Source organism: Capra hircus, chromosome 8, assembly GCF_001704415.2.
Source record: "Capra hircus breed San Clemente chromosome 8, ASM170441v1, whole genome shotgun sequence".
Lineage (NCBI taxonomy): Eukaryota > Metazoa > Chordata > Mammalia > Artiodactyla > Bovidae > Capra > Capra hircus.
This window is the reverse complement of record NC_030815.1, coordinates 75,972,022-76,116,200: the sequence shown is the minus strand read 5'-3', so window position 1 is coordinate 76,116,200 and position 144,179 is coordinate 75,972,022. Positions and strand designations below refer to the sequence as shown.

The 144,179-nt window shown below is 41.1% G+C and overlaps 1 protein-coding gene across 2 annotated transcripts; it reads left to right on the top strand.

Moving 5' to 3' along the window:
* On the top strand, window positions 24,975-113,553 carry RASEF (RAS and EF-hand domain containing). 2 transcript variants are annotated; one of them, XM_013966147.2, is made up of 17 exons: window positions 24,975-25,644; window positions 57,184-57,330; window positions 60,087-60,177; window positions 66,282-66,377; window positions 71,629-71,706; window positions 73,798-73,913; window positions 76,716-76,784; window positions 79,716-79,800; window positions 80,876-80,964; window positions 90,606-90,840; window positions 91,164-91,301; window positions 91,418-91,565; window positions 93,287-93,368; window positions 94,758-94,872; window positions 99,417-99,536; window positions 102,695-102,771; window positions 110,250-113,553. In XM_013966147.2, the coding sequence occupies exons 1-17, from the start codon at window positions 25,214-25,216 to the stop codon at window positions 110,353-110,355; spliced, it is 2,223 nt and encodes a 740-aa protein (XP_013821601.2). In that variant the 5' UTR covers window positions 24,975-25,213; the 3' UTR covers window positions 110,356-113,553. The 2 variants fall into 2 exon arrangements, with proteins under 2 accessions (XP_013821601.2, XP_017907893.1); XM_018052404.1 differs by lacking the exon at window positions 76,716-76,784.

Sequence of the window (144,179 nt, the reverse complement as noted above, 5' to 3'; positions counted from 1 at the left end):
TTAATTTCTAGGTGCTGTTTCCTCTTGTGTGCCAGCTGTCTTATTTTCCCTGGAGGTACTGTGCACTTTCACACCTATTGTGTTTCTTCAGGCTGTTGGACACTCCCTGTCCTGTTTCTGCTTGGAAAAACTTAACCCATCCTTGAAGGCACAGTGGAAAAGTCTCCTTGACTGACATCTTCCACCTCCTCCTCTTCAAGAAGGATTTTCTACATCCTCTGTGTGTTCTGGTTTCCCTGCCTTGAAATAAGTATGTTTGACTGTCAGTGGTGTGCTCATGCATCCATAAAGGCACAATGTCCGGTCTATAATAATCACTTAATACATATTAAATTGAGCTAACCTAGTGAGTTAGATTGGCATAAGTTAAATATGATGACCAGCTAGATAACAGACCATTCATTACTCAGCCAACTTTTATTTAGGATCTCATAGAATCACGGGGGGCTTTCCTGGTGGCTCAGTGGTAAAGAATCGTCTGCAGGAGATATGAGTTTAATCCCTGGGTCGGGAAGATACCTAGAGAAGGAAATGGCAACCTGCTCCAGTATTCTTGCCTGAGAAAGCCCATGGATAGTGGAGCCCAGTGGGCTACAGTCCATGGGGTTCACGGAGCTGGACACAACTTAGTGAGCACAGGCAAAATCATAGGTATTTGAAAGATAATCTAGTTGTAGCTCATATTTTGTGTTCTATGGAGAATTTAATTTGAAGGAAGGTTTCTGTAAACATGGAACAACATGAAAGCCACTTATTCTGGACAAACTATTTTCTGATGAATAAATAAGAGTTTTTAACATAAAATCTAGGTAGTCTGATTTCTTTTGAAAAATTAAAAGTCCCAGCAACATGGTTTCAGTTTCTCATTCTTGAAAAGTGTCAATCTTCTTGGAACCCCTGCCACAGTCCTCACCACTCCCTGATGCAGAACTATCAAGAGCAGTACCAAACCCCCTAAATGCTGACTCTGGCACCATAGAAATACACCTGGCTTCTTCCTTCATGTTATTTGACTATCACTGAAGGCTATTGAACTTGAGGCTCCAGAGATTTGCAGTAGATGGGTTTCTATGAAGTATTGGGGAGGGGGGGATATTGTTCACAAATTAAACTCTTTCTGAAATGCATATACTCTGCTATTTAGAGGAATCAACTGTAACTGTAAACTAACTCTTCATCAGATGAGCACTGCTGCTGCTGCTGCTGCTAAATCACTTCATTGGTGTCTAATTCTTTATGACCTCATGGACTGTAGCCTGCCAGGCTCCTCTGTACATGGGATTCTCCAGGCAAGAATCCTGGAGTGGGTTGCCATTTCCTTCTCCAGGGGATCATCCTGACCCAGGGATTGAACCCTCAAATGAGCTCACTTGATTGCATTTCTGTTACCTTGACAAGAGCTACAGCTCAGTTTGGCAGACAATTCTGAGAGCTCAATTAGTCCTATTAAAATTCTATAATTTTTTTCCCTTTTATTACTTATTTTTGCACAGGGGAAGCTTGAGTTTAGTGTGATTGTTCTTCCTGTGTAGTAATCTGTTTGTGTGGCTTTCTTTTCCTGCATAGATAAGGTCATAGTTCTTATACAGTTTTTGGCATGAGAATAAAATGGTTGGCAAGACAAGCTGGAGTCTGAGCAACAATAATTTCTGCCAGGGGCATGGTGAGCTCATTAGAGTTATAAATTCAAGCTTTTTTTTTCACCATAGGAAGTTTTCCTTTTTATATATGATTTTTAAAAACTTTATTAGTGTATCAATTTCATATAAAATTTACACATGCTTAGTGGTAAAGAGTTCAGTGATTTTTGGCTTCAGAACATTTTCATCATCCCCAAAATCCCCTTTGTCTTCACTTGCAGTTAATCCCTTCTCCCTCCCACCCACCAAGTCCTAGCAAAGCCTGAGCTAGGAACATACTCGCACCAGTCCTGACCTCATCACTTCCACCACCAAAGCTACTGGACAAGGGTGTTGCCATCACTCCAAAGGGAGAGAACTCCCTTCCCCCGGAACAGAGCCTGCCCCTTGCCTACTAAACTGGATGGGCTCCAGGCAAGAATGCTTCAGACTCCCACTGTTCCTACTTAAAGGTCAGCTCTTTTTCTAAGCACAAATGTTTCACAGATTATTGTTTAATGCTGTTGGGGGAAAAGGGTTTTTTGACTTGCTCACTCAGCCTTTAGCCAGAAGGCTCCCTTCTATATTGTTTTTCTGGATGATATCAATGGCCAGCTGATTGGAACTTGGTAATCTATTGCTGTCTCTTTTTATGTTACCGTCTTCATCTGTTTCCTTTGCTCTGCACCACCTTCAAGATGGGGTGTAGTTAGCCATTGCAACACTAGATTTATTTACATTTATGTCATTTCCTTGCTGTCTACTTTTTTATATCAGCCTGGTATCTCAGTTCTGTTTTTATTGGGTTTTTTCATAATTTTGTGAAGTTACTTTCTTCTGTGTTTTTGAAAATAGATATGCTTTTAAAATTTCTACTTGATTTTATAATATTAATAATTTTTCTTTGTATTTTTACAGCAAGAATATTCTTTGGTTTGCAAATGCCCCATGCTATATAATTTTGCAAAGTACTCAATTTAAACAAAGAAGAATAGGTTCCAGTCTGCTATTTGCCTGCTGAGAGGACCCATATTCTATTTGGATTCTCTTGTCATCTACCAATGCACCATCAGAATTCCCTTTTGGGAAATATGCTAGAGGCCAACCAGATGCACACATCTCTAGCATTTAAGTTTTTAATTAAGAAGACATTTATCCTGTTCAATATTACTTTATTGAGGTGTGACTATTTTTGTTCCCATTACCTGGTTTTCTAACTATAGTGTATGTATTACTGAAAACTTTGAATCAGCACATAGCTCATGCTTTGTTGGAAGTAGAACATCCAGTCTCCCAAGTGGATTCCTTCCTCTTTCTGCCCCCACCTACTCAGGTCTTAACCCAACAGAGTATAATTTTGATGGGCCCTTGAGCTCATGGCCAAGTTCAAATACTAGTTCTTGTAAGTTTCCCTAGGAATGAAACACTGAAGAATCCTCCAGGAAGAATTCTTTTAGGGAGGAAGATTCTCCTCAGGAACCAGGTCTCTAATACAATGGTTATTTTTTATGTCTGTGTTGCTATCTTTCAGAAACCTTTATATATGAGCTCACCAGCCATCATTTCTCAGTATGACTCATCTACATTACAGTTGGAACTAATTCCTCTTGGTGATTTAAAAACATCCTTGATATCATTGATTTAGTTTCTACTGCTATTTTATTTTCTTACCACATTACTATCTTAAAGTTGAAGTGGAAACTTAGCAACCTGTTACCATGTAATAAAAGTTTCCAAATACTGGCTAAACTAATGAAATGTTTTCTTATTCAGGGGAGATTTTTTTCTATGATCCTTAATATTTTTAGTTTAAGTTCCTTAAAAATTTGCATTTTCTGCTCTACTTTGTATACAAAGAAGTATCTTGGAGGAGTGTGTACTAGAGCAGCAAATCTCCAATTTTAATATACAAGGCATCTAAAACTTTGTGTGCACAGATCCCCTGGGGATGCTGTTAAGATGAATGGATAAGAAAGCTGTGGTACATATACACAATGGAGTATTACTCAGCCATCAAAAAGAATACATTTGAATCAGTTCTAATGAGGTGGATGAAACTGGAGCCGATTATACAGAGTGAAGTAAGCCAGAAAGAAAAACACCAATACAGTATACTAACACATATATATGGAATTTAGAAAGATGGTAACGATAACCCTATATGCGAGACAGCAAAAGAGACACAGATGTACAGAACAGACTTTTGGACTCTATGGGAGAGGGAGAGGGCGGGATGATTTGGGAGAATGACACTGAAACATGTATAATATCATATAAGAAACGAATCGCCAGTCCAGGTTTGATGCAGGTCACAGGATGCTTGGGGCTGGTGCACTGGGATAACCCAGAGGGATGGTATGGGAAGGGAGGTGGGAGGGGGGTTCAGGAGTGGGAGCTTATGTACACCCGTGGTGGATTCATGTTGATGTATGGCAAAACAAATACAGTATTGTAAAGTAAAAAATAAATAAAAAATACAAATAAAAAATGCAGACTCTGCAATTCTCACAAGCTCCCTGGTGATGCAGATACTGCTGTTAAGAGCAGTAAGGTGCTGGGAGGGCTGGCCTGATTTGGAGCCAGCCTGGTTTGGGTTACCATTCAGGAAGATACAAACAGGGAAAATCCTGAAATATCTCAATTTCCAGACTCACTGAGGGCCCAGTGTTCTATAACCTCATGTTCTGTGACCTCTCCCCCCAAAGCAGAGACTGTCACCAAGTGATTACTCTGTCAATAATGTGTGCCATTTCACATTCAAATACTCATGGACTTTTTTTTTTTAACCTGGGAGGAGATTGTTAGAGGAAGGAGGTGACAGCCACAGATTAGACTTATCATTTCCATGACACAAATCATATGTTATTTATTTAAAATGTCTAAGAGTTTGAGTTTGTTGTGTAGCAAGTGATGTTATAAAAATTCAGACTGGCCTTTGAGGAGCAAGAGATTAGGTAGCTTCACAAAAGGATTTCTGAAAAGAATGTAATCTTCCTAGGAAAATAGCCAAGGTTGTGTCTGGAGCTATGGTTTAGAAAGTTGGCTTAGCTCTAGAAGAGCTGAGTTGTGGCTGTTTTAACGTTCCATAAAAGTAAATACCCTTTTGATCTGGAAGATTTAACAGTCAATAAAAATAAATGCCCTTGTCAATTTGGATGATATGTTATAGAAGTCCCCTCAAAATAGATTCCATTGTAGTGTTCTGTTTGCCAAAGGTCTATCTAGTCAAGGCTATGGTTTTTCCAGTGGTCATGTATGGATGTGAGAGTTGGACTGTGGAGAAGGCTGAGAGTTGAAGAATTGATGCTTTTGAACTGTGGTGCTGGAGAAGACTCTTGAGAGTCCCTTGGACTGCAAGGAGATCCAACCAGTCCATTCTAAAGGAGATCAGTCCTGTGTGTTCTTTGGAAGGAATGATGCTAAAGCTGAAACTCCAGTACTTAGGCCACCTCATGTGAAGAGTTGATTCATTGGAAAAGACTCTGATGGTGGGAGGGATTGGGGGCAGGAGGAGAAGGGGACGACAGAGGATGAGATGGCTGGATAGCACCACCGACTCGATGGACGTGAGTCTGTGTGAACTCCGGGAGTTGGTGATGGACAGGGAGGCCTGGCGTGCTGCAATTCATGGGGTTGCAAAGAGTCAGACTCGACTGAGCAGCTGAACTGAACTGATGGTGTCAGACTTAAGTCGGAGTTAATCTTCAGAGTAAGACTGCTTTGATCCCCCTGCCTACTTGTCATCCCTATTTCCTAGACCTCTCCTCCAGCACAATTACTTCCTTATTCTAGTATTTTCTTTAGAGAATCTTCTTCATGACTGACAGTTTCAGTGTGTGGGTTATATATATATTTTTTTACCAGTAGGTCTTTTTGGTTATCTGTTTTAAATATAGCAGAGTGTGCATTTCAATCCCAAAGCCCAGTTTATGGGTTATGTTGTGGCTGAGAATTACAAGGCTGAGAATTCCATACAAGTTGTATGGAAATGCCTAAAAAGTGGATTTGGCTTCTTTCACTTAGCATCATGTTTTTTTTCTTTGTTCATTTCTTTTTTTTTTTTTTTTTACTTTATTTTACTTTACAATACTGTATTGGTTTTGCCATACATCAACATGAATCCGCCATGGGTGTACACGTGTTCGTTCCCAGTCCTGAACCCCCCTCCCACCACCCTCCCCATACCATCTCTCTGGGTCATCTCAGTGCACCAGCCCCAAGTATCCTGTATCCTGCATCGAACCTAGACTGGCGATTCATTTCTTGTATGATATTATACACACTGTAGCATGGATCAGTATTTCATTCTTTTTTATGGATAAGTAACTCCTTTGTGAATTGATGATACCACATTTTGTTTATCCATTCATCTGTTGATGGACATTTGTATTGTTCCCACTTTTTGTCCACTATGAACAATGTTGCTATGAGCATTTACTTATGAATTTGTGTGTGGATGTATGTTTGATTTTAGTTCTCTTGGCTAGGTACCTGGTTGTCTAATTGCTGAATCATATGAGAACTCTATATTTGATATTTCTGAGAAACTGCTAGACTCTTTTCCAAAGGAGCTACATCATTTTTCTGTCTCATTGCAGTTGGCCTTTCCTTTCTTCTTTCATTTGGTTATTCTTCTATAGTGGGCATATATTACTTTAATAATTAGGAAACAAGAGGGATTTTTAAAAATTTGTAAATCCTAATCTATAGGTCCCAGGCCTGTTGCAATGGGCTTTTAATCCATTTGGGTACCAGTTTTGTCTTTAAACTGAGCAAAGACCCACTTATGCTGTATGTAGAAGCTATTGTGATCAAAAGGAAACAGATTCTTTGTTGGAGGAAAGAATCTGCACCCAATCAATTTATCCAAAATTACAGACCTGTTGCAAAGAGGTGTGAGCTAAATGTTCTTCACAGGATTTCTCTGTGTGAGTTGTTAAGGTCCTATCCTAAGTGTTCTCTGTTACACCTACCTGTGAAAGTACACTAAAACCACCTCTGCTGATCAGAAAACTAAGGATAGGGAAGGGGAGAAGAGAGATGGGAATAACTGTGAGTGGGAAAAATCCATTTCAGTACATTTGGGATAGATTGCTTTGTCTATACAACCATCTATCTATATACGTCTGTCTGTATACCCGTGTTTATGTCTGTAAGTATATCTGTTGAAGTTGGCTATCAGAATTTGACTCATTCAAAGTCCGGAAGTGATTTGCTTAAATAAATACTATATATAACCTATATGTAAAAGTATGTTTCTGAATAGCATGGGTGAACCTAAACCAATGTAAGCATCAATTTCTTGTCTGTCACAATCATCATGTGTGATAAACTGGTGGAGCTCAATTTATGTAACTTTTAGAGCTCAGTAACAGTTGTGTGCTGTACTGGAGCCTGAGGGTAAAAAGAAAATCGGTAATATTGATCCTGACTTTGTTGAAGGTTTTGATGTTTTGTTCATCATGGATTTTGTTTGCATTAACTTTGATTTTTAAAAATATTGCACTAAATATTATGTATCTTGATAACTGAGATTTTGGGTATTCTCTTAAATTGTGTGCCCAAGGGGAGTGCCTCATTGGCTTCAGCTTCGTCTCAGCTCTGACACTGACTCTATTTAGAGTTCCTTAGGTAAAGGAACTAGAAAACTGAGTGGCAATTTATTCATGGATAAACCAAGACATAGATTAGATTATTTGCTATAGTCATACAGTGACCTAACTGGGGATCAGAAGAATTTCTCCTCACTCCTAGTCTTGTAGCAAATCATAGGTGATACTCCCTTGTTATATATTTACTGAAGTCTGATCCCTTCACCTCAATTCCAATTTCACATGTTCAATTAGAAAAATGAAATATTTCTAACTTTTTCAATATCGCCTCTCCAATTTTTTAATACTCACAAAATCAGTACAAATTTCCCAATCAATGATAATTTAATCCTCATTCCTGACCTTTTAGAATTTCCTGTACAGGAGAAGCACTCTGTTTTAAAACCAAGAAGGAAATTAATACTACCCTAGAGTGGAATTTGGATCTTTTTCTGCATAATTCCTTCATTCCTCTCAGAGAGATTAGGGACCAAAATCTCTGAATCTTTCTTTTTAGTCTACTTTTAAGAGCTTTTCAGTTTAAAAGTAAGATAGAAGGACCAGAGGGTTATGGAAATTTAGTGCATCGAAATGTTTGTCAAACCTATTGGAAGAACAAACAACACATCCTGGAGCTATTATTGGCACAGTAAATAATGAGTGACATTCAGAGTTTATGCTGTTTGCTCTCTGATACTGCTGGAACGAGTTTACGTCACACACGGGAGTTACCAAGTGGTGACTCTTTCTGGGCTGACCATTAACTATTTGTTCTTCAGTTTATTATCACAATGAAATACAATCTTTATTTTTTGTAGTTCAGATCACTGGGGAAGAAAGAAACAGACCCATGAGAAGAGAGCATCATTTTAGCCCAGCATTTTCCAAAGTTAACCCTTGAGGGTGGTTATAAAAATGGTTTCTTGGGAAAAAGAATTGGAAAATACTGCATACTAAGTGCCAGTCTTGGAAATGTACATCCTCATTAGCATAGGAAGGCTCTGAGAAATCCTTCAAGGGGAAACAAAAATCTATAGCATTTTGTTTAACCCAATTTTGCCCAATTTTTGTTATAGAAACTTTTTTGTGAAACAAATGCCCCCAAACTTAGTCTCAAAACCATAATCATTTCCTTATTTTTCATAGTTTCTATGAGTCAGGAATTTTAAAAGGACTCACTGGGGTGGTTGTGGCTTGGAATCTTTCATGTAGTCCAGACAGGTGGTGACTGGTGCTAGAACAGCTGGTAGGAGCAGATGGGAATCTCTCTTCATCTCTCATCAGGGTTTCTCCTTGTGGTCTCTCAATTCAGTCTCCACTGGGCTTCCCAACAGCATGGCTCCCTCAGGGCAGTAGGACTGTTCCATGGAAGCTCAGAGTTCCAAAAAAGTATTTCAACTCACAAGGTGAAAGCCACAGTGATATAACCTTGAATATAACCTTAGAAATTATGCAGCATTACTTTCACTGTTTTCTGCTAATTACAGATGAGTTACAAGACCACAAGAACAGGGGAATTCAATTCCACATCTTTCTGAGAAAGTGGCAAAGTTCCATAAGAACCTGTAGACAGGAGATACTATTGCTACTATATTTGGAAAATACAGAACCCTGTTTTTCCTATGGTATCTATTCAGTGTTGGCTCCATGAAACATACTTTGTGAATTTGCTGTAAGTAGTTATCACCAGAGCTGCTTCTGTGGAAGTAGAAGTAGAAAGACAGATTGACTGGTCAGAAACATCTGTCTTCACAAATTCTGGAGATACCCAAATATGCAAGTCACAGAAGAATTACTTGGCATGACTGTACTAAACAGTACCATTATTTAAAATCCTATATGGATGTACCCACTTAGGTATTTAGATTTCATGACTCAGAAAAGGTTAATACTCTAACCTTCTTCATTGAGGCCAGTGACTGAATCAGGTTATATGGAATCTCTTGGCACTTAGATTCTAGACTGCAGTAGGTTCACAAGTGATCTACTATAATCCATAGATGGCCCTGGAAAATATTCTGCAAGTAAAGCGGGTCTTTAACAAACTGAATGTCTTTGAGAAAAATACCAATAAGCTACTGGTGTTTCCTGAACCTCCTAACTCTTAAATTCTTGTCCCAGGATCTACTTATGGGGCAACCCAAACTATGACATACCATTGTTAGGAGTGGAAAAGTATTGATACTTAAATATTTGAAATATTGTGTATGGAATTGCATCAATACCAATAGTACAGAGAAAATCAGTTGAATTTTGCAAACAGAGTGGGGAAAAAGATTATGAAATGCATTGTTAGAGAAATGGGAGGACATTGTTGGATTGAAAAGCAGTAATTTACTCAAGAGAGCTAGCTTGAGAACAGTATCCCCTAGCTGGAAGTGACTCCCAAAACATCAGGTGCTAGATTTTCAAAATTTGAAAGTTGGGGGCTTAGATAAAATCTTAGTCATTCCACTAAAACCATCTCCTCAGAAATGGAGGGCTTGGTGATATGTCTCTCAAAACTTGGCTACCCTGCCTCATAAATATTTTTTCCCATCTCAGATGTTCTTCATCAGTCAGTTCAGTCACTCAGCCGTATCCGACTCTTTGTGACCCCATGAATCACAGTATGCCAGGCCTCCCTGTCCATCACCAACTCCCGGAGTTCACTCAAACTCATGTCCATTGAGTCAGTGATGCCATCCAGCCATCTCATCCTCTGTTGTCCCCTTCTCCTCCTGCCCCCAATCCCTCCCAGCATCAGGGTCTTTTCCAATGAGTCAACTCTTCACATCAGGTGGCCAAAGTATTGGAGTTTCAGCTTCAACATCAGTCCTTCCAATGAACACCCAGGGTTGATCTCCTTTAGAATGGACTGGTTGGATCTCCTTGAAGTCCAAGGAACTCTCAACATTCTCCAACACCAGAGTTCAAAAGCATCAACTCTTCAGTGCTCAGCTTTCTTTATAGTCCAACTCTCACATCCATACATGACTACTGGAAAAACCATAGCTTTGATTAGACGGACCTTTGCTGGCAAAGGTCTTTTTAATATGCTGTTTAAGTTGGTCATAACTTTTCTTCCAAGGAGCAAGCATCTTTTAATTTCATGGCTGCAGTCACCATCTACAGTGATTTTGGAGCCCATGAAAAGTCTGTCACTGTTTCCATTGTTTCCTCATCTATTTGCCATGAAGTGATGGGACCAGATGCCAAGATCTTAGTTTTTTGAATGCTGAGGTTTTTTAAAATTTTTTTAATTTTTTTACTTTACAACACTGTATTGGTTTTGCCATACATTGACATGAATCCACCACAGGTGTACATGAGTTCCCAACCCTGAACCCCCCTCCCACCTCCCTCCCCATATCATCCCTCCAGGTCATCCCAGTGCACCAGCCCTAAGAATCCTGTATCCTGTATCGAACCTAGACTAGCAATTCGTTTCTTACATGATAGTATACATGTTTCAATGCCATTCTCCCAAATCATCCCACCCTCTCCCTCTCCCATAGAGTCCAAAAGTCTGTTCTAAACATTTGTGTCTCTTTTGCTGTCTTGCATACAGGGTTATCATTACCATCTTTCTACATTCCATATATATGTGTTAATATACTGTATTGGTGTTTTTCTTTCTGGCTTACTTCACTCTGTATAATCGGCTCCAGTGTCATCCACCTCATTAGAACTGATTCAAATGTGTTATTTTTAATGGCTGAGTAATACTCCATTGTGTATATGTACCACAGCTTTCTTATCCATTCATCTGCTGATGGACATCTAGGTTGCTTCCATGTCCTGGCTATTATTAACAGTGCTGCAATGAACATTGGGGTTTACGTGTCTTTCAATTCTGGTTTCCTTGGTATGTATGCCCAGCAGTGGGATTGCTGGGTCATAAGGCAGTTCTATTTGCAGTTTTTAAAGGAATCTCCACACTGTTCTCCATAGTGGCTGTACTAGTATGCATTCCCACCAACAGTGTAAGAGGGTTCCCTTTTCTCTACACCCTCTCCAGCATTTATTGCTTGTAGACTTTTGGATCGCAGCCATTCTGACTGGTGTGAAATGGTACCTCATTGTGGTTTTGATTTGCATTTCTCTGATAATGAGTGATGTTGAGCATCTTTTCATGTGTTTGTTAGCCATCTGTATGTCTTCTTTGGAGAAATGTCTAGTTCTTTGGCCCATTATTTGATTGGGTCATTTATTTTTCTGGAATTGAGCTGCCTGAGCTGCTTGTATATTTTTGAGATTAGTTGTTTGTCAGTTGCTTCATTTGCTATTATTTTCTCCCATTCCTAAGGCTGTCTTTTCACCTTGCTTATAGTTTCCTTTGTTGGGCAGAAGCTTTTAATTTTAATTAGATCCTCACCATTGCAACAAAAAGAATAAAATACTTGGGAATATATCTACCTAAAGAAACAAAAGACTTATATATAGAAAACTATAAAACACTGATGAAAGAAATCAAAGAGGACACTAATAGATGGAGAAATATACCATGTTCATGGATTGGAAGAATCAATATAATGAAAATGAGTATACTACCCAAAGCAATCTATAGATTCAATGCAACCCCTATCAAGCTACCAGCAGTATTTTTCACGGAGCTAGAACAAATAATTTCACAATTTGTATGGAAATACAAAAAACCTCGAATAGCCAAAGCAATCTTGAGAAAGAAGAATGGAATTGAAGGAATCAACCTGCCTGACTTCAGGCTCTACTACAGAGCCACAGTCATCAAGACAGTATGGTACTGGCACAAAGACAGAAATATAGATCAGTAGAACAAAATAGAAAGCCCAGAGATAAATCCACACACATATGGACACCTTATCTTCGACAAAGGAGGCAAGAATATACAATGGATTAAAGACAATCTCTTTAACAAGTGGTGCTGGGAAAACTGGTCAACCACTTGTAAAAGAATGAAACTAGAACACTTTCTAACACCATTCACAAAAATAAACTCAAAATGGATTAAAGATCTAAATGTAAGACCAGAAACTATAAAACTCCTAGAGGAGAACATAGGCAAAACACCCTCTGACATAAATCACAGCAGGATCCTCTATGATCCACCTCTCAGAATATTGGAAATAAAAGCAAGAATGCTGAGTTTTAAGCCAGCTGTTCCACTCTCCTCTTTCACTTTCATCAAGAGGCTCTTTAGTTCCTCTTCACTTTCTGCCATAAGTGTGGTGTCATCTGCATATCTGAGGTTATTAATATTTCTCCTGGCAATCTTGATTCCAACTTATGTTTCATCCAGCCCGGCATTTCACATGATGTACTCTGCATATAAATTAAGTAAGCAGGGTGACAATATACAGGCTTAACATACTCCTTTCCCAAGTTTGTACCAGTCCATTGTTCCATGTCTGGTTCTAACTGTTGCTTCTTGTCCACATACAAGTTTCACAGGAGGCAGGTAAGGTGGTCTGGTATTCCCATCTCTTTAAGAATTTTCCGCAGTTTGTTGTGATCCACACAATCAAAGGCTTTAGCACAGTCAGTGAAGCAGAAGTCTGTCTAATAATGTCTAGTAATGAAATAAGAAACATAGAAGAGGTGTCCATTTGGAAGGTGTGCAGTGTGAAGCGTCTCATGCACATTATTAATTACTGTTTGAAGTTTTGCAGCTTCTTTTTAACAGTGCTTCAGTGATTTCATCTTGTGAAAATGGAGATTTTATATCTGTAAATGATACTAGTTTAGAATAGCTAAATATAGACAATCAACTCCCTATAATTAAAAGAAGTCCATGGACTCCCTGGATTCCAGGTATTATCACCATTACTACTTTTTAGTTTAGAATAGCTAAATATAGACAGTCAACTCCCTATAATTAAAAGAAGTCCATGGACTCCCTGGATTCCAGGTATTATCACCATTACTACTTTTTAGTTTTCAGTGAAGTAGGAGGGCATGGTGGTAGCTGTCAGTTACTGGAGGCAATTTTGCTCTCCTGGAAAGTTAAATGATGTTCTTATACCTATTTGTTGTTAAATTTTTAAAATTCAAATAAAAGACGGCATTGTTGTTGTCTTCTTTGTGGAATCACAAAGCTGAGTATGCTGAAACAGATGCAATAGTACAATTCCTGTCATTTCATTTAACTGATATGTTTTAAATATATAATAAATTCAAAATAATTACGATGAGCTATTTGTAGTGAGGGATAGAAAACAATATCCAAGACAAGTCCTTCCCTCAAGGTACTTGTCATCTAATTTGAGAAAAAAAAAATCACACACACATACAGAAATCTAAATGGCATGCACAACCTTTGAAGAAAAACAGAGATTGTTAGAGCTTTAGGAGTGGAGGTGGCTTTTTGGGAAAGGGTTTAACCTTGAAGGACTGGTAGGATTTAGGTAGGCAGAAAAAAGGAAAAGAAACTCCAGAAGACAGAAGATTCTTCTACACTGTGAAATATATATACACACACATAAAAGTGTGTGTGAGTGTATTAGAGTTTACATTTGCCAAAAGCTTTTCTACACAACAGATTCTTGGTACAGTCCTATGAAGTGCATCGGGCAGGTATTAATATTCCCACCTACTGAATAGGACATTTTAAACCAGAAAGCAACTTGAGAGCTTACCAAGTTAGTTACTAATGTGGGGATAGGAATGGAAAATTGTAGTCAGCTGCCTGTTATTTTACATGGCCTACAAGCTAAAAATGGTTTTTACAACTTTAAATGGTTATAATTTAAATGGTTGTATAAAAGTATAAAAACCTCTATTATACCTTTTCTATTTTTCCTCTTAGCCTGTGATCAAGTACAAATTAATTCTCACAAAGCCTAAACTATTTACAATGTGGCCTTTTAAGAAAGTGTGTCAACCACTGATTTAGGATTTTCATAATCAAATAAAACATTTTTAGGTTATTGTAATGAAATTAAGATATGGAATTATCACAATATACCTAAGTATGTGTCATGCTGTAAATACAGTTTTGCATCTCTCTCTTTCCATCTGAACTTGTACCATGTTCTTATTCATTATTTTTTCAAAAAACATTGTTTTCATGCTTGCTATTGGACAGAGGAGCCTGGTGGGCTGCAGTCTGTGGGGTCGCTAAGAGTCGGACACGACTGAGCGACTTCACTTTCACTTTTCATTTTCATGCATTGGAGAAGGAAATGGCAACCCACTCCAGCGTTCTTGCCTGGAGAATCCCAGGGACGGCAGAGCCTGGTAGGCTGCCATCTATGGGGTCGCACAGAGTTGGACACGACTGAAGCGACTTAGCAGCAGTATTCCATTAAAGAAATTTGATATTATTTATTTCAATATTATCCTATTGTTGAACATAGAGAACATACAGATTGCTTCTGATTCACTCATGAAAAATACAGCAGTAAAAAATACCCTTGCATGTTTAAATTTTATTATTTAATTGGTATAAAGCCCTAGAAACAAATTTTCCAGTTCAAAAGTTACAAAATGAACAGCTTAAAGGATTTCAAGTGAATATTACTATGTTGCCCTCAGAAAGGCTACACATTTTATTCTTCTAATAGTGATGTATGAAAGTACTGAGTTTGCCACACCTTTGAACTTCAGTGCTCTCAAATATTTAGCCAACATTATGTCAAGAGTGTCTTATTTTAATTTGTTTTGCTGATGATTCTTGACATTAATTTTTTAATACTGTTACTGGCCCTTTGTATTTCTTGATTTGTTTTATTTTGTGTGTGTATATGTATGGATTTTTTGGCCCCAACTATTCAAACTTACATCTATTTCATAGATTTGTATTTTTGAAAAAATGTTAGGTAAACTAGTATATATAATAGAGTGGACAAACAATAAGGTACTACTGAATAGCACAGGGAACTAGATTCAATATCCTGTGATAAACTATTTATGGAAAAGAATATGAAAAAGAATGAGTTACTTTGCTATACACTAGAGATCAACACATTGTAAATCAACTGTACTTCAATAAAATTTTTTTTAAAGTTAGGGTATTAATGCTTGGTCTTTAAAATATTTTGTAGGTATTTGTCCAAGTATATCATTTATGAAAAGTTTTTCAGTTAATTCTCTTGGGTTTTCTTTATATACTGAGTATATTTTAAGGTAGAATATATGAGGATATATAAAGTATACATGCTTTTAGATATGTCAAACTGATAAAAACATAAAGCTCTTAAACTTGAAAATCTCTAATTAAAGATAATATGTGAGATAATCATTTATCAATTCAAGAGTCACAGACAAAGCTCTTACAGAACTCATCTGCTCTAAGGTGGCATTTAAGTTGTGACCCACTGATATTCCAGAAGAAAGAAAATGATAGTACTTAGTTTCTTCCTGGGGAACTGTGTGTTTAATTAGATATAGGGTCCAGGAATGGATCTGAATGGGGAAAAAAATTGAGCCATAATGGAGAGCATGAAATCAAACTACTCAGGTATTTCTCACTCATTTACCATAGATGTGTTTACTGCACATGTGTAGCACTGTGCTTGCACATTAGTATGCTCACAATACCCTGTTGGGTTTACAAAATTGGTACGCTGCCCCTGCTGTTTACAGTGCTCATGCTAGTGTTAGTCACTCAGTCGTGTCCAACCCTTTGAGACTTCATGGACTGTAGCCCGCCAGGCTCCTCTGTCCATGGAATTCTCCAGGCAAGAATACTGGAGTGGGTAGCCATTCCCTTCTCCAGGGGATCTTTCTGAACCAGGGATTGAACCCCAGTCTCCTGCACTGCAGACAGATTCTTTACTCTCTGAGCCACCAGGGAAGCCCTTCTTTCTAGTTATACTTCGATCCATGGTCTCCATCATTTATGCAGCAGGTGGTAGATGGAGTAAACTTCTGTGTCCTGCAAACTCTTATATGAGAAAAATCAAAGTAAATAGAAAGAAAGATACAATAAATTTACTGTGGTTCTGTGGGTAAAGAATACATCTGCAATGCAGAAGATGCAGAAGATGTGGGTTCAATTCCTGGGTTGGGAAGATCCCCTGGAGGACAGCATGGCAACTTGCTCCAGTATTCTTGCTTGGAGAACCCCAAGGACAGAGGAGCCTGGTGGGCTTTAGTCCATAGGGTCGCAAAGAGTTGGACACGACTGAAGTGACTGAGCATGCATGCACACAATTATAGCTCTGAAGCCTCATTTTAATTTAGGCCCAACTTGTTATTTATGTTTAAGCCCTATTACAGATGGAAATTCTCTCTCTGCATTTCTTTTTGTCTTTCATCTGTGAATATCTGGATAAAGTGCAGTTATGATCCCTTTGATGAACTTGTTATACATTCTTGAATTTCACTTATAACTATCTTAGTAACATATAATGAAGAAAAAAGTGAATATGGGGTATGCTGGGGCTAACAATAAACCACTGTTAGATTTTTACTACTGATCTTGTCTCTGGGATAAAGTAGCTTCCTTGGGTGATGGAGAACTAACAAAAGGGTGATTCGGCTAGAACCACGGTTTCCTGGGTTACAGACAGTGCTGAGCTTTGAAGGTCAGGTCAATTCCCTAATTAGGAGATCATCTTCATTTTAGATGGAGGTTGTGTCTCTCATTACACAGCAGAAGCTCCAAAGAGAGCTTCAAAAGGATAGAACATTGCCAACAGGCAGAATTGAAGACACTTTTTTTTTCATTGTGGCTTGTCTCCAAAGGCCAAGATCACACTAATTAAAGCACAGAGGAGAGAATAACCCCTGACTTAAGAGCTTATTATGCTGCATTTTCAGTTTCCTTCTGACACTGAGATTTTAGGCAGTGTGTGTTTCCTGGAAACTATGGCAACATCCCCATTTTTGTTGGCTTTCCAGGAACTCTCTCAAAGTGTTTCAGGCCTCCTTGTTATCTTGCATTTATATTGGCTTGGACAGAAAGTTCATTCAGGTTTTTCTGTAAGATGCAATGGAAAAATCCAAATGAACTTTCTGGCCAACCCAATATTTTATTCCTATGTCTTAAAACATCCTGTTAATTCAAATGTTCATTCAAAACAAGTACACTGTATTGCTTATTGCACCCAAGCCAGTACTTCAGTAGTTTAATTTACAGAGCAGTGACTGAGTAGATAAATGTATGTCAGGCACTCAAAAACATCAGTGCCTCATTGTTTTACTACAACTCTTGGAGCCATGATAAGTCTTGAGCAGAGCCTGGCTAATTTTATCAGGATTTACTCAATGATGAGAAAAAAGAATGTTTTGTTCTAAAAGTGATAGTGATGGGAACTTCCAGTGGCCATTAAATAATGTGAGAGAAAAGTGTTACAGCAGTATAAAACCTGTCCTTTCATTGCATTTCTCACATTAGCAAATTTGTTTTCCTAGAAGCACCAGTCTTGTGCTCATGAAAACACTCAGCAGAAATCTGTCTGCACTCTCTGGGGGCAGTAACGAGGTTTTTATGTTAACATCTAGGTTAGGCCCAGAAATGAATAAGAACAGTTATACAAAAACAGAATCATGTCTATTCATTCACTAATAGACTATTGGGAATGAGAGGCAGATTCAGTTCAGTTCAGTTGCTCAGTTGTGTCCAACTCTTTGCAACCCCATGAACCACAGCACACCAGGCTTCCCTGTCCATCACCAACTCCCACAGTTTACCCAAATTCATGTTCATTGAGCCGGTGATGCCAACCAACCATCTTATCCTCTGTCATCCCCTTCTCCTCCTGCCTTCAATCTTTCCCAGCATCAGGGTCTTTTCAAATGAGTCAGCTCTTCACATCAGCTGGCCAAAGTATTGGAGTTTCAGCTTCTGCATCAGTCCTTCCAATGAACACCCAGGACTGATCTCCTTTAGGATGGACTGGTTGGATCTCCTTGCAGTCCAAGGGACTCTCAAGAGTCCTCTCCAACACCACAGTTCAAAATCATCAATTCTTTAGCGCTCAGCTTTCTTTATAAGTCCAACTCTCACATCCATACATGACTACTGGAAAAACCATAGCCTTGACTAGACAGAACTTTATTGGCAAAGTAATGTCTCTGCTTTTTAATATGCTGTCTAGGTTGGTCATAACTTTCCTTCCAAGGAGTAAGCGTCTTTTAATTTCATGGCTGCAGTCACCAAATGCAGTGATTTTGGAGCCCAGAAAAATAAAGTCTGACACTGTTTCCACTGTTTCCCCATCTATTTGCCATGAAGTGATAGGACCGGATGCCATGATCTTAGTTTTCTGAATGTTGAGCTTTAAGTCAACTATTTCAGTCTCCTCTTTCACTTTCATCAACAGGCTCTTTAGTTCTTCTTCACTTTCTGCCATAAGCGTGGTGTCATAGCAAATGACAAATCTTTATTTCTAGAAAAAAAAAACAGAAGGAATATCTTTGCAACTCTGGGTAGACAGAGACTTCCTAGGTGGGTCACAAAAATATAAACCATAAAATAAAACATTAAGTTGGATTTCATCAAAACTAAAACCATGGGCTCTTCAAAAGACACCATTAAGAAAAGGAAAAGGCAAAGCATAGAATGGGAGAAAAATTTCAAAGTATATAGATGACAGAAGACCTGTTTCTAGAATATATGAGGAATGCTTACAACTTATTAGGATGGCAGCTAAATAAAAAATAGGCACATAATTAGAACAGACAATCCCTTCAAGAAGATACAAGAATAGGCTAAGCATATGAAAAGTGTACATCAGTAGCCATCAGGGAAATGCAAATTAAGACCCAAGTGGGATATGAGTACACACTCTTTACACTTTGAGTAAATCTGAGTAAATCACTGTGATGTAAACTTGCTGACACAGTCTTCTTTGTAAACATTTCAAATTTTCCTTATGACTTCCTTAGGAATAGGAAGCCTTGAGTAGATACTCATGTGAAAACTCAGAAGTTCTTGCAGGGCTGTGTTTGTTTAGGAGAGTTCCTAAACCTACTAATTGGTCCCTCAGTGGTATGCAATTACTTGGATATCTAGTTCCATCTTAATAGGCTTATCAGATCTTTCTGGGGCAGAGTAACTTCAGAGTTAAGTCAAGCTCTGAGGAAGGGTCTTGTATCTGCAAGGAGTCCTTGCGGGTGGATTACAACAGGCTTCCAACAAAAGCCTCTCCCATTTACTGGATGAAAAAGAGGTTAAGGGGTAGTGCTCATTCCCTGTTATAGGAAGTTGGGTCTATTTAGGATGTAGTGGCAAAGGATAATTTCTCATGACTCATTATGCTTGTCATTATCTATCACAAGATTTCCCAAAGTATGTTCCCAAGAGCACTAATTCTGTGGATAGCCCACAGAGATTGAAAAAAAAAAAAAACCCAAACCTAAAAGCTTCCATAGTCAAATACACTTAGGAAATATCCGTTTATACAAGTAGAAACTGCATTCTTTATCTTAGAAGGGATATGGCAGGATTCTTTTCCAAAAGTATTTGTATTTGGGGATACAATAGTATCTTTCACTCTTTTGAGAAACATGCTCTAACAAGATTATCTCTGATTTTTAAAATCCTTGAGCAGCCACAAAGCAAGCTGATCTTTCTAAAAAGTCGTGCTGATAGCTACAAGCAAGCTCTCCTTACCTACCAATTCACTGGCTCTCAAAGGCTGCTCTGTTATCTCCAATTCCTCACTAGCTGTTTCTGGACACTAAAACTGAAAAGAAATGCCTCCTATTTCTTTCTTCTCCTCTCTTTCCCCTAATTCTTCAAAAGAAAAAAAAAGATAGAGACAGATTATATAACCTTTGCCTTCCCCTGAGTATATTGCTAGAAATATTCAAAAGCATTCCTAAGTACCTTGTGAGGTACTTTAAATACTTGAAAATACAAAAGGCAACTCAGTAGGGCTCCTTTAGTAATCTTTTTATAAGCTCAAGATGTGAATGATTTCTCAACAAACAGACTAGAAAGCCTAGAAATAAACTCCAATATGTACAGGAATGTAGTATATGCTAAAGGTGGTATTTAAATCCATGAGTAAGAGACTGTTAAATAAACAGTGTAGAAATAAACTAGGTAGAAAGTCAGAAAACAATAAAGTTGAACCTACAATTTGCACCTGACACAAATTCCAGATGAATCAGTTTTAATATGAAAAATAAAACCGTGAAAAAGACTAAAAAAGAAAAGGAAAAAGCATTTCTGTGGCCTGAGCTGATGTAATACATGCTCAGCAGTGTCCTTATAAGTGACAGGTCACAATGAAATTGTAGAAACTCTGGTAGGAAAAGCAGGATCCAACCCTTTCCCTGAGGCTGAGATATGGTTTGATCTGGCAGAACAGAAAAAAGACTAAAAGATGTTTGATATTTTCATTTTGTCATGACAATGAGAAGCTATTAAGTTAATCATATGATCAAGTGCGGCATATCTAGGGGACAGTAGGAGCCCTGATGGAGATTAAAGGGAAAGATGTTTGGATATGTAAGGGGCCGGACTGTAGAGGATTTGGGATGCCCAGATGAAGAGATTACCTTGGATTCTCTTTTTATTGGGAGAACCCCCTCTAGGGGTTGATGAGTTAGGGTGCAGGCTTTCTCAACCTCAGGACTACTGATATTTTTGACCAGATGATTTTTTTGTTATAGGTGGCTGAGCCTGTACATCCTAGGATGTTTAGCAGCATCCCTGGCCCCTACCTACTAGATACTAGCAGGATCTCCCACTTTTTAAATTGTGACAACCAAAAATATCTCCAAATATTGCCAAATGTTTCCTGGAGAACAAAATTATCACTAATTCAGAACCACTGAGCTCCAGAATGACAGAATAACTGGCATTTTAGAAGGACTGTCCAGCTGTGTTTGTATTGGGTTGGCCCAAAAGGTCATTTAGATTTTTCCATAATATCTTACAAAAAACTGAACAAACTTTTCGGTCAGCCCAACAGAATGAAGAGAGAGACCAGCAGGACAGGAGCCTGAGAGAATGTACCAGAGGCTGGGCATGGTATACTGTTATAGCAAGGGCCCCCAATAAAGTATATCTCCCTGTACCCATGACCTTGTATAATTTCCTCCTCTACTGACTTAGGGCTTGGCCATGTGACTAGTTTTGATCAATGGAATATCAACAAACATGATACAAGCTGAGGCTTGAAAAATATTTGTGCATTGGGACTTCCTCTTGAGATACTGCCACCATGTGACAAAGCTGGTGCCAGCCTCCTGAAGACATATGTCCAGCTAACAGCCAGCACCAACTTCAGACATATGAATGAGGCACTCTAAGACCATGCAGCCATGATAAACCTGCCATGACTACACGATTCTAGGCAGGCCAGCAGAAAAACCACCTGCACTGGACCCTGCTCAAGTTGAGGGCAATGAAATCATGAACAAATAAACTGGCTGATATTTTAGATCACTGGATGTTTGTTGTGCTGTCATGTAGTGAGAGATAACTGGAATAGGTAGGTCTGGAATAGATTTGAATCAGTGGAAATGAGATGCTGTACACAGACATTTGTAATAATCCATGTTTCTTGGTGACTTTTCAACGAAGGGGTTCACTGGAAGGACAGAGCAGGACAAAGAATACAAGAATTCAGAACTGAGTGCAAAGATCAGAGTGAGTTAAGGAAGGAAATTGCATGAGCAGTCTTTAAAAAAAAAACTTCTGCCTAAGCAGTGAAAAAGATCATTAACTTACCTATTTTTAAAAATACAGATATTTATTAATTGTTAACAGAATAATGATAATATTCAAACATTCAACTTAGGTATATTTATAAAGCTTTATTAAAGGCATTACCAAGCTAGCCATTTCTTAATAGGGAAAAAAAATATCAACCTTTAGAATAAGCAAGAAAGCACATAAACTCAAAATCACTAACAATCTATATTGAACTAATAATAAAACTCATTTCAGTGTACTACCATCTACTTATATAGAACTACATTCACTTAGTGATTAGATTGCTAAGGCCAGGGCTTCTAATGGAATGCCTCTCAGGTGGTACTAGCGGTTAAGAATCTGCCTACCAATGCAGGAGACTTAAGAGATGCAGGTTCGATCCCTGGGTTAGAAAGATCCCCTGGAGGAGGGCATGGCCACCCACTCCAGTATTCTTGCCTGGAGAATCCCATGGACAGAGGAGCCTGGCAGGCTACAGTCCATGGGGTCGCAAAGAGTTGGACATGACTGAAGCAACACATGCACACGTAATCTACCAGTTAAATTTACAGATGGCAATTATCAATGGTAATACAGCTTGACAGATGTTGTGAGTTGACTTTATCTATTGTACTATTCAAGAAGAAACGACTTTATCTATTGTTCCTCAGATGTTTAGCACTTAGCTTTCTGTTTAAGAACATCTGCTCGAGGAAGTGTGTCAGTCCAATCCTCTATTTTTATTATATTGAAAACAATCAAAGTGAAAAGAGTAAAGAGAATCCAGAATGAAAAGAAAAGAAAATGAAAAGAGGAACCAGAGATCAAATTGCCAACATCCACTAGATCATCGAAAAAGCAAGAGAATCCAGAAAAACATCTACTTCTGCTTCATTGGCTAAGCCAAAGCTTTGACTGTGTGGATCACAACAAACTGTGGAAAATTCTTCAAAAGATGGGAATACCAGACCACCTGACCTGCCTCCTGAGAAATCTGTATGCAGGTCAAGAAGCAACAGTTAAAACTGGACATGGAACAACACTGGTTCCAAATCAGGAAAGGAGTACATCAAGGCTGTATATTGTCATATATTTAACTTATATGCAGAGTACATCATGAGAAATGCTGGGCTGGATGAAGCACAAACTGGAATCAAGATTGCCTGGAGAAATATCAATAACCTCAGATATGCAGATAACACCACCCTTATGGCAGAAAGTGAAGAACTAAAGAGCCTCTTGATGAAAGTGAAAGAGGAGAGGAAAAAGTTGTCCTAAAGCTCAACATTCAGAAAATGAAGATCATGGCATCCGGTCCCATTACTTCATGGCAAATAGATGGGGAAACAGTGGAAACAGTGTCAGACTTTATTTTTCTGGGCTCCAAAATCACTGCATTTGGTGACTGCAGCCATGAAATTAAAAGACGCTTACTCCTTGGAAGAAAAGTTATGACCAACCTAGACAGCATATTAAAAAGCAGAGACATTACTTTGCCAACAAAGTTCTGTCTAGTCAAAGCTATGGTTTTTCCAGTAGCTCTCACATCCACGTATGGATGTAAGAGTTGGACTATAAAGAAAGCTGAGCGCCAAAGAATTGATGATTTTGAACTGTGGTGTTGGAGAAGACTCTTGAGAGTCCCTTGAACTGCAAGGAGATCCAACCAGTCCATCCTAAAGGAAATCAGTCCTGAATATTCATTGGAAGGACTGATGCTGCAGCTGAAACTCCAATATTTTGGCCACCTGGTTTGAAGAGCTGACGCATTGGAAAAGACCCTGATGCTGGGAAAGATTGAAGGCAGGAGGAGAAGGGGACGACAGAGGATGAGATGGCTATGGCATCACTGACTCAATGGACATGAGTTTGAGTAAACTCCGGGAATTGGTGATGGACAGGGAAGCCTGGCATGCTGCAGTCCATGGGGTCACAGAGTTGGACATGACTGAGTGACTGAACTGAACTGAGAATGAAAAGAAATGAAATACAGAATCATAACTAAAAGAAGTGAAAGTAAATAAAAGAAAGTCTTAAGAGTGGAGGGACTTTATATGAATAAAGTAAAAATAATCCACATGCATTTTCACAGGCTGTGAGAATCACCAAAAGACACATACACATAAGTCATATGTCAAAGTGAGGGTCTCTCAGAAATAAGACAAGATTTTTTTTTAAAGGATAAAAATAGATGAATTTTAAAGATCTGATACCCAGGAAGCAGCCAATATGCCACAATGGCACTGTTGCAATAAATGTTTAAGATCAAAGGATAACATACAACTGCCTAATTTCCATAAGATTTGTTTAAAGAAAGAAAAAATCTATTAATACCTCAGTCCTTGTTTAAATATTGCTGCCTGAAAGATTTTGGTAATTAATTTTCTCTCAGGTTGAGGAGACAACGACTGAGAAAAATTACTTGGATTTGAGGATCTGGAAGATCTATTTGATTCCTAATGTGCATTAATTAGTTGTACCTCCACGTCGGACCGACATGCATTAAAGAAAGGCCATGAGACTTCCCTGGTGGCCCCGTGGTTGAGAATCCGCCTGCCAAGGCAGGGGACACGGGTTCCATGCCTGGTCCAGGAATATCCCACATGCCCAGGGCAACTAAGCCCCCATCCTAGAGCCCGTTCTCCGCAAGAAGAGAAGCCAGGGCAATGAGAAACCCCCATCTCCTGGCAAGTATAGAAAGCCAGCGCATAGCAACGAAGACCCAGTGCAGTCAAAAATAAATGTTTGTTTTTTTTTTTTTAAGAAAGAAAGAAAAGAAAGCCCGTAACATCAGAGAACGGGGTCTTCTGGTAAATTTCACACTTTGGTTTGGGATATACAGATGTTTACCGATTTTCCAGAATCAGAAAATAATAAGACACACATAACGTTAACTAATTTGCAATCCTACCCCTAACCTTCCTTTCCTCTTTCTATCCAGTAGTTAGCTCCTCATACCAGCGCTCGATTTACCCGAGCCAACACTGTTTACGCCAAGAGCCTGGCAAAGCTACTGCCTCCCCCCAGTTCCAACCGGGTCCCCCAACTCCAGAAGCCCCAAACCCAAGCTCCAGTGCCCTGCACGCGAAAGCGTGGGAACTGGAGCCAGTCGCTCCTCCTCCCTGGCTGGGCGGAGCCGGGCGCCTCCGGACAGGCGCTGCTGAGCGGCAGTCGCGGCAGGCGCTGCTGAGCGGGTAGAGGGTGGCCAGAGGCGCGCTCGCACGGCTCTGGGACTGGCAGAGCCGGCACAGGTCGGCGCGCGGAGCCGCGTCGGAGCGCACAGTACCGACCCACTCAGGCGCTTCGCCCCGCCCCGACGTCCGCGCCAGTGGCCTAACCTGCCCGACTCGCCCAACTCGCCTCAGCTCCCAGCTGCAGCAGGTGGCCCGGACTCCCCACCGTCGCCGCAGCCGAGGTGGGCCACGAGCCCCGGAGCCCTCGCGAGCGGGATGGAGGTGGATGGGGACCTGGAGGAGCTGGCCCGGCTACGCTCCGTCTTCGCCGCCTGCGACGCGAACCGCTCCGGGCGCCTGGAGCGTGAGGAGTTCCGCGCGTTGTGCGCAGAGTTGCGCGTGCGGCCGGCCGACGCCGAGGCCGTGTTCCAGCGGCTTGACGCCGACCGCGACGGCGCCATCACCTTCCAGGAGTTCGCGCGCGGCTTTCGCGGGGCCCGCCGCGGGGGTCCACGCCGGGGCTGGGGGCCGCGAGAGCCCGCGCCCGCCGCGGCCCAGGTGGGGTCCGACCCCGGGTCCGGCGAGGAGGACGAGGGCGACGAGGACGCGGCAGCGGCTCTGGCGGCTCCCTGGGACCCGGCGAGCTCTGGCCAGGCTTGGCAGGACTTCCAGGCGCGACTCGGGGACGAGGTCAAGTTCATCCCCAGGTACGAGTGTGGTTTGGAGGGCGGGAGGTGGTGGTGTTGTTTCCTGTCTTTCCCGGGACCCTGCCGTCTCTCCCCCTTACCTTCGGAGTGTGCAGACCCCGTGGATCCTGTCTCTCCCTTGTCTCCATTTATTGATTCACTTTAACTGTTCCCAGATGAGACCCTTTAAGGAACGAGAATCCGCTCAGCTGCAAAGGGCACTTTGTTAGTTACACAGGCCAGAGTGAAACCCGCAGCGTCCGGAGATTCTTCCAAGACACTGGTTTAGGAGTGTTCCCCAAACCTCGGCGACTTGATTATATCAGCTCCTACTCCTGGCCTCCAGGCTGCACCCGCAGCGGCAGCCCCGAGCGGTGACCCGGTCCGCTAGCCAATTTGGCATTCTCTATAGTAGTTTTTGGTATTTTCTCCTACGTAGAAAACAAAACCTTGGTGTGCATTTATTTTGCTGCACACAAATATTCATCGCTGCTGCGTGCTGAACACTTTACAAGTTCTTTCGTTTAATATTCAGAATAACATTGAGGGTGGACTTTCTTATCTTTGATTGATGGAGCAGTTTCGATCTAAAGACTTTAAGGGACTTGTCCAGTTGCTGAAAGAGCAGTATTTGATCCCAGATGTTGTGAACTGAAAAACTCTCACTTTTTATACCACAGAATAAAATTATTAAATCACACAATAAACTACTCTTGTAGCTCTGACAGAAATAGCATAGGATCAAGTTACTTTTCAGGCAAAAGGGGGATCCCTGCAGGTTCAGGACTTGGTGGGAAAGATACTCAGGTTTTACTGAGATTAATTTGCATCTGTCTCTGCTTCGAGTCATTCTCACATCTTCCTTGGGCGCTACAAACATCTTAATACTATAAAATGTTTTTCTGCTCTCTGGATTTTCATTGAAATTATATGGGTCTCTGGCTGTCATTGTTGGGAAGATCTGAAAGGCATCATTTTGGTTGGCATTCACATATCTGAGACAGAAGACTGAGGAAAGGAAATAGCTGTGGAAGGCAGCAGTAACCTGGCTCACCCATTCCCAGCTTACACCTACAGGGCTAGGAGTTCTCACTTCCTCCACCGCCCAGCTTCTTCTCCCTCCAGTTTGAAAAGTTCAGGCAATACTGGGCATGGAAAGTGACTCACTGCAGTATAAGAGGAATTGTGTAGAGAAAGTGGGTGTGATACCCATCTTTCCTATTATGTATAAATGAGTGAAAATGCAGTGTCTCCATCAGGGAAGTTAAAAAAAAAAAAACACTTTGAATAGAAAAAAAAATATGTATATACTTTGAATCAGCTTCCATCTGTAACTTGGTTTGGGTCCAGCTAGGTAAAAAGGTAATAATATTAAGAATAAGAAAAGGTACACCCATACCATATCTTATACATAGACACACACAAAAACCAAGTTTAAGAGTTGTCAAGTCTCAGCAGCAGATATTTGACTCAGCCTCTAAATAATCAAAATTATTTTGTTAAGGTCAGGATACAAGCAGGACTTAATATTATTGGTGGCATTATTCTTATCACAGTGCCTTTCCAATTCTTGAGAACCTGTTAAATTTAATGGCACCAGTGTCACCTGGTAGACTTGTGTCCTAAGCCCCACCCCTGCCCTCTGTGAGATTAACAAATACAATATTTGTCTTCCTGTACTTGTTGAAAAACTAAACTGAGTTGCTTCATCTGATTGTTTCTATGGCAGCCATTAACTGTTTGGGTAAATTGGGTTCCTTCTATTCCACTTCCTCATATAGCTGTTCACCTTCTCTTTCTCCCATTCAAACCTGATAAAAATCTGTTGTTATTGACAATGCCATTGTCATTATTTTAGCCAAATTAATTCTGCAAACATTGTTGAGGGCCTCCTTGGTGCCAACCACTGTCTTAGGTACTGTCCTAGGTCCCTGGAGACAAAGAGCAGGAGACCGTGGTTCATGCCCTCAAGTTCATAGTGTGAGTGAAATATTTCTCAAAAATTTCCTTAGAGGGCATGTAAAAGTGGAAAAATTATTTGCAGGAAACTCCACGTACCGTGGGCTTCCCTGGTGGCTCAGTGGTTAAGAATCCGTCTGCAGTGTAGGAGTTGCACAAGACTGGGGTTGGATCCCTGGGTCGGGAATATCCCCTGGAGGAGGGCATGGCAACCACTCCAGTATTACTGCCTAGAGAATCCCATGGACAGAGGAGCCTGGCGGGCTACAGTCCAAAGCATCGCAAAGAGTCAGACATGACTGAAGCGACTTAGCACACCGCGAATTGTGGGCATAGCCCAACAGACTGCCAGCAAGCAGGAACTTTCTCTGAAGTTTTGAATTTTTATCTCAAAAAAGAAGTCGTGTATTTGTTCATTTTACTGTATAATATCTTGTGACTTGGTTTAAGATAAAATATTAGATTTTCTTCCAGAGGAAAAACTGTCTCTCTGGGAAAGTGTGCCATTTCACCTGGTGCCTTAATTTCCCACCTGGCACTCCATCTTCCTCTGGATAGCACCCTGTCCCATGCCTGTCTTTGGGGAGTATTCATCTACAATTTGAGGAGAACAGATATCAGATATAGGAATGTTTGGTTCCTATAGAGGCAAAACTGGGAGTGATTGGTTTGGTTCCTATAGAGGCAAAACTGGTGGTGGTGATTTCCATTTCAAAGATCATTCAAGCTCTTAGATGAAAATGTTAAGCAAATTTGGGTTAAACTCCTCAGTCATTGATAATTGTGATATTAGAGAAAAATAATTTGTATTGTGAAAGAATAAAAATGGTCTCTGGGGTATGTGTTAATACCCTCATAAGTTTGTTTTCCCTTCGAAAACTGAGGGAGTCTTTGCCTTCAAGCCTGGGGAGGGAAGCGTCCCGAGTAGCCGCATGACCTGCTCACCTGAGGTGGACAGGTGTAAACGGTCCAGAGGGTCAGGATGGGCCATTGCCATTTCCTAGTAAGCTGGAACAAGGTCAGCCAGCAGGTGAAACCAGAACAGGCAAGGCAGTGTAGTTATGTAAGAGAATTCCAGAAGGAGGGTTGCATCAGGCCAAGAAAAATTCATGAAGTGGGGAGAGGATGTCTGGGGAGAAACAGAGAGCAGACTTGTAACCACCTAGTGGAGCCAATTTCTGGGGCCACAGGCATTATGTTGGTGAAAAGAAGGTTTTTACACAGTGGGTACTCAATAAATATTTGTTCAGTGTTCTTTGATTCCTTGCTTCATATCCTGAGAATGCAGTTAGTTCATGCTGTATGCATTCTCTTCATTTCTTTTGTTGGTTCCCTCCCTTTATTTGCAAGTTCCTGATGAGAGCTCGTGTGTCCTGAGATTGGCAAGGAGAGAAGGATACAAGGTGCGTGCGTGCGTGCGTGTGTGTGTGTGTGTGTGTGTGTGTGTGTGCATGCATTGACCATTTGACCGAGGAGAGGGCATGGCAGGAATTCATCTCTCTTGTTTAGTCAGAGCCAGAACTTTTCAGAGTGTTCTCAGTTCCATCTGTAGAAATTTTGAGTGTCATTTGTGGACTGATTAATAATTTAGAACCCCACATTCTCATAAACAGAAGCACAAGGGTCCAGCTGGCACCAAAACCACGATGGACTTGTGAATGGGCACGAGTTTTGCCACAGTATTTAGAGCAGACCCAGAGTGGGTGCCTCTGGTGTAATAAGGGTTCACACAGCTGATGACCTGCCAGTCAGGGTTAGGGTGGGATTTGTTCAGGCACCAAAATTAGACCCACGTGGTCAGTTGTTCCACATGGTCTGTGCCCTTTCTACATGCAGTGTTGAAGAAGTCTTTTGTTGAATGACTTAGAAACAAGAAATTTAATTGAGAAGAACCAAAACTACCCACATGTGAACTGTCACGTGGATCATCAAAACAGTTTGCTTCAGCAAACTATGAGGATGACGACTAAAATGAAGTGGAAATACAACGGCTGACAACCAATCCCACTTAACTTGTAGGACGGAGCTACAGTAGGCAGAGGCATAGTTCCCTTTACATTTCCCTTTCTTGGGGTCCACTTTAGGGCTCTGATCGTCTTCTTTTGTAACAGTGCAGGTCCTTCCTAAGCCCACTTCACCACTTTACAATGTGGTGCTTGGCAAGATGGAAAAGGGAGAGGAGAGAGGGGTGCACGGAGAGAGGAAAACAGAGGGAGATGGCTGGAGATCCAGGGTGAGGAGGGCAGGGTGAGAGGAGGCAGGAGACCAACAGGCAGATGGAGAGACACTGATGACTGATTAGGTAGTGCCTCAGTTTCCCCTCTCTTCCCACTCAGTGTGGTTCTGGCGCTGAGCCAGCTTGAGGTGCGAGAGTTAAATTAGCTCTTCTCTGCTTGAGCGCAGCTCTTAAATGTATCTTCCATATGTGAGCATCTGGTGCTTTGGATGGTGTTTGTAGTGTTTAAAGATAAACATATTTGTCACTCATGTGACCAATCATGTCCGGTGTTCATCCAGAAATAAAGATTTGCTCTAACCTTGAGGTACCAGAGTGGGTTGGACCTCAGTCCTGGAAGACGTTCAGAGATGTTTTTGACTGTGTGTGATGCTTACCTTTGGCACTAACTTTGGGGCCTATCAGTGCTAGCCACAAGCTTTCCAGAGATTTTCTGACTTTTCTTCATTCAGAACTGGGGGAGGGAGAGAGAGAGAGAGAGAGAGAGAGAGAGAGTGTGTGTGTGGGGGGGGGAGAGAGAGAGAGAGAGAGTGTGTGTGTGTGTGTGTGTGTGTGTGTGTGTGTGTGTAGTGTTGTTGCAGTTTAGATGCTAAGTCATATCTGATTCTTTTGAGACCCCATGGTCTGTAGCCCTGCCAGGCTTCTCTGTCCCTCGGGTTTCCCAGGCAAGAATACTGGGTGAGTTTTCACTTCCTTCTCCAGGGATCTTCCCAACTCAGGGATCAAACTAGCATCTCCTGCCTTGGCAGGCAGATTCTTTGCCTCTGAGCCACCTGGGAAGCCCACCTGTGCGTGTGTATAATACATATATTTTATATATTTTTATGTGTCTGTATGTCTCTATATAGATTATATATGTCTTCATTTCTAACTGTTGCTTGTCTGTTGCTTTTTTTTTTTCTTTTCACAATTATCTGTGTCATTACCCTAGTGCTGAGTGGGAGAAACCTGTCTGTCAATACCACAGCCCTTCCTTGAACTTTCCAAACCTTACTCCTGAGCCCGGCAGGCATCTCTGTGTGGCGTAAGTTTTATGAGCTCTGCTTGCTGGTGGTGGCCCCTTCTGGTTCTGATATTGGAATTTCATCTCAGGGTAGTTTCTTTTTGGCCTCTTGGACCCAGAAAGGTATTCTGGCCTTCCCAGCCTTAGAGGACTGCCAGCTTTGGCCATATGGACAGGGGGCTGCTCTGAACTCAGATCTCACTGACTGTTCAAAGTACTGCTGTCACGTTTTGAGGAGAGATTGTTTGCTCTGCCCTTATGGTGTGGGTACCAAGTAAAATGCCTAAGACGGGATGTCATTGGAAGACTACTCTCCAATAACTACAGACTCCTCTAGCTTGTCTTTTAGCCTGAATTTTTCATTTACTCCTCTCCTAAATCACTGTTGAAATTCAGTCACTTTGAGCATGTAAAACCTGTTTCTGGTTTCTTCCCAGGTTATATGATTTGATTTTATTTGTAAAACAGAAGTAGCCAAATTTGGCTAATCTTCCTGGAATGGCAACGTAGAGGCTGATTGCAGAGCCTTTAGATGATGGTGAGGTTAGGGTGCCAAGGTGATTCAGATGTCTGCATTTTTCTCCTAAGAGAATACACACAAGATACTTTCTTGCTTCCCATATAGCTTGTTAAAGCTTAGTTGTACCTGACTGCAGTCTATTGTTGAAGGGAAGAAATGGGAAGAGACGACTTATCATGGGTATTCGGGCTGCTCCTTTCTAACTCTGTTAGTCTCATATCAGGTTATAAAATGGAAAGTAAACACTGTTTCCCAGAGGAAAGTTGTAATGATGGAATGACATGTATAATTTCTTTGATATTAGTTCCTCAAAAAAAACAGTTTCATTGCTTCAACTGGTAAATAGGTGGGGTCTTCCAAATTATAATTGCTTCTGTCAGAGTAATTATAAAAAGAGAGAGGTGAATTTTAACTCTTGAGGCCTTCGTCTATATGCCTTATTAAAGCAAGACATATAGATGCAGTAGGTCAGGCGTGTTTCTTTCATTTTTCTCTAATTCCCCCAGTATTCATGTGCCTGCCAGTGTCCCAGGCACTAGAGAGACTCCCTTGCAGACCTGACCCTGACCTTCAAGGAGCTTATTATCACCTTTTTGAATACCTAGGAGTTTTTGACACCCAAAGGAGCTGAGATGCAGTATAATAAATGCAGAAAAATGCCTCCGGGCACATCTCCAAAATGTAGACATTTCATGGCAAGATAGTTTCTCAAATTGGGGGACCTTTGGGTCTTTACATGTGTGCTTGGAAATCTTAGAAGACTAAGCAGTTTTGTTTTCATTTTATGTTATCATTATCTGATAATATAAAACAAATTAATTTGAGCAGATTTGGGATCACCTAGGAAATGGCAACCCACTCCAGTGTTCTTGCCTGGAAAATCCCAGGGACAGGGGAGCCTGGTGGGCTGCCATCTATGGGGTGACACAGAGTCGGACACGACTGAAGTGACTTAGCAGCAGCAGCAGGTGACTGTGACATGACAGATTTGACTGACTGTTTCAGAACCTGCCTCTGTCGTGTTTAAGGTGGTGTGGCGTCCACAGAACTCTGTTCCTTGTCATGGGCAGTGAGGAAGGCACAGCTGTGGGCCTGGTGTAGATGACGTGTCCATGTAAATTGAAGGTGACCAGCAACACAGTGTTGGGTTGTCTGCGTTCTCAGTCGAAAAGTGATTGGGGAACAGGGTTTTGATCCTGTGAGTGTGGCTGGAGAGTGCAGCACTCAGGGTTCCAGGACCATGATGCTATTGGCTTGGGGGCTGTAGTTTCAGCACCGCAGTGTCCCTTGTCAGATTAAATAAACGTTGCTCATTCTCACTCCCTTGATTCTCCAAACATGTGTTGGTCACATAAGTGCTTGGGAGCTGTAAGATAAGGAGTTTATATCTGGTTTATGTTTGTTCATAGATAAGTAACATATAAACAATGTTTATGTCACCTCTGGAATCCATAGGAGATATTTTCTTTAGTAAGGACTACATGTTTATCAAGTGGGAGAAATACTGTTTCTTGAGAACTTGAAATCCTCAAGAACTATATAAAATGGAAAACATTAGCTTCCCTGGTTTTCATTGCATATCAGTCTTGTCCGTCATTTAAATTGAAGGCATAAAACAAACCAGCAACCCCACTGCTGAGCATACACACTGAGGAAACCAGAATTGAAAGAGACACATGTACCCTAGTGTTCATCACAGCACTGTTTACAATAGCCAGGACATGGAAGCAACCTAGATGTCCATCGGCAGACGAATGGATAGGAAAGCTGTGGTACCTATACATAACAGAATATTACTCAGCCATTAGAAAGAATGCATTTGAATCAATTCTAATGAGGTGGATGAAACTGGAACCTATTATATAGAGTGAAATAAGTCAGAAAGAAAAACACCAGTACAGTATACTAACGCATATATATGGAATTTAGAAAGATGGTAACTATGACACTATATGCGAGACAGAAAAAGAGACACAGATGTATAGAACAGACTTTTGGACTCTGTGGGAGAAGGTGAGGGTGGGATGATTTGAGAGAATAGCACTGAAATATGTGTATTATCATATGTGAAACAGATCGCCAGGTCAGGTTCGATGCATGAGACAGGGTGCTCAGAGCTGGTGCACTGGGATGACCCTGAGGGATGGGATGGGGAGGGAGGTGGGAGAGGGGTTCAAAGTGGGGAACACATGTACACCCATGGCTGATTCATGTCAATGTATGGCAAAAACCACTACAGTGTTGTAAAGTAATTAGCCTCCAATTAAAATTAATTAATTAAAAAATAATAAATTGAAGGCCTAATATCAATATTGTGGAAGAAGTTCAACTTAAATTGCTCTCAGTCTTAAGGATCATTTTTGTTATTTGCCCAAAGAAGAAACTCTTCTTGCCTTTTTCCTATGTCATTCATTCACTGTTTCATTTAAAACACTGTCGTAATCCATGTGTGCCTGGGACTGCATTAGAAACTGGGTGCTTTAAAATTGTATCCAGTCGAACAATCAGAGTTTCTTGGCCATTTGCTCTCTCTCCAGAGGTGATGGCACCAGGGAATGTAATGAAGAGGGAAAATCACAAATTCTGGGTCCAGCTCTCAGTGGGAGTCAGGAAACAAGCAGATGAACTAAATTCAGGGAGTTTATTCTTCTCTTTAGTAGAGCAGTTATCTTGCATGTTAGTGTTACAGTTCCAACAAGAGAGACTCTCGGCTCTGATCAGATTGTCTCCTCAGTCCCTCTGGGGGACTGTGACTAATGTAATGGACTGGGAGCTATAGACACCAAGGCCTCAGGGGTTAGGTAGGTAGCGTCGACCCGGTGGAGTGGAGTTGGGGCCCAGTACCCACCTCTGCATCATCTGCTAGTGTAGACACACATGCTGCCATGCAGGAGATAGGCCTGGTGTTGTCACTGAAGCCAACTTACAAAGGATGGTAAGATATCCAGATTTTATGCAGGAATTTCCAATTTTGTGTTCTCTGTGAAGGACAGCACAAAAGTGGGAAAGATACTTTTCCCAGTTTGCAGCCCGCTTCCTGCCTGACAACGTGCACTGGTAAGTTCAAGTGTCAGATGTGATCTTTGCTCTGAAGGTCGTGTTGATATGAACATGTGGTTCCATGGCACTCTAGCTTAGAACCTTAACCATGCTGCTTCTTCCCCGTCCAAGTTTGTGGGATAGTATTTTGACTCAAAGGTAGTCTATATTTACTGTCTTTTTTGCTCTTGCCTGTTCTTGTACTTTCCCCGGTTACCAAGTTCAAGCTCATCAGATGCTACTGTTCAGTATTTTCTGTCTCCCGGTTATGCTGCTCTGATAAGTGTGTCCCTAGGGGAAGAGGGCTGAGCTCTGAAAGCACTGAGATGTCCAAAACACATGTTACCCTGATGTCTTTCCTTCTCGTCATTTGAAGCTGAAAGTATTTGTCATAGATTTAAGACATGGATAAAAATCAATCGGCATGGAATAAAAATAAGGGAATTTAGTGATAAGAGGTTATATTTTCTGGTAACATAGTGGTATATCCTTTCATTATTGGAATATTTTTTCCTTCAGTCAAAAAAGATTTTTGTGAGGATGGAAAGATGCTCATCACTAATCATCAGAGAAACACAGATCAAAACTGCAACAGATCATGTTGATGTTTGGTAGAAACCAACACAGTACTGTAAAGCAATTACCCATCAATTAAAAATAAATAAGTTTTTTAATTGCAGTGGAAATTGCCACTTATTGGCTGTTATCAAGAAAACAATTATAAGTGCTAGTGAGAATATACAAAAATCGCAACCCTTGTATATTGTTGATGGGAATGTAAATTGGTGCAGCCACTATGGAAAATGGTATGAAGGTTCCTCAGAAAAGTACAAATGGAACTGCCATATGATCCAGCAATCTCAGTTCTGCATGTATATCCCCAAAAAAATGAAATCAGGATCTTGAAGAGATATCTGCACTCCTGTGATCATTGCAGCACTAGTAACAATAGCCAGCAGGTGCAAACAGCTCACATGCCCATTGACAGATGAATGAATAAAGAAAATATGGTATATACTTCAGTGGAATATTACTCAGCTATACAAAAAGAAGGAATTTCTGCAGTATGTGACAACCCAGATGGACCTGAGGACATTACGCTGAGTGAAGTAAGCCAGTCACAGAAGGACAAATACTGTACAGTTCCACTTATATGAGGTATCTAAAGTAGACAACTTTTAGAAAGTAGAATGGTAATTGCCAGGGGCTGGGGGATTAGGAAATGAAGAGCTGCTGTTCAGTGTTATATGGAGCTTCAGTCGTTCAACATGGAAAAGGCTCTACAGATCTGCATGAAAATAGGCAGGTAGGCAACAACGCTGTACGCTTCAAAGTTTGTGGAGAACGTAGATTTATGTTATATGCTTCTTAACCACAAGAAAAGCAAACGTGTAGAATGTAAAACTTCTTTTTTTACAGAGGTAAACGATCTGGATAGCTACAAAGGCTCTATGTCTCATATCTACTTGCATCAGTCCCGAATATAGGCTCCCTCAAGGGTTGCCCCTTAAATGTACTCACACCTGTCACGTTTAGGTAACCAAGCAGAAACATCTGTGATAATGACACATTCTGGGTGCTCCTTCCAACCACACATACTGAAAACAACCGCTCTCTTCAGTTTTAGTTTTGGGGACATTTTATGGGAATGTTCAGCCATGATATCCCCTCGTGAGCATTACAATTATGGAGCATGCTCAAGTGGCCATTTTGTGGACAGTTTGTGCCAAGAAGACCCCAGGGAGTGGGCGTCATGTCTAGCACCGTGTCCACTTGCAGCCAGCTACCTTCAGCTGTGGTAATGGGCTTGCATTGGGTGGCTGCTACCTGGGTGCAGAGCATTGACATGCTGGGAAATGCAACTTCCAGTTCTGCATCATTCACCTACTAATGAAGGGGAAAGCTAATTGATGCTGTAGGAACATGCACCGTGTCTGAGCAGTCCTAGTCGTGAGTACAAATTCATGGGAGACCAAAGCAAGGCACCAAGCCGGAAATGAGGGTTAGATTGATTCTGTGTGTATGAGTCCAGAGGATTTACATTGGTCTAAGAGGATAATGCATTGCCTGTCTGCCGAAAGACTACAGTGAACAAGCTGTCTTCAGGCGAATAGATATCAGTCCACAGAAGTCCACAGATCTATTAGATAGGCTGTTAACAATCCTAATGAACCCTGATGAGAATTATTATAAAATTATGTTGTATGTGAGCATTTGGACCATTAAAAAGTGACCTATTCCGTTGAGTAATATTTAAAATTAAGGTTCTTATTCAACAACTGAATAATAATTCAGTTCTTATTGAATTTAATTTTGATTCAACTGTTTTAGGCAGTGCTAGCATATATTCACTGTGAAGCTGGTGCATTTGTTTATGTGATTAACCCCAGTGAAAATACAGTGATATAAGCCACTGTGTTAGTAGGCTTCACCAAAGCCATAGAGCCAATAAGATGTAGTGGCTAGGGAACAGTATGGGGAGTGTTGGGGGAGCAAGGGGGGCAGGGTTGGATTTATTTTGAGGTATTGGCTCACACCATTGTGGAGGCTAGCAGGGCTATAATCTTCAGGGTAGACCAGCAGACTGGAGACCTAAAGAAGAGGTGATACAACAGTTTGAGCCCCAAGGCACTGGGCTGGCAGAATTACCTCGTCCTTTGGGGTACTCAGTCTTCATTTAAAGGTCTTCAACTCATTAGATGAAGCCTGCCCACATTCTGGAGGGTAATCTGCTGTACCCAAAGTGTTAACTGATTGAAATGTTAATCTCATGTCCAAAACACCTTCATGAAGCAATTATCCTTCAATTTAAAATAAATTTAATTTAAAAAGGACCTTCATAGCAACATCCAGACATGTATAACCAAGTATTTAAGCACTGCAGCCTAGCCAAGTTGCCACATGAAATTAACCATCGTAGCTACTAAAAAAAAGTTCTCCAAATACTCTGTTTCTGAGACTCCCTGTTTTATGGGAATCACCTCTGGAGACATCAGAGAGCATTTTTTATGGCTTCCAACTTACAAAATGTGCACTAGAAAATTTTCAAATATTTGTTTAAATCTGAAAAAAATCCCACATACATTATATTACCCTTGTACTATTTCCAAATGCCTAAACACTTGCAATTTTCTGGGGCAGCTTTAAAATTTATTAACATTTTTCTATCTGCCAAGGAAAGGCTTTGCCTCCTTGTGTTCATGGCTCCGAGATGACCCCCTGGGAGAAGAGGGCTAATTCACCCTGGTGTCTACTCCTCCATGTTCACCCTCCAATCTCACTCATTAAAATGTCTGTAACCACACTGAGCCCCTCATGGAAGACACATCTTGAATTTAAGCAGCCTCAGTCGTCTGGCAAGTCACACCAGCACTTACCATTGCTACACTTCCCCAGGCAAATGAACTGCCTGCTCCTCTCCTTTATTGCCTCCCCTCCTCCCTCCCTTCTGTATAAGCTGTGGGAAAAGCACTGTGCTCAGAAGTCCAAAGATGATATTTGAATAAGAAACAGTACAAAACTCCATAGGGTAGGAACAGTTCTTATTTGCTGTCCCCATCTACTAGTTCTTGTCCCTGAGTTGGTAGCTTAATAACAGGGGTGCAATCCGAGAGGCATAGGGAAGCCCAGAATGTTCCACCAGACCTAGGTCCTAAAATTCAGCCATTAGAAAGCGATGAGCTCCATGCTCAGATTCCCAGGACCAGACATTATTCCGCTCCCAGGAGCTCAGCAGACACATCTTTTCTCTGACGCTTGAGGCCTCAGACCAGGGGCACTGGCCACCCCTGGGAACTTCTCTAGCAATGCAGACACTAGGCCCCACCACAGACTTACTGAAGCATCTGTGCTTTAACAAGGTCCCTGGGTGATTTGTATGTCTTAAACTCTGATAAAGAAATGAGAAGTGAGAGTGTGGGATGTGGTCGAGAATTCCTGGTAAAAAGGTAAAGGGGCTTCCCTGGTGGTCCAGTGGCTAAGAATCCACTTTCAATACAGGGGACATCAGTTTGATCCCTTGTCTGGGAGGATCCCAGATGGCATGGAGCAACTAAGCCCATGTGCCACAACTGCTGAGCCTGTGCTTCCGTGTCCATTAGATGCAGCTACTGAAACCTGCACGCCCTAGAGCCTGTGCTCCACAACAGCAGAAGCCACTATGATGAGAAACCCATGCATCACAATTAGAGAGAAGCACCCACTCTCTGCAACTTGAGAAAGCCTGCATGCAGCTGTGAAGACCCAGCACAAACCCAGAAAAGTAAAAATAATTTTAAAAAAAAAACATAGAAAAGCCCCAGAAAGAGAATGTGGAACTGAGGTAGAAAAGATAAACATCACCTGCTTCAAAATTTTTCTCTTGGGTTGCCTCTGAACTTGAAATCTGAATTGTGACATGTTAGTGACTGAATTCCCCATGAGCTTGGTGTACAGCTTGCTGACTCCACACTGACAGAATCCAGATCAAGAAACAGCATGTTGTAACAACAGCATGAATCAGTTTTATGTATACATACATCCTCTCCCTCCAAAAAATAACACACCGTTGTAGTACAATTATACCCCAATTAAAAATAAATAATAATGTTTAAAAAGAACTTTAAAAAGAAACAGCATGTTACCTAGAAGCCTCTGTGCTCCCTTCCAATCACTACAGCCCCTCCCTGACCACCAGGCCTGATCTCCTATGTGTTCTTTCCTTATTACGTGGTTTGGCTTCTCGCACTCAACGTTATGCTTGTCATTCCCACTGCTGTAGAGTATTCATTGTGTGAAGATACAACTTATTTATCCACTTCACAGTTCATGGCCATTTGAGTCGTTTCTACTTTGTGGCTATTACATATCGTGCTGCAGTGGGCCATCGGTCACACAGATTTTGGTCAGCATATGGGCTCACACAATGCCTTGCTTTCTTTTTTCCTTTTTTAAAGAGATGTATTTATTTTTTATTTTTGGCTGTGGGGAGTCTTCGCTGCGGCATGCGGGCCTTCTCTAGCTGCAGAGAGAAAGGTCTGCTCCCCAGTTGTGGTGAGGTGGCTTCTCTCATGGAGCACAGGCTCCAGGGCACATGGGCTCTGTAGTTGCAGCTCATGGGCTCTAGAGCAACAGGCTGAGTAGCTGTGGTGCATAAGTTGAGTTGCTCCATGGCATGTCGGATCTTCCCAGACCAGGGATCAAGCCGGTGTCCCTTGCGGATTCTTCACCACTGGATCACCAGGGAAACCCCACCCAATGCCTTGCTTTTAATAACTGCTCACAAAATAACTTCAGCTTTCCTTGCGAACTCAGGGTCATCATTATGGAGTCGAGTTTCATTCTGGACTATGGTGTGGTGTGTCCCCAGCATTTGTGGGGATCGCAGTCCAGCTTGGCTTTTTGAGTTCCTCTGTGCATTTTCTGTTCTTACTGTCAGGCTGCCAGGTTAGTTTACCACTGTCAGTTCCTCCTTCCTTCCGTCCTTCCTGGGCACCTTAGTATGCTGAAGATGCAGAAAAGCAAAATGATCGGATATACTAGAATTGTGTTTTAAAACCTCCTTTTGAATGCAGGTTATTCCTGGGCCAAGACGAGGTGGCTCACAGGTTGCTGTTCACAGTTTCTTGATTTTCAGTCCTCTTTTGAATTCTTTATGGTGCCAGGTAACTGAGTTTCAGATAGCTGGAATGCTGCCCTTGTTTTAAAATTATTATTATTTGTAGTGTTATTTTTCCATTTAACTCCTTGCCCCCTTTTGTTCATTCTGAAAGTACCCCAGTGTAGACACTGCAATTCTAAATTGTCTTTGTAGAAGTTATACCATCTAGAAAAGTAAGCACGAAATGTGCATTTATATTATTATGAATACACGTGAGAGCTGAGATGAATCCACAGGAGTCTGACAAGATGTGAGCTTGCACCTGGATCTTGGGCCCCTAGCCCGAAGGTTGGTTATTTAAATTATTTTTAATGTTCTTTTTTGTTTTTTTTTTTGAGTGTTGGGGAAATGCTACAAAAACTGTACATGGGGGTAAACAGATACTACTGCTGTGTGGGTTCCTCTTGGCCACTCATGGATTATCATAATAACCTTTTTACAGCTCCTTCTTTAGTATCACTTGTATTTAAAGCAATCATTCAGCATTTATTTCCATTTTGTTTTGTAGCTATTAGGCCATTTGTACTGCTCAGAAGGGATGTTGCCCACGTAGGTGAGAGACGGTAGCTCATACCTCAGGAACAAGACCTGGAAAACAGGGAAGGATAAAAGTTTGGGGTGAAAAATGTAAACTGAAATAAATGTAAATGCCCAGCTGACTGAAATTGCTTTTTCATGATCTAATGAACCAGTGAATTAAGATGATGACTCAGTTAAGACTGGTTTTTCTTTGCATGGCTCTCCTGAGTGGTTGAGGTCAGATTCCATCAGGAGATAGGATTTGTAGATCTGCAGGTCATTTGCTTTTTTCATGGGCTGTGGCTCTAGGAGCACAAAAGTGGACTCTCTTCAGCGCAACCGATCCTGATATAATGTGAGAAAGTCACGCTTCAACAGGATTTTTGGCTACCATTTTTTTAAATCACATTTCAGAAAATCACCCTATAGTTCTTCAGAAAACCAAATGAAAAGTAATTAAACTTTCCTGCAGTTTGCTAGGGAAGGAGTGAATGGCAAAGTTGATGAGCAGCGGGCTCTAATCTCAGGAAACTTGCACCTTGTGGAGAATACACCCCAGGCATTGTTGAATGAGACCGAGAACCTCTCAAAGGGTTTTAACTGTTGGAATGTTGAAATTGAAGATGTCAGCATTTTATGTTAAGGTTTTTTGATGTGGACAATTTTTAGAGTCTATTGAATTTGTTGCATTACTTCTGTTTTATGTTTTGGTTTTTTTGGCTGCGAGGCATGTGAGATCTTAGCTCCCCAACCACAGATTGAACCTATACCCCCTGCGTTGAAAGAGGGAGTCTTAACCACTGGACCACCAGGGAAGTCTCAACAACATTTTATTTTAAAGGGGAAGTGTGTTCAAGAAGATTTGTAAGAAAAGCTCTACAACTAATTTTGTTTTAGTTTAATATTTCTTGGTCCATCTCTGCACAGAGAGACTGAAAGACCATTATTGGTTTATCTTTGTTTGATGGTTAGGTAGCAAGGTAGGTAGGTAAAGGCAATGATTCTAAAAGTTGATTAAAAATTCTTCTGTCATATTTTTATACAATAACTAAAAAAATACTAAATGTTTACAAATAGTTTTAAGATAGTTCAAAGATGCCATGTTAATAGAAAAGAAATTCTCATTTAATTACATGATTTTCAGAGCAAATTCTTATAACCTGTGAGAAAAACTTTAAAGAAGGCCAGTGTAGGTCGTGTGTAATCTCCAACAGATCTTCTTGCCAGTATGATGTATACTCAAGCTTAAGGTCGAGATTTAACTGTTGAAGAAAATGTGACTATAGCTTATGTACCTAACAGTTCTATAATATCAATAATAATTTAGAGTGAAATGCCAGTCATTCAGTAGTTAGCAGTAGGTATTCAATGTATGTTAAAGTATGAATTCAAGAAATAAATTTACTGCTGAGGTAACAGATAGAATACACTTATATCCCAGAATATGCTAATTTTAGGAGAGAAAATGAGTTCTTTCTTGGAACTCATGATTCTGGAGTATGTTAAGAAGTTTGAGAGATTTTAGAAAGACAAGCAAATCTTTATCTTCTGTAGAAACTGGTGATGAGTTATCTATGTAATACAATATTTTAAGTCCGTGTTGATCTTCATTAAATCATGTGATTTAGTTCATGTTTTTGAAATTCACATATATATGTAATAGTATTTATAAACTTAAGTACAAATATTACTTTGTTTCAGTTCAGTTCAGTCGCTCAGTCGTGTCTGACTCCTTGCGACCCCATGAATCGCAGCACACCAGGCCTCCCTGTCCATCACCAACTCCCGGAGTTCATTCAGACTCATGTCCATTGAGTCAGTGATGCTATCCAGCCATCTCATCCTCTGTCGTCCCCTTCTTCTCCTGCCCCCAATCCCTCCCAGCATCAGAGTCTTTTCCAGTGAGTCAACTCTTCACATGAGGTGGCCAAAGTACTGGAGTTTCAGCTTTAGCAGCATTCCTTCCAAAGTAATCCCAGGGCTGATCTCCTTCAGAATGGATTAGTTGGATCTCCTTGCAGTCCAAGGGACTCTCAAGAGTCTTCTCCAACACCACAGTTCATAAGCATCAATTCTTCAGCACTCAGCCTTCTTCACAGTCCAATTCTCACATCCATACATGACCACAGGATAAACCATAGCCTTGACTAGATGGACCTTAGTCAGCAAAGTAATGTCTCTGCTTTTGAATATGCCATCTAAGTTTAAGATGTATACTTAGTTTAATTTCTTGAAATATATTTGGAATTCACAACATTGTTGTAGCCCACTCAGCTTGGAGTTCTGATTTCAGCATCCTCAGCCCACAAAAACACAAGTCCGAGGTGGAGGAAATTAAAGGGGCCTCTGTATATCAGAAATATTAGAAATCCTCCCAGGACAGTTTCTCCAGTTGACCATTTCTGACTCTTTTTCAGCTTTCTTAGTAAATGTTACATAGCGAATATTGGACACTTCCCCTGCTGGAAACAACGTGAAAACAAAAAGGTGAAAATCAAGTCAAGGCAAAAGGCAGCCAGCAGGTTGCAGAGGAGTGGAGATTTTGAAACCTCTTGCCTGTAGAATTCAGATGCAGTCTGGTGTGTTTTCTAGAATCTCTCTTTTCTCACTGTGTTCAGAAGGGGATTGACCTGTTTCAGCTTGGCAATCAGATTCACCATAGTGTGTCTCCTTCCTGATCCTGTGCCCTGAAGTCCCCTCTGATCCCTCCTCACCACTGTCTTCTTTGCCCTCCGTAAGACAGAGTCCTTCGCCTGCCTCAGATCCAAACAAAGCTCCACCTTCTTCACTTCACTTCCCACTGTGTCCTCCTTCCTCAGACTCCAGCCTCACTCACTCATTCATGCAGGATCTGTTGCTGGTCAGATCTCTGAATGCTTCAAGAGATATGGAAAGATATAAGACATCCACAAAAAACTCAGTACATAGAGTTTCAGATAAAATGTGGCAGGGGAAGAATCTTTTTGTGGTTGAATCAGTCAGGGCATGCTTCATGGAAGAGGTGACTTTTGGAAGAGCCTTGACTGATAAGCAGGGTTTGGTTTCTAGGTAGGAAATGCAAAAAGTTTGGGTTTTGGTCAGAGAGTAATATTAAAAGATAAAGCTGTTTCCCAACTCTTTTCAGTCTCAAAAATTGAAAGAAAAAAAAATGTTAAGGGATGGAATGATGTGAAATCAACTAAGATAATACATTTGTCTCCTTTGTTGAAAATTTATGTATTGTTTGTTGGGCATGGTGCAAAATACTTGGGACTGTGAGCACCTAACAGTGTTTAGAAAATGGGAAAGTTGAAGGAGATGAGATAGGCAAGTAGAGTGGCCATAGAATGAGTTTCAAACCAGAATTTTCCTATGAATAAAATGAGAAGGGCTAATATACTTAAAATTATCTAATATTATCTAAGTATTATATTATTGTCTGACAAATTATTTTTATTATATATGTTGTCCTTTAAAAGAGTTCTATATAAAAACTTTTTTAATAAATAAAAAATAGTTATTTCTAAAACATAAAAATTTTAGGTATATTAGCACAAAGAAAATCTTTTGTTAATTCCATGAATATTTTAAAATTACATAAGCAGAATAGTTAGTTTTAGAAAATAGGTAAGTGTTTTAATCAGTTACTTTTTCATGTGTACCTCTAATACTTTTCTGAAGAATATATATATTCTTCAGTGTGACCTTATTATGCTTTTTTCCCCCATCAAATTGCTTGTAATCTTTTTTAGTTATATTTTATGATTATTAAACTTGAAATTGTTGGAATTAGCAATTGACTCTTCTCTGAAGGTCATAATATTTTAATTAAGAAAATTATTCTCTGTACAAGGACTGCAGAGCACTTTAAGAGCAAATTATGTGATAAGCTTAGAGCAAATTCTACAAAATGGAAGATATTCTCAATTCTATTTTTCTTTTGATATTGGCATGTATAAATATGGACTTCTGTAAATATTTCAGCCCTTGATTGTCACAAATTCTATGTTTTTTGCCTCCCTTCAAAGTACTTTCTTTGACAAATATCTTGACAAGTTTCTTAGCTTTTATGAGACAAGACTTATCAAGTAAGTTGTCTCCATTGAAGACCCATGAATGTTTTCCCATACATAGATGCTTCAAGATTATAGGCCTTTTCAAATTCATTTTATTTTGATACAAGATGTAAATTTAAAAGATGTTGATGCTTCTTCATATTTGTGTCTTCTGGTTCATATGGAGAATAAATGTTGACAGACTTTTTTATAAGCTTATTTTTTTCATATTTTATTTATTTAGTTTTAGTTGTGCTGGGTCTTTGTTATTGCACAGGGTTTTCTCTAGTTGAGGCAAGCGAGGGCTACTCTCTAGCTGCGTTGTGTAGACTTCTCGTTATGGTGGTAGAGCACAGACTCTAGGGTGCTCAGGCTTCAGTAGTTGCACTGTGCAGGCTCAGTAGTTATGGCCCACAGGCTTAGTTGCCCTGTGGCATGTGGGATCTTCCTGAATCAGGGATCAAACCTGCGTCTCCTGCATTGACAAGTGGATTCTTTACCACTGCGCCATCAGAGAAGCCCCTATAAGCTTATTTTTAAGCTTGCTGCTGCTGCTGCTGCTGCTACTGCTAAGTTGCTTCAGTCGTGTCCAACTGTGCGACCCCATAGACGGCAGCCCACCAGGCTCCCCGTCCCTGGGATTTTCCAGGCAAGAATACTGGAGTGGGTTGCCATTTCCTTCTCCATTTTTTTAGGCTTATAGAATCTTAAAGACGCTAATAAGAATCTTTTCAGATTTACAGAAAAATTGTGTAGACAGTACAGAGAGTTCGTATATAACCTGTATCCACGTTCCCCCATTATTAACATCTTGCATTGGTGTAGTACATTTGTTAAAGTCATTGAAATGATATTGACCCATCATTAGCAAATAAAGTCCCTGCTTTATTCAGATTTCCTCAGTTTTTCCCTGGTGTCCTTTTTTAGTTCCATCATTCCATCCAGGGCACCACATTGTATTTAGTTGTCATATCTCCTTAGGCCCCTCTTGGCCGTCTTGGACAGTTAAATATTTCAAGCAGATTACACATTTATCAGCATCTTTATTAAGGACAGGAAATTTGGTGCATTAGGCATGCAGTTTTGTTATGTGAAGACATTGCTTCTAAAAGGATTTATTTCCCAAATATAAAAAGCATTACCAATACAATTAAGCCATACTAAAAATGGCTAAATCACAGTAGCAAGGACACTCTAGTTCCTGTCTATTGCTCTGTAGCAGGGCTCTCCCCCTTCTGTTTTCTATACCCATTCCACATACACTGTGCCTGTAACTTCCTAGTTTCCTGTCAGTTTGGCTGAAAGGCTGCCCTGCAGCGCTGCGCATGTGCAAACTGGTGGGTTCTCCTGGTGGCCTGCAGGGCAGCCCTCTCCATTGTTCTGCATCAGCGTTGAGACCAGTCGCAGTGATCTGTCTCCAGCTTCTCTTGCCTATGCTTAATTTGTTTTATCAGTGAGTATTCCTGTTTCCCCACTCCTGAAAGGAAAATCTTAGTTATATTGTGTCTAGAGAGACTCAGGAAAGGAGAGATGAGTTATCACTGATTTAGCTACACGTTAATGAGAATGTTTCCAACTGCACAGATGTCTCACTACCAGCTGAACAAAGGTGAAAAGAGCACATCTACCAACTCATCTTGGCTTATGTTAACGCAGCTGTTTATAACTTTAATGCACGGTATAATAACAGTTACTGTTAATGTAACTTTTTGATTACCGAAAAGGCGAAATGATAGATACTAAAGTGGACTGAATACAGGACAACAGGCTTAAACTGGAATTGTTCCTGGCAAACTTGAGAAGGTGATATGTGTCATCTGAAGGGAAAATTTAGCATAGAAACTGACATGACACTCTTCAGTTTTTCCCAATCCCTCTCTTTCTTGCCAAAATAGACATTTTCAGTGAAAAATAACTATAATACACTAACATTTCACTAACATTACTAAAAGGATTCTAAAAGGATTTATTTCCCAAATATAAAAAGCGTTATGATACGATTAAGCCATACTAAAAATGGTTAAATCACAGTAGCAAGGACACTAACATTGCTAGATTGCACTAACATTACTAGATTATGCCTACATTTGACTTGACTTGAGGTAAATTCATAGAAGAGAAATATTGGGAGAGTGGATGTGCATTATAAGTTAAGAATTCTGAAATAAAGAGGTGCATATTCCCACATATACCTGTTTACGGTCTGCATATATAAGCACATTGATAATGTGATGTCCATAAATGAAAAAATTTGTTATGGACCTAGGGGCAAGATGTGAGCAAAGGCTTATTTTCCTGGGCATTGCCCCATCCCCATTCCTGTGCTCAGGGCCTCATGCTAATAGACTATAACAGGAATCAAAGTAAGGCCCATTTGGCCCTTTGCCTGTTAGTATAAATAAAGTTTTATTGGCACACCACCAAGCTCATTCATTGATTGTTGTTTATGGCTGCTTTCATGCTACAATAGCAGAGTTAAGTAGTAACAGAAAAGATGGTAATATTTTATATCTGGTGCTATAAGAAAAGATTTACTGACCCCTGGACTATATACGCTTTGCAGACTGACCTCAAGTGTGACCCAACTGTCATTTGTCAGTTTCCCTTGCACTGGTCCCAGAAGATGACATTCTGTCCAAGGGGCTTCCACAACACAACTTTCTTCCTTTCAGCCTTTTTCCAAAACACAATGTATTGATAGAAGCAGACAGGAAATTACCACCTACTTCTGTCTAACTCGTTTGAGTAGAAGAGTCAAAAAGAATACCAGATTGTAACAGTGGCTAACGTTTATCAATTACCCACAGCGTGCCTTGTGCTGTTGAGTGTACTTCAGTACAGTTAATCCTCATTTTCGTGGTAGGTTCCAGTACTATACCCACACTGTACCTGAGGACACTGGAGCTCAAGAGATTAAGTGTTTTGCTGTGGGTCAAGAAGCCAGGATGTGCTAAGGAAGCATTTGAATTTGGCCAGGCTGTCAGGCATACCCCATGCGCTATTCCTTCCTGACTTCAGAAGCCCTCAGCTGTTGGATGTGAGCCATCTCTAAACCTTCAGCACAGTGCCTCTTGCTGGCTCTGTCTTCCTCCCTCCATTGGCGAACTCCCATTGAAACTAAATTTCAATGATTTTAAATAGAAAGAAATTTTCAATTTGAAATGTTTCTAGACTTTTAATACATCTCCTTAACATGCTCATCTTCCAGGAAGTTTCCATTTTAAGCCTTTATGAGGAATTGTTACCCAAATAAGTACTTCTGTGTGCATGCTCAATCGCTTCAGTCATGTCCAACTCAGTGTGACCCCATGGACTGTAGCCCGCAAGGCTCCTCTGTCCATGGGATTCTCCAGGTAAGAATACTGGAGTGAGTTGCCATGCCTTCCTCCAGGGACCTTCCACTGCCTGTAAGTACTTAGGCAAGTAAGATATTTTGAAGGTGGCATGAACCCAGGAGGAATTTTACCTACAGGAGGTGTATTCAGGCTGGGGGAACTGAGGGATTCAACAGTGGTTGAATACCTGGACCAGGTCATCCTCTGACTCTGCAGCATCAAAACAACTGGAAAAAGTCCAGGCCACTGGACTGGATGTCTTTCCCAGTCTCAGGGGAGCAGCACCAGGTTGAATAGACCATTGTTTGTTTCCTCTAGAAGGGAGAACCAGTCACAGTTCCGTAACTGAGTTAATGAAGATCCAAACCTATTGTGAGAACATAGACTCAAATCACTTCCAGTTATAGGCGGCCAGCGCTAGGCTGTTAGCAGGCAGAGGCATATCCTGTCTGGAAAGCAAGCCTTGAATTAATGCTGGGAACTAATGCTGCCCTGTTCTAACAGCGCTGCTGGAGTTTGGCTGCTGGAATTTATTCTCCATTTAGTTGGGGCTTATTCTGAAAGTACGTGTACTATGTAATAAATTTTAAAATCATTCATTTTCATTAACTTGTATGTCCCCTCAATTGACATATGACAGTCTGGTTTGTTCAAGGCAATACTCTGCTGGTATTACCTGAATAGGAATATATTTGTTATTCTTACTCCCAAAGAGAAATAACTATCAGATTTTTTTCAGGTCTTTATTTTAGAGCAGTTTTAAGTTCACAGCAAAATTAAGAGGAAGGTACAGAGATCTCCCATATACTGTACTGCTCCCACACGTACACAGCCTCGCCCATTAGCAACAACTCCCACCAAAGTGGTACAGTTGTTATAGTTGATGAACCTACATTTATACGTCATCACCCAGTTCCTTGTTTTAGATTAGGATTCAATCTCGCTGTTGTACATTCTATGTCTTTGGACAAATGTACAATGATGTGTAGCCTTCTTTATGGTATTATACAAAGTATCTTCAATGCCTTAAAAATCTCTGTGCTTCACCTGTTCATCTACCTCCCTGCTCTGCAACCACTGACAACCACTGATACATTTACTATCGCAAAATGTTCCCTTTTTGATAACGTCATGTAGTTGAACTTTGGCCACCTGATGCAAAGAGCTGACTCACTGGAAAAGACCCTGATGCTGGGAAAGATTAAGGGTAGGAAGAGAAGGGAGCGACCAAGGGTGAGATGGTTGGATGGCATCACTGACTCGATGGACATGAGTTTGAGCAAGCTCTGGAAGATGGTGAAGGACAGGGAAGCTTGGCATGCTGCAGTCCATGGGGTCACAAAGAATTGGACACAACTTAGCAACTGAACAACAACAATAATTTAGTAATATATATTTAAAGTTCCTCCATGTCTTTTCATGGCTTGATAGCTTATTTATTTTTAATGCTAAAAAATGTTCCGTTGTCTGGTTGCTGAATAATATTCCATTGTCTGGATATACCACAGTTTATTAATTCATTTACCTACTAAGGGACATCTTGGTCACTTCCAAATTTTGACAGTTATGAATAAATCTGCTGTAAGAATAAATCTGTGTAGACTTATGTTTTCATCTCCTTTGGATAAAAAACAAGGAAATCAATTGCTGGATCATATGGTAAAAGAGTATTTAGTTTTATTTCAATTTGCCTAATTGTCTTCCAAATGGCTATACCATTTTGCATGCCCAGTAGCAGCAAACGAGAGTTCCTGTTGCTCCACATCCTCAGTAACGTTTAGTACTGTCAGGGATCTGGATTTTGGCCATTGTAATATGTATATAGTTATAGTTCATTGTTATCATTTGTATTTCCCTGATAACATATGATGTAGAGTATCTTTTTCATATTCATTAGCCATCTGTATATCTTCTTTGATGAGATATCAATTAAGGTCTTTGATCAATTTTATAATCAGGTCGTTTTTCTTGTTATTGAGTTTTAAGAGTTCTTTTTATATATTGGATAACAGTCCTTTATCAGATGTTTATTTTACAGATTTATTCTCCCAGCTTTTGACTTATCCTCTCATTCTCTTGACATTGTCTTTTGCAGAGCTGTTTATTTTAATGAAGCTTAGGTTATTGATTATGTCTTTCTTGGATCATGCCTTTAGTATTAATCTAAAATGGCATTGCTATATCCAAGCCTATTCTGATTTTCTCCTAGGCTTCTCTTCTAAGAGTATGACAACTTTGCATTTTACATTCAGATCTGTGATCCACTTTAAGGTAGTTTTTGTGAAGATCATAAAATCTGTATCTAGGTTCATGATTTTTCATGTGGATATCCAGTTATACCAGCATAATTTGTTGAAAGACTGTCTTTGCTTCATTGTGTTCTCCTTGCTCCTTTGTCAAAGTTCAGTTGATTGTACTTACGTGGGTCTACTTCTGGGCTGTCTCTTCTGTTCCACTGATGTGTTTGTCTATACAATCAGATTTTCAGTTCAGTTCAGTTGCTCAGTCATGTCCGACCCTTTGCGACCCCATGAACCGCAGCATGCCAGGCCTCCCTGTCCACCACCAACTCCCAGAGTCCACCCAAACCCATGTCCATTGAGTCGATGAGGCCATCCAACCGTCTCATCCTCTGTTGTCCCCTTCTCCTCCCTCAATCTTTTCCAGCGTCGGTATCTTTTTCCAGTGAGTCTGCTCTTCACATCAGGTGGACAAAGTATTGGAGTTTCAGCTTCAACATGGGTCCTTCCAATGAACACCCAGGACTGATCTCCCTTAGGATGGACTGGTTGGATCTCCTTGCAGTCCAACGGATTCTCAAGAGTCTTCTCCAATACCACAGTTCAGAAGCATCAATTCTTCAGTGCTCAGTTTTCTTTATAGTCCAACTCTCACATCCAAACATGACTACTGGAAAAACCATAGCCTTGTCTAGATGGACCTTAGTCGGCAAAGCTTTTTAATATGCTGTCTAGGTTGGTCATAACGTTCCTTCCAAGGAGTAAGTGTCTTTTAATTTAATGGCTGCAATCATCATCTGCAGTGATTTTGGAGCCCAGAAAAATAAAGTCAGCCACTGTTTCCACTGTTTCCCCATCTGTCTGCCATGAAGTGATGGGACCAGATGCCATGAACTTAATTTTCTGAATGTTGAGCTTTAAGCCAACTTTTTCAGTCTCCTCTTTCACTTTCATCAAGAGGCTGTTTAGTTCTTCTCCACTTTCTGCCATTTAGGTGTCTATAATTTTACATGTTCTATAATAAAGGAATGGAGAAGGCAATGGCACCCCACTCCAGTACTCTTGCCTGGAAAATCCCATGGACGGAGGAGCCTGGTGGGCTGCAGTCCATGGGGTCGCTAAGGGTCAGACACAACTGAGCGACTTCACTTTCACTTTTCACTTTCATACATTGGAGAAGGAAATGGCAACCCACTCCAGTGTTCTTGCTTGGAGAATCCCAGGGATGAGGGAGCCTGGTGGTCACATAGAGTCGGACACGACTGAAGTGACTTAGCAGGAGTAGCAGCAGCATAGTAAAGGAAAATAGAAGCTCATGAAAATTCCTGAGGCCCCACATTGCTGGATTAAATTACAGTAGACTGAGGTTTACCTTTGTATCTGTAAACTTGTTTCACAATCCTTTGCTTAATTCTCTGCTTCAGCCAGAACTTTGTGAAGGTGGGAATAGTTAAGATGTAAACTTGATCATGTCATCTCTTCCTTTAAACCTTCCAGTGTCTTACCACCCTCTCAAGATAACTGCTTCCTTGCATGTCTTATCTTTATCATGCTTTCAGGCTCTGTACAGTCACCTTGCTCCTGTTAATACCTCTCCCAATCTAATGCTGCTGGCCCCTCCCCTACTCCAAGCTCCCCAGCCTCTTCCGCTTACAGGGACTTCTGCTGGCCCCTCCCTTGCTTCCAAACCCCTCAGCCTATGGTTATTGGTTCCTGGGAGAGGTTACCCATACCCTGCTTCTGCCTCATTCGCATCTAGTCATGTTTCAGGTCATCATCCCCCAAGGCTTGGTTTCGTTCACCTGCTCTGGGCTGTCAGAGCATCTTATACTTAATCTTCATTGTGAGCCCCATAAGGGAAGGTACTCAGTCTGTTACTTAGCATTTTATTTCTAGGATCTAACATAGTGCCCTTTGGATTGTGTGGGTATTTCATTTCCCATGCTCAGATGTTAGGGTCATAGCATCAGTCTTCCAGCCATCCCTAATGTAGAATGATTACAGGGGAGGCCTGATGTGCTGCAGTTCATGGGGTCACAGAGTCAGACATGACTGAGCAACTAAACTGAATGTAGAATGATACAGACATTGGCATGAATACTCTTTGCTTTTGTCTACAGAAAGTCATTTAAAGTTTCAAATATATATAACTTATAGTTTAAATAAGTAGTTTAGCTCTCTATTTCAGTGCTTAAAACAGCAAGACATGGAATCTAGGGGGCAAATTTTCCTACCCACCTTACTGGTTCACCATGTTCTTTAGCCTGGAGTGGTGTTGCCTGTATAGTCCCCAGGGTTGTCCTGACACTAAGGGGTCCAGGCTTTCTAAATACTGGCCTTACTACATTGTGTGTTAGTTGCTCAGTCTTGTCCAACTCTGTGTGACCCCATGGACTTTATGTAGCCCACCAGGCTCCTCTGTCCATGGGATTCTACAGGCAAGAATACTGGAGTGGGTTGCCATGCCCTATTCCAGGGGATCTTCCCAAGCCAGGAATCAAACCCAGGTGTCCTGCATTGCAAGCAGATTCTTCACCATCTGAGGCCCTACTACATTACCAATATATAAACACAGACAAATATGTGCTATGTTAATATGTAATATTAACCTATTAAATATGTAAAACATTAATCCTGTGAAAGTGTGTGACCTTTAAATTTTTTTTACCCATCTTAATGATACCTATTTTTTTCTCCTAACTTCAGATAATTTCCCTCTCAGCTTTAATGGAAATATTTACAACTTGCAATGTCTATTTTCCAGGGATAATTTTACATTTTTAAGTTGTGACTTTTTCATCAGCAGTTTGCCTTTAGCACTCTTTTATACAAAGTCTTATAATTTATCAAACAAGAAGTTGAAAAGGCTCAGATTTTAGACATCTAAAACCAGTTGGTAATCCAGAGCATGTTTTTCTCACTTCATTTGATCTCTTTCCTTAACATTTAAATTAGATAATTTTTTGTATGAGTAACTCTCTATGAACAGAAGAAAAAACTGTTTTTCGTCTTGGCTGACTAACGCATACAACCCAACCCTGAATTTTTACCCAGTATTTGTCCAGTACACCTGTAAACAGGTCTACACAGTGTTTGTGAATCCAAGCCCAGTTGTCTTATATGATTTAATGAATCATATGATTTAACTCTGGATTTAATGAATTCAGAATGTTCAGAGCCTTGTCACTGCTGGGCACCCTTCTTAGCACCCAGAGGTACCACCCTGGGTCAGGGCCAGGAGAAGACAAGAGCTGTGTGTACACTGTTGTGCGGTCTGCTTGTCTAACCTTTGACGTCAGGAGTGAGGACACTGGAAGAGGCTGGTGACTCCTGTCCTCTTGGAAGCAGAACAAAAGACTGTCTTGGCACCAAGCAGTGGCACCCAGCCTGTTGAGCTGAAGAATCTGTAGGTGTTTAGCTGCCTGTACAGGGTCTTACATAGAGGGACCAGGTATCATCTTTTGTTCAGATAAAGTATTCTTTGTTTTTGTTTTGTTTTTTGCATCAGGTATGAAAATCTCCAACTGCACTGCATTCCAGTCTCTTGGCATAATCCCAGTGGTTCTCTAGTTTCACAGATATGGACTAGATGAAGCAAGCGGGCAAAAGGAGGGGGAGTTGGAAGTGTGCAGTAGTGCTTTCCCCAAATAGCTTTAGGTAAATAAGAATTGATAAGATTATCTCATCTTAGTCTTAGTCATGCCTTCATTCTTTAAAGGAGTCCCTTTGTAATATAGATGGTCCTTATAGTAGTAATACTTATCTTCCTCTAAAATAATTTTCAAAACATCTTGGTACATCAATTTTTTTTTTAATTGGAAGTATGCCCTTCGGACCCTTGAGCAGCACATTAGTGCTTACTCTAGGCCTAGAGCTAGTTCTTCCCTGAGAGCTAGACTCTGGAGCCAGATGGGGTGAATTGGAATCCTGGCTCTGAGACCAGCATGGCACTTACCTCCTTTCCTCTGTGGTGAATAGCATACCAGTGATAACATCTTCATAGGGTTGTCATGAACGTTAAGTGACTAGTACATGTAAATGCTGAGATCACCCCAGGACTACATATACTGGGAGCTTAATAAATGTCTGCTTCACTATATAAATGCTTCAGAATAGTCTTTTATTCCTTTGAAAGAGAGTAGATGGTGGCAGTAAAGATTTACCTTCGTCATAGAAGTTTTATTGTTTAGTTAATATGAAGCTATCAAGGAAGGAAGGAAGAAGGTAATTTAATCTGGAAGATGATGATTAAAAAAACAAAATAGGAAAGTGTAATGCCAACTTTTTAAGTCCAAGTTGACTTTTACAAAGAACTTCCAAGTCTTAAGCTCTACAAAATACTAACTTCTTTCTCTCATGTTGGGAAGATTGATGTAGTCAGGCAATGTCTTTCAGCGTGGTGATCCAAACACATTTCATCACGTGTTTGGCCATGCTAGAGATTTTCACTTCAGCTGCGAGGGTGAGGAAAGGAGGAGAGAAGCAGAGGAGGAGACAGGTAGTGGTGGGGGTGGGGAGGAGAGAGAGCAGGGGTGTGAGAGTGCAAGTGAAATAGATACAAGAAAGAGATAATGAGAATGAATATCAACTAGCTTCGAGCTAGCATTTTACAAAGGATTTTAGCAGCCAAGCACAGAAGTGGCAAACACATCATTTCTGTTCCCATTCCATGGACCACAACTAGTCACATGGCTCCAGCAAACCTGCCTAGGGTGCTGAAGAATCAGTTCTCCCCTATAAAAAGAAGCAGGGTCAACGTTACCATCTTTCTAAATTCCATATATATGCATTAATATACTGTATTGGTGTTTTTCTGACTGACTTCACTCTGTATAATAGGCTCCACTTTCATCCACCTCATTAGAACTGAAATAGATCACCAGCCCAGGTTCGATGCATGAAACAGGGTGCTCAGGGATGGTGCACTGGGATGACCCTGAGGGATGGGATGGGGAGGGAGGGGGGAGGGGGGTTCAGGATGGGGAACACATGTACACCCATGGCTGATTCATGTCAATGTAGGGCAAAAGCCACTACAATATTGTAATTAGTTTCCAATTAAATTAATTGATTAAAACAAACAAAAAAAAGAAGCAGGGTAGATCCGAGCTAGTCCCTAATACAACAGTTAACCATGTAACATATTTCCTGCTAATGGCAGACATTTCCTACAATTAACCTATTTGTACCCTTCACTGTAAACTATTCCTGACATTCTGTATAATAACAGGACCAGCAAAGGACCCAAGAGAATGTACATACATTATGCTTCTTTCTTATTTTAGAAATTTTCAGAAAGTCAGGGAATTTTATGAGACATCTACTTCTGAACATTTTACTGCTGTACAGTTAGCCAAGAGATAAGGACTCTTGGTGACTTTTTTTTATTTTATTTTTAATTGGAGAATAATTACAATATTGTGATGGTTTCTGCCATACATCAACATGAATCAGCCATAGGTATACATATGTCCCCTCCCTCTTGAACCTCCTTCCCCATCCCACCCCTCTAGGTTGTTACAGAGCCCCATCTTAATGGCCATCCTTCACAGGCAGGTTCCTATTAACAAGAAAGTTTTTATGCTTTGTATACCACTGGTAGTCAGTACACGAAAAAAGGTAAAGAAGTTAGTGATCCATTAAAGTATGGGACAGTCTAAAAGTAGACTTTTTTTTTTTTTTTTTTTTTTTTGCTGCCCTTTAAGGCTCACTACTGTGGGCAGTGTTTGTACCCAGCTCTGATAGGAATGAGTACCTCGTATCACCGAATAAATTGATATATTCCTGCAGATTTATTAATAATACTTCACATGAGCCATTCTTTTGGATCATAATTGGCCTTTACACATGGCAAGCAGTTTATTTTTAAGAGCAAACCCTGGGAGAGTTTATAACTACATGGACACACCTCAGGGCCATGCTTAACTAAGCTTCAGGTTAATGTATACCTGACACTTTGCAGTGTTTCATAGTTATTGGAACGAGTTTGAATCCCATTTCTTCTGCCAAGTTTCAGATGTTTGACACCACTAGGAAGCAATATAATGTAATGGTTGGCCATGTGATCTGTAGTATCAAATTGAGTTTGAATCCCAACTCCACCATTCAATCAGTATATGACCTTGGAAACTTTCACTGTTTGCTATGGTTGCCTAGGTATTTCTGATAGCAAATATTTCTGACTGGGTGGCCTAAACAAGAGATTTATTTTCTCACAGTTCTGAAGGCTGGAAGTTTAAGATCAAGGTATTGGAGGGTTGCAGGTGAGAGCCTCTCCCCTTGGCTTGTCACTGGCCGTCTAACCATGCCTTTACATGGTCTTCCCTCGGTATCTCTCAGCATGTGAGCTCCCAGACTTGGGTCAAGGACACCACTAGCCTCACTGACTCAGTCCTTTGTTCCCTAGCAGGTCAGCTGCCCAGTCTTGCCAGTTTTTCTTTTGAAATGACCCCAAAATATTTGGCTTTTACAAATAGTAACAGGTATGAGGATTGTCACATATAAATAAATGAAATAATTTTTAACTGACTATAAAATTATAGGTATATGTACTATTATGATCATAAAGTCTGAAATACGTCTTATAGGGGTTGGTGGAACATATTATAAGTAATTAGTTGGTTGCCTAATTTTTTTCTATAAATCTATGTGTGAAAGAAAGGAAATAGCCAGCAGTGACAAAAAATATCCTTCCCTATCAGACCTGTGAAGAAGGCCTCCATCTTATTAAATCACCACTTTGTACACATTGTACACCTTTTATAATCATATTGTACAACCTAAATATATACAATTTTTGTTTGTCAATCATAATAAAGCCAGGAAAAAATGAAGTTGCTGTTCACTGTTAAAAAATAATAATAATATGTAGAATAATGCATTAGCGTCTCTGACTTCTGTTTTCCCTCCATTCTGGTCATTCTGTTGTTACATTTTTCTTCCTTGGTTCTTATGTATCTCTTTTCGGAACATATTCTGAAAATTTGAATTTTTTTACTTGGTTTTATTTAATTTTTAATTTAATTTTTTTTGGACAGAAAAGAACAAGTTAGTACCTTGTATCAAAACATCAACCTCGTGGAGCCAAGACTGATTCAACCATATGAACATGTTATAAAGAACTTTATCCGTGAGATCAAACTTCAGAGCACAGAAATGGAAAACCTGGCCATTGCAGTGAAGAGGTATTAAAGTCTTTCCTCTCTCCATGGCAGAAGGGGTCCTTTAACTGACTCTCTAACCTAGTGGCACAAGATGAAACACATTATCATGTTATGATACAGGGGGACTACCCAAACCTGAGGAATCTGGAGCCTTCTGAACTAAGCCAGCACGAGGGAAGCTGAGTCTGGCAGTACTTTGTAGCGTCAGCCAGCAGTCTATCAGCATGTCCCCATGATCCTGTCATATAAACCTTTCAAGGGCTGTGATCCATATGGAACTGTTCAAAGAGTTTCATTATCTTATATCCAGCCACTTGAAACCTACAGGAAACTTTTCATCCAGAGAGAGGCAGGCAGAGACTCTATTTGAAGCCTGACCTTGTCACTGACAGGGGAGTGACTCTGGGTGGGTTGCTTCTCTCCCTTAGTCTCAGGTTCTGCAGCTGCAAAGTGAGGCTATAAATTTTCACCTCCTCAGGGTGTGGAGACTTCATGGGTGAGTCATGGGTGGGGCCCTTGGCACTGGGCTTACCACATGGTGAGTGCTCAGCAGTGCTCCTTTCCCTCTCTTTAGCCCTCCTCACCAGCTTAAACTGAAAGTCTGAAAACCTCTAGCCCCTGACTCTCATCAGACAGTTTATGAGAAAGCCACAGCTGGCTCACACAGACTTTTTTAATGGTTTTAACAGCAATGCAGTGCCAAAGAAAAATTTATATTTGCAATGTAAATATAATTTATATGTTGCAATCCAAACATCAGTGAAAACACACTCACTCCCTGAATATATATGTACCCACACAGATACATGAGACACACATAGATATACACATTCACACAGGTGGCCTGTAAGGATAGTCCTGTGTAAACCCATCGGGAAGAAAGAATGGCATTCTCTCCCCTCTGTTCTCCTTCCCAGCCAGGCTGCTCTCCACTGTGGAGGGAGTGGAACTCTTGGTGCGTCGCTCCCCTCTACTTCTGTGCGTGGGATCCGAAGTCAGGCTCTGGTCTAAACACAAGGCCTCTTAAAGGCCGCTTCTCTGAGCTGACAGAAACCTCACTGAGGTGTTTAGGTGACTCCTGTAAACATTCTCTTACCTTCTTGACTAAGGACCATCCGTCCTCATGTGTTTTGGGTTGGGGCAGGGCCTCAGGCTTTTCACTCCACCCTTGCATCTGAAGAAGGGATTCCCAGTGTCCTAGCAGGAGCCCTGGACTAAGGTTAAAGTGGGCATCCCCAACATGCTGGACACGTTACTGGGAGTTGTGTCTTACTGCCGTGAGGTCGCAAAGAGTCGGACATGACTGAGCGACTAAACTGACTGACTGAGTCTTACTGGGGCAAACAATGTGTCATTATAGACTACCCTGATTTAACCCTCCAAAAAAAAAAAAAAGATAGAAAAAAAGAGTTTTTCAGAAGTGAAGAAGGCAGAGAGGACACATTCGAGAGCAGTCATGAATGCCCAGATGTTTGGCACTGGATGTCTAGAAGAAATGGCTGAGGAAAATGAACATATAAAGGGAGAAACAAACATGTGGCTTAGCTGCTTACAGTCCCAGAGCTCACCAGTAAAACCTGAAAGTTTCTGTGGAGATACACGGTGCCTGCATTTGAAATAGCAAGTGTTTTAAACAGACTAAAACTAGATGACAGTCCAGACTTGGTTAACATAACCTCAGCAGGCTGTAAGGTGAGGAGGAAGGTAACGGGAGCCGAAAACAGTGATAAGTCACCCAGAATTTTACTTTGGGGTCTTCCCTTCACCCATCAATGCTTGTTTGGAACCTTATGAAGAAATTAAACTAATGAGAAAATTGTATGAGAGGGAGTAAATGAATTAAAAGCAGGTAGGATGGTGTGGTGGAAGCCATTAGTCTGGAAGACAAAGGCCTTCTACTGAATCCTGTTTCTCCTTTTATCAACACCACATCATTGGGGCAAGTAAATTGACTCTAAGTCTCATGGTGGCTGCTTTCAAGTCACAATCTAGTTGAGTAGACAAGACATATGCAGGTGAAAATTTAGATAATTGGACATCGAGCTGAGATAGAACAAAAATAAAATTTAGGGCTTAACCTGAAGCCTCAATTATTGTAAAGTGACAGATGTCTTCATACTGGACAATTATTAAATAAAACTATCTGAACATCATCTCAAAGAAATTTTCCTGTTTCTAACTTTCTAGCAGTTCAGTATGCTCTGCCGCCATAGAAATAAGATTTATTATATTCATAAAAGAAATAGGAATTTTCTAAAGGGCAACAATATCTACATTGCAAAACTTTAGGAAACTGACTAGAAATAATTTTTGAGATCTTTTTTCCCACTTAACTATAGCATATAGCATTGTGTGTTTCATGTAATAAAATTTCAGAATTGTATGTATCCATGGAGGGTTTTTTTTTTTAATCCAGTGTTTTAGCTCAGCAGCAAAAAAGATTTTCAGTGTTGTGGCTCAGCAGCAAAAAAAATTTTCAGAATTTACTGAGAGCCTCTCAGTAATCTGGTATCTTTCTCTGTTCTTTGTTACAGTATAGTTTGATACCATTTAATCTATTCTGTTCCATTTATTTAATATCTAGTTTCAATGTCCCTTTACACCCAGCTGGTCAAATTGCCAATCTCACTTTATTATGTGGAAGGAATGGGGAATATTATTTTAAATGGTAGGTTTCTCATCTGTAAAATAGCTTGAAATAGCTGAGGTCAGAATTTTCTCTTCATGCTGCAAGGCCAAGAGTATAATGAAAAGGTGTGTACCCTCTTGAATTTCAGAGCCCAGGACAAGGCAGCCATGCAGCTGAGTGAGCTGGAAGAGGAAATGGATCAGAGGATTCAGGCTGCAGAAAACAAGACACGGAAAGATGTGAGTTTGTGGGCCCGGCCTGTTTATGCGATGAATCCTTGGACTACCTTTTATGTACGGGGCACGGGGCATTCTCTGGGTACAGCACATCCAGGTTGCCACAGGCACTCTCAACAAAGGCTTTGTTGGTGCTGGTTTTGAGGGGGATAGATGAAGGAAAAAGAGACAGAGAGAAAATAAGCAGTCAAATACAGGGGCTAATTTCAGATGGCAACAAGCTCAGTACAGAGTGAAGTAAGCCAGAAAGAAAAACACCAATACAGTATACTAACACATATATATGGAATTTAGGAAGATGGCAATGACGACCCTGTATGCAAGACAGGAAAAAAGACACAGATGTGTATACCAGACTTTTGGACTCAGAGGGAGAGGGAGAGGGTGGGATGATTTGGGAGAATGGGAATTCTAACATGTATACTGTCATGTAAGAATTGAATCGCCAGTCCATGTCTGACGTAGGGTGCAGCTTGCTTGGGGCTGGTGCATGGGGATGACCCAGAGAGATGTTGTGGGGAGGGAGGTGGGAGGGGGGTTCATGTTTGGGAACGCATGTAAGAATTAAAGATTTTAAAATTTAAAAAAAAAATAAAAAATTAAAAAAAAAAGAATAATTAAAAAAAAGAGAGAGATAACTGAGAAAAGAAAAAAATAAATAAAAACATCCCTTAGTCTATAAACCTAAAAAAAAAAAAAAAAAGAAATATCATGTGTGGTAGACAGGCTGCTTCAGACTTGGAGGTCAGGGGCCTCCTTGAACAGGGGACAGGAGAGCTGAGGCCTAAAAGAGAAGGCCGAACCCATCTTCTTAGAGGAGGTTGGCTTCACCCTTAATACCACTGTCTCTCAGCCCATGGCCACTACTCCTTTAAATCTAAATTACAAGGACATGCCTGGGGTCCAGTGACTAAGGCTACAAGCTTCCAATATAGAGGGTCCAGGTTTGATCCCTGGTCAGGGAACTAGATCCCACATGCTGCAACTAAGACCTGGGGCAGTCAAATAAATAAATAATATAAAGTAAATAAATCTAGATTACAATGAAGTTAAAACACTCTATTACGGTGGGATATGCTTTTATTTATCAGTACAGGAACTCTCATAGTTGGAAGTTGGGTGTTACCTTTAGTGACTTCCATAGGAGAAATAATTGTCTTTCTTCGTTATAAAGTATATTTGAGTGATTAATGTTTACTGAAAACAGAAAAGAGACATATTTCTTTTGAGTAGCTAACGTTAGGTTGAACATTCTCTTTTTCCTGTTTATTTTCCCCATTAACTCTGAGAAGGAAAAAATTGAGTGAGAAAGACCTCTGATAGACCTGCAATAGAGGAGATCTGGGTTCGATTCCCAAGCTGGGAAGATCCCCTGGAGGAATGCATGGCAACCCACTCCAGTATTCTTGCCTGGAGAATCCCATGGACAGAGGAGCCTGGTGGGCTACAGTCCAGGGGTCACGAGAGTCGGACAGGACTTAGCAACTAAACCGCAGGGCTTAGTTTGCCTCCCAGCTCTGCCCCATCTCAGTTAGGTGGCACTGGAAAAATCACCTGACCTCTGAGCCTTTGTTGTTCCAACTTTAGATAGGATAAGCCACCAACCTGCTTTAAGGAGGGTGGAGCCTGATGGTCTATATGCATGCCTAGCCTAGTGCTGAGGCGTGGTAGGGGCACCATGGCTGTTACCATTCTCCTCTTCCCATTGCTCTGCATACCTTATGACCTTTCAGATTCTTCACCTTGCTTTGCTTTACCACATATATGCCTTCAGGTCTCTTTGTTCTCTTATCTCTTAAGAACGTGTTTAATAACTGTTTGGATATCATGTCATGTAAATGGCTCAGAGTCCATGGTCCAGGGTTAATGTAATGGTTATCTCATTCTTTTGTTAGCCCTTTATCTTTCTAGTCTAAAAACAACAACATCCTAATTTTTCTGCCTTTCCCCTCTCCAGCCATTTAATCTGCACTCATTCATTCATTGCACATATCAAGCACATGTTTTGTTCTGCAGTAAATCTCTGCCTCATCCAGCTAAGCATTTCCCAAATTGGTTGTTGGTAATGGATACCCAGGCTTCCCAGGTGGCACAGTGGTAAAGAATCCTCCTGCCAGTACAGGAGACAGAAGAGATGCTGGTTTGATCCCTGGGTGGGGAACTCCCCTGGAGTAGGAAATGGCAACCTGCTCCAGTATTCCTGTCTGGAAAATTCTGTGGACAGAGGAGCTTGGTGGGCTACAGTCCATAGAGTTGCAAACAGTCAGACATGACTAAGCACACACTAGCACACAGTGGATACCTGACCACAGACCACCCGTTATAACTTCATGTTTTGTTCATTATAACATCTTCCTCGCTTTCCTTGGCTCTGGTACAGGGGTGGTGCTTACGTGGCATCCACAGCAGCATTGCTGTGTCCCACAGAAATGGCATAAGCAGCCAGTGAGTCACTGCACAGACACAGTCTCTGAAAACCTCAGCACACGCTGCCAGCAGAGCACATTTGACCGTGGGATGACACCTATTTGTTAGTCTGTCCCAGTCTCCTAGTCTGTCTGGAATAACATGTCTAGGCTGATTGAAGACTTTCCATAACTTACCTCTACTAAGCATGTCTCGCCTGGCTCTCCACGGCTCATTGCTGTGCTTTCACTCCAGCTGTTTTCTTGGCCTGGATGACTCCTTTCCACTTTCCTAAATTTTGCAAAGCTCAGAGAAAGCCTTCCCTTCTCCCCAGTGCCATGCCATAGTCCTCCAGCCACATTCACCTCCTCCTGACCTTGACTGCTCTTGCACAGGTAGTGTTTAGCCCATTGTGTCAATTAGAGTTTTTAAAAAATAAATGCTCTAACAGCTTTATGGAGGTGTAATGGGCAGGCAATAAACTGTATATACTCAAGGAGTAGAATATGATGAGATTTGTGTATATACTGAGGAACCACCATCACTGTCAAGATAATGGTTACATTCGCATACTGCTGGTTTCCATGCCCCTGTGTCATGCCTGCCTCTCAGCCCCTCCTTGTCAGAACCATTTGCTGTCTTCTCCAGTGAAGCATCTGTCAGAATCTTTTGTTCATTTTTAAAACTCCATTTGGTTGCCTTCTTTTTTCTTTCTTTTTTTTTTTTTTTTTTTTTTGCCACACCACAGGGCAAAATGTGTGGGTTCTTAAATCCCCAAACAAGGATCAACTCTGTTCCCCTCACAGTGGAAGCATGAAGTGCTAACAGCTGGGAACCAGGGAAGTCCCTGGTGGTTTTCTTATTATTGAGTTTTAGGGGTTGTTTATATATTCTTATCTGTAAATATTTCCTCCCAGACTGTGACTTATCTTTGCATTCTCCTAACAGTGTCTCTAAAAGAGTAGACATTTTGGGGGTTTTTTTCAGTGCAGTTTGTCAGTTTTTTCTTTCATGTATCCTGCTTTTGATATTTGAGAAATCTTTGCCTAACCCAAGGTCGCAATGATTTTTCTCCCATGTTTCTTCTGAGTTTTATTGTTTTAGGTTTCATATTTAGGATCCATTTTGCAAGGCATGGATCAAAGTTTGTATTTTTTTGCATGTGCATGTCTAATTGTTTCAGCCCATTTGTTGAAAATACTGTCTGTTCTCGGTTGAACTGCCTTTGCACTTTGTCCAAAATCATTTTTCTTTATCTGTGTTGAGTTTATTTCTGGGCTTTCCATTCTGTTCCATGGGGTCACAAAGAGTTGGACACGACTCGGCGACTGAACAACAATGGCAACAATGCTGGTATTGCATTGTCTTGATGACTGTTTCTTCATAAATAACTCTTGAAATCAAGTAAAATTAATTCTTCAACTTTGTTCTTTTTTAAAGTTGCTATTTTAGGTCCTCAATTTCCATAGAATCAGGTTGTTGTTTGTTGTTTAGTTGCTAAGTTGTGTCCGACTCTTTGCAACCCCATGGTCCGTAGCCTTCCAGGCTCCTCTGTCGATGGAATTCTCCAAGCAAGAATACTGGAATGGGTTGACATTTCCTTCTCCAAGACTCAGGTTGTCAGTTTAAAAAAAAAAAACAAAACAAAACTCTGCTGGGGTTCGGCTGGACTTCATTGCATCTATAGATCAATTGGAGGAGAACTGGCATCTTAATAATAATGAATGATCCACATACTTAATATATTCTCTGTTTATTTAGGTCTTATTACACTCAGTTTTACATTATAAACTTAAAACTTTACTGGAATACAGAACACAGGATATAAAATTCCATAATATGTTAAGAGAAAAAGAAAATTAAGAGCTATTTAGGCTCATGAGAGCTACAGCCCCTGACCTCCAAGGGTGCCCTTTTGCCATTCTCTGTACCAGGGGCAATACATATGAGAAGTACCAGCCTGTAAGCAGCACTTTGCATGGAAATTTGCAGTTGGTGTGATTTGTATTTAGATAAGGGAAACAGTGGAAACAGTGTCAGACTTTATTTTTGGGGGCTCCAAAATCACTGCAGATGGTGACTGCAGCCATAAAATTAAAAGACGCTTACTCCTTGCAAGAAAAGTTAAGACCAACTTAGATAGTATATTCAAAAGTAGAGACATTACTTTGCTGACTAAGGTCTGCCTAGTCAAGGCTATGGTTTTTCCTGTGGTCATGTATGGATGTGAGAGTTGGACTGTGAAGAAGGCTGAGCGCCGAAGAATTGATGCTTTTGAACTGTGGTGTTGGAGAAGACTCTTGAGAGTCCCTTGGACTGCAAGGAGATCCAACCAGTCCATTCTGAAGGAGATCAACCCTGGGATTTCTTTGGAAGGAATGATGGTAAAGATGAAACTCCAGTACTTTGGTCACCTGATGCAAAGAGTTGACTCATTGGAAAAGACTCTGATGGTGGGAGGGATTGGGGGCAGGAGGAGAAGGGGACAACAGAGGATGAGATGGCTGGATGGCATCACTGACTCGATGGACATGAGTCTGAGTGAACTCTGGGAGTTGGTGATGGACAGGGAGGCCTGGCGTGCTGTGATTCATGGGGTCGCAAAGAGTTGGACACGACTGCGCGACTGAACTGAACTGAAGATAAAGTAGTAGTGTTAGTCACTCAGCTGTATCCAGCTCTTTTGTGTCCCGCATGAACTGTAGCCCACCAGGCTCCTCTATCCATGAGATTCTCCAGGTAAGAATACTGGAGTAGGTAGCCATGCCCTCCTTCAGAGGATCTTCCCAACCCAGGGATCGAACCTGGATCTCCTGCATTGCAGGTGGATTATTTACCATCTGAGCCACCAGGGAGGCCTTGGAAAAACAGTGAACACACCAGGTCTTCCTGAGTCCTGATAACATGATGGGACTCAGGCAAGTGATGGGGCCCTTGGCTGAGCCAGAGCTTTTCATTAAACATAGCAGTATTTAATTAGCTAGTTAATCGATGTGCTACAGCCCTCTATCACAATCAAGTAGTGGCCTTAGAGGTGTCACCCCAGGTAATGTGTATATATAGGTTGTAGGATTCTGCAGTTCCTTCACTCTTGTAGGTTTCCATTCTGGAAGTGCTGGGCATCTTAAGTTTGGTTACTTCCCTTATGCCTTCTCACCATGTCTGTGTAGAAGATTTGGGATCAGCCTTCATTTCAGTTCAGTTCAGTTGCTCAGTCGTGTCTGACTCTTTGCAACCCCATGGACTGCAGCACACCAGGCCTCCCTGTCCGTCACCAACGCCCGGAGTTTACTCAAACTCTTGTCCATTGAGTCGGTGATGCCATCCAACCATCTCATCCTCTGTCGTCCCCTTCTCCTCCAGCCTTCAGTCTTTCCCAGCATCAGGGTCTTTTCCAATGAGTCTGCTCTTCACATCAGGCAGCCAAAGTATTAGAGTTTCAGCTTCAACATCAGTCCTTCCAATGAACATTCAGGACTGATTTCCTTTAGGATGGATTGGCTGGATCTCCTTGCAGTCCAAGGGATTCTCAAGAGTCTTCTCGAACACCACAGTTCAAAAGCATCAATTCTTTGGCATTCAGCTTTCTTTATAGTCCAACTCTCTTGGTTTGACACAAAATGTTTCTCACCTATAGTATTTTGAAGAGCCTATTTAAATCAACAAATTGGTTTTGTTGTGTGTGTGGTTTTTTTTCCCAGGAAAAACGCAAAGCTGAGGAAGCCCTGAGTGACCTCAGGCGTCAATATGAAACAGAAGTGGGAGACCTACAGGTGACGATAAAGAAACTCAAGAAGGTAGGTATAGGGCAGCTCGACTGAGGGATAACTTCAGTATCTCAGTGTGTCTAAATTTTTAGCAACTAAAAACATAGGGAATCATATTGAAGCTGTGGATGGATCAGATATCAGAATCAAATTGGACTCCTTGGCAAGAATTTTTTTAAAGGCCTCAATTTCTTTTTCTACGGGCAGCATATCTTTTGCATAGATCTAATGGATGTTTCTGATCCCTTGAACAGTTGTCCATCAAACCTCAGTTTTCTTTCCATGTCTTTACCAAGTGCCCTTGAGTCCCATGTGTCTGGTGGACTGTCTTCTCATGACAGCAGCAACAGTCTTTCCTGGTCATGTAGTCCTTCACCAGCTTACTACAGGTTACATGTATTCACTGGATATTTATTAAATGAAATGAATATTTCTCTTCTCTGTAGCAAGTTCCAGATCTAGAGGACCCCTGATCAGAGCACAGGGTGGGAGAGAACCTGTTGAAATGAAAGCAAAGGTGTGATTGGTTTTGGCCTTTGTTCTATTTGTTTTCTAAAGATTAGGGTCCATTTTACTGTGTGGTGTGCTGGTAGGTGTTTAACAACAGGCTCTGGAGGAATTCCCCTGTGGTCCAGTGGTTAGTACTCTGAGCTTCCCTTGCAGGGGTTGTGGGTTAGATCCCTGATGGGGGTAAGATCCCACATGCCATACCTGGCACAGCCTGAAAAAAAAAAAAAAAGCAGGCTCTGGAAAGGGGAGGAAAGAAGGAGGATTTCTGATATTTGCCAATTTCCATAGTATAAATATTTCCACCATTACCAATTTCAAGCTGCCAAGTTGACATCACTGAATGCAGTTTGGGAAGTCTTGCTTAAAATAAATAGGCTCTCACCTGCTGATATACATTTTCTCCAGCAAAGTATTGGATTCACTTCCTGCATGTGGATTGTCTCCATAACTAATAGAAATATCTTAGCTAAAATGAAAACAGGTACTTAAGAAATAGTCGTCCCTGCAAGTGGCACTGTGAATGTGGGCACATCACTTTGCTTCTCTTATCGGTCGTACGATAACCTTTAATGCTCCTTTCAGTGCTCATACTGAATGAGATTAAGTGACAAACGTATTTTGTGGGTTATTGTAATTTAAACCTCTGACATATTAAGAATTCTCCCCAGCATTCTTCTTGGAAAAGTATTATCAATGTCAACCTTATATGTGATTTCCAGAGGTCATTAGACCATAATACAATACTTGTATTACAGAATTTGATTGAACCAATCCTTTGCTTTATGCTAGAGTCATAGATTCTCCTAGTCCCTGTCCTTACTTATTTCCATGTCATCCCAAATCATTATACTAAGATAAAGTTTGCAAGAGGAGACACAGAGGGACTTCACTGGTGGTCCAGTGGTTAAGAATCTGTCTGCCATTGCAGGGGACACGTGTTCAGTCCCTGGTCCGGGAACTAAGATCCCACATGCCATGGGGCAACTAAACATGCAGGCTGCAACTGCTGAGTCCAAGCACTCTGGAGCCTACCCACCACAACAAAGATCCCACATGCACAGCTAAGACCTGACGCATCCAAAAATAAATAAAGAAATATTTTAATAAAAAAAGAGGAGACACAAGAATTTCTTGCCCTCATACAACATAATGATAAAGACCAAAAAGGCACTGAACAGTAAGAGTCAGGAGTGATGAGACCTGAGTCTTTATCGAGGCTGTGCCAATTCCTTCCTGTAACACCTAGGACAGTTGGCTTCATGATTCTGATGGTTAGCTTCTCATCTGTAAAATGGGATTAATAATAAACTGTCCTGTCTAACCATAATAACTGATGTTTTATTGACTGTGTAGCTTATTAACCTCTTCTTCATTATTTAAGAAAATTGAATTCTCAAACTTTTTCTGAGGAAAGTATAAGTTTCCCACTTTTACCACTGAGGACATTGAGTTCCAGGTTTAATAGCTTGTTCAAAGCCTAACCTCAACTGCCAGTGGAGCAGTAGCCCAGACACCTGCATCCACCACCAGTGAGTGGGGCACTGGGCAAACAGATGCAGGCTATATCATCAGTGCTTAAAGTAAGGACTGAGTCTGAATGCCTGAGGGCAATCTGAAGAAGCTAACGTGAAGTGAGCAACCCAAACTGTGGGATCACCAGAGAGAGAAAAAAAAAAAAAGAGAACTTTCCCGCAAAAGCTCTAATGTTCAGCCTAGCCCACTCACAAAACAATGGATTGAATGAATAGCAAAAGAGAGCTAGCTGACTGCACACAAGCCCCTTCGCCCCACCCTCCCGGAGGCAGGCATGTGACAGCCAGAGCCGGAAGGCAAGGGGCTGCTACAATCTCAGCCCCAGAGACAGCATCTTCCACCAAACTGTGAGCATGCTTCTAGTTGCTAACCATGTCTTCATGGGATCCTGGATGGACAGGATTGACATCTGCCAGGAGGGTTGCAGCCTGAGATCAGCTCCCCAGAGGAGACACATGGCACATCTGAGATGGTGCTCTCACAAAGCACCCTGAGTGGCTGGGACCAGGGAGGTGATTAAGATGCACAGTCCCCCAGGACAGTGCTCTCACCAAGCACCTGGTCACTTGAATTGCTCGGACCTGGGAAGGGTGCAAAATGCACACCAATCTATGTCTATGCCCTTGCAGAGTACACAAGAACCTGACGGACTTAGACCTGGGAAACGTATGAAATGTAGGTCCCACTTCAGACAATGCCCTTGCAGAGCACCCTGGAGCCTGAGCAGTATAGACCTGGGAAGCACATGCTACCTTGAGCTGTGGCAGACTCAGTGTGGTCCATACACTGCAGGCACTCCCCACACACACCAGCAATATTTGTTTGCAGTGTCCCTCCCTCCCCACAGCACAACTGAACAAGTGAGCCTAAATAAGTGACCCCCTTTCCCCCTTGTGTCAGGGCAGAAATTAGGCATTGAAGAGACTTGCAAAATAAACAGACAAGAGGGAACTGCTCTGGAAGTGACAGGTGCAACAGATTAAACCCTGTAGTTAACATTGACTATGCATTGGAGGGGGCCTATAGACCTTGAGAACAAGTACAAGCTGGAACAAGGAACTATCTTAAACTGAATTGACCCCACACTGCCCATAATAGATTAAGAGAACAATTCCATTCACCATTGCAATGAAAAGAATAAAATACTCAGAAGTATATCTACCTAAAGAAACAAAAGACCTATGTATAGAAAACTATAAAACACTGATGATAGAAATCAAAGAGGACACAAATAGATGGAGAAACATACCATGTTCATGGATTGGAAGAATCAATATAGTGAAAATAAGTATACTACCCAAAGCAATCTATATATTCAATGCAATCCCTATCAAGCCACCAATGGTATTTTTCACAGAACTAAAACAAATAATTTCATAATTTGTATTTAAACACAAAAAAACTCAAATAGCCAAAGCAATCTTGAAAAAGAAGAATGGCACTGGAGGAATCAACCTGCCTGACTTCAAAGTTACTACAAAGCTACAGTCATCAAGACAGTATGGTACTGGCACAAAGACAGAAATATAGATCAATGGAACAAAATAGAAAGCCCAGAGATAAATCCACAAACCTATGGACACCTTTGTTTTTGACAAAAGAGGCAAGAATATACAATGGAGAGAAGACAATCTCTTTAACAAGTGTTGCTAAGAAAACTGGTTAACCACTTGTAAAAGAATGAAACTAAAACAGTTTTTAATACCACACACAAAAATAAGCTCAAAATGGATTAAAGGTCTAAATGTAAGACCAGAAACTATAAAACTCCTAGAGGAAAATAGGCAGAACACTCTCTGACATAAATCACAGCGGGATCCTCTAGGACCCACCTCCCAGAGTTTTGGAAATAAAAGCAAAAATAAACAAATGGGACCTAATTAAACTTAAAAGCTTTTGCACAACAAAGGAAACTATAAGCAAGATGAAATGACAGCCTTCAGAATGGGAGAAAATAATAGCAAACGAAGCAACTGACAGAGAATTAATCTCAAAAATACACAAGCAGCTCATGCAGCTCAATACAAGAAAAATAAACAACCCAATAAAAAAAAATGGGCCAAAGAACTAAACAGACATTTCTCCAAAGAAGACATACAGTTAGCTAACAAACACATGAAAAGATGCTCAACATCACTCATTATCAGAGAAATGCAAATCAAAACCACAATGAGGTACCGTCTCACGCTGATCAGAATAGCTGCTATCCAAAAGTCTACAAACAATAAATGCTGGACAGGGTGTGGAGAAAAGGGAACCCTCTTACACTGTTGGTGGGAATGCAAACTAGTACAGCCACTATGGAGAACAGTGTGCAGATTCCTTTAAAAACTGGAAATAGAACTGCCATATGACCCAGCAATCCCACTGCTGGGCATACACACCAAAGAAACCAGAGTTGAAAGAGACACATGTACCCCAGTGTTCATCACAACACTGTTTACAATAGCTAGGACATGGAAGCAACCTAGATGTCTTATCAGCAGATGAATGGATAAGACAGTTGTGGTACATATACACAATGACTCAGCTATTAAAAGAACGGATTTGAGTCATTTCTAATGAGGTGGATGAAATTGGAGCCTCTTATACAGAGTAAAGTAAATCAGAAAGAAAAACACCAATACAGTATATTATCGCATATATATGGAATTTAGAAAGATGGTAATGATGACCCTATATGCAAGACAGCAAAAGAGACAGAGATATAAAGAACAGAGTTTTGGACTCTGGGAGAAGGCAAGTGTGTGATGATTTGAAAGAATAGCACTGAAACACGTATATTACCAAATGTGAAATAGATGACCAGTCCAAGTTTGATGCATGAAACAGGGCACTCAAAGCCGGTGCACTGGGACAACCCAAAGGGATGGGATGGGGAGGGAGGTGGGGGGGGGGGGTTCAGAACAGGGGAACACATGTACACCCATGGCTGATTCATGTCAATGTATGGCAAAAACTACCACAATATTGTAAAGTAATTAGCCTCCAATTAAAATAAATAAATTTTTTAAGTAGGACCTGGCAAAAATAAATAAACCCCCATTTCTATGATTTTAATTATTTAAAGCAAAATTTCAAATTCTTATGGATTACATTTAATGACTTATATGGTTGTATAATGTTCAAAATTGAAGATGTTTAGAATTCCCATATCTGAATGTGAATATATTCCTAAACTTAATGGAACCAACTAAAAGTGAATTTGTAAATGCTCAACTTTTACTTGCTTTTTCAGCTAGAAGAACAATCAAAACACATAAGTCAGAAACAAGATGTGGCTGCATTAAAGAAACAAATTTATGACTTATCAATGGTAAGAATTACCTTTTCATTTTCGGTAATGTATTTCCTGTTAGACTACTGTTTCTTAAATAAAATCATGCTATGATTTCAGTGTTCCAGGAATAAAAACTTAAAGAGAAATTAATACTACAGTTAGAGAGTCTTCGAAATACTTCCGACTAAAGGTGTTACAATTTTGGCAGACTTTTCCCTCAATCTATTACCTAATACCTACTGTAAATGCTTTTATTTATTTTTTACTCAGAGCAATGATTATGTGGCCTTTAAACATTTATTAGTTAACCCCTGCATTCATATAACATCAACTCAGATCTGTTTCCCTAGCTTTGTAAGATGAGGTCTTACTGCCCTATCCTTCCTCTTGCTGTCCCTTTCCATCTTCTGCTGACAATATCTCTAGTATTTCTGTTGCCAGAACTGATAATATCTATATCTGTTTCATCATCTTCATTTTCTTTAGTTTCCAGGTTGACTCAAACACTGAAAGCCAATAATGAATATTTCCTTTATTATAAATCTAAATAGTCTCCCCTGCAGAGCCAAGAAGTGAGCATGAATGAGCTAGAATTGCATTTATTTCTCTCCACTTATTATCCCTGTGCCACTCAAAAAGAGAAGGTCCCCCAGGTTTGCAGTTAGGATCCATTTATGCACTACCAGTTCCAGATTTTGCTACCTGTTAGTTGGTTTTGTGCTTGAATCATGACTTTAAAGAGTTGCTTACTTCTCTTGGACTCTCTTGGTGGGGTTTTTGGCTACTTATAAAACAAACTCTGTCATCTTCATATCCCTGATACCTTGCAACTTCTATCTATTCTTTCCAGTACATGGAATTTGTTTTTTCTTCTCCTGAAAATATTGGAGAAGTTTTGGAGTCCAGGAGATTTCAATTCTTATTGGATTGATTGCTTTTTAAATTTGCTACCCAAATGTCACCTTGGAATTTCTGACCATTTCAGGTAGCCAATGTATGATTCCTGTGCAGCTAGGCAAATATCTCTGTTTACCTCAGGGCCTCTCTTCTGAAAGACAGTCTCCTTGAAGCTCTGTATGTAAAGCTGGCTGTCAGACATGGAACCCCAGTTACCATATGCATGAGGCACGGATATGTACAAAGAGAAGTCTTAGCTTTCCTTTGGGGAATCATTCCGTTATTTTTAAATAACTTGTTGCCTTTGGAATCAGCTCTGGCTTTCTGCTCTTCTTTCCTAGAGTAAGAGCAGGTATGGGCTTGAGAGGCAGCATGACTTAATATACAATTTTAATCTCTGTTTTCAGCCCTCTTCTCATTCTCTGGGCTTCTGTCTGACCAATTAATTGTCTCCGCTCTGCTCTACAGCAGAACCTTCAACACCTATCATCTGGACCTCATTTTCCCCTTCTTGCTTCCCTTTGTCAGTGCATTGCCATCCAGTTTCCTTTTTCCAGCAATGTTTTTAGATCACTTGACTGTTGACTGGCCCCTCTTCCATTCTTTTATTTGTTTTTTTCCTTTGGTATTTCATGTTAATAGGGTCTCAAAAGGGAAAGAAGACTAATTCATGTGCCCAGTCTACCATATTTAACCAGAAACTTCCAGTGATTTTTTTTTTGTTCTTTTGTTTTTAAGAAAAATATAGAAATTTCCTAACTGCACAGGCTTATTTTTAAGTGTAAAACTTAACAATGTTAGGTGATAGGATTTATTATGAAAAGTAGCCCATCTACTTGGTAATAGATACTGTCAATTCCACACACTATCAGTAATTCCACAGCTCTCATTAAGTAAAGCAGATGTTTAAATGTTTGGTCTCCATTGTTTTACCAATGACATGTTAAAGTATCCTCATGATAAACTCTTACTGTTGTAGTTTTGCACCAAATGCCCAAGTATTTAAAAAGAAGAAGAACAACAACAACTTTGAGGATTTAGTTTTGACATTTTAATACTTTATTAAAATTTAAAATTACCTTGAATTGATAATTAGTTCTTTGAACACCAAGGTTTGAAGACTGTGGAGGGGTGAGAGTGACATGTGGGAAAGTTACACTGTACTTGACTTCACGTCTCCCGGTGGAAGAAACTCTGAGTCTAATGACCTGCACTGTTCCTTTCCTCTAGGAAAATCAGAAAGTTAAGAAAGATCTTTTAGAAGCACAGACAAACATAGCCTTTCTTCAGAGTGAATTAGATTCTTTGAAAAGTGATTATGCTGATCAGAGTCTGAATTCTGAAAGGTATGAAACTTCACATTTTACTTTGTAGTTTGAATGGAATGTTTATTAGGGTAACATCCATGTGAATGAAGCTTAGCTATGTAGTAATAAGGGGTTATTTATTAACTTTGCTAATATTTTCTTTGCTTTCTAAAGATTTTATGTTTAGTGTCAGATCTAGTTTTTAATTTTTAAAAAAACAAACTGATTAATTAAATTATTGACTGCTCAGAACAGTGCAGGGCGTAGACATGTTTGAATTAAATGGGAGCAGAAGAATATACCTCAAGTATCAAGAGGCAGTGCTAACTGAGGTGCTTTGAAGGTAGAAATTCCAGCCCTGCAACATAGGCAAGTCATTTTATTTTTACTATGCTTTAGTCTTGCAATATGGTGTTAATAATATAGGATCTAATACACATATGTACACACAAAGGCATGTAATTATACATAAAGAGGATACATGTAGATATTTATATAGGAGTATTATAAATATGAACATGCATCTGTATGCATGACTATATGCATGTATCCCCTAGTACATGTACACTTGAGAAAAATGTCTTGTGTTTTGTTTGTTGTTTCCCCAACCTTATTCAGAATTAAGATCCTGTAATGGAAAGCTTCCCCAGGTGGCTCAGTGGTGAAAAAATCCACCTGCCAATGCAGGAGATATGAGTTTGGTCCCTGGGTCCGGAAGATCCCCTGAAGTAGGAAATGGCAACCCACTTCAGTATTCTTGCCTGGGAAATTCCCTGGATAGAGGGGCCTGGTGAGCTACAGTCTGTGAGGTTGCAAAGAATCGGACATGACTGAGCATGCACATGCACAGTGAAAAGCAGTCATACATTTATTAAGTGCTTACTATATACAGGCCCCTGAGCTAGATAAAGAGTTATGAGTGTAGAGTACATTTTAAAAATAGAAAAGATGTGGCCTCTGCTCTTTGAGAACTTCAGATTTAGTTGGGAAGCTTAGAAGCTAAAAGGTTGCGGAGTTAAACAGCATAAGAACTCAACAATGTCAGAAACAGTACCACCAGCAGTGTCACACGTTGGGTTTATTGCCATGAGATGGTAGACAAAGTGTTCTTTATAGTTCAGAAAGGTGGAGACTTTATTAAAGAAGAGACGCTTGAGTTAGCTTGTCAACAAGTAACACAGGTCCCACTGACAACTGCCTGACACTGTCTTTAGTACTTCATTAGCACTAACTCGGAGAAGGCAATGGCACCCCACTCCAGGACTCTTGCCTGGAAAGTCCCATGGGCGGAGGAGCCTGGTGGGCTGCAGTCCATGCGGTTGCTAAGAGTTGGACACAACTGAGCAACTTCACTTTCACCTTTCACTTTCATGCATTGGAGAAGGAAATGGCAACCCACCCCAGTGTTCTTGCCTGGAGAATCCCAGGGACGGGGGAGCCTGGTGGGCTGCCGTCTATGGGGTCTCACAGAGTCGGACATGACTGAAGCAACTTAGCAGCAGCAGCAACAGCATTAACTCAGTCACAGTTTCCTATGCAATAGGAACTTTCCTTATCCCCATTTTACAGATGGAAAGAGAGTCTCAGAGACATTCCATGTATGGCAAAATCCAAAGCAGAGGCAAGGACATAAGGAGGGATATGATCAGTTTGGGGAACAGTGGTCAGGCCAGTGGACAGAAAAGATATTTTGAATGGAAAGGCAAAAGTTTTAAAAAATTAAAAAGTTTTAAAACTAGTTTAAGGCTGTAATGTAAGGTCCCAGAATCTTTGGCTAAGGAACTTAAATTCCTAGAGACAATTGGGAAACTTGTAGCCTTATCAAGAGTACAAATGGGCAAGTTAGTTATTATGGACAAAATTTGACAGCCTGAGGGTCTGGGGAAGATAGTGATGGGGGTTGTCTGCTTAGAAATGGGGCTGGGGTGGGATAGGGGCTGGAGGGAAGTGGCTGATGTTCTGAATGGACATTTTAAGGAGACGGCCAGGACTGCTTCATAATAAAGCAACAGAGGACTTGTTGAGCATGAGTTTATGGTGAACAGAGAAAGCCTGGTTCCATGGATCTCTCTGTGGCTTAGGGTGGGGAGGGGAGGGCCAGCAGGGCTGGGAGCACAGAGATGAGAAAGGAGTATTAATATAGCTGGGACTGGGGTTGTGTAAGGCTTGATGGTACCCCACTCCAGTACTCTTACCTGGAAAATCCCATGGACGAAGGAGCCTTGTGCACTGCAGTCCATGGGGTCACGAAGAGTTGAACACAACTGAGCAACTTCACTTTCACTTTTCACTCTCATGCATTGGAGAAGGAAATGGCAACCCACTCCAGTGTTCTTGCCTGGAGAATCCCAGGGACAGAGGAGCCTGGTAGGCTGCCGTCTCTGGGGTCGCACAGCGTCAGACATGATTGAAGCGACTTAGCAGCAGTAGCAGTAAGGCTTGGAAAAAGCAGAATAAGCAGAGGTGAGAGAGTGGGTTGGGCTGAATGGGTAATGTGAGTGCCTGTGGAGAACAGGCTTAGTAGAAGGCCAGGGGTTCAGTCCCAGTAAGGAACAGAGCCAGGGCAGTGGGCTGGGGTGGAGGAGCTGTGGATGCTGCAGGGGGGAATGGAGGAAGCAGAGCCTTGCGGGAGGAAGCAGAGATGTGGGTATGCTTGTGGCTCACAGGGGAGAAGAGGCTGCTAATGGGCTGAGAGAATCTGAGCAGGAGCATGGAGAGATAGAAACCATGGTCAAGGACACAGGACTTTGGAAGAAGTGGAAAGGAGTCTGGGAGAGTAGGTATAGGTAAGGCAGGACTGAACACCTAATGCTCATTCAAACATAAAATGTAATTTTACAGGGATCTGGAAATAATCCGAGAATACACAGAAGATCGAAATAGTCTTGAGAGGCAAATTGAAATACTCCAGTAAGTTCTCATATTTCTCATCACACTTACATTTAACTTATATTTTGTTAGTAAAACACGTGCCACATATAACACGAGTTGCCATATATCAGAGGCTGGGTTCGGAGACCCACACATATTCCTTCTTGATATGGTGACTTTTGCACATTAGTTTAGCTTTCTGATGCTGCTAATCCTACATAAACTCCTCCAATTTAGGAACAAGATTATAATTCTCTAAAAGTCCTCTTAATTCAGGTTGGTATGTCCATTGTATCTTTATAACATATTTATTATGCTGTAAAGAACAACAGCCCTGACCTCATCAGCTTTCTGTGCAGCTTGGCACACTGAGAGGTTTCAGGCATCCCGCATAGTGCATGTCACATCACTAGGCATACACGATCATTCTCACTCAGTTTATTGTGCCTGGTTAGCAGTATATTTTTCTTTTTTCAAATCTCTTGGAAATATTGCACCTGCTCTGTCAGCTCTGCAACTAAGCTGCAGAATCCATTATCTGAGGACCTCACTGACAACACCTCCCTCTTCCCTGACACCCTTTCTCTCTTTTCTCCCAGGCAATATTTTCTTCTGGTTTTACTTCCCCCAGATAATGTCAGGTCAGGCTTGATGGTTTTTTCACCATTACAAATGCTTATTAAGCTTCACCTATGGCACTGATAGAGTTGATATGTTGTAAAAATCCTGTTAATTCATCTGTTCATTTATTCAGCAGGTTTTCATTTAGCACCTTTTATGGTTCATGTATGCCAGGAGCTGACACTCAGAGAGGCACTTAGCCTCTCTCCTTATGGGCTAGTCTAGGGGAAGAAGATGGAACCTGATCAGTACTTCTAAATATAACGTGCCAAAAGAGAGAGGGGGGCCACGGGGAACCATGTATCTCATAAGGGCATTCTCCTATCCAGGAAGGTCCAGAAAGTGTTTTTAGAGGAAGAAACAATTGAATTGAGTTCTGAAGGATGAATAAACCTGAAGCAGGGAAAGAGTAGCTGGTCTCTAAGGCAGAGACTATTTGATTTTAGAGGTTGCTGAGGCTCTGGCTGTTTAAATGGCTTCTGTAAGATATATGGAAAGTAAGTGCCTGAGTTGGGGTTTGAACCCTGAGTCAATATTGGAGCTTCTTTTAACTAATTTATTTTTTAATTGAAGGATAATTGCTTTACAGAATTTTGTTGTTTTCTGTCTAACCTCAACATGAATCAGCCATAAGGTATACATATGTCCCTTTCCTCCTGAACCTCCCTCCTACCTCCCTCCCCATCCCACCCCTCTAGGTTGCTACAGAACCCTGTTTGAGTTCCCTGAGACATACAGCAAATTCCCATTGGCTATCTGTTTTGCATATGGTAATGTAAGTTTCCATGTTACTCTCTCCTGCCCTCTCCCCGTGTCCATAAGTCTGTTCTCTATGTCTTTCTCCATTGCTGCCCTGTAGACAAATTCTCCAGGACCACCTTTCTAGATTCCACAAATATGCATTAGTATACGATATTTAACTTTCTCTTTCTGACTTACTTCACACTGTATAATAGGCTCTAGGTTCATCCACCTCATTAGAACTGTCCAAATGTGTTCTTTTTTATTGCTGAATAATATTCCATTGTATATAGGTACCAAAATTTCTTCATCTGCTGATGGACATCTAGGTTGCTTCTATGTTCTAGCTATTGTAAATAGTGCTACAGTGGACAATGGGATACCTGTGTCTTTTTCAGTTTTGGTTTCCTCAGGGTATATACCTAGGAGTGGGCCTGCTGGGTCTTATGGTGGTTTTATTCCTAGTTTTTTCAAGAAATCACCATACCATCTTTCATAGTGGCTTTATCAATTTACATTCCCACCAGCAGTGCAAGAGGGTTCCCTTTTTTTCCACACCCTCTCCAGCATTTATTGTTTGTAGACTTTTTGATGATGGCCATTCTGACCAGTGTGAGGTGATATCTTGTTGTAGTTTTGATTTGCATTTCTCAAAAAATGAGCAGTATTGAGCATCTTTTAATTTGTTTGTTAGCCATCTGTATGGTTTTTTTTTTGGAGAAATGTCTAGTTAGGTCTTTTTCCCACTTTTTGATTGGGTTGTTTGTTTTTCTGGTATTGAGTTGTATGAGCTACTTATATATTTTGGAAATTAATCCTTTGTCAGTTGTTTCCTTTGGGAGAAAAAGGGAATTTTCTCCCATTCTGAGGGTTGTCTTTTCACCTTATTTATAGTTTCCTTTGCTGTGCAAAAGCTTTTAAGTTTAATTATGTCCCACTTACTTACTTTTGTTTTATTTCCATTATTCTAGGAAGTGGGTCACAGAGGATCTTGCTTTGATTTATGTCATCAAGCGTTCTGCCTATGTTTTCCTCTAAGAGTTTTATAGTTTCTGGTCTTACATTTAGGTCTTTAATCCATTTCAAGTTTCTCTCTGTGTATGGTGTTAGGAGGTGTTCTAATTTCATTTTTTTGCATGTAGCTTTTGAGTTTTTAACTGGTATATAATGTGCCTGGCAGTACAGAACCAGGCCACAAGTAGGAGGAGCCAGGAGAAAGAAGTGTGACAGAACACAGCAGATCTATCCCCCAGCATGGAGGGGAGAGAGAGTAAGTGGGGCAGGCTGGCTTCAGGCCTTTAGGGAACAGAAAGGCCTGCACCAAACCTGTCTTTAACAGTGGAGCTCCCTGAAGGAGAAGCAGTTTCCACAGCATGACTGACTCACTCCTAAAATGCCTGGAGACCTTTAAAGAGAGTTGACACATTGTTAAGTTGCACTTCTAGTAATGAATTAACATCTCAGTTTAGATTTGAAGGGAAGTGGTAGAAAGTTACAAGAGGTAATAGGTCCATGCTCTGAACATCACAGCCTGAAAAGAAAGTGGTGACATTGATCCCACTAATACTTTCCTTATCTGCTTATGTATTGTATGTATTTACTCTGTAGAACAGCTAACAGGAAACTGCATGACAGTAACGACGGCCTAAGGAGTGCCCTTGAAAACAGCTACAGCAAGTTCAGCAGATCCTTGGTATGCCACAGAATTTTATAACGCATTTTCTTCTTTCTTGTGGTAGAGTATTTTGATTAAAAAACTGTGTATTTTCTTAGAGCTTATAAGAATGAGAAAACAATTTCATATAATAAAAGGAGGCAACATTTTCCCAAGTTAAAAAATATGCCACTCCTCTGAATAATGTGTAGATATTTGCCAACGCTTTGTCCAGTGTTCCAGAAAACCAGAGAAAGATATAAAAGGTGTGGCCTGGATCCTGGAAAAGTTTCTAGTGTGGTAAGGACTTAAGGGGGCTTCCCAGGTAGTGTTAGTATAAAGAACCCTCCTACCAATGCAGGAGACATAAGAGACATGGGTTCGATCACTGAGTCAGGAAGATCCCATGGAGGAGGAAATGGCAACCCACTCCAGTATTCTTGCCTAGAGTCGGACACGACTGAAGCAACTTTGCACACATGCAGGGAATTAAGATGTGCACAGATACCACTAATATAAAAAGTAAGATGTCTCATGGAGGTAGAAATAACTATTTCCCTGTAGAGAGAAGAGGGAGAGTGCTTCTGGCCGAGGAGTTTATGTAGACTCTTTGGTTGTTCTTTGTGATTATAAGATACCAGAGTGGAGACTTTGGGCTTTTAAACCCTCCTACAGAAACAAGCTAAGGCCCATTTAGAATTTTGAGGACCTTTTCCAAACCAGAAAGCCAGAAAGCCTCTTCCCTGACTTTTGGAGGGCAGCTTCAAGGTTGGGGTTCCAGTGCCACAGCTTTGGGTGTGGATGAGTCAGTCACTAAGTCAAATGATGATTTGAGAAGAGACTAATCCAAAGCTGGTACTGCAGGGTCCTGGCAAATCTGGGATGCCCCTTGAGGGCCTATATGGCAGGATTTGGACTTCAGACATAATGAAGAGACAGAGTCCTTTGGGCATTTGTTGCACTTTTTCCCTTGCTATCTGTGCTTACATTTTCTCATGTAGGATACCAAACTCTCAATTACATTAGTAAATTAGTGTACTACAGGTTTTTAAAATGTATATAAAATGTTTAAATGGAATGACAAAATATTGCTTCTGTATTTTATGTATTACAGCGCATAAATAATATCTCACCAGGGAATACAATTTCTAGAAGCAGTCCTAAATTTAATCTTCATTCTCCTCAACCTCTGGGCTATGACAGGTATGTTAACACCTTTTAACTTTTTGTTTGAATTCTGGATCAAAGTTAAAAGGAAAGTACATTTCCTTAGAGGTGAATGAAAAGAATATATTTGGGGCACTAATTTATGTTTTCTACTCTCTGTAAATTTCTGAAACATGAAACACGTAAAGATTAAAGTATTTTAAAATGTTTCAGAGAGGGCAAAGTGATTTCTGTAAGATGTTATTATGACTTGGTTTTATGTATGCTCACCCTTACTTCATCCCTATTATGTCTTATTTCTTAGAAGTGCCCTTTGTAAGAGGTGTTTCAGGGAAGCCAGTGGAACTACCATACGTGATGTTGTGGTGTATGATGTTAAGATTCTTGGAACAATCTGTAAATGTTTAGCAGCTCAGTATGTATTATGCAAGCTATGTTTAAGGAAAGGGAAACTTTCGAAACAAACAGAAATGTAGAGAGTAGATGTTTATGAGTTAATGTACTAAAGGAGTCACAGAGGCTTTCCAGAAGTGAGAATTTAGCTCTGTTTTTAATCAAATGAAGTGAAATATTGGCCCTGCTATAACTTGAGATCTAGCAATGAAAACTGAAAGATTATATTTGTGTATACATGTGTGTACATATACAATAAATCTCCTATATACAAATGAGTTCCATTCCAAGAGCACATTCACAGAGTTCATAAGTCTGACAAAGTTTGCCTAGGTACCCAACTAATACAACCTGCTCTGTAATACTGTATTGTAATAGGTTTATAATATTTTCACACGTAAAAAGCAAACTCAAAAAATAAAGCAAACATTTTTAGTCTTACAGTCCAGTACCTTGGAAAGTACAGTAGTAAGTACAGCAGCTGGCATACAGGGGCTGGCAGTGAGTGAACAGGTAAGAAGAGTTACTGAATGGAGATAGGAGAGGAGGTGGGAGATGGTAGAGCTGAAGGATTGTCAGCAATAGGAGATGGAGGGCAATTTCACTCATGCCTGACATTGATGAAATGCATGTTCACATCTTTGAAAGTTCACAACTTGAAGGTTCATATGTAGGAGATTTACCATACGTGTCCAGTGTTGCTACTTAGAAGGCTCATTTTGTAGTGTATCAAAGTTTGATGGTAGAAGTGAGTGCATAAACTGTAGATCTCTGGCCTTCCATTTCTGATGCCACTTTCATATTTTATGTTCCTTCCCTTTTCATTTGAGAACTTTTGGGCTAAAGAATAATGCACTTAATATCTTGGCAACAGCAAAATGGCCAGATAGCTTTTCCAAAAGGTCTATTTTCAAGGTTATTGGTGATCACTTTTAATAAAATTTTATCCAAATATCAGAATTTTTCACTGATTTGTGAAATAAAAAAATTTAATGGTATCTCTAGGCATCTGGCTTTTCTGTTTTTGAGAAGTAGATATTACTTTTTAAAATATGTGAGTGTGATGCTATTTTTCTTTACTGATGCTTAAGGTCAGTTCTAAGCAAATAAGGGAAAAGCTAGATTACTGAAAATTATTTCAGAAATTTCACCATGATTCATTTTTGGAAATAGTGGACACCATGAATAAGGCTGGTAGTACTAAACAAAGAGCTCCTTAGCAATATGACTAAGGGACAAAGTCATCACATCCCATTGCCTCAAAGTGACAGGAATGTAGCACTTCTGTGCTCATAACCTTGAACAGTCACTAGAGGGCCACCATGATCCAGACTGATGTTCCTTTAGGGGGTACTTACAGTTTGATATAGGAAGTTAATATTTTGTTTTCTTTTTGATGCTAATGTAAAACTTATTAGTCATCAGATCACAAGAGAAAAGAACAAAAGAAGAAGAAAGGGAAAAAATACCTGCAAAACAAGACCAAAATAATCTTTTAAATGACAATAAGATTGTTTTTGTTTGTTTGTTTAGTTACTAAGTCATGTCCAGCTCTTTTGCAACCCCATGCTCTGTACCCTGCCAGGCTCCATCATCCATGGGATTTCTGAGGCAAGAATACTGGAATGGCTTGCCATTTCCTTCTCCAGGGGATCTTTCTGACCCAGGAATCAAACCTGTGTCTCCTTCTTGGCAGGAAGATTCTTCACATTGATAATTACTTTAATACATTATTGACCAGAGACATATTTATATGTCTTTTGTTACCCAAACACTACTGACAAGAGACATTTCAACGTTCACTTATATAACAAATCCCCAGCCACAGACATTAGTTTCTGCTAAAATCACCCCGTCAACAATGTAAATGGACTAAATACTTCAACCAAAAGACATAGAGTGACTGAATGGATATAAAAATAAGACCTATATATGTGTAGCCTACAAGAGACTCACTTCAGGTCTAGAGACACACACACATTGAATGTGAAGGGATGGGAAAAGGATTTCCATACATAGGAAAATCCAAAGAAATCTGGAATAGCAGACTTATATCAAACAAAACAGACTTTAAAATAAAGACTGTTATAAGACAAAAAAGGATACTACATAATGATCAAGGGATGAATCCAAGAAGATATAACAATTGTAAATATATCTAAACCCAACATAGAAGCACCTAAATATATAAGCAAAAATTAATGGACAAAAAAGAAAAAATCAACAATAACACAATAGTAGTGGGGGGGGACTTTAACTTGCATCAATGGATAGATGATCCGATAGAAAATCAATAGGGAAACATAGGCCTTAAATGACATTAGACCAGATGGACTTAATTGATATAGAGAGAACATTCCATCCAAAAGTAGCAGAATACACATTCTTTCAAGTGTACATGGCACATTTGCCAGGATAGATTACATGATAGGCCACAAAAACAAGCCTCAGTAAATTTAAGAAAACTGAAATCATATCAAGCATCTTTCTAACCACAACACAATGAAATGAAATCAACTACAAGAAAAAACTGTAAAGAAACACAAACACATGGGAGACTAAGCAATATGCTATGAAAGAACCAACAGCTCACTGAGAAAGTCAAAGAGGAAATTAAAAAAATACCCAGAGGTAAATGAAAACTAAACAATAATGATCTAAACCTATGGGACACAGCAAAAGCAGTTCTAAGAGGAAAGTTTATACGATATAAGCTTACCTCAGGAAACAAAAATCACAAATAAACAACCTACCCTTACACCTAAAGCAATGAGAAAGAACAAACAAAACCCAAAGTTAGTAGAAGGAAAGAAATCATAAAGATCAGAAATAAATGAAATAGAAACTAAAAGATATAGAAAAGATACAAAAAGCTGATTCTTTGAAAAGATAAAATTGATTAACCTTTAGCCAGATTCATCAAAAAAGAGAGAGGGTCCAAATCAATAGTCAGAAATGAAAAAAGAAAAGACATAGCCAACACCACAGAAATACAAAGGATTATAAGAGACTACTACAAACAACTATATGCCAATAATGTGAACAACCTAAAAGAAATGGACAAATTCTTAGAAAGGTACAGTCTCCCAAGAATGAACTAGGAAGAAATAGAAAATATGAACAGAACAATTACCAGTAATGAAATTGAATTAGTAATTTTAAAACTCCCAACAAACAAAAGTCCAGAACCAGATAGCTTCAGAGGTGAATTCTGCCAAACGTTTAGTGAAGAATTAGCAATTATCTTTCTCAAATTAGTCCAAAAAATTGCAGAGGAGGGAATACTTCCAAACTCATCCTCTGAGACCTCCATCACCCTGATACCAAAACCAGACAAAGGTATCACTAAAAAAGAAAATTATAGGCTAATATCACTGATAATCGGACACGACTGAGTGACTTCACTTTCACTTTTCACTTTCATGCATTGGAGAAGGAAATGGCAACCCACTCTGGTGTTCTTGCCTGGAGAATCCCAGAGATGGGGGAGCCTGGTGGGCTGCTGTTTATGGGGTCACACAGAGTCGGACACGACTGAAGTGACTTAGTAGCAATAGCAGCAGCATCACTGATAAACATAGATGCAAAAAAATCCTCAACAAAATATTAGCAAATTGAATCCAACAATGCTTCATGGTCATACATCATGATCAAGTGGATTCATCCTAGGGATGCAAGGATTTTCCTGTTTCAATGTGATATACCACATTAACAAGTTGAAGAATGAAAATTATATAGTCATCTCAATAGATAAAGAAAAAGCCTTTGACAAAATTCAGCAGCCATTTATGATTTGAAAAACTTTCCAAAAAGTGGGCATAGAGGAAACACACCTCAAAATAATAAAGGCCATGTATGATGGACCCACAGCTAATACCATACTCAACATGAAAAATTGAAAGCATTCCTCTAAAATCAGGAACAAGGCTAGGATGCCCCCTCTTGCCACTTTTATTCAGCATGATTTTGGAAGTCCTATCCATAGCACTCGGAGAAGAGAAAGAAACAAAACAAATTCAAATTGAAAAGGAAGAAGTGAAATTCACTGTTTGCAGATGACATGAAACTATATATAGAAAATCCTGAAGATGCTACCAGAAAACTGTTAGGTTCATCAATGAATTTGGTAAAATTCCAGGATACAAAATTAATTTGTATATTAATTTAATTAATGTAATTTATATATTACAGATTTGTAATATTATAATATTATATACAAATTTGTATATTTGTAATTTATGTATTAATTTTGTATCAATTTAATAGAAATCTGTTGCATTTTTATACACTAACAATGAACTATCAGAAATTGAGATATTTTCATTTATCATCTCATCAAAAAGAATAAGAATACCTAGGAATAAACCTACATAAGGAAGTAAAAGACTTGTCTAGGAAAACTATAAGACAGGGATCCCCAACCCCAGTCTGTAGCCTGTTAGGAACCTGGCTGCACAAAAGGAGGTGAGTGGCAGGGGAGCAAGTGAAGCTTAATCTGTATTTATAGCCACTCCCCATCGCTCGCATTACTGCCTGAGCTCTGCCTCCTGTCAGATCAGCAGCGGCATTAGATTCTCATAGGAGTGTGAACCCTGACCCTAAAGTCAAGGCAAAATATCCTGCGGTTGCCACAAAATAGAAATAAAGTGCACAATAAATGTAATGTGCTTGAATCATCCTTAAACCATATCTCCCACCCTGGTCCATGAAAAAATTCCCTTCCAATGAAACCAGTCCCTGATACCAAAAGGCTGGGGACTACTGCTATAAGACACCAATGAAGGAAACTGAGGATGACACAAGTAGATGGAAACATATACTGTGTTCTTGGATTGGAAGAATGAATTTTGTTAAAATGACCAGTGCAATCTACAGCCAGTGCAATCCCTAACAGTGTAATCCTTAACAAAATACCAAAGGCACTTTTCACAGAACTAGAAAAAATAATTTCAAAATTTGTGTGGAAAGACAGGGCACCCTGAATAGCCAACATCATCTTGAAAAAGAATATCAGAGCTGGAGGAATCATACTCACAGACTTCAGACTATGCTACAAAGCTACAGTCATCAAAACAGACACATATATAGATCAGTGGAATAAGACAGAGAATCCAAAAATAAATCCATGCACTTACAGTCAATAAATCTATTACAAGGAGGCAAGAATATACAATGAAAAAAACACAGTATCTTCAGTAGCTGTCGTGGGAAAACCAGATAGCTTTATGTAAAAGAATGAAATTAGAACATTTTCTAACACTATGTACAAAAGTAAACTCAAAATTGATCAAAGACGTAAGTGTAAGATTAGTACAGTTCACTTCAGTCTCTCAGTCATGTCCAATTCTTTGCGACCCCATGAATAGCAGCACACCAGGCTTCCCTGTCCATCACCAACTCCCAGAGTTCACTCAGATTCACATCCATCGAGTCAGTGATGCCATCCAGCCATATCATCCTCTGTCATCCCCTTCTTCTCCTGCCCCTAATCCCTCCCAGCATCAGAGTTTTTTCCAATGAGTCAACTCTTCACATGAGGTGGCCAAAGTACTGGAGTTTCAGCTTTAACATCATTCCTTCCAAAGAAATCCCAGGGCTGATCTCCTTCAGAATGGACTGGTTGGATCTCCTTGCAGTCCAAGGGACTCTCAACAGTCTTCTCCAACACCACAATTCAAAAGCATCAATTCTTCGGCACTCAGCCTTCTTCACAGTCCAACTCTCACATCCACACATGACCACAGGAAAAACCATAGCCTTGACTAGATGGACCTTAGTCGGCAAAGTAATGTCTCTGCTTTTGAATATGCTGTCTAGGTTGGTCATAACTTTTCTTCCAAGGAGTAAACGTCTTTTAATTTCATGGCTGCAACCATCTGCAGTGATTTTGGAGCCCCAAAAAATAAAGTCTGACACTGTTTCCACTGTTTCCCCATCTATTTCCCATGAAGTGATGGGACCAGATGCCATGATCTTCGTTTTCTGAATGTTGAGCTTTAAGCCAACTTTTTCACTCTCCACTTTTACTTTCATCAAGAAGCTTTTTAGTTCCTCTTCACTTTCTACCATAAGGGTGGTGTCATCTGCATATCTGAGGTTATTGATATTTCTCCCAGCAATCTTGATCCAGTTTGTGTTTCTTCCAGTCCAGTGTTTCTCATGATGTACTCTGCATATAAGTTAAATAAGCAGGGTGACAATATACAGCCTTGACATACTTCTTTTCCTATTTGAAACCAATGTAAGATCAGGTACCATAGAACTCATAGAGGAAAATGTAAGCAGAACATTCTGATATAAACCATAGAATCGTTTTTGGATCTGTCTCCTAAAACAAAGGAAATAAAAGCAAAAACAAACAAATGGGACCTAATTAAACTTACAAGCTATTACACAGCAAAGGAAACTATCAGAAAATCAAAGACAACCCACTCAATGGCAGAAAATATTTGGAAATCATATAACCAATAAGGAGTTAATATCCAACATACATAATATCCAACTTATACAACTTAACATCAAAAAAGCAAACAACCAAATTTAAAAATTGGCAGAAGAACTGAATAGACATTTTTCTAAAGAGGATGCTAGTGGCCAATAGGCATATGAGAAGATGCTCAACATCACTAATTATCAGGTAAATTCAAATCAAAACCACAATAAGATATCACCTCACACCTGTCAGAATGGGTATCATCAAAAAGAACACAAATAACAAATGATATGACCCAGCAATTCCACGTCTGGGTATGTATCTGGGAAAAAAAAAACATTCTAAAAGATACATGCAGCCCAGTGTTCATAGTAGAATTACAATAGCCACAATATGTAAGCAACCTAAGTGTCCATCAGCAGATGAATGGATTAAAAGGATGTAGTGTGTATATATACAGTGAAATACAACTCATGCATTAAAAAAAAGGAATGAAATTTTTGCCATTTGCAGCAACATGGATAGACTTGGAGGACATTATGCTAAGTGAAATAAATCATACAGAGAAAGAAAAATACTGTATGATTTCTCTTATATGTGGAATCTAAAAAAATGCAACAAACTAGTGAATATATCAAAAAAGAAGCAGGCTTACAGATATAGAGAACCAATTAATAGCTACTAGTGGGGAGAGGAGGAAGGAGCAATATAGGGGTAGGGTAGTAAAAGGTACAAACTATTAGGCATAAAAAAGCTATAAGGATATATTATACAACACAGGGGATATAACCAATATGTTATAAAAACTATAAATGGAGTATATAACCTGTAGAAATTGTGAATCACTATATTCTGTGCCTATAATTTATATAATAGTATACATCAATTATACTTCAATTAAAATTTTTTAATCAAAAGCATCTTGTAAATTTATTTTTATTTATTGCTTTTGTGTCCTTATTGGATTTTAAGTTGTATATTTGTTTTAGTTTTGTGTTTTTTCTAAAAACTCTAAAATATATAACTTGGGTTATATTTTTACATATTTAATCGTAATGAAAATATTCTTCAGGCAAAAAGACTAGTTTACTTTTGAAAAGGTATGTATATAAGTTGAGTTTGAGAAAGTCTGCTGCTGCTGCTAAGTCACTTCAGTTGTGTCCAACTCTGTGTGACCCCATAGACGGCAGCCCACCAGGCCCCCCCAGTCCCTGGGATTCACCAGGCAAGAACACTGGAGTGGGTTGCCATTTCCTTCTCCAAGGCATGAAAGTGAAAAGTGATAGTGAAGTCACTCAGTCGTGTCCGACTCGTAGCAACCCCATAGACTGCAGCCTACCAGGCTCCTCTGTCCATAGGATTTTCCAAGCAAAAGTACTGGAGGGGGTTGCCACTGCCTTCTCTGGAGAAAGTCTGATCTGTACCTATATTTTTAATTTAGATTCTGTATAAAGGTGTCTTTTCAGTCAGGATTTTTTTCTCTGTCATTCCTAATCAGAAATACAAATAGGTTAAAAAAAATGTTCTGACTGATCATAACGTGGAGCTGATTTTTATATATTTTTATATATTTCATTATATTATAATGAAACAGTTTCTTTAGGTTTCTTACAGCTTGACCTAAAATTGGTGTCAGAAGGAGAGTTTCATAAAAGATGACACAAATTTTAAAAATGTACACACATTTAGCTAAGCAGATTGAGATATGGTGAGAAATTCCTATTCCAGGAGAAAGACTTTATAATTGAGCAACATATTTACAGAAAGTTAGGTGATTAAATTACCTTTTTTAGTTAATTTTAAACATTCGCTAATAATACCAAAATATTTTTGACTTCTCAGGTTTACATGGCATATATTTCTGTAAAGATTACCCTTTCTTGTCTAAGAATATTCATTGAGAATATTTCTCATATCTGGAGATCTATGTTTCCTTCCCATTTCCTCTTTCTGATGATATCATATCTAGTGGCTAGTATGGTTCCCGATGTGTAGTAGGGACTAAATAAGTTGTTACTCTTGTTTTCTTTCAATATAAACTTAGATACTTAAGGGAATCAAATGGAAAAGCAAAATAAAATGAGAAAATGAACATTTATAAAATATTGGAGTTTCCCAAGTGGAAAGATCCATAGAAGTCAGGATTTCTAGTTTTTCTATGGTGCACCTTCTTAGGAAACCCCTCCCATCAAGAGTCTTTCCAGACATGTCAATACTTAGTGGCAGAAAACTCATCTCATATGCAAACCATTCCAGGGTCATACATTTCTAACTGCCTGTCATTTTTCACCATGTTGATTAGAGATGTGACTCCCGGAAAAGTTTATCAGTTGGCCCTTAGTGTTAACTCTTCCAAGTATTTGAGGAGAGAAGAAACAATTACAACTTAAGCCAAGTGCACTGAATCATTTCTCAGACTGGAGGGTTTTAAGTCTCAAGTCACAATAGAGATTTTATCCAGAAATGAACACACTGTTCAGAATATGGTCCGATCACATTAGAATAAAAATGTTCCCATGTTCTGTATACGTTTTTTGTTAACACAACTTGAGATTGCATTCACATCCTGGACATTCTGATTCTTTTTGTATAAGGATGGTGATTGTTTTTAAATGACTTCCTTTATTAAATGTTTGACTTGATTTAAATGTCTTTATCTTAATCAATTATTGCATAGAACGAACTGTTTCTTTGAGTTTTTTATTTCCCCTGATGCTTAATCATGGAATACATTACGCTCTTGGTAAGAACAAAAATATTGGTCTTGATTGCATTGCTGTCTGATTCCATTGCTGTGTCATCTTGAGAATCACTAGCCCTCAGGTATAGCAGTCCTCTCCTTTATTACCAGATCATCCCGCTGTTCCTACATGGATGAGGACTGTGACTCGCTGGCCCTCTGTGATCCCATGCAGAGGATGAATTGTGATGTTGACAGCCTGCCCGAAAGCTGCTTCGACAGTGGCTTGTCTACCCTGCGAGATTCCAATGAGTATGACTCAGAGGTGGAGTACAAGCACCAGAGGGGATTCCAGAAGTCACACGGCATGCAAGAGAGCTTTGGGGGTGATGCTTCGGACACGGACGTAAGCCCTGAAGTCACTGCTTCAAGTCCTAGGCCTGCTCTCCTTTCTTCCATAGAAATACATATCCCACCCTGTTTGAGCTTTTATCTGTCAGAGGCATTGTTTTAAAGGTTGTACATGTGAATTATAGTTGGGAGAACATTTTTCTCTACCAAGTTAGGGAAAAAGGAAAATAGATTTCCTTTTGTGGCCGCTCTGTTCCCTAACAGCATTGACTGTTGATTCAGCAGCATATTTTTCTTCTTTTTATTTCACGATGTACGTGTGTAATGAAAGACTTTCTTTGTTTTTTAATGACCGACTTAAAAAAAAAAAAAAAACAGGTTCCTGATATAAGGGATGAAGAGACATATGGCTCAGAAGGCGTGGCTTCCGTCCTGAACTGGAAGCCCCCAGAATCTGCTAGTGAAGGCAGTATCGTTAGCTCCTCAAGAAAGCCCATCTCTGCGCTTTCACCACAGGTACGTGGTTTCAGAGACACTTCTTTTCATGAACAATCTTCATGTTCATGTCATATAACTTACTAGGAAGAAAGCGGGCACTGCCTTTGTCACCCACTGTGGCTTCCTTCCCCTAGACAGACATGGTGGATGAAAGCCATAAATCTTCCAGCTCGCAGAAGGCTTACAAGATTGTGCTGGCCGGGGACGCTGCAGTGGGGAAGTCGAGTTTCCTCATGAGACTTTGCAAGAATGAATTTCGAGGAAACACAAGTGCTACCCTGGGTATGGTTCTTTTTCAGAGGATAATGGGAAAATGACCTTCCTTAGGTTGATTCTATTTTCTTTAGGTACTATATTCACAGACCCAGAGATCTCTTTCTTTTCCCTCTGTATAATACATATGTACATATGTGTATCAGTGCTCACATGTCCTTCCCTATAGAATAGTCCTCTGCTTTGGCCAAGGCCTAAATTTCGGAAAGGAAGACTAACAAGGGACTGAGGTATCCGTTAACAAGGGACTAAGGTATCTGCTTACCCAGTGAGATCAACCAAACCAATTTTAACGCCAGAGATGATGAATTCATTTATTCAACAAGCACTTCTGGAGTCCTACTGTGAGCCACATACTGTTATAGGCACTGCTTAGTCGCTCAACTGTATCCGACTCTTTGAGACTCCATGGACTGCAGCTGCCAGGCTCCTCTGTTCATGGGGATTCTCCAGGCAAGAGAATCCTGGAGTGGGTTGCCATGCCCTCCTCCAGGGGATCTTCCCAACCCCAGTCTCCTGCCTTGCAGCCAGATTCTTCACCGACTGAGCCGCCAGTGAAGCCCTGCAAGCACCACAGATACACAGTAAACAAAGCCAGCTAGATCCCAGCCCACCAAGAGGGAAACGGATGAGAAACACATTTTAAAAACAAGGTTTGGGAGAAGTGCCCTTTGGCATAGGATGCCCAGGGAAAGCCTTTCTGATCAGGAGTCACTTGATGTTGATGAAGTGATCTTACTGATGGCCAGTTTGTCATCATGGTCAGAATTATAGCCGTGTATGTTCCCTCCCCTCCCTCACAATGGAACACATGAATAATACCTCTCAGAACAAGGAAAAGTAGTCTCCTCATTTCCACATTTGCATAATAATTAGTAAAAAGAAGTTGAAGATATGCAAATTATCATATATTATTATTCTTTATCTGGGCTTCCCTGGTGGCTCAGACGGTAAAGCGTCTGTCTGCAATGCAGGAGACCCAAGTTCAGTCCCTGGCTTGGGAAGATCCCCTGGAGAAGGAAATGGCAGCCCACTCCAGTATTCTTGCCTGGAAAATCCCATGGACAGTGGAGACTGGTAGGCTACTGTCCATGGGGTCGCAAAGAACTCTTATTTTGATAACCAGAAACCCTAAAACAGATTGGTTACCCTCTTCACAATGGATGTCTTTGTAAATTTATGGTACTGTTAAAACCCTTCAAGATAACAAAGCTGAAAGTTCACTTCAGTTTGAGCCATAAAAAGCCTAAAATATTTGGTTCAGTTGCTAGAGCACCTGGCATATATACACACCATATACATGTACCTATATACATATGCATACACACATGGATATACCTGCATATATAATACATATATATATGTATATGTATATATAATACATATATATATGTATATGTATATATAATACATATATATATACATAGGCATATTTGTGTGCATGCACACACATAAAACTGAGTCCATCTAATTACGTGAACACAGAACATAGATTTTCCTTTTGTCCACAGATTAAATCCTTCCCCAAGCCAGCCAACCTGTGATGTGCACGTGTGGTCTGGCTTATAATTACTATGTGAAGGTCACTCTCATTGAAGGCCAGGTTCTTTCCGCTGTCTCACTGAACTTCACCCTATTGGCTTTTGTCTCATCTAAAGAGGGCTTGAAAAGTAAAATCCAATGGAATTATTTACGTCGTGTTCTCCATGTTCTCTTACATTCTTTTTCAGGAGTTGATTTTCAAATGAAAATGCTGATCGTAGATGGAGAACAGACAGTACTGCAGCTGTGGGATACAGCTGGCCAGGAGAGGCAAGTGCTTTCCCCAGAGCTTTGAATTCTGCTGGGGTTTGCATGGACAAGCCTTGTAGGACGTTCGGTATCTTTTGTGCTCATGATAATAGAGTTCTGATATAGTGTTAGAATTTTAAGAATGCTTGCTTTTTTCCACATCCTTTCCTTCTTCACTCTTTCGTCATCAGTCATGTGAGTCCCTCTAAGCTCCCTTTGAACTGGTGACACATTGGGGAAAAGAGAGTGCCCTTTTCTAATGAGAGAATGTTGGTGAGGCAGTACTCCTGAAAGTGGCAACAGTGTGAGCAGCTGGGGAGCTGGGGCACCAGAGAAGATGGAGAAGAAGACCTGTCAGCTCCTCTGTTCAAGGGAAGAGATGCAAACTAAACAGTAGAACTGCATATGGCGACACCCTCTCTGTCTTTCATTGCTGATGGACAGAAGTGTGAAGCATAGGTCTTAATCTTATCTCGTTGGCAACAGACTGAATCTGGTTGTGCAGCAAAAAAGTTTGGGGGTACCTGCCAGCCTCTGTAACAGAGCACCACTCAGAGTATTCAGATTCAACAGTAAACAGACACACACAAATACCTGCCCACACAGAGCTCATATTTTCTAGCAGCATTTTAAAAACGTGTGGTTGACAGGGCCCTATTTAAGATCTTGCAAAATATTATACTTGGTTGAGTTAGGACATATAGATTGAGGTGTGCTCTTCCTGTGGTGTTCCACATGGTTGGGTCTTCTTCCAGCCACCCACAGTAAATACTCCCTACCCACCACCCAAAAAGTAGTTTTGCTTGGATGTGTCTCTCCTTCCATATTTCTCTGTGTTGGGTTCCAGTAGCTTGTTTCTGGGGCTGACAGTTTTAGAAGTTATGCTCTCAACTTTGTCCTGACTATGCACTGGGCTTTGTAGACTTTCTTGAGATTGTTTGGTGGAGGAAATGATTGACTTTTCTAAATCACTAGTGCAGATTCTTCTCCTGTTACCTTTCACTAGGTCATTCTAGGCCTCTGGGATGACCATTTCACAGAATTACGTTGCCTTTAGATTTTTCTTTTTAATATTTTTATTTATTTATTTATTTGCTGCATCGGGTTTTAGTTGTCATGCAGGATCTTTCATTGCAGCACACAGACACTCTAGTTGTGGCACAAGGGGTTAGCAGTTTTGCTTAGGCTTAGTTACTCTGACGCATGTGGGATCTTAGTTCCCTGACTAGGGACCGAACCTGCGCCCCCTACATTGCAAAGCAGATTCTTAACCACTGGACCAGCAGGGAAGTCCCAAGGCTTGCTTTAAAGATGAGGGGTGGGGGGAAAGTGAGCATAAAAGAGATGAAGAATGAGGCAACACCAAACTGACTGACTGATTAGAACTGTTACCCTCATGCTTTTCTCCAGATTCAGAAGCATTGCCAAGTCTTACTTCAGAAGAGCAGATGGTGTTTTGCTGCTGTATGATGTTACGTGTGAGAAAAGCTTTCTTAATGTACGAGAATGGGTAGATATGATTGAGGTAAGAAATCAAAACACACAACAAAAAAATTACATGGGAGAGTTATAGGCTTGATCTCAGGAAATGCTGTTTCTCCTTTGTAAAAATGAACTCAGAAACCATTGATCTAGGCTCTCAGAAAGAACTGGATATGGGAGGCAGGGTTCCTAATAGTACTTAGCAGCACTGGTCTCCTCCTTAGTAGCGGGCCAGTTCCCATAGAACCAAAGTGAAGTCTCTCAGTCGTGTCCGACTCTTTGCGACCCCATCGACTGTAGCCTACCAGGCTCCTCCCTCCATGGGATTCTCCAGGCAAGAGTACTGGAGTGGATTGCCATTTCCTTCTCCAGGGGATCTTCCCGACTCAGGGATCGAACCCGGGTCTCCTGCATTCCAGGCAGATGCTTTAACCTCTGAGCTACCAGGGAAACCAGGGACACTAATAAAGTGAGCTTCTGAGTGGTGGTGGGAGAGGGGGAAGTCCTGGGTTTTAATATGATCAGAACCCGATTGGCAGCAAGTGAAAATCCAGACAACCCAAGGAAAAGCAGTTCTCACAAACAAGAGGGTGATGGAGCTGGGTGTGTAGTGTGACTGGAGGTGTAATAGGGGCTTCCACGTGTGCTAGATGTATAGGTGAAAGCACACCAACACGTGTGCTAGAAGTATAAGTGAAATACCATCACCACCTGGCACCACCCAGTCCAAATTCTATAGGAACCGTGTTCTCAGCCTTCTTCCGATAGAGATTTGGGTCTTTACATACCCAACGTACTACTAACATACTAGTTGGTATTTTAAATGTGTGGTTACTATCTATGCTTTCTTTTGCTCAAATGAGATGGTGTCTTTCATCTGAGGAGCTTTCATATCCTTCGTTTCATGGTCAATAATTTTTTAAAGTAGGAAACTATTTTGACCAAAGTTAATGTTCTGCCAACATTATTAATCACCATTAATCACCAAAAAACCTACAGTTCAAGCCATGATTCAGTGTAGTCTCTGGGAAAAAAAAAAAAAACCTAGTGGCTAATATAATTTTTCAAGTATGTCTGTGATCTATCATTTTTAACAGGCATTAAGTGCAGTGGTGGCTGAACAGAGAACTGATTGCTGTCTGATCTCAAGTCAGCCTCTAGATTCTTTAGTTGGGCCTGTTTCATACCCTGTAAAATATGTTCTCTTTCTAACTAAAATATATGTTCTCTTTCTAACTAAAGATATAACAAATGACTGGCTGAAAAATGGCAATAAGACTCAATGATAAATATGCATTTTGCTCAACTGAAAAATCATGACTGAATATGTAGTATTTTTATTTCACAAAATTTTCTACATGTTATATTCACCTCTGTAACATATCTGAGAAAGGAAGGAAATGTCTTGTTGTCCTCACTTTTTATGAGAAACCCGAGGCATAGAAAGTGCATGACTGGCTTGTAGTCATTTGGAGGCTGGAGTGGAAGGGAATATTCGACCTCCTGATTCAACACTGGTTGTTCTTTTGATGAAGCTCCAGAATGAGCAGCAGGCTAAGAAAAACTCCTCCAATATCAAGAAAGTATCTCCAAGGTAGTTAGTGCCTAGAGGAGAGGCATCTACTCAAGGGGACAGAGGAAGCTCTGGGGAGACCAACGAGAGAAGAATGGATAATCCCAACTAACTCACGCACAGATATTTAAGGTCTATAGCAAAACTGTTTATTGTTGAAACTTTTGGACGTGATCTCCCTTTTAAGACTTTGGATTATACTCAAGACAAGGAGGCACAGAAGGCAGGGTCAGCCATAGGGTTGAAAAAGCCCTATGTGACGTTACGGCCTATGCCAGGTGCCCTACTGCCATAATTTGCTAGGTAAGTAAGCACCTACTTGCCGTAAGTGATTCATTTAGCTATTGGTGTTACCTTTCATAGGGTCGGAAAAGAGAGAAAATTGTATTCAAGATGAAATATTGAATTTGTTACTGGAGAAAAAATGAGATGCCATCTCTTGACTTTGACTTATCTCAGTGGGTCTTCACCATGGCTCACCTTTTCTCATTTGGGGAAATTCTGTTGGGACAGTTTATATGGCCACTATAATATGGGTCAAAACTAACAGTGAGATAGTTCAGATGCGTGAAAGGATTGGGAAGCAGTGGAGTGTCAGTGGTGAATGGATCCTCTCAATTAATAATTAATATATTTCACCTGAAAACCACTAGGTTAGAAAATCTTAAAATTATGGCCATTTACCTGTTATTAATAATTTGTTGATTGGATATTTGGGTAAAAGTTGAATGGAGACACTTAAGACATGAAATCTCTTTCCAACTTCTACACATTCAAAAATATTTTGGGCATCCCTGTTTTGTGCATGTATTGCCAGTATATCCATTAAAAAGGCCCTACCCTTTGGAGTTTGTATTCTAGTTCAGTTCAGTTCAATTCAGTCGCTTAGTCATGTCCGACTCTTTGCAACCCCATGAATCGCAGCACTCCAGGCCTCCCTGTCCATCACCAACTCCCAGAGTTCACTCAGACTCATGTCCATTGAGTCAGTGATGCCATCCAGCCATCTCATCCTCTGTCGTCCCCTTCTCCTCCTGCCCCCAATCCCTCCCAGCATCAAAGTCTTTTCCAATGAGTCAACTCTTCGCATGAGGTGGCCAAAGTACTGGAGTTTTAGCTTTAGCATCATTCCTTCCAAAGAAATCCCAGGGTTGATCTCCTTCAGAATGGATTAGTTGGATCTCCTTGCAGTCCAAGGGACTCTCAAGAGTCTTCTCCAACATCACAGTTCAAAAGCATCAATTCTTTGGCACTCAGCCTTCTTCACAGTCCAACTCTCATATCCATACACGACCACAGGAAAAACCATAGCCTTGACTAGACGGACCTTAGTCGGCAAAGTAATGTCTCTGCTTTTGAATATACTATCTAGGTTGATCATAACTTTTCTTCCAAGGAATAAGCATCTTTTAATTTCATGGCTGCAGTCACCATCTGCGGTGATTTTGGAGCCCCAAAAAATAAAGTCTGACACTGTTTCCACTGTTTCCCCATCTATTTCCCATGAAGTGATGGGACCGGATGCCATGATCTTTGTTTTCCGAATGTTGAGCTTTAAGCCAACTTTTTCACTCTCCACTTTCACTTTCATCAAGAGGCTTTTTAGTTTCTGTTCACTTTCTGCCATAAGGGTGGTGTCATCTGCATATCTGAGGTTATTGAAAAGGCAACCAACATAAATAAATAAAATGAATGATAGGAAGTGCTAGATGTAGCAGCAAAACAAGGCCAGGATAACCGGCCTTATGGTGAGGCGGAGCGCTGCAGGTGGTGCAGTCAGGCTGGTCAGACTAGGAGGTCATATTTGAGTCAAGACTTGAAGGAGGTGCCGTTACTTACCCATGTGGCTTTGAGAAGTCTTGGCTGGCTTAAGTGAATATTTGACTAATGGCTTCCATACGATCCTGAGCAGTTCCCCACAGAATGCAATTACTTAACACATTAATGGGTGGGGTGTCTAGTCTGGGGGAGGGCTTTTCATTTCCTTCTCCCCTTTGCTTTTACTTCACTCTGATGCATTCTATTGGAGGAAAATGGTCAGAAGAGAAAGGAAGTATAATTTTAGTTTCAGGGCTCATTTTTGATGCTGTATCAGGTGTGGCACCAAAGTGGGTGAGCAGCCGGCTGTGTTTAGGCGCTGCAGAAAATCATTTCCCCACGTGTCAGTCAGCACTGCTGCTTCGCTTGTTTAAGAGCCAAAAGGCTGTTTCTCTAGTCACGTAGTCTTCAGTTCTCATCATAGCCTGCTGAGGGGGCCTTACTGACCCCTTCATTTCAGACAGGGAAATGGAGTCAGAAACAGGAAGAGACTTGCTGGACTTCACGCAGTCACAGCCAGTGAGCAGCCAGGTGGTGGGAGGGGTGGAGTCTCAAACTTACTTCTGCCTCTCACATCTTCCAGTCAGCCAGCCAGCTCCTCTGTGAAGGCCACGACGTGCTCATGCTAATTGGGGAGCATTATCCTGAGAACCTGGTGCTTTGAATGATTGCTTATCAACTCCTCACAAGAAATATGTTGATCTTTAGGGCCTTTGTATTTTGCTGTTGTCGTAAGCCAGATAGCAGTGAGTGTGGAACTTTCAGACTCCTTTTTTGTCCCCTCATAGCTGAGGAAATATTTGTGTGTTTTGTACCTGGGGTAATGAAGCCGGCTTGTTATCACCTCTGTTTGGAGTGAAAATTATAGCAAATTATGCGAGCACTACAGCTAAATGTAACTCTAGGTGATGCGTCTTGAGTTTGTATCGGTTTCTGTAGTGGCAAGGATGATGGAGTCATTTGGACCTCGGCCCTCACCCTTACGAAATCTTATTTGACCTCTCTGAATTTCAGTGTTCTGGTCTGGAAATGGGGAAAAGTCTGTCTCCTTTTAGGGATGTTTTGGAGTTTAAAGATATTGTCTGTACACCATGTGGCATACAAAGGGCACTCAGAAAGGTAGCTGTTGCTGTCATCATCCTCATACCTTGTCCAGTGTTTCATGTGTGCACCATTTTTTCTTTTCTTCATGGTAGGATGCAGCCCATGAGAGCATTCCTATCATGTTGGTGGGAAACAAGGCTGATCTTCGTGACGCTGCTGAAGCAGAGGGACAAAAATGTGTCCCAGGGTACTTTGGAGAAAAACTGGCCATGGTAAGAGTAAGAGTGGGTCCAAACTAGAAGGGGTCTTTCACTTTTCTCTATGTGTGCTGAAAGGGGTGTTTGACAAACCTCCACTCTGTCTGATGGGTCTTCTGTCCTTACACAGACAGAATTCCCAGTGCCCCCTATCCACCCCATGAACGTAAATAATTAACAACAAGAATTAAATCCCCTGTGGGGGTAAAACAATCATGTGATCATTTTCCCCGCTGAGTATCAGTGACAAAGAGGAGGCAAAATTCTCCTGTCTTCTTCCTCACTCTTGCCCAGTTCCTGGAATCCTCCTCTAGTCCTGGGATCCAGGTGAAGGAATAAGAATGGGTGTCCTGTTTGGAAAAGTTGACTTTGGTTCCACAGGGTCACTGTGCCAAGGAGCAGCAGATGATGCAGCGTGTCACCTGGGTGACAGGGTGAAGAGAATTGGTAGACATGTTCTTTTTTCTAAGATTTGTACTCAGTTGGAATAGTATAAAATTATTCTTGGTTGTGCATTTGTATAAGGAATGGGCCTCATTTCTGTTCAGATTACTGTTGTGGGCAGTGCTTATTCTCTTATCACTGTCATTGTGTCAGAATGCTTCGTGGCCCTCTTAGGACTTGTCCTACCCAAACAAGGAATCAGATGGCCCTTGGGTCACATAAGTTCTTACCATAACAGTCTCATTTGACATAGCTATCATTATTGTCTGTCATCATCAATGAAAAGACTGCTCTATAATATAAACAAGTGATATTTTAAAAGAAGTTTCAATTTCCCTATTTTAAGTTGGAATTGTTTCTTATTTTAAATGGTATAACTGTGAGCCAAATATGATAAACATTAAAACTAGACAATGAAATACAGACAAGATCCATTCAACACATATTTAATTGTATTTACCAAGTGAAAAGTACTTGATTGTGAGCTGAGCAAAGGGTAGAGAACAAAAGAGACCATCCTTGCCCTCACATAGTTTACTGTCTAGGGGAGACAGACATTAAACCTATGTAATCCACTCATCCCCCTAGAGAGCCATCACTCCTGGCCGCATGCCAACTTTATTCCTTCTCCAAAATTTCTTATTGATGCCCCAAGGTTTGCTTACTTATTATGCATCTCATGTCCGCCACCCTCCTGCATCCTCAAAGGCCATCTCTATTTCACCCGATAACATCCTGACTATGAAATTCAGCAGCAGCACTACCCATTTCTACTAGAAATAAGATTCATTTGGGGAATTATTCTAGCATTTCTGTGGATTGAGGGGGTCATGAGTAAAAGTTTCACAGTAATCTTTCCCCATTGTTTGGTTGTTTCTTTCTCCCTGTTCCAGAGTATCTATCACATCCTCTCCCAGTCCCACACAGGAACCAGGTAAACCACACCTGGCCCCACAGCACACACAGTCCTCCTTTCCGAAAGGAGTTGTTTCCAGCTTGTTAGACAAAGACACACTTCATCAATTACAATTGTGGCAAGTGCCATGCTGGAAAAATACATGTCAAGAGGTTTTGTAATAGGAATTCCTAATGCTGACTTTTTCAGAGTTAGGAAACACTTAATCTCAACTTCAAGGAAGGATTACCTAAAAATCGAAAAGGTAGCTAAAAGTCAGCCTGGTGAAGGGGGTTACTAAGGATATAGGATAACCTAGGTAGTGGTAACAACAGGTGCAAAGGTCCTGAAAATGAACGCTCAGTTGTGTCCGACTCTTTGCGACCCCATGGACTGTACAGTCCATGGAATTCTCCAGACCAGAATACTGGAGTGGGTAGCCTTCCCTTCTCCAGGGGATCTTCCTGACCCAGGTAGCAAACCCAGGTGTCCCACATTGCAGTCAGATTCTTTACCCACTGAGCTACAAGGGAAGCCTGCAAAGGTCCTAAGGTGGGAGAAAACTTGGAGCATTGGAGAAATAGAGGGATGGCCAGGGTAACTTGAGCGTTGTGAGGGAGAGTGGCCATTGGTAGAACTGAGAGGTTGGCTGGGGCCCCATACAAGCATACCTAGGCCTTGTCAGCCAGGTAGGCATTTCAATATTGCTTGTAAGGGATGGGGAACATCAGAAGGTCTGAAGCAGAAGAGTGATAACAATCAATGACTGTATGTATAACCACTGGGAGGTTAAATAATAGAGGACTAGAAAATGTCCTTTGGTTTTAGCAACACAAAGGCTGCTGAATGTCAATAGAAAAGGACGATAGGGTGAAGAGGGGTGTGTTAGCTGCTGGCCTAAAGGAGACATACTTCTGATGGACATTTAATTCCTATGTGGTTAGCTTAAGCTATCATTTTTGTCTCTCTCAAGTTATTTGATAGAGAACATTTGGTGGCATGTGTGACTCTTGGATATAAGAACCTTAAACTATGAAATTTTGTATAGTGGGATGGGTTTTTTTGGGGGGGATGCAAAATAAAAATTCTCTGACTGGGTGGAATATTATTCAGCCATTAAAAACAATGAAATAATACCATTTGCTGCAACATGGATGGACCAAGAGAGCATCATACTGAGTGAAGTAAGTCAGACAGAGGAGAAAAATTATATGATATCCCTTATATGTGGAATCTAAAAAGAAATTATACAAATGAACTTAGTTAAAAGTCAAAAACAGACTCACAAACTTTGAGAAGGAACCTATGGTTGCCACAGGGAAGGTTGGGGGAAAGGGATAGTTAGGGAGTTTGGGATGGACATGTACACACTGCTATATTTAAAAGGGATAACCAGCAAGAACCTACTGTATAGCACATGAAACTCTGCTCAGTGTTATGTGGCAGCCTGGATGAGACAGGGATTTGAGGGAGAGTGGATGCATGTATATGTATGGCTGAGTCCCTTTGTTATTCACTTGAAACTATCACAACATTATTTGTTAACTGGATATACCCTAATAAAAAATAAAAAGTTTTTTTTAAAAATTCTTTCGACTAGGAACTGTTACTGGAATAACTAGGCTCATATGTGTGTGTTTTTTTTTAAGTCTTAAAACTTTGAATCCAATTACTTAACTTATTTTTAGCATACTCAACAGGGGAATATTTTTATTTTATTGATTTTAAAAGTGAACATTCCAGGAAACCTAATCAAAGCCTTCATCTAATTGTATATACATATATATATATATATATATATATATTTTTTTTTTTTTTTTTTTTTTTTTTACAGACCTATGGGGCATTATTTTGTGAAACAAGCGCCAAAGATGGTTCAAATATAGTGGAAGCTGTTCTCCATCTTGCTCGGTAAAGTTTTGCCTTATATTTGGAAAACTGAATGTAGGATTGAATTTTCACTTAGCTGCTGTATGTGTCAAATATATTGATCATAAAGTGAATCTGTATTGGGGAACACTGTCTTGTCTTTCAGTAGTGGCTGGAGAAACCGTTTTTGACAAAAACTGGTAATGCTGCTTGTTCCCTGTGAACATTGGGAAAATACTTCTACTGCCAAACAAAAGCAGGTGCACCTGAGATGTCATTGACATTTCTGCAAAATGTCACCACAAAGCTAACAGTTGACATGTATGAATCATTTCCAGGAACCAGATTTTAAACACAAGAGACCATTATGAATATAACTATTATGACATTTTCCAAGGTAAAGGAAAAATATTTCACAAAGCAAATTGTATATCATGCCAGTTGGAAACATTTTGTTTACATTCTTACCCAGGTAATTTTTAAGCTTAGACAATGGTATTAATAATAAATAACATTCTGGGATGTGGATTAGAATGAAAACTGCATCATTGAGGAACTCGGATTTAACTGTATTTCAATCTTTGCAGTATTCTTAGGAAATAACAACGTTTTCTGTTAGACTTATTTCTTCTGCTAGTTTTCTGCCACAAGTGAAAAGATAATTCTCTACTGCTCTAACAGTTTAAATATAAAAAAAAAGAAAAAAGAAAAATAAAAAAGTGCATTATCAAAATCCAGCCAATGAACTTTAATTGCTGACAAAGCAAAACCACTTTAGGCATGTAGTTCTTTTTCTGATCATTTGTGAAATTCTGGTTTTTATAAGAATCTTAACTTCAGTAGAACAAAGGGCTCAGCACTACCTTCACCTCAGGTAGGAGGTGCTACATTGCTGCCCCAGCTGAGCAGGAAAGGAAGCTGCAGCTAAGGCGCTCTGCGTGGCTGAGGGCTTCTGCCCAGCACGCTGGAGGAGTGTAGTGTCAGGAGGCTCAAAGTCCAATCTTAAATCTGCCCCGAACAGCTGTGGAGTCTTGACTAAGTCCGACATTTCTAATCTGTAAAATGAGGGAAGGGGCTAAAGAAAATGATCCATAAGGCTTTCCAGTCCTGACAGCCTATGAGTCCATAGATAAGTGTGTTGAGTCAGCCCAGCAGCCACCCTGTTTACAATGTAGCTTTACTTAAAACAGCTATGTGCAGAAGCATTTTGATAACAAGGTCACTTCTTGTGAATCACTCATCAGAGAGCTTTTTAAATTGTTGTTGAGACCTCTAGGTTACTTATGTTAACAATATGTTAAATAGGAAAATTATAAATAAAGCAAATCTGTAGAGCCTTTAATTTGCTTTATACCATGTCATCTGATTGTTTGTCAAAGTACCAAGTCTTAAATGAAAATGGTTTCGTTTCCACCAGTAAGATTACTTTAAAAAGTTTTACAGCCTTCAAAATAGTGTGTATAATGCAAAACATTAAATTCTTGACTTGATCTCATAAGATAGTTCCCATCATTCCATTTCATACCATGTCATGTCTTAAAACCTGAACTAGAAAAGTTTATGGATTTGCACTGTCTGAAACAGTGTTTGTTTTTAAAGGGAGGCCATAAGTGTTTGGTTAACAACCTGGATTCCTTTGCCTTTTCTTGAAAAACCTCTCAATCCCAGGAAAAGTCATTCCTAGAAATTCAGTTTCCCTGTAGGGCTGACAGGACGTTCATTCCATCTACTGTCCATCAGTACATCAGTCTGCCACCAGTAGAGCCACAGGCTTTAAACATTTTGCAATAGATTCAAGTACAACAGGCATCAAATTGGTCAGTGGCCTGAAATTTGAGAAAAACATAAAAAGCTCAGGCTGATATATTAGTTCAGCACCGTTGCTGAACCCACTGGGTGTAAATCTGTCCATAAGACTGATTCATTTAAAATGCTGTTAAGCATATGGCAGTTTGGGGTGAAGTGGTTTAGTTTTCCCAACCTTAAACCTGTTTTAGATGTTTGGAATTATATTTTCCTGATTCCCTTAAAGTGGGAGTGCCTGCATTTTGAGTAGATTTAAGGAAACGGAAGGCCAAGTGAAAAATACAGCCTGTTTTTCTCCCTTAATATTTGCTTTCAAGGTTCAGTAATGTCTGCATTATTATGAGTGCTCAGCATGAAGGCCTTGTAGAGATATCAGGGTATGTAAGATAGGCTGTGCAATTTAAAATTAGAGAAAAAAAAAGAAAAATATGACCAAGCAGCCATATGATACATAGCTGATAGGGGCCTGTTGGACCTCCCAGAAGAGAGAGATGTGAGTTGTCTTGTGAAGATACTGTGTTTACTGTACCTATTGTACAGATAAGAAAACTGAGGATTAGAAAGTTTTATCTGCTTGCTCAAAGTGACACAGCTACTAAGTGGCAAAATTAGGACTTTGTACTACTTTGAATCTCTGATTTGCCTTTTAAATGCTGGCAATTTCAGGATTCTATTTTGCACTCTCTTGCTCTTACTTTCTCTGCCTAATGTCTTCCATCCCCATGGTTCCTAAAACTGTGTCTAGACAGTGACTTCCAATTTCTATATTTTTAACTCCCATTTTTTTAACTCCCATCTTTTTTATTTTTTTTTAGTTTGTTTTTTTTTTAATTTTAAAATCTTTAATTCTTACATGCGTTCCCAAACATGAACCCCCCTCCCACCTCCCTCCCCATAACATCTCTCTGGGTCATCCCCATGCACCAGCCCCAAGCATGCTATATCCTGCGTCAGACATAGACTGGCAATTCAATTCTTACATGATATTATACATGTTAGAATGCCATTCTCCCAAATCATCCCACCCTCTCCCTCTCCCTCTGAGTCCAAAAGTCCGTTATACACATCTGTGTCTTTTTTCCTGTCTTGCATACAGGGTCGTCATTGCCATCTTTCTAAATTCCATGTATATGTGTTAGTATACTGTATTGGTGTTTTTCTTTCTGGCTTTCTTCACTCTGTATAATCGGCTCCAGTTTCATCCATCTCATCAGAACTGATTCAAATGTATTCTTTTTAACGGCTGAGTAATACTCCATTGTGTATATGTACCACAGCTTTCTTATCCATTCATCTGCTGATGGACATCTAGGTTGTTTCCATGTCCTGGCTATTATAAACAGTGCTGCGATGAACATTGACTCCCATCTTTTTTAAAATTCCATGTTCCCACCCACCAACAAATGGAAATTCCATAGGTCTGACTGACCCAACATAGCTAAATCCTAATGTGTTTTCTATAAAATAGTTCTTCACTCTATACTCCCCTTTTCAAGAAACTATTAACATTATAATAATTAAAAAACAAATAGTAACCTAGAGTCAGTCTTGACTCATTCCTGTTTCTTCATCATCTGCCTCTAGTGGGTTCTGAGGCCCTAATGATTCAGTGACCTCTCTGCACTTTTTCTTCAATCTGTCCATATTCTTTCTCTAATCAGGGTGATCTTTGTAAATAAAAATCCAACTAATACTTTCCTGCTTGCACCCCACATTGGTGTCCAACCTACAGCAAAGAATCCAGTCTCTTTTAGCAAGTGGCTAACAGTCCCCCAGAGCCAGATCTCAGCTACCTTTCTGTTTGCATCTCTTCTTGCTTCCCAAATGAATGATAATCTCTAGACACAGCAAACTTTGCCTCCAGTCATGGCCAGGTTCTTTTATTCCTCTTTGTCTCTTTGTAAGCTGTTCCCCGAACCTGGAACCTCCCTTCCTCTTTAAATGAATTCCTATCCTGCCAGTAGGTTGGCTCCGCTGTGCTTGTGTGTTAGCAGCTTTCAGGACCTGGTAACGATTTATTTAGAAGATACCTGGCTCTCTCTCAGAGCTCACTAGTTGAGGATCCCAGAGCCTGGCATAAGTCGGACACTTGTTGAATGACCCAGTGGTCAAGCTTTTGCATTTGGAAGCTGTATTAGTTTTCTGTTGTCACTGTAACAAATTCCTACTAACCTAGTGGCTTAAGCAATACAAATATAGTTCAGGAGGTCATAAATCTGAACCAGGTCTTACAGGGTGTTACAGGTTGAACTGTGTATCCTCCTTCTTTTCCTGAGTCTTTGTTTCCTCATCTGTGAAGACAGTGATGCTCACCTGTCATATCACAGTGTGTGTGTTGTAATAAGGACTTAAGTGAAAATGTGTAGCGTAGCATTTATTAACTGGTCTTCAGCAAGAACTAGTTTCCCATTTCTTTCCTACTCAGGTGCGGTGGTTTTCAAAGGTTAGCACATCAGCTCCTTCTGGGGCTGTGCTGACCAGTTTAGTGGCCACTATCCACTGGAAGTGTGGTTATCCAAGCCTAGATGTGCTAGGTGTATTAAATAAATACTGGGTTTTGAAGTCAGTATAAAAATTGTAAAATACCTCATGACTATTTTTATTGGTAACATGCTGAAGTGATAGTATTGTTGTAATACCAAGTTGATTAAAATATATTAATGAAATTAATTTCACCTATTTCTCTTTACACTTTTTACCGTGGCTGCTAAAAACTTTTTAATCACATATACGAATTACATTCTATTAAATAGCACTGCTGTGCTGGGAACATGCCAGTTCCCAGGATCTGGGAACAAAGCACACAAAATGCAGTCCCCCGGGAACACTACCAACTTTTATTTTCTGAAATTACCAGGAGAGACTGGATCTCACTGGAGGGGCCTTGACTGCTCTCCCTCAGATGTTTCATGCATTTACAGTCACGGCTGGGTCTGCTGTGTGTTGCCAAGGTGCTCCTTCCTGTGGCATCTCAGCCCCCAGGACCTCTCTGCTGTTCTCTATCCAGTGAGGAGCCCTCGGCATCTTACATGGCAGCTCAAAATGATCAGGCCTTATTAATGCCTCATGTGGAAGTGCCAGCACACCATTTCCTCGCCATTCCATTGGACTAAGCAGTTACAGAGCTGGTCCTGACCACGGGGGAGCAGCACAAGCTTCATTCACCACTAGTGGGGGAATGGCAGACACTGACAGGGAAGGTGGAATTCTCTGTGGCTATCTTGGGGACAAGCTGTCACACACTCCACACCACATGACATTTTCATTCAGCTTGTCTAAGGTGGGACTTCAGAATGTGTGTATTACACAAGCATCCCCAGGGGTAGGAGACTTTCTTAGGGGCCATGGAGACTTCACAGGATCATGGAGATCTTTGGTGCAGTGTTGCCTCAGTTCAATTCAGTTCAGTTCAGTTGCTCAGCTGTGTCTGACTCTTTGCGACCCCATGAATTGCAGCACACCAGGCCTCCCTGTCTATCACCAACTCCCGGAGTTCACTCAAACTCATGTCCATCGAGTCGGTGATACCATCCAGCCCTCTCATCCTCTGTCGTCCCCTTCTTCTCCTGCCCCCAATCCCTCCCAGCATCAAAGTCTTCTCCAATAAGTCAACTCTTCGCATGAGGTGGGCAAAGTATTGGAGTTTCAGCTTTACCATCAATCCTTCCAATGAACACCCAGGACTGATCTCCTTCAGAATGGACTGGTTGGATCTCCTTGCAGTCCAAGGGACTCAAGAGTCTTCTCTAACACCATAGTTCCAAAGCCATCAATTCTTTGGTGCTCAGCTTTCTTCACAGTCCAACTCTCACATCCATACATAACTACTGGAAAAACCATAGCCTTGACTAGATGGACCTTTGTTGGCAAAGTAATGTCTCTGCTATTGAATATGCTATCTAGGTTGGTCATAACTTTCCTTCCGAGGAGTAAGCGTCTTTTAATTTCATGGCTGCAGTCACCATCTGCAGTGATTTTGGAGCCCTGAAAAATAAAGTCTGACACTGTTTCCACTGTTTCCGCATCTGTTTGCCATGAAGTGATAGGACCAGATGCCATGATCTTCGTTTTCTGAATGTTGAGCTTTAAGCCAACTTTTTCTCTCTTCTCTTTCACTTTCATCAAGAGGCTTTTTAGTTCCTCTTCACTTTCTGCCATAAGAGTAGTGTCATCTGCATATCTGAGGTTATTGATATTTCTCCTGGCAGTCTTGATTCCAGCTTGTGTTTCTTCCAGCCCAGCGTTTCTCATGATGTACTCTGCATATAAGTTAAATAAGCAGGGTGACAATATATAGCCTTGACGTACTCTTTTTCCTATTTGGAACCAGTCTATTGTTCCATGTCCAGTTCTAACTGCTGCTTCCTGACCTGCATACAGATTTCTCAAGAGGCAGGTCAGGTGGTCTGGTATTCCCATCTCTTTCAGAATTTTCCACAGTTTCTTGTGATCCACACAGTCAAAGGCTTTGGCATAGTCAATAAAACAGAAATAGATGTTTTTCTGGAACTCTCTTGCTTTTTCCATGATCCAGAAGATGTTGGCAATTTTACCTCTGGTTCCTCTGCCTTTTCTAAAACCAGCTTGAACATCGGAAAGTTCACGGTTCATGTATTGCTGAAGCCTGGCTTGGAGAATTTTGAGCATTACTTTACTAGTGTGTGAGATAAGTGCAATTGTGCAGTAGTTTGAGCCTTCTTTGGCATTGCCTTTCTTTGGGATTGGAATGAAAACTGACCCTTTCCAGTCCTGTGGCCACTGCAGAGTTTTCCAAATTTGCTGGTATGTTGAGTGCAGCACTTTCACAGCATCATCTTTCAGGATTTGAAATAGCTCAACTGAAATTCCATCACCTCCACTAGCTTTGTTCATAGTGATGCTTTCTAAGGCCCACTTGACTTCACATTCTAGGATGTCTGGCTCTAGGTGAGTGATCACACCATCATGATTATTTTGGTCATGAAGATCTTTTTTGTACAGTTCTTCTGTGTATTCTTGCCACCTCTTCTTAATATCTTCTGCTTCTGTTGGGTCCATACCATTTCTGTCCTTTATCGAGCCCATCTTTGCATGAAATGTTCCTCTGTTAATTCTAAAAGTGCCTCTGTTAATTCTAAAAAAAATTTAGGAAGAGACAAAAGGATTTTTTGGATTTTAACCATCTGCTGTTATCTCCATGATCAAGTATTATTTCAAAATGGTTATAAAGCCATCATTGCTTTTGTTAATGTTAAGCATTAGCTGGGAGTGGAAACTAGGTTCCCGAGTCCTAAGGAATGAGCTGTGCGTGTGGCAGACTATATACCATGCATAACCACAGGAGCGAGCAACAGTAGTCTGTGTGCACGTGTGTATGCACCTGGGTATGTGTTTCTGTGTACATGCATGAGTGTGTAGCCTACTGTTCAGAATGCAGATGGCTGGAGCTCACCTGCATGGTTGCAATCCAAGTTCTGCCACTTCTTCAGCTATGTGACCTAAGGGAAATTTCTTAACATTTTCTGTTTGCCTTCATTTTCTCACATATAAAATGGGACACAGTAAAATCATACCTGTGAGGATTAAATGTCAACACCTACAAAGCATTTGGCACCCTGTCTGGATGGCACACAGCAAGTGCTTAGCAGTGCAATTTTATTTCTACCGAGTTGTTTATGGTTCTATTTTATACCTCAGTAATCTTCCCTGTCTGTATGTCCTCTCTCTCTCTCCAGGGAAGTGAAAAAAAGAACTGATGAGGATGACAGCAAATCCATTACCAATCTGAGTGGCACTAGTTCCAAAAAGTCAACCCAGATGAAGAACTGTTGCAATGGTTAACTCCAAACCCTCCTCTGCCCACGAAGCCTTCGTTCCCAGAGTACTGAGTGTACATGACTTATTTGCTTCTTCCATGAAGTGGTACACCCTGCAGACACTTGCGTGGAGAGTTACAGTGTGGGAAATCTGAACTGTGTTCTCAGTCCCTCCAGAACCTCGGCTCTTTTTTGCTGTTTCAATGAGTGATTTGGGCCCCCTGGTTAAATATGCCTGCCTTATCTTTAGAAAGTCTTTTTATGCTCATATCAAAGCTATAAAAGAAATTCACTGACATAATTAGATTCATGTGGTAGATGACATTTACTTCCAATATTCAGTACTATTGGGTTGGCCACAAAGTTCGTTCAGGTTTTTCTCCATTTTATAGGAAACCCCAAACTAAAACTTTTTGGTCAACCCAATAGAAAACTAGTAAAAAGGGGTTACCTTCCTACCTTTGCTGTAAACTAGCCTTCTGGTCTTGAACCTGTCACCAACCCACATTAGATCCATTTCCTCAGCTGTAAACAAGCAGCTTGGCCTTTCAGGCCTCAGCTCTCTCAGCTCTGAAGCTCTTTAAGGAGTGAGGAGGAGAGTGTGATGGCCCACGGTTTATAAGGACTCTGGTCGTTCATCTTTTTAAATATTTAAGTATCAGTTTTTCTCACTTCTTGTACAAGAACAGAATTTAATTGAGAAAAAAGAAAGGTAATGTTTTATGCTCCAGTGGAGACAGAAAAATCTATTGTCTTATATATAAAGAAAACATTTGGGGAACAAAAATAGTTTGTATATTAAAGAGGGTATTTTATAATCTCAAAATACTTATAAAGACCATGGTTTGAATTCACTGCTAAAATTCTAATGAAAAATATAAAGCCACATGCTACTGAAAACACAATGCCCAGGAAAGTTGTCCTACTTCACTTTAAAAAAAAAAAAAAAAAAAAAAACCAGCAAGAGACTGCAGGTGCTGGTGAAAGGGAGTAATTGAGAGTGACTACTAATGGGTATATATAGTTTCTTTGGGGATGAAGAGAATGTTCTGGAATTATATTGTGCTAATGTTGCACAACTTTGTAAATATACTAAAATCCACTAAATTGTATACTTTAAATGGTGAATGTTATGGTATGTGAACTATATAGGTGTATATATATATTTTTTAAAATGTACTAGTTTAATTTATCATTTTGGCAAATGAAAATATGCAAATTCAAACCTCCCCATGGCTTAAGAGCATAATCTCTTTTCTATAACAGATGCCCTAACACCTTGGCTGCCAGCATTCACATCCTTAAATAATGAACAGTGAAATAAATGTTATGTGTAGTTTTGAAAAATCATCTTTGAAGAGGAATTGTGGTTAGGGTACAGGTGAGTCAGTCCTTTGTCTGAGGTGACTCGGGACTCATCCTCACCAATAGCCTCAGGGGTCTTGCTCTCCTAAGAAGCTGTGCTGCCTCCCAGACTTCCCCACTGAAATGTCTCCAAGAGCCAAAGGAGTCAATACCTGACCCCAGGGTGGGTCAGCGAGGCGTGGTCTTTGGTTTCAATTTTCAGTGGCCAGAACCAACTAAGTTATTCCCAACCAGAGACTTGAACTTAATGTGATTCATAGGTCCAGGCCCCAAGTAGCCTGCTGAAAAAAATAATAGGTCTTATTTATTGTACTATGTGAGCTAAAAACATCCCTCTTTTAGAATTAAAACAACTCTACTTATAATTTTTATGATCAGACCTTAAATTCTCCAAGGTTTTTGGTGTGTTTTTTTTTAATGAAAATTGGGTAGTATGTTAACACAGCTTATAAATAGCCACAACATCCATTTAGCGTTTCAAAGTGTGCCTTCTCTCCACTGGTGAGATCTAGTTCAGTTTTGTTCTTTTTCACTGGGAAGTTGGTTCTGTCTTCAACAACTCTACCATGGATTCCTGTTTCCTGTTTTTTGGTCCCAGAGGGGAAAAAAAAAAGTTTACATTTTTTGCTAAAAAGAAATACCTTGCTGGTGGGGAACTGTCAAACTGATTCAGGGAGGGATGGTTATTTTTGTGCCATGGTGCGATGAAAATTTTACCACTGCTGTTTGCCTCGGTGGCATCTGTGGAGCCCAGGTTAGAACAGACCTAACAGACCTGTGTGTTGATATATGGTATTCAAGTTTAGGAGTTTGGTGCAGTTACACAAAACTGTGTTAGTATACATGTTACTGTGTTGTCTTTATTTATTTTCTCCCCAGTGTCTATATTTGTCTTACAGTATGTATATAATAGTATATACCTTTGATACAGAAGTATTATCTTGGTCTTTGCTTCTGGACTATATGGGCAGTAACCCAAACTGATTAGATTACATAGGTGCCTATGATAAATGAAGCAAACATCCTTAACTATCTTAATGTGGATAAATATTTTTGCAACAAAATTCAAATTAGACTTACAACTTTCAACTTAGACTTACAGCTGTGGTTAGCTATCCTATTTAAAGAAAAGCTACTGCTAGCTCTTTCACTGCCCTGCTAGGAAACTGCGTTTATTACCAACATTTGATTTTATGAAGCTGTTCCCAAATTTAGAGGGGTTTTTTGGTAATAACAAAAACAGCTAGTGTTTTTATCTTGAACTTAATTTGTTACTCTACTCATCTTGTCTCAATTACTCCTTGTAGAGATTTTAAAATCACAATTATACTACACTCTTTTTTATGTATCCTGACACACTGGGTATTATTTTAGTTTCGACATGAAAAGAATACTGGTTATAGAGACATTTTTCCCTGTTAACTTTTAGCCTCGTGCATTTTCATAATTTATTTTTTTCTACTTGCTGCTTTATATGACATATGTGACATCTGATTATTTAATACTAAATGTGATTTGCATAAGGCCCAAACCACACAACCCTCTTGCTGAAGATAAAATTGAGCTTAAAGATTTATTTTCATATTTGTACAGTGATTAGCTTCAGAGTCATGGTTTTTGTGGGCTTTTATTATATGTATGTGTAAGAAATTTCATACATATATATTAAGAAGACCTCTAAGTAATGAAATAATTATTTTATTATTTTGATTTACATGGTTTACATTTTCATAATATTGGCTGTATTTCATTTATACTGTTTCTCTTCAAACCACTAATAATTATCCTATAATGTGTAATTTATGGTAGTACAAATGTCTAAAGAATACATTATGTTTTCTGCATCATAAATTCAGTTAAAAAAAAACACTTGCTTTGGTCTTCTTGTATTTCCTCCAGCTTTGCTGCAGGCATTGCTGAATTGATTTTAGTTCTAGGATGTGCCTACATGAAACTGCGCCTCTAAAACCCTGGCCCGGGCAGCTAGCTGGGGAAGAAAAGGGTGGTGTGTGGTACCGTGGCACATCTCGTCCTCTCGACCAGCGAGGCTACAGGTTGACTAGCTTTGGGGTGTGATATCCAGGAGTAGTGAGGCTTTAGTAGAAAACTGGCAGGACATACTCTGGCCATTCTCATGACCTTGGGTTAGCCCCTTCTCTGACACCCCTCTGTACACCCGCCAACAACACTCTGCCTAGCTAACTCCTGCTTCTCCTTCTAAACATCACTTCCTTCAGGAAGTTTCCCTGCTCATCCTGGTTTGGATCCGGCTGCCTGCTCTCACTTGTTTAGTACCCTTTCTAACTGGTCAGCATCCTTACTGACCTCATACTTGTTTAACTAGACGTATTCTTTGAGCTTTATCCCTGTTGTTTGCTGCTGCCTCCCCTCTGCTATACACAGTGCTCGAATGGGTGATCAAAGAAAACTGTTTAAATAAGGCAGGCTTTGCAGAGTTTCTGCAGACACACATACACAGAGACATACACACACAACAGAATAACAGGCAGTACATTGTAGTGGCCACAGGTCTGAGCTCTGTAGCCAGCCGGCTTGGGTTTGAACCTTGCCTCATGAACCTTCTAGTCAGTAACTGTGAATAAGGAGCTTATTTAACCTTTGTGTAACCCCAGCTTCTTCACTGGTAAAACAGAGATGATAACAGTACCTTTTTCATGGAGTGGTTATGAGGACTAAATAAGTGTATGTAAGGAAAGTGCTGAGAACAGTACCTGGCACTTTGATCAGTTTAGTTCAATCGCTCAGTCATGTCCAACTCTTTGTGACCCCATGGACTGCAGCACCTCAGGCTTCCCTGTCCTTCACAGTCTCCCGGAGCTTGCTGAAACTCATGTCCATTCAGTGGTGTCGTCCAACCATCTCATCCTCTGTCGTCCCCTTCTGCCTTCAATTTTTACCAACATCAGGGTCTTTTCCAGTGAGTCGGCTCTTCGCATCAGATGGCCAAAGTATTGGAGCTTTAGCTTCAGCATCAGTCCTTCCAGTGAATATTCAGGGTTGGTTTCCTTTAGGATTGACTGGTTTGATCTCCTTGCAGTCCAAAGAACTCTCAGGAGTCTTCTCCAACACCACAGCAAAAGCATCAATTCTTAGGTGCTCAGCCTTCTTTATGGTCCAACTCTCACATCCATACATGACTACTGGAAAAACTATAGCTTTAACTAGATGGACCTCTGTTGGCAAAGTGATGTCTGTGTTTTTTAATACGCTATCTAGGTTTGTCATAGCTTTTCTTCCAAGGAGCAAGCATCTTTTAATTTCATGGCTGTGGTGATTTTGGAGCCCAAGAAAATTAAGTCTGTCACTGTTTCCATTGTTTCCCCATCTGTTGCCATAAAGTGATGGGACCAGATGCCATGATCTTAGTTTTTTGAATGTTGAGTTTTAAGCCAGCTTTTTCACTCTCCTCTTTCACTTCATCAGGAGGCTCTTTAGTTCCTCTTAGCTTTCTGCCATAAAGGTGGTGTAGATTAATTTTTGTCCTTTTGATCACTGTGTATCTCAGCATGTTCCTCTTAGGGTTTAACTTGCCTGGGACTCTCTGTGCTTGGAGAGAGCAACATGGACTTGGTTGACTATTTCCCATATTAGGATTTTCAGCTATTATCTCTTCAAATATTTTCTCAGGTCCTTTTTTCTCCTTCTGGGACCCTCTATAATGCTAATGTTGGTGAGTTTAATGTCACAGAGGGGTCTTAAACAGTCTTCGTTTTATTTCATTCTTTTTTTTATAGTCTCTTCTGTCGCAGTGATTTCCACCATTTTGTCCTCCAGGTCATTTATCCATTCTGCCTCAGTTATTGTGCTATTGATTACTTCTAGTATATTCATTTCATCTCTCCTTGTTCTTTAGTTCTTCTAGGTCTTTGGTAAACATTTCTTGCATCTTCTCCATTCTGTTTCCAAGATCCTGGATCAGCTTCACTATCATCATTCTGAATTCTTTTTCTGGAAGCTTGCCTGTCTCCACTTCATTTAGTTGTTTTTCTTGTCGCTTCATCTAGGACATAACCTTCTGCTTTTTCTTCCTGATTAACTTTCTTTAATGTGGTTTTGGTTCTAGCCGCTTCTTCTGTCTGCCCTTTGGTGGATGAGGCTAAGAAGCTTGTGTAAGCTTCCTGATGGGAGGGACTGGAGGTGAGTACTGGGTCTTGCTCTAGTAGGCAGGGCCATGCTCAGTAAAGCTTTAACCCAATTATCTGCTGATGGGTTGCACTCTCTCCTTGTTAGTTGTTTAGCCTGAGGCGACCCAGCCCTAGCATCTGTGGGCTCTATGATAGGCTTATTGATGACCTCATGCCAAGGGGCACCTTCCAGGACTGCTGCTACCAGTGCCCCTGTCCCCAAGGTGAGCCACTGCTGACCCACACCTCCACAGGAGACCCTCCAACTCCAGCAGGCAGGTCTGGCTCAGTCTCCTGTGGGGTCAGTGCTTCTTTCCCCTGGGTCTTGGTGTGGACAAGATTTTGTTTGTACCCTCCAAGACTGGAGTCTCTGTGTTACCCAGTCCTGTGGAAGTCCTATAATCAAATCCCACTGGCCCTCAAGGTTAGATTCCCTAGGGATTCCCAGTCTCTTTGCCAGATTCCCAAGCTGGGAAGCCTGACACGGGGCTCAGAACCTTCACAACAGTGGGAGAACTTCTTTGCTATTATTGTTCTCCAGTTTGCGGGTTGCCCACCTGCCAGGTATGGGATTTGATTTTATTTGGTTGCACCCCTCCATCATCTTATTACCGCTTCTTTGTCTTTAGATGTGGTGTTTTTTTGTTTTTGTTTTTGTTTTTTTGGTGGATTCCAGTGTCTTCCTATGGAGAAGGCAGTGGCACCCTACTCTAGTACTCTTGCCTGGAAAATCCCATGGATGGAGGAGCCTGGTAGGCTGCAGTCCATGGGGTAGCTGAGAGTTGGACACAACTGAGCGACTTCACTTTCACTTTTTACTTTCACACATTGGAGAGGGAAATGGCAACCCATTCCAGTGTTCTTGCCTGGAGAATCCCAGGGATGGGGGAGCCTGGTGGGCTGCCGTCTATGGGGTCACACAGAGTCAGACATGACTGAAGTGATTTAGCAGCAGCAGTGACTTCCTATTGATAGTTGTTCAACAGCTAGTTGTGATTTTGGTTGCTCTCACAGAAGATGAGTGTATGTCTTTCTACTTTCATCTTGAACCAGAACCATAAAAGAGAAGTAAATCTTTTGAGAGAAAAAATGAGGGCCTGAAAACTAGAATGGAATCCTTGTAAGTGCAGACCCTCCATTTATTAAGGGGTGACTGGATGAAGTAGTTAAAAGGAAGAAGAGCTCCAACTGGGATTTCATATCTATATGACAGTAAAAATGATGGTCGGTACTGGGATTATTTAAATAGAAACCAACCTTTATGTTTATATACTGTGCTGCCTCTTGACAAGGATTTCCAGCGTATATATCCGAAAGTCCACAGGATAGGAATGAATCGCCAACAAAGCATATTTTGCAAGCCTTAATATAATATCTTTTCTTTCCAGATCTAGACAGTAAGATGTTTTCATAGCTGAAAATAGGAAATAGGCACAAATCCTTGCTTCAACTTGAAAATATGGAGTAAGATAATTTTTTTTTTTAATTTTAAAATCTTTAATTCTTACATGCGTTCCCAAACATGAACCCCCCTCCCACCTCCCTCCCCACAACATCTCTCTGGGTCATCCCCATGCACCTGCCCCAAGCAAGCTGCACCCTACGTCAGACATGGACTGGCGATTCAATTCTTACATGACAGTATACATGTTAGAATTCCCATTCTCCCAAATCATCCCACCCTCTCCCTCTCCCTCTGAGTCCAAAAGTCCGTTATACACATCTGTGTCTTTTTTCCTGTCTTGCATACAGGGTCGTCATTGCCATCTTCCTAAATTCCATATATATGTGTTAGTATACTGTATTGGTGTTTTTCTTTCTGGCTTACTTCACTCTGTATAATTGGCTCCAGTTTCATCCATCTCATCAGAACTGATTCAAATGAATTCTTTTTAACGGCTGAGTAATACTCCATTGTGTATATGTACCACAGCTTTCTTATCCATTCATCTGCTGATGGACATCTAGGTTGTTTCCATGTCCTGGCTATTATAAACAGTGCTGCGATGAACATTGGGGTACATGTGTCTCTTTCAATTCTGGTTTCCTCGGTGTGTATGCCCAGAAGTGGGATTGCTGGGTCATAAGGTAGTTCTATTTGCAATTTTTTAAGGAATCTCCACACTGTTCTCCATAGTGGCTGTACTAGTTTGCATTCCCACCAACAGTGTAGGAGGGTTCCCTTTTCTCCACACCCTCTCCAGCATTTATTGCTTGCAGATTTTTGGATCGCAGCCATTCTGACTGGTGTGAAGTGGTACCTCATTGTGGTTTTGATTTGCATTTCTCTAATAATGAGTGATGTTGAGCATCTTTTCATGTGTTTGTTAGCCATCCGTATGTCTTCTTTGGAGAAATGTCTATTTAGTTCTTTGGCCCATTTTTTGATTGGGTCGTTTATTTTTCTGGAATTGAGCTGCAGAAGTTGCTTGTATATTTTTGAGATTAGTTGTTTGTCAGTTGCTTCATTTGCTATTATTTTCTCCCATTCTGAAGGCTGTCTTTTCACCTTGCTTATATTTTCCTTTGTTGTACAGAAGCTTTTAATTTTAATTAGATCCCATTTGTTTATTTTTGCTTTTATTTCCAGAATTCTGGGAGGTGGATCATAGAGGATCCTGCTGTGATTTATGTCTGAGAGTGTTTTGCCTATGTTTTCCTCTAGGAGTTTTATAGTTTCTGATCTTACATTTAGATCTTTAATCCATTTTGAGTTTATTTTTGTGTGCGGTGTTAGAAAGTGATCTAGTTTCATTCTTTTACAAGTGGGTGACCAGTTTTCCCAGCACCACTTGTTAAAGAGATTGTCTTTACTCCATTGTATATTCTTGCCTCCTTTGTCAAAGATAAGGTGTCCATATGTGTGTGGATTTATCTCTGGGCTTTCTATTTTGTTCCATTGATCTATATGTCTGTCTTTGTGCCAGTACCATACTGTCTTGATGACTGTGGCTTTGTAGTAGAGCCTGAAGTCAGGCAAGTTGATTCCTCCAGTTCCATTCTTCTTTCTCAAGATTGCTTTGGCTATTCGAGGTTTTTTGTGTTTCCATACAAATCTTGAAATTATTTGTTCTAGTTCTGTGAAAAATGTGGCTGGTAGCTTGACAGGGATTGCATTAAATTTGTAAATTGCTTTGGGTAGTATACTCATTTTCACTATATTGATTCTTCCGATCCATGGAGTAAGATAAATTTTTAAGTGCCAAACTTAGGAATAACTATCCCGTTCTAACTTTTCATCTGCATTTGTTTATCAGGTTTATTTGAGAATTTATATTTCTTAAATGTCCATAGAGTGGGAATTTAGTTCTAAGGACCTTTAACTTGTGACCTCTCAGGCTGACAGTTCAGGAACCACATTTCTTGGCATTTGGCATACATTTTTATAGAGTCCTTGACTGTCTTTAGGATTTTGACTTTCTGAAAAATTTTCAATTTCAGTTTTCTGGTACATCTTCCCATTGATGTAAAGCAGGGTAGAACTCAAGAGCTGGATAAACATCTCTTCAAAGGGAGTTTTATGAGTTCCAGTGTAGTTTTAGGAGTCAAATTAATGCTCTTTAATTCGTCACAAATCTATTCTTGATCAGTCATTTCAGAAACAAATATATTTACTCTTAGATGAAATCTAAAAATTTCTTAACACGACCTCTCAGGCCCTCTGTGATCTGGCTTCTAGTTGTCCTCTCACTAATTCAGTTGTTTTTACTGAGCCTGACTGTGTCATGGGTGCAATTCTAGACCCGGGGCGGGGGGGGGGGGGGTGGGGGGGAGGGGCACAGTAAGACAGATCTTAAGCAGACTATATTCTGGTAGGGGTTGACAACAAACTTCATAAACAAAGAAGATCCACATTTTGCCTCCTCCCCACCTTTCTCCACCCCAAAGCCCCCAATCAGGCACAGGAAAACTTTGTTCCTGTCAAGCCTTGTTCTCTCTCCTCCAGCCCTTTACTCAACTCCACTTTCTGCATGGAACACCACTCTGTCTGTTCTCGGCATCAGCCTGCCCACCTCCTCTCTGTCCTGTAAGTCTCAATTCAGAGACTCCCAGCAGCTATGCCCAGCCCTGGGATCTGAGCTAGGGCCTCTCCCCCTATGATTTCTATCCCAATGCCCATCACAGCGCCTGGTCAGACAGCATGTGATGAGCAGGTTACCTGTGTACCTGACATGCTGGATGACTTCTGTCTCCTACAGCCCTTTAGAATTTACTGAGTAGGGGTAAAGATTTCCCCACCCTCAGTGCACACTTCAGCAGCCTCATGACTTCATATTCCTCTGGATCAAGGTCTCAAGGGTTTTTTTATGTCACAGACTCCACTGAAGCTCAGGATCCCCTTGGCATAATGTTTTTAAGTGCATAAAATAAAACAGATAAGATTATTAAGGAAGCCAATGATATTGAAAGATTATTCCCAAGATATTTAAAATGTTGTGGGGAATTCCCTGGCTGTCCAGTGATTAGAACTCTGTGCTAGGGCCTGGGTTCAATCCCTGGTCAGGGAACTAAAATCCCACAAGCCTCATGACATGGCCAAAAAAAAAAAAAAAAGAATGAAAAGAATGAAACAAGTTCAAAGAAATAGTTTTTTAAATAAAAATGTTGTGATATTTGACATTACCAAAATGAAAGTTGCTCAGCTGTGCCCAACTCTTTGTGACCCCATAGACTATACGGTAGATGGAATTCTCCAGGCCAGAATACTGGAGTGGGCGGCCTTTCCCTTCTCCAGGGGATCTTCCCAACACAGGGATTGAACCCAGGTCTCCCACATTGCAGGCAGATTCTTTACCAGCTGAGCCACCAGGGAAGCCCAAGAATACTGGAGTGGGTAGCCCATCCCTTCCAACAGATCTTCCCAACCCAGGAATCGAACCAAGGTCTCCTGCGTTGCAGGCAGATTCTTTACCAACTGAGCTATCAGGTATTGATGCTGCTTTATTGGCACATTAAATTATAAGAACTGATGGTACGTGTATTAACAACTATAATTTTGACATCATGATGAAGGTAAATGGTATTCTGAGACATCTGCAAAGAATCTAATGTAAATTATAAATATCTGTGATTTCTATTGATACAGTCACAGATACCAATAATCCTCCTAGAGTTTGGTGCTAGCATTTTATACTAAATGAAATGCTAAATTCCAGTTAGTTTAGTAAATAAATAAATAAACATTATTTTTTCCCATTCAACGTAGAAATACAGATTTTTTACCCATAGACCCAGTGGGTCCAAGGCCCCAAGTAAAAACCCCTGCCCTGGGTGAGAAGTTGCAACCATAGACTATTTAGAAGAGAATTCTCACACAGTAATCAAAACTCAAAGCTGGACAGAGCAGTATCAGTCCTCTCCCTGATCCAGTTCAAGCCTGCTTCTGCCTGGAAGCTTGCTGTGGGAAGGGGGCCTTGGTTCCCCTGCTCCGTCCTGCACCCCTGACTACCACTTACTGCTGATATACTCCCCTCCAGGCTCCAAGCAGGGGAGCATGATACCAACATTATAAATGCCGTTTACATGTGAGCAGGTCAAATCTCACAGAAGAAAAAGAATGTATGTAGCCAATTGTTCTTGACCATCAAGTGTACTGAAGTTTAAGGATAAAATGTTGTCCTTGCAGGAATTTGTTGTAGTCTACCTCTTGCCTTTATAGCTGCAGCTCTGTGGAGGAAGGAGAGTGGGATGAATTGAGAAAGCAGCAATGACATATACTACCATGTATAAAATAGATAACTAGTGGGAAGCTACTATATAACACAGAAGCCCAGCCTGGTGCTCTGTGACAACCTAGAGGGGTGATGGGATGTGAAGGAGGCTCAAGAGGGAGGGGATATACATATAATTACGACTGATTCACGTTGTTGTACGGCAAAAGCCAACACAACATTGTAAAGCAGTTACCCTCTAATTAAAAAATTAAAATAAATATTACAAATAGAGTACAACTAAAATAGAACTGCAGCTCAGAAGCAAATCTGATATAATCAGATTTGAGAAGCAGAAATCTGAATGTTGAGAAGCAGAAATATTGAATGTTTTCTGGGGTGTGATGGCAATCATTTTTCCCCTCTAAAACTCCACTGAAACTAGAGTCAAATGCATTTTTCTTTTAAAGAATCGGAGCCAGAAAGGCAGAACAGGGACAAAATTATGAATCTGGAAAGTAGATGGAAACCTAAGAAGGCTGAATCCTAAGCTAGTAGTGTCAGGAAACTGAGCAATCTAGGTTTACACTGCACATTTCCCAACAGACTCAGGAACTGGCAGAAGCAAGTACCTCTGGAACTAGGGGTAGGGGTATAAGGGAAGGTGGGGTGAAAGCAATTTGAGAAGCAGTTTCATCCTTAAGTATTGTTCTCTCATGCTATACCATTACTACTCTGACCTAAGTATGGAGATCTATTTTCTGCAGTAAAACAAGGATGCTAGATTGAGGGCTATACAAGGCATGGTTGAGTGTGCTGCTGCTGCTGCTGCTGCTGCTGCTGCTGCTGATGCTGCTGCTGCTGCTGCTGCTGCTGCTGCTGCTGCTAAATCACTTCAGTCATGTCCAACTCTGTGCGACCCCATAGATGGCAGCCCACCAGGCTCCCCTGTCCCTGGGATTCTCCAGGCAAGAACACTGGAGTGGGTTGCCATTTCCTTCTCCAATGCATGAAAGTGAAAAGTGAAAGGGAAGTCGCTCAGTCGTGTCCAACTCTTAGCGACCCCATGGACTGCAGCCTACCAGGCTCCTCCGTCCATGGGATTTTCCAGGCAGGAGTACTGGAGTGGGGTGCCATTGCCTTCTACGTTGATTGTGCTGGTACTATTCAAAAAGCAGGGGAGTTAAATGACATGTCATCTGAGTGCTCAGTGCTAAAGCTATTACTACCCACTCAGCTTTCAGGACACTGATGCCTTTATCTTTCAGAGACTGAAAGACTTTCCCCTGGAATACTGACCAGATAAGAGGAAAGACCTTTACAAGAAATGTACCCTGCCCCCATCACCCTACTGAAAGTTCAAAATTGGTAAATAGCTCCCATCACTTGAGCTTTCAATTAGGATGTTAGCTCCTCTGAACAATCGAAGGATCACTGGATTTTTATGGAAAGGCTCTAACATGGAAAATGGAGACCAAATAAAACAGGAAAATTTCAACTTGGGGAAATAGAGCTTATGCAGAGGAAAAAAATCTTTCATTAATATATCTTGAGAGACAGACAAAACTGCTGTAGCCATGAAACAAGAACAAGATAGTATCAATAAGGAACATTCATAGAGCAAAAAATAAGATCTTAGAAATGAAAAACATGACAGCGGAATTTTTTTTAAAGTAAATAATATAGAGTTTTGAAGACAGATTTGAGGAGTCTTCCAGAAAGAAAAGCGCAAAGAAAGAGAAACCAGGAGAGGAAGGGGAAGTATAATAGCCAAAAATAGCTGTTCCAGAAAGAAACAACAGGGAAAGCAGGATAACATAATCGATCAGTAGTCACGTACAGATGTGAGAGTTGGACCATAAAGAAGGCTGAGCACCAAAGAACTGATGCTTTCGAACTGTGGTGCTGAAGAGGACTCTTGAGAGTCCCTTGGACTGCAAGGAGGTCAAACCAATCAATCCTAAAGGAAATAAACCCTGAATATTCATTGAAAGGACTGATGCTGAAGTTAATGCTAAGAGCCAACTCATTGGAAAAGACCCTGATTCTGGGAAGGATTAAGAGCAGGAAGAGAAGGGGACAACAAGAGGATGAGATGGTTGGATGGCACTATCGATTCAATGGACATGAGTTTGAGAAAACTCTGGGAGACTGTGAGGGACAGGGAAGCCTGGTGTGCTGCAGTCCAGGGGGTCTCCTGGTTTCTCTTTCTTTGAACTTTTCTTTATGGAAGACTCCTCAAATCTATCTTCAAAAATCTATATTGTTTACTTTTTTTAAAAAATTCTGCTGTCATGTCTTTCAATTCTAAGAGTCAGACATGACTGAGGGACTGAACAACAGTATAATCAAATGTCAAAGGCAAATGGTAGAATCTCTCCTCTCTGCCCCTATTGGTTACGGGTTACATATTTCTGGGCTTCCCAGGTAATGCAGTGGTAAAGAACCTGTCTGCCAATGCAGGAGATACAGGAGACGCAATTTCAATCCCTGGGTCAGGAAGATCCCATGGAGGAGAGCATGGCAATCCACTCCAGGATTCTTGCCTGGAGAACCCCATGGACAGAGAAGCCTGGCAGGCTACAGTCCATGAGGTTACAAAGAGTTGGACGTGACTGAAGCAACTTAGCATGCACGCACACACCTGGGAGGCTGCTGGAGCTCTCTTGCCTGTATCCCACTCCCAGTGCCTATCAGCTGCATGGAATGAATGACACCTGGAGTGAAGATCATGGACATGGGAAATAGTCCACAGAAGCAGGACATGGGAAGAGGCTGGACCCTTCCCTTATGGGTAGGCAGGAAGAGAAACAGAAAGAGAGATCATGTAGATGGGGGTCTGAGTACCTGGGATAGAAACTGACATGTTCCTGAAGAGGACATGATAAGAGAAAAGGATGGTTTGCTATCTAAAACCAGCAAAAGAACCTTGGTTCAAAAGAACCTTGAACCAGAAAGCCACCTCAAGGTCCTCCTTTTGGAAGAAGAAGGTAAGTAAATCTCAGCTTCAGTGTTTGCCCACAGTGTAATAAAGAGCAGTGAGTTTAGCACTGAAGCTTCTGGGAGAGTACCACAAACACAAGATTTTCTTTTTTTTTTTTATTTTTTACTTTATTTTGCTTTACAATACTGTATTGGTTTTGCCATACATTGACATGAATCAGCCACGGGTGTACATGAGTTCCCAATCCTGAACCCACCTCCCACCCCATATCATCTCTCTGGATCATCCCCATGCACCAGCCCCAAGCATCCTGTATCCTGTATCGAACATAGACTGGCGATTCGTTTCTTACATGATAGTATACATGTTTCAATGCCATTCTCCCAAATCATCCCACCCTCTCCCTCTCCCTCTGAGTCCAAAAGTTCGTTCTATACATCTGTGTCTCTTTTGCTGTCTCGCATACAGGGTTATCATTACCATCTTTCTAAATTCCATATATATGTGTTAGTATACTGTATTGGTGTTTTTCTTTCTGGCTTACTTCACTCTGTAGAATCAGCTCCAGTTTCATCCCCCTCATTAGAACTGATTCAAATGTATTCTTTTTAACGGCTGAGTAATACTCCATTGTGTATATGTACCACTGCTTTCTTATCTACTCATCTGCTGATGGACATCTAGGTTGTTTCCATGTCCTGGCTATTATAAACAGTGCTGCAATGAACATTGGGGTACACGTGTCTCTTTCAATTTTGGTTTCCTCAGTGTGTATGCCCAGCAGTGGGATTGCTGAGTCATAAGGCAGTAACACAAGGTTTTCTAAACAGATCTTGTGGTCAAGTTAACTGCCAGCAGCCTATACTCAGCCCTACCGCTGTGTCTCATTTCTACACCACCTACACCTGGGGTCCTTCTCCACTTTCCTTCTTTCCACCTGCCTTGCCTCCCTGCATATTCATGTATATTTTTATATATGTATATTATATGGTGCTAAACTCAAGTCAGCTGTGGCCCCTGCCAGGATTTGCCTGGTGCCTTCCTCTCAGAGGGTGATTCCTGTCCTTTCCCCAGTCAAAGATTCATCATATAACCTTGCTAGCTCTAGCCCTTCACTTCTCTCATCTTTCCCCTTTCTTCATTACGTCTTACTGCATTTCAAAAAGCACCAGATGATTCACCTTGACTGTCAAAAGAAAACTTTTAAGGCTTTGGGAAGTGTCTGGTTCCATTAAACAAACATGGAAAGTGGCCAGGAATTTAGAATTTAATGCCACACATGAATCTTCAAAAATCAGATAAAATGCTCAGAACAGAAGAGGGTCTCAGTTCAGTTCAGTCGCTGAGTCATGTCTGACTCTGCAACCCCATGAATCACAGCACGCCAGGCCTCCCTGTTCATCACCATCTCCCGGAGTTCACTCAGACTCATGTCCATCGAGTCCGTGATGCCATCCAGCCATCTCATCCTCAGTCATCCCTTTCTCCTCCTGCCCCAAATCCTGCCCAGCATCAGAGTCTTTTCCAATGAGTCAACTCTTTGCACGAGGTGGCCAAAGTACTGGAGTTTCAGCTTTAGCATCATTCCTTCCAAAGAAATCCCAGGGTTGATCTCCTTCAGAATGGACTAGTTGGATCTCCTTGCTGTCCAAGGGACTCTCAAGAGTCTTCTCCAACACCACAGTTCAAAAGCATCAATTCTTTGGCACTCAGCCTTCTTCACAGTCCAACTCACATCCATACATGACCACAGGAAACCATAGCCTTGACTAGACGGACCTTAGTTGGCAAAGTAACGTCTCTGCTTTTGAACATGCTATCTAGGTTGGTCATAACTTTCCTTCCAAGGAGTAAGCGTCTTTTAATTTCATGGCTGCAGTCACCATCTGCAGTGATTTTGGAGCCCAAAAAAATAAAGTCTGACACTGTTTCCACTGTTTCCCCATCTATTTCCCGTGAAGTGATGGGACCAGATGCCATGATCTTCATTTTCTGAATGTTAAGCTTTAAGCCAACTTTTTCACTCTCCACTTTCACTTTCATCAAGAGGCTTTTTAGTTCCTCTTCACTTTCTGCCATAAGGGTGGTGTCATCTGCATATCTATGGCCCCTTTACTTCTCTCTGACAATGTCCAATAATTGGATACTTCAGAGAAATATCTGTTTATCATTAATGTAATTACATGAAATTCTCTGAAACCCTTAGATTGAATGGAGAAAGCTAAGGGAGGAGGTCAGGGGGCTGAGAGGCAAGATGAGCTCTGTAAGCAGCTGCTAAGAAATGTAAGCCCCTCCAAACTACATGTTTGCACAGACTGAATGGAGTTGCTCCTACATACTGTTATAGGAAGCCTCTTGAATAACTTGCTGTACTGAGATATTCCTAGAGCTCTTTCCTGCTTCCTGTGCAGTCAGCCTGCATCCCACCCCTACATCCAGCACCACCACCCAATGCATGATCCACAACCACCAGGAGCCTGGCCACAGAATGGATCTCTTTTTAAGGGCTGAACCCTGGTCTCTAGCATTGCAGGCAGATTCTTTACCACTTCAGCCACCAGGGAAGCCTCAGTTCAGTTCAGTTCAGTCGCTCAGTCGTGTCCAACTCTTTGCGACCCCATGAATCGCAGCACGCCAGGCCTCCCTGCCTATCACCAACTCCCAGAGTTCACTCAGACTCACATCCATCAAGTCAGTGATGCCATCCAGCCATCTCATCCTCTGTCGTCCCCTTCTTCTCCTGCCCCCAATCCCTCCCAGCATCAAAGTCTTTTCCAATGAGTCAACTCTTCGCATGAGGTGGCCAAAGTACTGGAGCTTCAGCTTTAGCATCATTCCTTCCAAAGAAATCCCAGGGTTGATCTCCTTCAGAATGGACTGGTTGGATCTCCTTGCAGTCCAAGGGACTCTCAAGAGTCTTCTCCAACACCACATTTCAAAAGCATCAATTCTTCGGCGCTCAGACTTCTTCACAGTCCAACTCTCATATCCATACATGACTACTGGAAAAACCATAGCCTTGACTAGATGGACCTTCCTTAGTCGGCAAAGTAATGTCTCTGCTTTTGAGTATACTATCTAGGTTGCTCATAACCTTTCTTTCAAGGAGTAAGCATCTTTTAATTTCATGGCTGCAATCACTATCTGCAGTGATTTTGGAGCCCCCAGAAAATAAAGTCTGACACTGTTTCCACTGTTTACCCATCTATTTCCCAGAAGTGATGGGACCAGATGCCATGATCTTCATTTTCTGAATGTTGAGCTTTAAGCCAACTTTTTATTATTTTTGGCTGCACTGGGTCTTCTTTGCTGCATACAGTCTTTCTCTAGTTGTTGTGAGTGGGGGCTACCCTCTCATTGCAGCGTGCAGGATTCTTGTTGCACTGGCTCCTCTTGTTGCGGAGCACAGGCTCTATGATGTGCAGGCTTCAGCAGTTGCAGCACTTAGGCTCAGTAGTTGTGGCGTACTGGCTTAACTGCTCTGCAGTATGTAGGAATCTTTCCTGACCAGAGATTGAACCAGTGTTCCCTGCATTGCAAGGCAGATTCTTAACCACTGGACCACCAAGGAAGCGCCAGAATGGACCTCTTAATGGTGGCTATCATACTCATATTCCCTTGACCTCCTGAGGAGGCATAAGTGGACCCTGTCCTAGCTTCTCCTGTTAACTAGGCTGGAGCAGGAACTGGTCTCCCTGGAAGGAAGACTGGAACCACAGACCATTAAGAAGTACATGGCAGAACAGCATAGCTCAAGGCTGTACTTGTTTTACTCAATGTAAGGTTAAGTATAAGTAAAAGATTTGGAAGACTGGAACCACAGACCATTAAGAAGTTCATGGCAGAACAGCATAGCTCAAGGCTGTACTTGTTCTACTCAATGTAAGGTTAAGTATAAGTAAAAGATTTGGATCACCCCTTTCCCTCTGGCTAAAGTGGCCAGAGAATCATTTCAGACAACGATGATAAACATGAATAAAGGGCAGTAAAACAAGGAAAACATTACAAAATCCCTGGGCATGTGTTTTTGCAATTTTCAGGCCAAATGTGTGACCCTTGGAGAGGACGCAGACTTTAAGGTCAATTTCACAAGAATGGAATGTGAAAAAAATCATCAGAGTCAGAATCTGACATTTGACAAGTTACTTAATATTTCTGAGCCCCAGTTTCTTCATCTGAGAAAAAGAATAACAGTATATCCAAACCCAAAACATCATTCACTGTTAATGTGCTGGTAATTCCCAAAGCCACTTCTCTGCGCTAGCCGTTCCTCTGAGCTCTAGTTGTACAGTCAATAGCCAGGGGAAGCTCTGTCTTGCTCCAAACAGTGCAAATTAAGTTAAATTTTCCAAACATCCTCCACACCACCAAACTGTTTTCTAATGTCAGGGAATGGATGCCACTATACATCTACTTAGATCATATACCAAGTCAGTCACTGGGTTCTAATTTTGATATCAAGTTGCCCCCCTTTCCTCTATTTTTTACTGTCTCTGCTTATAGTTCAGTTTTTCACCCTTTCTTTCCTGAACAACTACAGTATCCCCAGGGCTTAGAATAGTGGCTGGTACATGCATAGCAATACCTTAGTAGTACTTGAATGGTCTGGATTGAGGGAGCAGATAAATTAATACATCAGTGTGATGAGTGCTATGGTATGTGTTGTCCTGCCACAGGAGGAAGTACTCAGCTGATGAAGATGACTCTTCAGTCGCTCAGTCGTGTCCGACTCTTTGCGACACAATGAATTGCAGCACGCTAGGCCTCCCTGTCCATCACCAACTCCTGGAGTTCACTCAGACTCACGTCCATCAAGTCGGTGATGCCATCCAGCCATCTCATCCTCTGTTGTCCCCTTCTCCTCCTGCCCCCAATCCCTCCCAGCATCAGAGTCTTTTCCAATGAGTCAACTCTTCACACGAGGTGGCCAAAGTACTGGAGTTTCAGCTTTAGCATCATTCCTTCCAAAGAAATCCCAGGGCTGATCTCCTTCAGAATGGACTGGTTGGATCTCCTTGCAGTCCAAGGGACTCTCAAGAGTCTTCTCCAACACCACAGTTCAAAAGCATCAATTCTTTGGCTCTCAGCCTTCTTCACAGTCCAACTCTCACATCCATACATGACCACTGGAAAAACCATAGCCTTAACTAGATGGACCTTTGTTGGCAAAGTAATGTCTCTGCTTTTCAATATGCTGTCTAGGTTGGTCATAACTTTCCTTCCAAGGAGTAAGCATCTTTTAATTTCATGGCTGCAGTCACCATCTGCAGTGATTTTGGAGCCCAAAAAAAGAAAGCAGGGTGGCATAAGGGGTCACAATAAAAATGACCTTGAGAGGCATCTTGCATTTAACAATTAAAATATATGAGTACTTAGTATGTGCCAGGAACTGTGTCAGACATAACAGTCACCAAGACACACGCCTTGCCACTACCAAGGTCATTATCTTATGGGGTAGGAAGTCTCACATGCACAAACCGTCTAATCAAAATATACTTGGATGTCCAGTGTTTATCTCAAAAGTGTTTCTCCCTGTCCCACCACCCCCACCACCCAATCACACATACTAAACCTGCTCCAATCACTGTATTTGCCACATTAGTTAATGGCACCTGTCTCTTGCTAGTTGCTCAGGCCAAAGATACTGGTGTCATCCCTGACTTTCGTTTCTAACAATCAGCTTCCAATACATCAGTAAATCCTATTGTCCCTGCCTTCAAAATGAAACCAGAATATGACCCCTTCTTGGTTCCTCTGCTACGATGATTGCAGCAGTAGTTTCATAACTAATCACCCTGCTTCTTCCTGAGACCATACAGTCTGTTCTCAACACAGAAGCCTTATGTGCTCAGGGAGGGTACTGGCTACAGATGATAGATGGATGGACAGATAGAGGAATATAAAACCATGAGGCCAGATAAGGTCACCAAAGGAAAGAGTGTAAATGGACAGATCTGAGGACTGGACTCTGGGACATTTTGACATTAAGAAATTGGAAGGGAAAAGAAGAACCAGGAAGCAGAGGAGACTGAGAAGCAGTAACCAGGGAGGAAGAAGGAAATCCAGAAGAGTGTGGCATACTGGAAGTCAAGAGTGGGGAATATGGCAAGCAGAAAGTTGGTCAAGTACACAAAAAGTTGCGAATTGGCCAAGTAAGATGATGATACAGAGTTGACCACTAGATTTAACAACACAGAGATCACTTGTGGCTTTGAGAACAGACTCACATGTGATGGAGGTGATGGCATGACTGGAGTGGATTCAAGAGAGAATAAAAGAAGAGCAGTTGGTGATAGCAAGTGTAATCAATTCCTTCAAGGAGGTTTGTTCCACAGAGGTGCATAACAACCCCCCCAGGTGGTTCAGATGGTAAAGAATCTATCTGCAGTGTGGCAGACCCAGGTTCGATCCCTGGATTGAGAAGATCCCCAGGAAGAGGGCATGGCAACCCACCCTAGTATTCTTGCCTGGCAAATCCCCATGGACAGAGGAACCTGGAGGGCTACAGTCCGTGGGATCAGAAAGAGTCAGACACAACTGAGCAACTAAGCACCCACAGACATAATGTGCTGGATGCTGGCATCAATGATGCAGTTGAGGAGTGATAAACTGATACTGCAGGAGAGGAAGGAGAGAAGGCCAGAGCCCTGTGGTAGTATCACGGTAAGAAGATAGGAGCCAATATCCAAGTTCTGGAGCTGGTCTTGGAAAAAGCACAGACAGTTGGCTGGTGGTTAGTAGAGAGAAGAAACCGTTAATGAGGTAGACTTTGAACATTAGAAGAAAGGTTGCTCCCACATGTAAGACAGCCTGGGCAAAGTGGTTAAGAATCCACCTGCCAACACAGGAGACAAGGGTTTGATCCCTAGTCTGAAGGGCTTCCACATGCCACAGAACAACTAAGCCCATGTGCTGCAACTACTAGGCCCGTGTGCAGCAAATACCGAAGTCCACAGTCTAAAGCCCATGCTCTGCAGTAACAGAAGCCACCGCAACGAGAAGCCCGCGCAATGCAGAGAGAGAGTAGGCCCCCGCTCACCAAAAATGGAGAAAGCCGAGAAGAGCAATGAAGACCCAGCACAGCCAAATAAATAAACTTTTACATTTTTTTACAATCTTAAAGGAAGAGCTGGGAAGGGACCAAGGCTGAGGGTAGAGGATTAGAGTATGAAAAACCAAGGCTGAAAGTCAAAGGTGGAGATGGATTCTAGAAGTTACCATGGCAAATTACTACTACAGTGTAAGCACTAGGTGTCCAAGGTGGTTGAGTTGCTGATCATATGTGTGAAGAAGATGCTTCTGGAAGCAGGAGCAGCAGGAAAGGCTGCAGAGATCTTCTAGATGCATGCAGCCTTGGGCATGAGGCTGGAGACACCGAAATATTGCAGGTGTGGCATCCTAGTGTCCAGCCAAAAACCAGGGATGTCTGTGGGTGGAAAGAAAGAACTGGGAAGCAGAAACACAGAGAGGCTGCCCCAGATGGATGGGAGGGACCTCTGCTTTGCACACCTCGTTTCTCTCACAAGGTGACACTTCTGCATTCTCACCTTCTGACCTACCACAGAGGAGACAAAAGCTGCAGTAAGGACAGGAAGTGCTGCAGCTTCCTCGTGATACAGTGTGGGGGTCTTTGGGGTACCCCTGCCTCACTGATTCCTAAGGAAATCCAGGATGGCTCAACATACATCAGACCAGGAGGTGGAGGCAGGACTCTTCCTCTGTGAAGACCCAGCATGTAGCACAATGTGTCCTGAGAGCAGGATGCAGAAAAGCCAGGATGGGAAGAAGCATGAGTGTCCCTCTGCATGGTGATACTGTGTCCCCAAGGTGAGGAGGCACAAGGCCCAGGCCTGCTGAGCCACACCCTCCATTGTTTCCCTAAAGCATCCCCAAAGATCAGAGGAGGTCCTGTGGCAGGCACATCCTCCCAGCCTGCTGGGAGTTGAAAAGAGAGCCACAGAGAAGGAAAGGAGAGGGAGGCCCAAATGAAGGGAACTGACTAAGCATCAAGTGGGAAGCTGAGGTTAATGTGCAAACATCCTGGCTTAGGTGGAGCAGGTCCTTCCGATGTATCCTACCTGCCGGATGCCAGCCCTGGCATCTGCTGCTGACCAAGTCCTGCAACAAAGGGCTGGGGGCAGAGAGATGAGCTGGAACCAAGACCTTCAGGATTTTCAATTTCTCAGCAAAATCAAGAGCTGAGAGAAGACAGGCTCAGAGCCTAGGATTCACACAGGATGGTGTAGCAGGATAAAGTCTCACTCATCCCATCCTATAACCCTAGCACAAGCCTCACCATCCAGCTCCCCCTTGGCTCAAGAGCTAAAATCAGAATGAAAACCCTCACAGCAGAGGACAAACTCCAGAACTGCTGGCAGATGCTAAGAATATAGTGGTGCTTGCTTGGGAACTTTGGAGTTTGCCTCTGCGCTCTGACGTACCACCCTGTCCTGACACGGAGCCTTTAGCCTGGTCTCTGCAGAGAGCCTTTCAGAATTCTAGAGAGAGGATTTCAGGCAACTGATTTTCTGCAGTGGAGGGATGGGTTCTCCACAGAATCACTTCTCCTGTAAAACACTGACTCTCAGCAAACAGGGACCGTGGCTGCTTCGTTTCTGTACCACCTCGACAAACACAGGGTGGGCACAGGAATAAACACCACTGGAGATGCTGCTTCCTGTGCCATGTGACAGGAGCTGAGTCTCTGCTCTTCCCCAGTCAGCCAAGCCTGTTGCTCCACCTGCTTCAGGGCAGAGGCCTGACCTGTCGGAGAAGGAAGCACAGAGTCCACTGCAGGGAGAGGAAAGAAGGGAGGACAGCCCCGAGTGCAGGCGGGGACATGAGGAGTGAGAACAGTGCAGGCACGCAAGGTGCCGGGGGAGGCAGAGAACCCGTGCCTAACGGGGCTTGCAGAGGACTGTCCCTTCCCAGGCACAGACACAGTGAGGCCAGGACCCTGCGTACTTGCTCTGATGGGAGCACGGGAGGAGAGAGGGGGCCTGAGAAGGGGCCAGAAGGCGATCTCTGTTTCCAGAAGGAGGGGTGCCTGCTGCCAACTGCCCCCCTTTCCCACCCTGTCCCCCTCCTCCACTGGAACGTCTCTGGGTCCACAGCCAGACAGAGAGCATATTGGGGGCTTTCCAGAGTGTATCATTCCCAAGGTCAAGCCCCACACTGAGGCCCTAGGGGCAGGGCCCCGGGGAGGCAGCCGGACACATGGGAATCCAGACAGCGGGAAGGGAAAGGAAACCATCTCTTGTGGTAAACAGAGCTGGCAGCTGGGGTGCATCAGAGGAGAAGGGCAGGGGAAAGTGAGAGGCCAGAGCACAGCCTCACTGCAGTCAATGACACACAGTTACAGACACAAGAGGACATAATTTCAGTGATGCCACTCAGAAACTAACTCGAAGTAGCCAGAGACATGTTCAGAAAACACACCTCCAGAGACTCAGAAACACCCAGCATCAGATGTGCTCCACAGACTCTGGCACCACACACATGGAATAGACACAGCCTCCATCCTGCAGGCCACAAACACAAATGCATTTCAAATCCAGCCTGTAAAGTCTTTCTCCTCCATAAATCCTCTTAGGCCACCTCAGCCCAGGCCTGTTCATCCACCTCTAAACTCCAGTTTGGAATTTCAGTACCATTGCCTGTCCTTTAATAAGGACAGTCTTGGATCCACGTGCATACCTCTGCTCTCAACAACTTGGCTGTGTGCTTTGAAGAAATGTCACAGCCAGCAAGTGAGTCCCTATCCTCTTCAGCAGCCCCATCCTTCACTTACACACCCATTCCCACCCCCAGGAGTGTCCCCAGTTTGCCGCAGGGCCCTGACTCTAAGTCAGTCCTCTGATGCAGCAGAAAAAGAATCTAAAGGAAGAATCAACCAAACAGACCTACTCCATTAAGGTGATATTAGTAGGTTTTACCAAAAAAATCTTTACATTACCTTATGCTTACCACTCTTTACTTGCAATCTGTAACGACTACGTCAGTGCTATTCCATGCATAGTCCAAACGCTAACCCTGACCCTAGGCAGCCACACATGGGGTAATGTCTGCAACTACACTGAGCACACAGACATCACACACTGATGAAGGAAACAGTCATCTGCAGTCCAGGGACCCCATAGTTCCCTCAATAACATCTGCACAGTCATCAGGGCACCCAATCCCTGGTGGCCTCAGTACTCAGCTGGGAGCTCAGGAGCACTAGGGCATACCCAGGTCCTTTGACCCTTGTTAGATGTATGAGCCCTCAGGGGCCCAGCTCATCCCAAGCCCTGTTCCAGGACTAGCTTGGCTTCTGGGCTAAAATTCCTGCCATACCCCTCCCGGCTCCTGTCTGCCAAGCTGGGAGCATCTGTTATCCTGGAACCCCCATCAGGCAGAAACAAATAGGCCTGAGGCTGAAAGGGCTGTGGCCTCTTCCCAGTGTGGGGGTTTCCAGACTCTGGTGAACCCACACCTAGAATCGCGACCCCAGAGCCTGGCCCATGTGCCCATCCTAAAGAGGTCACTGCTGACACTGGGGGAGTAGAGGTGGACGGCACATCTCCTCCCTCTCCTCCAGGGTCTCAATCTGGTGACAGAGTGTGTTCACTCTGTGCTCATCAGCAAGTAAAGCTAAAGGGAGTCACATGCACCTCCCTCACTCTCACCCTCAACACACCTCTGTACCTCAGCCACTGCAGAGATTGTCCAATACCACCTAGGCTCCATCGAGAGCTCATCAAGCCCAAATCTTCACCCAACAGACTGGAACACTTCGGTGGCTACTCACATCTCATATGTGCAGCCATCCAAGTCTCTGTGTCACCTTCCTTAATATCTACACCCAGGCTGGCTGGAGGACCAAGAGAGGGGTTGGTTCAGGGCTGCAAGCTCCAAAATATGCACATAAGGTGCTTGAGAAATTAACAAAATCAGCTTACCATCTAGATAAACATGATTGTCAAGTACTGCACAAAGAGTGAGATTTTACTCTAGGTATCATGTTACTGTTTCATGAATGCTGGCAAAAGACACAAGACTCCTGGATCTGACGTAAAGGGTTTTATTACTCATATCACAGCCATAGCAAGGGCTTTAGCATAGGTTTATGCATCAGTTTCCCATGCCTACCAAGTACCAAGAGGTTGGCACAGGATATATGGTAGATGCCTGCACATACAGTGGGCTGTGTTACAGGAGGAATATCTGTAAGGCAGTAAGGCAAATGTGTATGGCAATGAAGTTTGGTGATTCGCTGCTTTTATAGTAAGAAGAAGCAGGCCTAATCTTTGTCCAGGGGAGATGTTGCTTTATCTGTCAAGGTTGCTTGTTGCAAATTCAATCCTGAGAAATGGTCTGTGAAACAGGGTTTTGCAGTCTTGGCATACCTAGTAAGAACACTCAGGAATCCTAAAGGCCCAAGGTGGTTTGCCTCTCAACAGTGATTAGCAATGGGTAAAAATAAATGACTGGTGAAGGAAAAAAAAAAAAAAACCAACCAGCTTTCTCTGTACCAGAAGTCCCAGGGGAGACACTCCAGTTAAAAAGGAAATCAATTAACAAAGCCTCAACAAAGTATGCTTATTCATTACTTCTTTAACTGATAGGTGCAACTGGGGTTTTCTTGGTCCTTATCAAGGAAGAGAGAAGATACTATCATAGGGACAACGTGAATACTGAAAAAACTGGTAACTTGAGAATGGTTTGGAAAAAACTTCAAGGGGCAGGGGAAGGCGGTGGCAAATAACAGTGGAACCTGAAAGCTGAATAGATCCATTTGGCAGAATGAAATGGAAAGAATGAGAGCCAAGGACAACCTAAACCTTTCCGTGTCAGAAGCAAAAGTCTCTGAAGTGGCTTCTCCTCATGATTCCCACCTGGTGTTCATGCTTTGTGTAATCTCATCCTCCTGAGTATGGGTAGACATGTGATTCGATTCTAATCCACAGAACACAGCAAAGGGGATGGGATGCCACCGCATGATTATATTACAAAAGAGACAGTCTTCTACCATACTCACTCTACAGACTACCTCCTGCCTTGATGAAGTGGCCATGCTGGGAAAGCCCATGTGGCAAAGAACCGCAGGTGGCCTCTAGGAACTGTGTGTGGCCTTTAGTTGTTGTTGAGAGTGGTCTTCAGTTGAGAGCAAGCAAGAAGCTATGCTCTCAGTACCACAACTGCAAAGAAATGAATTCTGCTAATAAGCTGAGTGAGCCTGGAAGATTCTTCCCCAGTCAAGCCTCCAGATGAAAACACAGCCCAGACAACACTGCATTGACTGCAGCCTTATAAGACTCTAAGCAGGGGACCAAGCTGGTCTCTTAACCCACAGAAATTGTTGTTGTTGAGTCACTAAATCATGTCCGACTCTTTGCAATCCCATGGACTGCAGCATGTCAGGCTCCTCTGTCCTCTGCTACCTCCTGGAGTTGGCTCAGATTCATATCCATTGAGTCAATGATGTTATCTAACCATCTTATCCTCTGAGGCCACAGAGACTATGAGACAATAAATTGTAGGCTCTTTTAAACTACATCTGCAGTAATTTGTTACCCAGTAATAGAAAATACACTGCTGTAACCATAAAAGTAAGAGAAGCATCTGTAATGCAGTAAGGCATATGTCTGCAGTATGGAATTTGTGCATAAGCAAGGCACACGCTAATTCCACAGTATGAGCCAGGGAAGAAATAGAGGAGAAGGCATCTAGGGAACTCCTCTCCCTCAGCTTATTCTATAAAGACATGTAGCTAGGGAGACCCTTCAGCCCTCCTGATAGGCCTGGAAACATCTCATCCTGCATATTAAATATAAGTTATCCTTTTGTGACTTCATTTTAATTCTTGATATGGTACTGGCAGACATTCCTAAAAGGCTCAAAAATATAATTAACAGTGATCTTCAGAACATGTGGAAGGGTATTCCCCAGGGCTTCCCAGGTGGTGCTACTGGTAAAGAACCTGCCTGTCAATGCAGAAGATATAATAGATTTGGGTTCAATCCTAGGTTGGAAAGATCCCTTGGAGGAGGGCATGGCAACCCACTCCAATATTCTTTCCTGGAGAATCCCATGGACAGAGGACCCTGGCAGGCTACAGCCCATAGGGTTGCACAGAGTCGGACATGAATGAAGTGACTTAGCACACCTGCACAGGGGTATTCCCCAAGAAATGAAAATGCAAAAGAAACTTTTGAAAAGTAGGGAAGCAACCCAAAACAAAGGGTTTTACAGAGAGGAAAGAGGAGCCCCATGATTTTTCAGTTCAGGAAGGAGGAACAATCGAGATAGTTCCCACAGCTTTACACAGAGTAGGTATTCAATAAATTTTTCTTGAAGAAATGTTGAAAAGACGAGTAAGGAAAACTAAAAGGTTTTTTTTTATATATATCAGTGTCAGACCCTCTCTCTAGTTCAATGTGGGCCAAAGGGGGATGAGAAGACCAATTCTTCAGAACTCATTTCTAGAAACTATGCAATCACAAGCTCATCATATCCATTGTGTTTCCTCAGAGGTGAAGGCTAAATGGTGAGCCAAGGTTAGTAGGGATGACGTTAGCTAACCAATACAACAGATATGATTTCTCTGGTCATGGAAGAAAGCTACTAAATTTTGGAATTTAGTCAGTTTTCATAACCCATCACATTTCTTTTGGATATTTACCCTAGAGTAGACTTGCTAGGTCATATGGAAGTTCTTTTTAATATTTTGAAGAACCATGAAACATTTTCCACAGCAGCTGCACCATTTCACACTTCCACCAGCAATGCAGCAGGATTTGAATTTTTCTATATCCTTGCAGACACGTTATATTCCTTTTTTCTCTCAAGAACAGCCTTCTGCAGATGTGAATATCTCATTACAGTTTGACTTTTTTTAAATATCTCATTGCATTTCCCTAATGACTAATGATGTTGAGCATCTTCTCATATGCTAGTTGACCATTTATATATCTTCTGTTTGAAGAAATGTATATTCATGTCATGTCCTCTCCTCATTCTTGAATTATGTTGGATTTTTTGCTCTTGTTGAGATGTAAAAGTTTTGTTTTTAACTGGATATTAACCCCTTATCAGCTGTAGATCTGCAAATATTTTCTCCCATTCCATGGTTGTCTTTTCACTTTCACAATAGTGTCCTTTGATAAACAAAAATTTTAAATTTTTATAAAGCCCAATTTTTCTATTTTTTCTTTTGTTGTCTGTGCTTTTGATGTCATACTTAAGAAACCATTCCCAAATCCAAGAACATGAAGATTTTCTCCTTTTTTCTCTTAAGAGTTTAATAGGTCTAGATCTTAGACTAACATACATTTTCGTTGCAGCCTCTGATATTTCTTTCCAAATAAAATCTGAAAAACATATTTCATGATTCTAATCCTTATAACCTTTCTCAAATTGCTTAATCTGTCTGTTTAATTATCCCTCAAGGGATAATTTCACAAGGTTATTTTAAGAGTCATAGGTTTAAACATTGCTAGTGTAGTGCCTAGCACACTGGTGCTCAATAAACCTTCATTTCCTTTCTTTTTTCCTTCAAAGTACTTTCTTTACAAGACCTGCCAGAGTCAGTTATTCTACCTGATTTTACCGTTTTCTTCCTGAGGATCAAGTCTAGGGTCTCAAATCTCCTTTCCTTGTTTCAGAGGACTCGCTGGTCCTCCACTCCCCTAACCTTGTTCTCTTATGGAAGTTAATGCCTCCACACTAACATCCAGCTTGGAGCCAACTGAGCTACCACAGAGCATACTCATTCTAATGGGATTTGGGGGAGGAATGGACAAAAGTGCAGCCCCACAGGGCTCCCTCCTCTCGACCATGTTGAAGGGACACAACCTAGGGCACATTAAACCCTGAAGGAGGTCAAGGCCAGAGATCTTTGAGCGTAAGGGAAGATACTCCTGAATCCCTCCCTCCACTTAGATTCCTTCCAGGCAGTTCTGGGGCAGAACTCGGGTCCTCCCGTATACCAGTCCTCTGTGGGGTCCATCTCCACGGTGCAGGCTTCTGAGGCTCCCTTCTGTTCCCGAATCGTCTTCCACTGAAACCACCAGAGACCACCCCTGCCCTCTCATGGATCTCGAGCTAGCGTCCTCCACACAGGGCCCTCCCTGTGGCAGCAAATGCAGAGAGCGCCCTGGAGTCTCCATTCACACGGGGTCTTCCCCGTGTGGCAGCTCCGCTTCTGGCATGCTCCCAGAGGGTAGAAGCAGGGACACTCCAGGTTCATCCACTCACAAAGGTACCGCTCCGGGGGGGCCACAATACCACACCTCAGAGTCCGCGGAGGGCTGTCCGCTGCCCTCAGACGAGCCCCTCATGGTGCTTGCCCGTTCCCCGCCGCCCCCGTCCCCGCTTACCGGACGGTCAGACTGCGGGACGCTGGCCCGGGGCTGCAGGTCTCCTGCCTGCCTGGGCTGACCAAGTGCCACGAGCAGGCGGAACAGGCAGAGAAGCACGCTGAGGCAGAGCAGCCGATGGAAGGAGCACACCACCCTCTGGCCGCGAGCCTGCGACGCTTGCGCACGCTCGCAACGGCGTCCGCGGGCAGGGAGGTGCACGCCCTGCCCTGCCTTCTTAGCCTCGACGCTCGGCCCTCGTGCGGCAGCTAGCCACGGCAGGTGCGAATGAGGCGCCGAGGGACCCCTGGAGGGCGGTGGCTCGGCCCGGGCTTGGTGGCCCGCTCCTATGAGCTGTGGCTTCGGGTCCCTGTGGGCGCTCTCCATCAGCGCCTCAGCAACGTTAGTGCCTGCCTGGAGGAGACAGTCTGAGGGGGGCCTCCTCGGGGGTTGCGGCCGCTCCCAGTTCCACCACCTTCCTGGGGAGGTCGGAATGATACACCCAGCGGCCTGGGCCGGGGTCTGCCTCTCCTGTCAAAGCCAGGTGACCACTCTGGCCTCAGGTCATATGGTAGTTCTGTGTTTAGTTTTTTAAGGAACCTCCATAGTGTTCTTCACATTGGCTGTATCAATTTGCATTGCTACCAACAGTTTGAGAGGGTTCCCTCTTCTGCACACCCTCTCCAGCATTTTTTGTTTGTAGGTTTTTTTGATAATTGCCTTTCTGGCAGTGTGAAGTGATACCTCATTGTTGTTTTGTTTTGCATTTAGATAATAATTAGTGATGTTGCACATCTTTTCACATATCTCTTGGCCATCTGTGTGTTCTGTGTGACTTCTTTGGAGAGATGTCTATTTAGGTCTTCCACCCATTTTTTGATTGGATTGTTTTTTTTATATTGAGCTCCATGAGCTGTTTATTTTGGAGGTTAACCTTTTGTCTGTTGCTTCTTTCTTGACCCACCTCCTAGAATAATGAAAATGAAAGCAAAAATAAACCATGGGGACCCAATTAAAGGATTTTTCACAAGAAAGGAAACTATAAACAAGGCAAAAAGACAGCTCTCAGAATGGGAGAAAATATTTGGAATAGTTCTTGATTGGCAACCTGAACATACTCCAGGTTCCCCAGGGGCCACTTTTGTAACCTGGTTTATATTTGAAAAATCGGTTATATTTTCAGATGGCTCACTGCTAAAGCATGGGATATGCATGTCCCCTGAGATGCAGTGTGAAGCATGCTGAGAGAATGTGATGGGTGGGTGAGAAAACAAAGGTTTGTTCATGTTGAATCAGAGACCTATTAGAATTCTGATGGCCCGAAGTCTGCAGATAGGTCATTTGAGGAGGATTTTTGGATGAAGTCAGTAAAGGTCAAAGTGAAACAGAAAAGCTATCTCACTCTCAGGACTATAAGTTTATTTTTTGAGGCAAGGTTTGAAATTTTATAGTGGGCAGCCAGGTCAAACACAGGAGCTAAAGAATCAGCTTTCTTACCATCTAAGATACTGTTACACAGTCCATTCACATTTAATGTTGTTATTGATATGGTTAGATTTATGTCTGCCATTTTGAGTTTGTTTTCTCTGTTTCATATCTTTTTTGCTCTTTCCTCCTTACTGACCTCTTTTGCATTAAGTGACTGTATTCTGAAATTATTTACCTTAGATTGGGACTTGAACACACGTGGACAGGAATGAAACCCAGCCAAAACCCTGCTTGGGACTCTAATCCACATGGCTGGGACTCAAACCCAGCCAAAACCCATAGTACCTGGTTTCAGGACCTAATGAAGCTCCGGTTCTAGTCTTGAAAAACAGACAACAAGATGCCTTGATGTCTCACCGCAGAAAGAATTCAGTGAGAGACAAAGTGATAGGTAAGAAGTGGGTTTATTTAGAAAGAAACATACTCCACAGAGTGTGGGCCATCACAGGTGAGTGTAGTGGCGAACAGTGGCATGGTTAGTTTTTATGGGCTGGATAATCGCCTATGCTAGTAAGTGGGAGGATTATTTCAACTATTTTGAGGAAAGGATGGAGATTTCCGGGAATTGGGCCACTGCCCACTGCTTGGTCTTTTGACAGTGCCTTGGAACTGTCATGGCGCCTCTGAGTGTGTCATTTAGCTTGCTGATTGAGGATCAAGGTCTAGTTGAAGTCAACTTGTCTTCCATCTTGTACCCATTTGATTCTAGTACGTTTATGTTTTATCTATGTCATGCTTTCAAAAGTTGTGCCCTGTCCATTTCCCTCCTGTTACAATTCTAGTGTGAAATTTAATGATTCCTTTTGATGATCATACTAGGTAATAAGGTTTTTTGTGTGCATGTGTGCTAAATCACTTCAGTCCTGTGGGACTGTTTGCGACCCTATGGACTGTAGCCCACCAGGCTCCTCTGTCCATGGGATTTTTATATACACTTAATTATTTCCTTAAGATAAATTCCTAGAAGTGGTATTGAGTCCAAAAGTTGGCACGTTTATAAGCCTTTGATATCCATAGCCACTTCGCCTTCTTAAGGAGTTGTCACAGTTTACATTCCTACCAGCAAGGCTTTATGTGTTGTTGACTGATCCTAGGTATCAGTCTCATAGAGTTTAGCTTCATTTACATAGCTGGCTCTTATATAAATACTGGAATTTGAGCTGTAATTTAGCAAGTTAAGGCTGATTTAATGTTCAGAATTGAGGATCAGCTATGAAAAGGTCTTCCTTGGTATTTAGCCCCTGTTTTTATTTAATGGAAATTTTCTTGATGAGTTTTTATAATAAAGTATAGCTTTTTATCTCAGATCCTACCATGTCTTAGCCAATCTCAGAATGAGAATGAGGACATGGACATATTATTGATCTACTTGACTAGCACCTCAGCCAACCTTAACGCTGGAGAGATATATTAGTTGCTTTCTTTAAAGCAAGACATTCTGAGTTTGAGCTCTAGATTTAGGCCTAAATTCCTAACACCTTTCCTTCCATAATGTGCAGTCAAAATTTTTCTCCTAGTTCTTTGTGATGATGGGATAGTTCTGTACCTTGATAGAAGTGATGGTTATACAGATTGGTATGTGATAAAGTGGGTTAGGACCACACACACACACACAGATTTTATCAGTGTCAGTTTACTGGTTTTCGTATGTTACCATAATTGTGTAAAACATAACCATTGGGAGAAATTGTGAAGGGTGCAGGGAACCTCTACTATCTTTGCAGTTTCCCATGAGTCTGTAAGAATTTCACAATAGAAACTTTAGGAAAAAATCTTTCTCTAAGAGTTAGCAGAGGAGCATTTTTTAAATTTATTTTGCATAGATAATGCCTTTACATGGTTCCAAAAGTCTTGTTCTCTCCCTGCCACACCATTTCTATTGCTTCTATTATTTTCTCTATACCTTTCTAGTATGTAATACTAGCAAATATGGATGTATATTCTCACTTTTCCCAACTTCCCCAAACAAAGGATATGTGTTAGTCTACGTCCTCTGAAAAGCTGTTGCCAAGATGGAATTAAATGTAAGAATACCTCCTATAAAGACAAAAAAAAAAGGAGGCAAAAAATAAAAAAAAGAATACTTCCCAGAGTTGTATTTGTTGGGTCAAAGGGGAAATGTATTTGTAATTTATAATATTTCTAAAATTGTTCTCCATAGGTATTGTAGCATTTTACACTCCCACGAGTGAAGTAAAAGATTGTTGGTTTCTCTTCAGCTTACCAATAGTTTGTGCTGTCAGACTTTTAGATTTTATGAATGTGGATTTGTGATGTGATTTTAATTTGCATTTACATTATTTTAAGTAAGTTTGAACATTTTTTCATATTTTTAAGTCATTGATACTTCTTTTTCTATGGATTTTCTGTACTTTGCTAATATTTCTACTTGATTAATAGGTACTCTTCATGTACAAAGGAGATTAGCCTTTGTCTGTAGTAAGAGTTCCAATTTTTTCAGGTTGTAGTTTGTCTTTTGGCCTTGTTTATAGTGTTAGGTCATTCAGAAGTTATTCTATGTAGTAGAAGAAATTAATCCTTTATTTTATGATTTCATAGTCTTAATTATTATTCTCTCTCTCCAAGACTCTAAAAGAATTATTCCATGTGCTCTTCTAGTATTTTTATGTGTGAGCTTTCTATGAATGATTTTTAAAATTAAATTTTCCATTGATTTAAAGTTTATCAAGTATATGGTACAAAGGTATAAATTCACATTTTTTAAGGTATAGTTGATTTACAATATTATATTAGTTTTAGGTATATAACCTAGTGATTCAAAATTTTTATAGATTATACTCCATTTAAACTTATTATAAAATATTGGTTATATTCCCTGTGCTTATCCTTGTAACTTATTTATTTTATACATAGTAGTTTGTATCTCTTAATTCCATACCCCTACCTTGCCCCTCCCT

Bases quoted from the DNA above. Each gene is read 5' to 3' on its own strand.
- RASEF (XM_013966147.2), top strand. From the start codon at position 25,214: ATGGAGGTGGATGGGGACCTGGAGGAGCTGGCCCGGCTACGCTCCGTC. The intron at 60,178-66,281 runs GTGAGTTTGTGG...TTTTTTTCCCAG, and splicing joins AAAACAAGACACGGAAAGAT to GAAAAACGCAAAGCTGAGGA. The intron at 91,566-93,286 runs GTATGGTTCTTT...ATTCTTTTTCAG, and splicing joins AAACACAAGTGCTACCCTGG to GAGTTGATTTTCAAATGAAA.